Source organism: Delphinapterus leucas, chromosome 17 (assembly GCF_059928025.1).
Source record: "Delphinapterus leucas isolate spDelLeu-1000000601 "Yukka" chromosome 17, BTC_Dleu_Yukka2, whole genome shotgun sequence".
Taxonomy (NCBI): domain Eukaryota; kingdom Metazoa; phylum Chordata; class Mammalia; order Artiodactyla; family Monodontidae; genus Delphinapterus; species Delphinapterus leucas.
Window position 1 is genome coordinate 72,257,321 of NC_143145.1, and position 144,179 is coordinate 72,401,499.

The window sequence follows — 144,179 nt, forward strand, 5'->3', positions numbered from 1 at the left end:
AGGTATTAGTGAAAGATGAGGCAACGGAGGTAAACACCGCTGGATCCAAAGAAGAGCTCTTGGTTCTACTCCCGCCTCTGCTACGAACTGGGTGACATGGCAAGCCCACCATCTCTTAGAGCATCAATTTCTTCTTCACTAAATTGAAAGAGTTGAGGTTGAGAGGATTAGATTAGTTTAGCACTTCCTAAAATCCCAGAATACTTGTCCTTCCAGCAGTTAATAGGCACTCTGCAAATTATAGGCATGGTAGAAAATAGGCATTAATGGGCATTCTGCGAAACGGACTTAAGTAAATATGAAAAAAATACCTGGGATAAACACAGGTCAAGCAGATCTTGTTGCTGTCGGGCTACCCAGTGACTTTACTATGTAAATATTTTGGAAGAGACTCTATAGTGTTTTTTCAAGTCAACAATGAACAATATTTTCCCCCATTTGAAGCCAGGATGCTGATTACAAGTGATCTGTTCACTTAAAATTACAGAGCTGCCTTGTTCCTCTCGCAAAGGGATGTCAATGGTATGTCTTACAATTGAGAGCCTCTCAAATATGTATGTATGTATGATATGTAGGATTTCTCAAAACTTATTTTACCACAGATTTTTTTTGTTTTTGCGGTATGCAGGCCTCTCACTGTTGTGGCCTCTCCCGTTGCGGAGCACAGGCTCCGGACGCACAGGCTCAGCGGCCATGGCTCACGGGCCCAGCCGCTCCGCGGCATGTGGGATCTTCCCGGACTGGGGCATGAACCCGTGTCCCCTGCATCGGCAGGCGGACTCTCAACCACTGCGCCACCAGGGAAGCCCCACACATTTGTTTTTAATAGCTTCTCATGAGACAGAACTTTAAGAAGCAGATATTGTCCAATTTTATAACCTATCATGAAGATAGCATGTTCCCGTTCCTCAAACATAGAGTAAAACTAGGCTGATAAAATCAAGAAAAATAGGGGAGGAGAAACACTTGTGGAATGCAGGTATAGAGATCTCAAAAAATGTGCTCCTCTGTAAATGCAATGAGAATACAACATGAGCAAGAATCACTGAAATCAACTTTTTCAGAACTCGGGAAATTTATCGAAGGCTTGCAACAATCCATAGAACATTTATTAAAGAAAAGCAGTTGAATCTCAATAGAAACAATGACTATGCAGGGTTTTATTTTACCCAGTATTAATATCCTTCTCTCCTGCTCTGCGGGAGCCTTGAAAATCAGCATTCTCACAATGATGGTAGCTATGAAACAAACAGCCTATGATCCACTAGAGGGGGCAGAACAGGTTTGGAGTTTCCCCAAATATCTAGAGAGTTGTCACTATTTGACCTATATGGAAGCTGCCTGGAAATGCCTCACTTGAATGTGTTTTGTTTGTTTGTTTGTCTGACCTGAATTAGAGCTCACTCAGTGAGATACCCTGTCCATATAACATTTGTCAAAAACAATCAGGGGCTATAGTCGTTTTTTTTTTTTTTGCGGTATGCGGGCCTCTCACTGTTGTGGCCTCTCCCGTTGCGGAGCACAGGCTCCGGACGCGCAGGCTCAGCAGCCATGGCTCACGGACCCAGCCGCTCCGTGGCATGTGGGATCTTCCCGGACCGGGGCACGAACCCGTGTCCCCTGCATTGGCAGGCGGACTCTCAACCACTGGGCCACCAGGGAAACCCAGGGGGCTATAGTTTTATACAGCAGCTTCCTGAGGCAAACAAAAGACTTACCAAAAAAATTTTTTTAAAAATACAGTAAGTGATACATCCATAGGAGGTTTTCAAAAGCTCTGACACAGGCGTGTAGATTTAGAAATGCCACACAGATGTGCAGTGCTTTGCATCTGCTCAGGGAAGACCCGATACGGATCTACCTCTCACCTCTGATTGACTTAGAAGGTCTGTTTAAGCAGAGTTGTAAACTTCTGGAGTGCTCATGGCATGCCTCAATACTTTGTCCAGCCATTAGCTAACAACTAAGCTACTGAGCAAAGACTTCAGCAACTGTGTACAACAAATTATATAGACTTTACAGAATTAGTTTAGGAAAGTTATTAAACAACATGTAGCAATAACAATAAGAAAAAACAGCAGCAACAACAAACCCTGGAGGGTGGGGATGGTCCAATCTCCAGAGTGGCCACATTATATTATATTCAATGTACAGTTTTCAACAACAACAAAATGACATGATTTATAAATCATGATATCACAATAAACGTGAAAGTATGGCCCATAAATGGGGGGAAAAAGGCAGTCAAAAGAAATTCTCCCTGAGGAAGCCCAGACGACGGAATCTCTAGACAAAGACTTTTAATCAACTACTAGAAATATAGTCAAAGAACTAAAGGAAATCATGTAAAATAGATTAAAGTATAAGAATAAGCTCTCACCAAATGGAGACTACGACAAAGAGATACAAATTATAAAAGGAAAAAAAATAGAAATTCTGGAATTAAAATGAAAAATTCCCTAGAGGGGCTCATCAACAGATTTGAGCTGGCATAAGAAAAAGTCAAAGAGATTAAGATAGGTCAATCCAAATCCAGCCTGAGGAACACACACACACACACACACACACACACAGAGAGACAGAAAAGAAAAATGAACAGTTCCTCAGAGGCCCTGTGGGACACCAGCAAGCATACCAAATACAATGTTACTGAATATTACTCAGCCATAAAAAGAAACGAAATTGAGCTATTTGTAATGAGGTGGATAGACCTAGAGTCTGTCATACAGAGTGAAGTAAGTCAGAAAGAGAAAGACAAATACCATATGCTAACACATATATATGGAATTTTAGAAAAAAAATGTCATGAAGAACCTAGGGGTAAGACAGGAATAAAGACACAGACCTACTAGAGAATGGACTTGAGGACACAGGGAGGGGGAAGGGTAAGCTGTGACAAAGCAAGAGAGAGGCATGGACATATATACACTACCAAACGTAAAATAGATAGCTAGTGGGAAGCAGCTCATAGCACAGGGAGATCAGCTCGGTGCTTTGTGACCGCCTGGAGGGATGGGATAGGGAGGGTGGGAGGGAGGGAGACGCAAGAGAGAAGAGATATGGGAACATATGTATATGTATAACTGATTCACTTTGTTATAAAGCAGAAACTAACGCACCATTGTAAAGCAATTATACTCCAATAAAGATGTAAAAACAAACAAACAACAACAACAAAAAACACACTCCTGACGTGAGTGTTTTAAATTTGTGATGTAGACTTTTATGCTAAAATCAGAGTAGATAAAAAGTCTATTTAAGCGTTCTGTTTATCTTGTTTATAATAAAAGTGTTTAAAGCTTCCCATTGAATTATTCAAGACATCTTTTCCTAAATGGTGCTTTTATAAAACTTACTTGTACTAAGTCTTATTTTACAATGAAACAATAAGAAATATGCACAACTACAAAGATCCTAACATTATCTGGAAACTTTCCACCATGATAATTTTGTCTCAGGAGAAATCTGAAAATTCCATAAAATTACCTACGTATAATTTATAGAAAGCTGAGTCAAGAAACAGGTGTTACCATTGGAATGATGAATCTTGTCCTTTTCCTCACTCATAAATTTCTAATATATGAGCCTCTACACTATAAATCAGATGCTGGGTTCACATAGACTTATGTCATTTATTTTCTTTCACTGAGAAAATAAAGAGGTAGATGATCTATACATATCTTGCCAGCTGTTCCACAAAACTCATACATTGAATACAAGTATCGGAACCTCAGTGGCTCCATCTTACACTTGTTCTAGTACTTGAATGTTAGAAGCCGCTCTTGAAGAGTATTTGCATCTCTATGTACTATGAGTTTGGCTGCACTGCTAGCCAGCATTCCATTTCCTGATGGTTCCTATTACCACCTAATTATTTTTAAACCCTGATTTTATTTCAAACAGTTTACCATTGTCAAGGGTCACCTCCAAGTATGACATTACTGAAATCAAATATTTTTGGTTCTAGGTCTATGGTTAGGAGAGTTTAAGAATGACCTTCTTCAGAGTGACTGACAGACCATATGGCAAAATCTATGGCTAAAACTATAAATCCAAAATTAAAATTTTAATAAAGCTATAAATAATTTTTATGACAATTATTCAGTCACAATTATTATTCATTTTATTTGTTTCATATTTATAACTGTCCTGATAAACAAGTTAGAAAGTACCCAAGAAACCTATACATTCACTCATCTATTAAATTTTCAGATATTTATTGAGGTCTTATTATATAGCTAAATAAGATGAAGGAAACAGATTCCTTCCCTCAAAGAGTTTGCACCCTAATAGAAAAGAAGATGATTTCAACTTATCAACTAAATCTTGTGAAAGTATATGGCAGAAAGGCAATATGATTAGAGGACAAGGGTTGAAGAAAGTTCTGGGGGTTTTCAATCTCCTTTGCATTAGTAAGCTGTTTTCCAGACTTAATACTGATGGAGACATATGGATTTCAGGGAAAGTAAGTAAGTCTGAATTTGGACTTGGATTAAATATACTTCTGATTATTTTCTTGATTTTAGTTTTTAGTTCATTAAAAGTTATATAGCACATTCATAGAATTAATACCCTGTGCATCCTGTAATGGTGTTGTTTACCTGGTCATGCCCACTTTGGGCACCTGGATGTTGAATCTGAGAGAGTACAGCTAGCCCAATTATATATATTGTCTTTATATAATACACACAGGCGTGCACGCACGCACACACATATACACACACATTCGCTTGAAGGATTTATTTATGAAGACCTCAAAATAATTTGATGAAAATTATTAAATCCAAACTCTAGAATGAGAGCTTATGTATGTGTAAATGTGTGGGGACTAGGAGGTATAAATGTGCTTGCGTTTGTTTTCATAAAAGTTCCGGGCCACTCGTAATTCTTTCAGATTTAGGGGATGCTCTTCTTTGTACCCTATGCTGCTCCTTTCCTAGGCTATTTTACTTAGGATCACTTGCATTAAAGATCTTCCAAACTACTCTGTAATACATGCTTGAAGTACAGTCTACTTTCTGAGTCTTCATCAGTTGTTTTCTATAGAAGGTGTTTCCCTCCATTAGAATCTGTACAATGTCACTAATTTATTCACTGCATTTCGAATGTGTCAGCTGAGTGACACTGGGGCTGTCTCCTCCTCTCACCTGAGCACCTGCCTCTTAGGTCCCTCTCCTGGCTGTGCTCCCTCTGGCCACATAAGCCTGCAGTTATGGAAGTGGGATAAGGATCTTTATAAATGCCTTTTAACCTGGAAAAGTAATTTCCTGGATCTCCCTGGGTACAGAGTCATGATGCTACCTGTGTAATATATCAGGTATCTCTGATGACTACAGCTCAGGGGAATAGTTAATTAATTGCTTCACTCCAATTATCATGAGTGCTACATTACTACTTACAATTTTTATTTGTCTCTGCAGGCTACCACTGGTAAAGAAAAAAAAGTAAGATTCTGATATCTTATTATTTTAAAAATTGATGTTTTTCCTCTATGATCCAGACACTAACTTCTCACCTTCATGCTGAACCCATCTGTCTGACAATGTCAGTAACCCCTGGAGAGCATGCACTGAGTCATGCCAAATTATAGTAATTCATTCTTGTTATGATTATAATCCAATGACTTAAATCAGGAGCTGTATATTCTCTTTGTCTTAACTACTATTATAAAATTAATTTGTTTTGTGAATTTAGAACAGTTCTACATACATAAATTTATCCATATAACCAATAATGATAATTTCAAAAATAATAACGAGCCAATCCTACCATACTTTGAAACGTTTTAATAATCACAAGTTATCACTGTATATATGATATGATATATGATATAAATATAGAGTTATATGATATAAATCTACAGCATTAGTAGACGATTCACATTCCAAATGGATATTTTATGTTGGTCTTCAGAAATAATAATTCCTTCTTTTAACGTACTACACTGCTTTTCAGAAAGTTAAGTTTATGGGCCTCTGCACCACAATTAAGAGATCAGTGAATCAAGAATTTTAGACCAAAAGTATAGCTTATCTTTACGTGTTCTCCCTAAATAAGTCTGAATTTTTTGCAGACGTCGTTTGATACTGGGAAAGGCATATACCATCATCATGGATGTCCTTTGGTTAAAAGCAATTTGTCAATAAACAGCAGTGTCTACTCACGTTTCTCTTGTTCTGCTTCCACTCCTTCACTTTCTGTGTCACTTGGCAGGATCCACGGTTGATGAACCACCTGCAATTGCTTTAAAGAGTCATCCTGCCAAAGAAAAAGTTTATTTGGATTAAACTCTAGAATGATACTGTGAATACCAATATGGGTGAACACTTCAGTTTCTATGAATTACATGTCAAAAAACCATAACAAGAATTTCCTCACAACAGAGAAGAATTTTAAGCTTAAATTCATTTTCATTTCATGGACATGTCACAAACTCTGAACTCATTTTTTTTACATTCTCCTTTAAATAAGATTTAATGTCTTAATAAGAAGAAATATCTAGACTATGTTCCTTCCTGAATTAATATTTTTATGGAATTCTTAGCACTCATTCTTGGAAATATAATAATGAAATATTCAATGTAAAATTGCACAAAATGTGCCTGTTTGCCATCAAGGTTCCAATTCCCTTAAATGAGATTAAAGATTAGTAGGATTTAGAGAACATTCTCAACTTTACCCTTCAGTATTACTTCATTGCCTCCTTCCTCATATTACTTCCTATTTTTATTAATATATTTCTCAAATACTTCCTTGCTGTTCCATGCCTCTGTCATTGCCCTAAAGCAGACTCTCATCATCCCCATCCTGACTCTAGTTATAATCGTCTACAAAGTTTTCTAGGATTAAGATTCATACCCTCCCTAATTCTCTCCACCAGTTCCTTGCCAAGTAGAGCTTTTTAAAATGTCACATGATGTATTCATTACCTTGTTCATAAACCCTTGAGTAGTCTTCTCATTATTTCCAGCATAAAATCTCAACTCAAGGCCCTCCATGAGCTATACTTGTCTAGCCTCTGTTCTACCACCACTTCCATCTCCATCCCATCTCGACTGACACTTCCACTCCAGCTTAATTAACTGGTAGCACCTTAATTTTGTCACTCTCTCTAATCCACCTAGATGTTTTCATATGTTATACTTCCTGCCTAGAATGCAGTATATTTATCTGTCTCAGACATTAACACTCTTCCCAAGGCTCAGGTATCATCTCTGTTGCCTTCCCTGACGCTCCAAGACAGATTTACTCCTTTGTGTGCCTATTCATATCTTCTGGCCTCAAAAATAATGTGGAAAGTCCTTTATGCCATGGATAACTTTTTTTACCTATTAATTTCCAGTATCCATTATAATGTCTGGGGAAAAATAGGTACTCACTAACAGGTACACAGTAAACATTTGTGTATGAGGAAGTAAGAAAGAGAAAAAAAGGAGAGGATGAAGGGTAGAAAGGAAGGAGGAAGGAAGGATGGGTCCCTTTGACAATAAAATATAAATAACAATTTTAAATTTATTGAGTCATCATTCAGTAAAATCTTTTCAAGCATAACTTTGAAAATTAAAAACATAAAATCAATATTACCTGTCCATTTACTCTTTTGACCTCTCAATTCATTCATCTTCCCCCTCTTTGAAAGAAAGATCTTTTCCTCCAACTTGAGATATTTTGCTTTATTTTGTTCAGAAAAATACTAACAAGATAAAAATAAAGGCTCACGATCCCGATCTCTAAGAAACATGATACACCAAACATTAAATGTCCACTTTGTTTAAAATAAGTGCTGTATAAGAGAAACAACATATCAGCTATCCCTTGACTGTGATGGTTACCTCTGGATATGTTTAGCCTCAATCTAGAGTTTCAAAAAAGTACAGTTTTCCAGGAGTTACAAAGGGGATTAAGGAGTTGAATAGGTGAAGCACAGGGGATCTTTTAGGGAAGTGATATATTCTGTGTGATGTAATAATTGTAAATACAAGACATTAAGCACTTGTCAAAACCTGTAGAACTTCAGGCCACAGAGTAAACCTTAATGTATGCAAATGAAAAAATCAATTAGGAAGGTGGGATATCCCAGGATAGAAGGCAAAATACTAAAAAAAAGAATCTAAATGAATTACAAATGTAAAAGAACCTCACTGAAGTGGGTTGGGGAATAAGGTGCTGACCTAAGTAACTCTGAAAATGCATGGAGTCTGTAAGATCAGAAGCAGAAGCAAATGTACATAAGCACTGCATTATAGTGGATAAAGTTACGGGCTTATAGGTTAAAAATTCTGAATATATGTGTGTGTGTGTGTGTGTGTGTGTGTATATATATTCTGGAATTGAACAAAGTAAATGGATGGCAGATGTTGGAAGCCAAGTTTTTCACTCTTGGAGCAGGAGTTTACAGATAAGCAAGGATAGAATGTTCCATGTATAATGTATTGATATTAGAGTTGGAGACATCAGTGTGAACTCATGTTTAGCTTACTATACATACAGATGGCTACACATATAAATATGTGTATATATATATATATATATATATATATATATATATGGTTACTAATCACACATATATCTTGCTGCTATGGCAGCTTACAGGATTTAGACACAACGACACCCCAATAGCAATGAAAACAACAACCACCCAGATCTTGGTTTCTAATACCCTTTTCTTTTTTTTTTTTTTTTTGTGTGGTACACGGGCCTCTCACTGTTGTGGCCTCTCCCGTCGCGGAGCACAGGCTCCAGACGCGCAGGCTCAGCGGCCATGGCTCACGGGCCCAGCCGCTCCGTGTCCCCTGCACCGGCAGGTGGACTCTCAACCACTGCGCCACCAGAGATGCCCTCTAATGCCCTTTTCAATGAAAGAATCAAGACTCTTGGACAAAGGACTGACTCTTAGACCAAGGCAAGAAATATACAAGATACAAGATAATCCTGGAGCATCTTGTGCCAGAAAGCAAAAAAAGTGCTAACACACATACACATACATACACACACACACACACACACACACACACACACACAAAATGATGGGGTATATCAAAGGGCTAAAGGAGCCAACTGAAAAATCTCTCTATGCCCAAAGCTAGAACAATTTAAGCAACGAAATAAAGTAGCATTGGGTTACTACCCAACATACAAAACAAATGTCTATCAATCCATTCTGATGAAAATAAATGATTGACTAAATCAACAAGTGGGTGAGAATAGACAAATATGCCATGCAGAAGGATTTCAAATAATTTATGTAGATACTTAAGGAAGGAAGCAGAAAATAACTTCCCACATCTTTAGAGTGGGCTGTGTATAGCGACTTTCTTCCAAAGAGTACAATATGGAAAGAGAAAGCAAAAAGAGTAAATTTACAGTGGAGAAAACTGACAAATACTACCTGAAACCAGGTGATTAAGGTCAACATCAACAGCAATAATTCCTATTGATAGTATGTAGCCTTGATAGGATGGGATAAAAATGGAATTTTATCTCTATGGTATTCCTCCTCAAAACACATTATCCAAGTCCAACCATGAGAAAAATATCATACAAACCTCAATTGAGGGACAATCAACAAAATATGTGACCAGTACTCTTCAAACACAAGGAAATACATATAGTCATCAAACACACGGAAAGTCCGAGGAATGGTCACAACCCAGAATGGCCTAAGGAGATGTAAGTATGAGACGAAATGTGACATTGTAAAGCAACTAAACTTCAATAAAAAATTAATTTAAAAAAAAGAAATGTAATGTGACATTTTAGGTGGCATCTTGGGACAACAAACTCGAATGAAGCATGGATTTAGTAACTAATAATGTATTAATATTCATTAATTGTGACAAATGTACCATACTAATGTAAAGCAATAATAATAGTTGAAACGGCAGGGGAGGTATATAGGAACACTCTGTATTACCTTCAAAATAATTCTGTAAATCTAAAACTGTTCTAACATAAAAGTTTATTCAAAAAATTGAAATAAAAAAAATTTAATGAGATTCATTAAAAACTCTTTTAGCATCAGCAGCTCTTGAAAATAGTCTGTTAATCGAATTAAAATTTAAATTCCTACCAAATGACAGATGGTCTTTGCAATGAAAAGTCCTTGCCCCAGGGGTCAGGAATCACAGCTTTTTATCCTGGTTAATCTAGGGCATGTCAGTTCCCCTCTTGGGATAGAATGAAGCGTGTGAAGGTGCTGGATTAGATCATCTCTAGGACTTTACAATTAGTAAATTTCTATATCTAGATTCCTTTAGAATGTCAGTAGAATGTGAGAGGAACTAAATGAACTATGGTAGGAAAAGTCAGCAAACGTTAAAGATATTCCATCTTGGAATATACAATTTAGGTATAAATCAGTGTTTATTTTTAGGATTTAACTTTTTTTTTTTCAAATTTATCAAGTACTGGATTTGATCTTGTAGGGCTATACTACAGAAGCAGCAGAAACGTGAAAAATCTTAGCTTTAAAATTCCATAACAGTATAAAGAACAGCAGAAGTAAAATTAAAAAAATTTTCATGTAACAGAGAGGGATAATCACATTCCTGCAGTTTTTCAAAAATAGAACATGGAGTCTCTGGTGTTTAAAGAGGAAATATGAAAATGATCTTTTTGGTTTTATAAGGTAAAATCGAATGGCAAAAGTTCTTTGTCTAAAACAGAAAAAAGTTTAAAGTGATCATGAAAAAATGATTTTAATTGAAAAAGTACTTTGATTATTTAGCTTTTTGGCCCAAATCCTAAAATCTGTTTTCGTAAGAAAAGATATGACTAAGAAGTCAATGGTGTTACTTTTTCCCTTAATAGTTCAGAATATTTAGTAATACTACTGATTGGTTTCTGGTCTTAATGGTTTTACTACTGAACAGGCAAGTTATTCTTTGTTTATTGCAACCATTCTTTGTTTATTGCAAATTATATAAAATACAAATGAAACATGAGCTCAGCAAAATATCTAGTTTGGGAAAAACTTTAAAATGTTGAGATGTTGGAATCAGAATCATAGAGACAGTACAAATATTGCTATTAATAGATCATTTGAATGTTTTACTTTGGTTTTCCCTTGAATACAGTTAGTAATATAATGCACCTGTTTGCTTCATCAATACCAGCAGGCAGTACTATGTATGTCCAAAGTTCAGCCCATCAGACTTCTTATAATTATTTTTGATGGGGTCAAGGAGCTAAAATCGTGAACATTTTTAAAAACAAGAGTTGACATGTTCCTCTTTGCCAACTTATTCAAAAAATTTTCTACAGGAATATTAAACTCTGTATGAGCACAGTGAAAACTTTCATATTCCCAAGAGCAAGTTCTTTGGATTGCTTTCAGAAGAAATGACATTCATCCTTTTTCTAAAACACTTTCCCCATAAGTATGTAAATGTCCAGGGACCAGGAGTGGTGGGAAATAGTGACATGTATCATATGGAAAACAGTCTCTCGCCCTGTATCAACATATCATTTTATCTGCTAACAGAGTAAGTGCTTTATAAACTTTAGCGGTATTGTTATTCCACGTGGGTAGTTTATTTTTGGATTCTCTAAATGCAATCAATCAGTGATTTATGTCATGTGTGGCCATAGGTTATTCAGGTTATTTAGAGAAAAAAAAATGCTCCTTTGCTCAAACTTTCACCATTGGATAATTTAACTCTGAGGCAACTAAATATTTCTTTCCCTTTGGTTAAGAATGAAAATAACACACCAAACATCAGCTTCCATCTTTCAAAAAGGATTAATCATTTTCATTTCCCTTCTATAACCATGAGATCTATATACAGTAAGTATCCCTGAAGCATGTTGCAAATAAAGCAAAATAAAATTACACCCCACTTTACATACATTTAATAGACTGCAATACTGACAAAGAATTAAGCCTATACTTCTGTTAAAATAAAGTTCTCCATATATAATTTACATTCTTAAATTAATAAAGTTTGGAAATAACCTTGTTAATGAAATGGCTAGTATTATCAGGCTGAACTCTGTTAATTTTTTAGTGAATTATACTTCTATAGTTTATTTCTTTTGCATATCATCAAAGGGTAATTAAAACATAAGAACAGGGAAGTAATACATTTGAGAAAATATAAATTGGAACGAATAGGATCTGGGAAAAGAAAAGAAAGGGAGCAATAACCAAGTTATCAGTACAAAAATGTGGTAGATTGTGGAAAATATTACAAAATAAACACAAGCTTCTAAAAAACTTTACCTGACAAATTTGCTACACTACACTACAACTACACTACACATTGGGATTGCCCTCTGATACAAGAAATTTTCACATATTGAGATACAGGAAAGTCATTCTGGCTTATACATGAGTTAACTTGAATTTTATGCTAACTAAAATAGCCTGTTTGCTACTAAACATACGTTGTACATCTGCTTTAATTCTTAGAGAAAAGGATGCATTGACCAAAAGTAAAGAATGTCCATGTTAAAAATAAAGATTAAATGCGTCTCTTCTTGGGATGTCAATGCTGGTCCTCCTTTGATGATAAGACTCCCTGCCCAGGTGTCAAGGCCAAGCTGACTTGCTGTGTACTTGCTGGACTGTTCTTTTGTTTGAAACCTTGAAGAATATAACCCTGACTTGTTTAAGGTTCTCTGTTCTGACGAGATATAAAACTGTGCTGAAAACTCTGCTCCCCCCAAGCAGAGTCTTTTGCGCTAGTCCTCAGTTTGGCTCAAAGAAAACTCTTTTCTAGTCTTTCTTATTGATTGTTTATTGATTATTTTCATGACACCTTCATCTTCTTTCTTAATTCATTCCATTTTGTGGTTTTTCTATACAAGGAAATTGTAGGATGAAGTTGTAAAAGACTTTGAAATTAGCAAAAGATTATTGGGTGCAGTCAATGAAAAACAAATCATTTTTCTAGTAAGCCCTTTTGTTTATCTGATTTTTTTTTTTTTTTTTTGCGGTACGCGGGCCTCTCACTGTTGCAGCCTCTCCCGTTGCGGAGCACAGGCTCCGGACACGCAGGCTCAATGGCCATGGCTCACGGACCCAGCCGCTCCGCGGCATGTGGGATACTCCCGGACCGGGGCACGAACCCGTGTCCCCTGAATCGGCAGGCGGACTCTCAACCACCAGGGAAGCCCTGTTTATCTGATTTTATAAAGTCTCCGAGTCTTTCACTGACTTTGAGCTATTTTACAACTTTGTAATTTATAGAAATGTATAGTAGTGCAAATAATTCTTGTCCATATAAATGCAAATTGCATCTATTTTAATGTAATTGGTTATTAACTTATGGATGTTGATCAGTTTGGCCATTTTTTACATCTGTTTATAACTTCATTTCAGCATTCTTTATTTGACTACACATGTGAGGGTTAGAATTCTCCTTTGAACTGGCTATAACATCTTACTGGTTTCCTCATTCATTAATGACTTAAACAAACCTTGACATGTGTTCATTTTACATCTGTATGAAAGCCATCATGATAAGTTTTTTAAAAATTGCTATCCTTTAACAACATGTATGAATTCTTAATGAATATCGGTGACCAAATGGGGTTTCCGTGCAAAAACCCTTGTTTTCTAGTTTCCTAAGTGGAATAAAACTATAATGCTGAATAATAGTTATTTCCACTTTTAACAAGTAAATCCCTGTGCATGATAAAAAGCAAATTATCTCTTATTTTTATAGGAGAATAATGTCATGCACTCTCTTTCAAAAGTATAGTTGGAACTGCATTACACTAACAATCACAGAATATACCACAGGAGGAAAAGACAGGCCAAAACTGGCGTGAAGAACGATTCTAAGATATTTTGTTACATAGAATTGATCCCCTTTCCAGTTCAGATGGTACAGCTGGCAAAATCAGCCTCAACAGATTTGGAAAGGCCTGCCTGCTCAATGTGCTTCTTTTCCTGTCTGACACCCTCAGAGATTGTGAAGCTGCCGCTTGACACCTTGAGTTAGTTCACACTCCTCTGTGTGTTGCCTTGGCCTTCAGCTAACTTCCTGAAGTTGTGAGGAATGGCTCTAAACTGCTCTTGAAAAAGTTTTAAAAGTCATTAACTTCAGTCTTTAGCTCTTTATAGTTCCTCAATCATTTAAATTGACAATACTTACTTGTTGAATACATATGCAAATTAATACATTTCTCTATTAATTAGTGGATTTTTAACCAGTATACTATGCTATTTCTCCAGTTATTCCTTTGGGAAATGTGATAGTTTAAATGGATTAGCTTCTCTATAAAATGTATAGTAAGCTTTGTAAGTACTTGATTTTGATAAGTTGTTTTTAATTATATATATTTTTTGAGTGAATATTAATATTATAATTCTAACAGCTAACATTTTTGCGATGTGAAGTTTTTATTCCTACCTTGAGTTAGCAAGTGCCTTACATGTAAAGAACACATAATTAAAAAAAAAATTGTTAGAACCATTTTGAGGATTAACTGAAATAAACTATTACAAAATATCTCATTTTTATTTGGTCAAAAATACAAATCCTATCTGAAAAAAATAATACATTAAATATATAGAAAATATAAATAGAAATTTCATTTTAGCTTTACTTTTTGAGGAGACCATATCATCTCCTTAGTTTTGACTTAGGTCTAAACAGAATTGCCTAACATCATGTGGTTATGATTCTGTCTAATTATAAGACTAAATTTAAAAAAAAAAAACAGGGACTTTGATGTGCAAAGAGCTGTTCAAACTTTAGCAAGAAATGTTAAATATAATAAAAATGTAAACTCTATGGTTTATGTGAGTTTTAGTGTGCACTAAATAAAAGCAAATGTTTGCTAGATCACTTTTAACTTCTAACTTCAACGCTTCTAACATTTATAAATACTGTTCCCCATTGTTTGCTGATTCTATTAACAAGAAGAAGGAAGGCAAAAGTGAAATAAGAGTATAAGTGAGAAAAAATAAAACTATCCTTTTATGGCTCACATTCTTAACATATTTGGACTGCCAGTGGAAGGAGTTAGAACACATATTTCCTAAAGACCAAATGCATTCATGTCTGCAAAAAGAAACCAACTATTGATAAATTAATAGTTCATTAATTAAGATCATGCTTAGTTTTTCTGTAAAGGATAATTGTTTACTGCTTTTAAAAAGAGCTAAAATCTAAATATCAATCAATATTAGGAAGAAAAATACTATGTGATACTGAACCCCTAGAAAGGAAAGGCTTACCTTGGGCAGCTCAAACATAGTCATAAATTCAAACTGAAAGTCAGTAATGAATCTCAGAAGCTGGAGAGATTACATACCCCAATCAACCAAAAATGTTATTTTTGAGAATAAATGAATAAATAAAACTCATAAATTTATTAATAAGAATTTCCCTTTTACCCATGTTATATTTATAAAATTGGGGATTTTCCATGAAGTATGCAGTTACTTTCTAGAAATAGCATTGGAAAGAACACTTCAGGGTAGAGCTTCTCAGACCTTAGGGTGTTTATGAATAACACAGGGATTTTGTTAGAAATGCAAATTTTGATTCTTTGGATCTGGTGTGAATGCTGAGGTTTGGCATTTCTTACAAGCCCCCATTTCTTACCTAGTCAGGGGACCACATTGAGGAGAGATGCCCTGCCAGCACTTCTAGTGAAAAGGCACAAATGCCCAACCTTGTCACATTAAGTATTTACAATTGCTTACAACGTGCATGTTTAGATTGCACGTGTATAATGATGGAGAAAATAAGGATCTTTTCCTTGGATAAGAACCCAAATTAGAATGACTAACTTTTAAAGTTCTATCACATATGCAGCCCATACCCTGTACCAGCACCACTTCTTCCAAAGTACTAGACCCATACAGGACACACGACAAAAGGCATTAGGTACCCTTTTTGTGGAGGTGACCTACCACCTCTAGTCCCTAATGGGGAATGCTAGCCAAGGGCTTGGGCAACTACAGAATCCTAAAGGGAGGTTCTATTGGTGTACATGTTGAAAATAGTATCTTTCTCTCCTTGGGCAGCATTAACTTCTTGACCGTATTTTTCTCAATTTCGGCATCAAATCCATTACACTGAAATTTAAAATTGGTGCACCAACCCTCCAATTTTTTGCCCCATATATTTTGATTTTCTAACCCGAACTGAGACCATCTACGTAGTTATTTCCTTTCTTTCCTTTTGTTACCCTTTCTCCATTGTGCTTTTGGTAAAACTTCAACCATCTCCAAACAAGCCTGCAAACCAGAGATTTGAGACTTAAAGGGGTGCTATGCACTCTGATTTTCCTCTCCAAGTGATATTTGGAAGCAAGAGTGAGTTTAAGTATGGGTACACTGTTTTGAATAAATGTACGGACTACCTCCTACACTCAGTAGGCCACTCAAAATGGTCTTTTAATGGATTCATGCATGAAAGAATAAAATACTTAGAGAAACAGATTCTGTCTTGCTGAGAAGCAATAGTCAAACCAAATATTTGCTACTTCTATGATATCATCGCCAAACTGTTTTCCGGTTTCCTTCACCTGAAACAGATTCAGATGGCTAATTCAGGACCATTATGGTTTGGCTTCAGACCAAGTTTTATGGAGTCTGTCCACTGGCTTATCTGAGAGTTCCCAAATGAAGTTTGAAGACAGCCCAAAGACACATCCTGAGACACAGAGCACCCCTGGATATCTCCAAAATAAAACCAGGAGTCTAAATGGTTTTGCAACAAAAATCTGCCAGACATTTTTATTGTCAAGATAGCACTTTGCTTAATGGCTTGTACGAATAACATCCTTGATGAGCATTTATCACATGAATGAATCCCAATTTGGTACAGATTATTCTCTCCATAAGAGCAATGATCATATCTTATTTTTTTGTGCATGGCCAATATAAAACATGTGTTTCTCATTTATTAGGATAGCAACAAATGTTTGTGAGTGAAAATATATGATAGCCTTATGTTTATACAGTTTTACCTTCATTTTCAAGATAAATTAATATTTATAGGATCTCCCAACCAAGGAGGAACAAAACACCATTTTGATAACATATTATTTACCGTCTTGTTTTTGAGGGCATGACTGGAAACCCTACAGGCAGATGGAGAAAGCCCAAGTGAGTGTCTCACCCTATATGATAGACTGATTTCAGACCATGTTACAAGACTACCTTAAAACTCACTTCTTCCATGTAGTTTTTCAATGACTGTCCTCCACTGGAGGCTTCTCCCTAGAGGCAAAGAGGAAGAGAGGTTGAAAAAGTCAAGAGAAGGAGAGAGAAAATAGGAGAGAAGATGAGTCATGAAGAGCAGTGAAACCTGGGAGCAACACCAAATCTTTACTGTCCTCCATCATCTCAGTTCGTATTTAGGGGATTATCAGCTTGGCAAATTCTTACTCTGGAGGAGATAATAATTGTTTCAAGGCAACAATATATCTTTTAGGCGGATTTTAGGTCACATAAACAAATAACCACCTAGTGGAGTTAGGTGGACAGAATGCTAAATGTGTAGTATAAGATTTTCTGTTATTAACTTTATAAATATGCACCTAAAACTAGATTAAGAAAACAGTCATTAATTCTGTCTTTGATAAATCTGTGTGAAGACCTGGCACAGGGACTTAAAAGTACTTATGGAAAAGAGTACAGCTCATTAGCCTGCCCTTTTCCAAATGTTTATATCCAGTCTTCCTCACCTTACTTGTGTGTTATTAGTAAATTCTCCGTTATTTGTGCCTTTTACCAGCATTTCATTGAACACTAGTAATCACTGAGATTTTAAATCACTGAAATTTAAAACATCAAATTAAACAGATATTGCAAACTCATCTAAACATTGGTGGTCAAAATTGTCAAACAGCTTGTCAGTTTGGAAAGGTTATATATATATAAAAGCAAAGTGATTCCGTTAGAAAAAGATATATTTTTATAATTCATGGGCAGAAACGTTTGGAAATAAATTCTGAGATATGAAATGGTAAATTCTAGGACACCATATGTGTTTAAAAGATAACTAAATAAGTGTGAATAAAGCTTACATTTGTTTCTATAACTTTTCAAAGACCCTCCTTTTTAACGTCTCAAGGCTCTCATAGACATGATCTTATTTGATTGGTTTTTCACTACAATTTGAGGGTAAGGCATCCTCAGGTCAATTCGATCCATAAAGAAATTGAAGGCAGAGCTGCTGACTGAAGTGCTTAAAGCCCAGGAACCAAAAAAGGCATTGCTGGGACTGGATTCAACCCTGACACTCTTCTACCTTGCTGCAATGAAAATTCTAAAACAAAAAATTAAATTTACTTTAGTTTTTAAAAAAAAAATTGTGATGTATACTCCGAAGCACTTTCAGAGGGTTAAAAAAAAAAAAAAAAAAAGCATGCTTTTTCTTCAAAACAAAAATTAAGCTAGGAATAAAGTTCTCGGATTCCTTAGAAATCACAGATGTGGTCATATTTTTTCACAAATCATGGTTTCCACTAGCAAAAAAATTAATATGCTATAGTTTAAATGTTTCCAAATGCTTCCAATCTTGTGGGATTTTTTTCAACGGATAAGATAGTGAAAGAGATAGGATAGTTATATTTACTTAAACTGAAACATAAACTATTAGAAAATATCAAATCCATATAAATCCTCCAAACTATGAGGAATTTAACTCAAAGCATGCAGACAGGGCTGGAAACTTACTTCAAATAAACTGCTTTTTATAGTTGAACTAACGACGCTATCAGCCCTCATTTGGACAACCTGTCCACAAAGAATGCTGTGGGTTCTTCCAATTTGGCTCTTCTGTGTGACAGAACTAGTCCATTTGTGCCAATAATCCCCTTCGCCTGGGCTGCTAGGGGCAAGAGAATGAGTGGCAAACTGCTTGGAGTAACAGATCTGCTTTCTGGAAGGGCCAGCATCTGAGGGCCAACGGTGAGATGCTGCAGACTAGTCCCTGGGTGCTCGCTGAAGACACTTATTTGTTTCCTTCGCTCTGTAGTGCAGTGGTTTTCCCAAATTGTCTGCATACTTGTAGTCTTATGCCAAGACTTGGTGATGACTGAGGGTTTTCTTGATGAGCAGATATAACTAAAGCACTGTGTGTACTACAGGGCTTCTCGACAGGCTTTCTTTTTCCCACAGTGCCAGGTCTTTTTCAATATCTACACCATAGAAAAGGAGGAACCTACACAACGCTATTTGTTTCAAAGGCCACACAGCTTGGAGTCTGGCTCTGACCACCTTTCATAAATCACTGACATGGGTGGCACTGATGAATGAGGAACACAAAGTAAACGACTCCAGGAGGAAAATACAGAGGAAATGGACCTTTTGCAGAGAGAATTACAAATGTGGCACAGAGCCAAGGGAACAAAGAAAAGAACAAGACATCAGGATCTCTGAGCCTTGGGGTCAGAAGAGATGGCCCCAGCCAAGAGGCTTGATTCAACATGGCTGCCCCAGGTTCCCCATTTCTAACATGGCACTGCTGAAATGCTGATTTTCCCTCCTTCCCCCACTGGTGGTGCTAATGAAATAAAATCCCTTCCAAAGCACAAAGCTATCAACTTCAGTCATCCTTTTCTTAGCTTTAAAGAACTGGCATTTTAAATATCAAGTCATTCTAACAATATAATATTTTGTTAATCATCTGGAAATGAATCAAAAATACCCAAATGCAATTTCCCTTGAAAAACAAAGAGAAGAAAGGGGATAGAAGGGTGGCAGACAGGGGCGTGTGAAGGAGGGAAAGGGCAGAATACATGGAAACTATGCCTTAAAAAAAAAAAAAAAAAAAGAAGAAAAGGAATTTCCTGAAATGTGGTTTCACTTATCATGAATCTTAATATAACCAACAGTTGAGATAAAAATGTTTTGAATGTGAATTACAAAATATAAACTCAGAGAAAGAAAGAAAGAAAAAGAGGCTGATATGATTACTGCTTAACATATGACGTGGGATCACAACTGTCAGAGACGAAGGCTATCGTCACTCCCCTAGTTCTTTTCCAGTTAAGGAAACATTCTCAGTGAGATGGCATATTCTAGAGACTGAGCTAGGACTAGGCCCACACTTTCCTGAATCCATCACCATTTTCCACCATACCAGGCTGCTCTTGTTTCAACCAGTATTTCCTGTTCATCTCTTACTAACCTTTAGACAAAATGCGTACAGACTTGCACTTGCATATAGGGTACATTTATTCACTAACATTTTATGTCTAAGACCTCTGGTATTCATTTCCTTCAAAGAAAGTTCCAGGAGAACCCTACTTCCACCAGAATGTTCCTTCTTCCCACTTTTTTTTCAAATGAAACTAAACAATAATCCTGATACAGACAACACTCTCTTAAGAAGTACCTGTGGTACTTAGAACCCACAGAAGAATGGAAGCTCCATATGAATGGCCAGGGCATTTCTGAACCTAAGGGACCCATAACACTTTACCCCGTTATTTATTCCACAAGTATTTATTAAGCACCTATTGTGTGCCACATAATTAACTAGGCTTGGGAACAAAGAGGTGAATAAGAACTGATCCCTACCATAAAAAGTTTACCTTGAGAAACTAGATCTACAAGTTATTAGAATACAGAGCAAAAGTTAATTGACACAGGTAAGCCCAAGGTGCCACAGGAAAAAATAGGAGGAAAAGGCACCTACTCTTTCATTTATTTAACAGGCATGTTTTGAGAAATTCTATGTGCTGGGAACTGTTATAGGCATTGGATAGAGATGATGAAGGAGTCAAAGTAGAAGGATTAAAACTTGCAGAAATTATTTTTAAGCTTAGTCCTAAAGACAGTCAATTAGCCAGATGAAGGATCTGAATAAGGAGGAGAACTCATACCAGGCAGAAGGAAAACTCTGTGCAAGGGTCCAGACCCAACAGAGCAAATATATGAAACCACAAGTATTACTATGAAAACCACCAACATACTATGCACTGAAATGTGTATTGCATTTTGAGATATAGAGATATTAACATCGTGTCATTTCCTAATTTTATACTATAATTTCCTGTAATACAGCTGCTAATATAATGGTTACACGTTTTTTGGGTTTTTTGCCATGCCATGTGGCTTGCGGGATCTTAGTTCCCTGACCAAGGATAGAACCCAGGCCCCCTTAAGTAGAAGCACACAGTCCTAATCACTGGACCACCAGGGAATTCCTTGTTGTATTTTCTTTTTTTCTATTATTATTAATTTATTTATTTATATAAATCTTTATTGGAGTATAATTGCTTCACAATGCTGTGTTAGTTTCTGTTGTACAACAAAGTGAATCAGCCATATACATACACATATCCCCATATCCCAAAGAGAAAAACAAATACTGTTGTGTTTTCTAAGTGCATTATTACACAGGGCTACTGAAATTGTGACAGATGACAGATAGATTGAAGTTCAGCTTTCCAAACTCCAGCAAACTTTATAGGTGGCAACTACTACTGATGTCCAAGAGAATAAGCAGTGATCTATTTCCAATTAGTAAAAAAACTGGGTGCTGTAGTTTAGAAAATCAAAATTGTTTTGGAAAGTTCAGAGGTCTTCTAGATCATTGATGTAGTCAATAAATGAATAGTTACACTTGAGTTTTCACACTTACATATATAAACAGATGCTGTTTCTAATTGGCCCCAAAGTCTTTTCATACTGTTGAAAATTTCTTTTCTGAAACTTTGCTCACAATCTAATGAACAATTAGAGCACCAGTGCAGACCATCTTTCTCTGAAAATGACACCTTTATCCGGTAGAGAGGACACTTCACTGCTTTAGCATTGCTAAGGGCTAAAAGACAGTAGCATTTTAAGAGAAGATGTTATGATCTTACTCTACCTTTAAGTTCCACAGCTGCTGTGGGTTACATCTGTACCAGGAATCAGCAACCTAAGGTGTGGTCAGAAGCCAAATTTGCCCTCTCAGAAGGGACAAATAACACTCAATCCCTATGCACATAACCAGCTTTTAAATTAAAATGAGAACAATCAACATTTTTCTTCCAATGTTTTCATGTTAAGTTAAATAGTTCCTTTAGTGATAATGCCCTTGCCTTAGAGATTTACCTTAAAACAATTTAAAAAGGCAGGAGCAATTATGGAACTAATGACTGTTACTAATAATGTCAAATTTTAAGGCATTTTAGCGTTCCTTGTTATTTTCTGAAAAGTGGCTATTCAGTTGCCAAAAAAAAAAAAAAAAAAGCATTTTATTCTTTTCTTTTCTTCCCACGTAAAAAATATGGGAGTGCAATGCCAGTAACGACAGGCTCCCTATTTAGGAGAGTGGTAATTTTTATGAATGGATATTGAATAGGAGAAGGGACAAGATGACAGGGTAGAGCTGTAGGATGGATGGCTAGTGATAATTATTTTTAATTGCAATGACATAAAATAGACTGAGATATATATTATTGGTCAATTGACTTTTAAAAAATCCATATGACCTTGAACTATTCACTGTACCAATAACAGCAAATTGTCAGCCATAAGATCTTGGAAAGTCACAACGTGTCTTCTGAAGGTGGGTTTCCTCATATATAAGGTTGTTTCAGAACCACAGGGTTGTTTCACATTGGATAGTGAATGTGAAAGAGTGCTTAAAGCTTCAGAGTTATACAACTGTAAAGTGCAGGATTATTATTCTGTAAATGTGTATATCTTCACTGATTCACTCACCTGTTAGCTTTCCTGTCTTCTCCCCTGGCCCCATCACTTAAATCTTCACATGGTCCTTTGTATGCATATCTTTACCAAAACACATATCACACCCTATTACAACCACTGGCTACCTTCTCTGTCTTTCCCATTTAACTCTAAGTTGTTGAAGGGCAAAAATTGTTTTTATTCATTTTTGCTTCCCAAGTCCTGGTACAGGGCTGGGCAATATAGATGAAAACTAAATATTTGAAGAATGAATGAGCAAACAAACAATTTGTAGGTCTTAGCTGGCTCTGTATCTACACAGAGACTATAAAATCATAAAGCTTATAAATAATAAGATAAAACAGAGAACTCACTTTTAAAATCATTAAGTAGATAGTATTATTGAATGTGCAATAAAGACACTGAAGAGAGCTTCCCTGGTGGCGCAGTGGTTGAGAGTCCACCTGCTGATGCAGGGGACACGGGTTCGTGCCCCGGTCCGGGAGGATCCCACATGCCGCAGAGCAGCTGGGCCTGCGAGCCATGGCTGCTGAGTCTGTGTGTCCGGAGCCTGTGCTCCGCAACGGGAGAGGCCATAACAGTGAGAGGCCCGCATACCGCAAAAAAAAAAAAAAAAAGTAAAAAATAACACTGAAGAAATTGCTGATTACTTAGGATTTGTAAGTAGTTATTGAATAGAACTTTCGCCTTGAAATATGAAAACTATGTATTCATAAGTATATTTTTACTATTTTGTTAAACTAGTGCTATGGATAATTATTTTCATAATACTGAAAAATGGAAATATATAAAATTGGTCTTTTAAAAATCTAATGAGATACAGAGTTTAGGAAAGAGAAGTTTTTTTTAAAAAAGCTTTCAGAAATAAAGACTAAAATAGGACAGACAAAAGAATAAACAAACACAACAGGTAATGTCATAAAAGAACTAGAAGGTGAATAAGAGAAATTTTTTAAATCAAAAAGAAATTCAGAAAGATTTTTTTTTTAAGGATTTTAGGGAAAGTGATAAATATTGAAGAGAAGCAGAGAAGACGAAATACACAGAAAATAGGAGACCCTAAGGCAGAAAACAAAAGAAAGGGAACAGAATCAATACAAAAAGTTATAATTCAAGAAAACTTCCCTGAAATAATAATAAAAGAAATTACATATTGCACTGCATACCTGGCAATAGTGAGCCAGACTGATATACTCTAGCAAATTCATCGTTTTTTTTGGCGGTATGCGGGCCTCTCACCGCTGTGGCCCCTCCCGTTGCGGAGCACAGGCTCCGAACGCGCAGCCCAGCGGCCATGGCTCACAGGCCCAGCCGCTCCACGGCATGTGGGATCCTCCCGGACCAGGGCACGAACCCGTGTCTCCTGCATCGGCAGGCAGATTCTCAACCACTGCGCCACCAGGGAAACCCAAATTCATCGTATTTTAAAGAAAAAATGTCCTTTGGGCATCTAGAAAAACATACTGCATGATCTATACAGGGAAAATATTTATATTATCAGTAGAGTTTAACAGCAGTGATTTAGAACAGTAGAAAAATGAAGTAATATATTTAAAATACTGAAGGAAAGAAAATGCGAGCCCAGTAATCTAATGGAGAATGAACTTCAGAAAACTAAAGTGCCGAGATCTAAGAACAGATGGCGAGCATTAACTATAGAGTTACCTGTCCTAAGACCACATGAGAGTTGAAAAGCAGAGAATACGTTATGCATTGGCTATATACTCTGACAATGTGGATTTGGCACAACTATTAACAAGTTGGATGAGAATAGAGAAAGTATATGCATTTTATCAGTATTTGTATTGGTAGACGGATTGATATTTTTATCCTGAGACCCCTGTATAGAATATGGAATAAGACAAATGAGTTATTATGGAATATTTTAATTCCAACGTTGCCTTTATCATTGAGAATCAGAATTGTTGGTATGGAAAAAAGGAGATAAAGATATAAGAAAATGGGTTAAATTTAAGTCTTGGTAGTCTCTAATTTGAATTGAAAGTATCAATGTGAATTAACTGTCCACCCAAAGGGGCTGGAAATAATGATCAATCCAGTAGTAATGAGTATCAGTGGTGTCCAGACTGTGGTCTTGAAAGACCATTTCTCACTAAAAGAAACTAGGGCTTTTCAAAAAAAAAAAGAAAAAAAAAAAAAGGACTGATTCCATATTAGGGACAGGATACACACAACATTAGCTTGGAGCATCTTGCGCTACCCAAGAGCAAGCAAGCTATCAGAGACTACCGGGGGCATGACGGAATGACCCATAAACAAACGTGAAGAAGTCCTCATGCCAAAGATGGACCAGTTTGAGCTTTAGCAATGATAATAATTGCCATGCATTGAAACTTACCAAATAAGTTTAAAGAAAGTATTGTTTATCTTCAGAAGATATTAGGTATCCTATTCATTACCTTGAAAACTAGCAAATAAAGGAGAGAAATCAAGCACGTATCCTGCTCTTCTTAAGAGAACTGTATTACTGGCCCATCAAATAGTAACTGAGAGAAAGGGTCTCTCAGCAAAAGTATTCCAACAAATAAATACAAAAGAAATGATGAAATTAAAATATCACCACTTTTCAACTACCAATGTATACATAAATATTGGCATTGAGCATCTATGGCTGCTAAGATGACAGCATGGGAAACGACCATATATTATGTGTCTCCTATAGTCATGCCAAAGAGGAGCTTTATCCAGTTTCTGGATACGTTTCAGGAAAAAACAGAGAACTGAAGAACATGTTGAACCAAGAATATGAAGTTAGCAAAACTCTGACTGCAGAAAACTTGGCAGGTCAAATGGCCAGGGTTCTTTAACAGTTAAATTGTAAGAAAATGCAAGAAATGGAGTTTAAAAGAAAATGTAAGAAGTGGAGCTTAAAAGAGACTTAAAGACATATCTGATTTTTGAAAGTTGGCAAGGTTAACAATAGTGTCAAGAGATGCATATTTAGGTGGCAAAGCTATTTTTAAAGTGCAAGTTGATTATTATAAAAGAATAATTTGTATTTGTGGGGAGAGGCAGAGGCTGTGATTAGGAAAGGGCATCTCCGCTGTCTGGCAAAGTTTTATTTCTTGACCTGAGTAATACTCTCATTATAAAAGTAAGCCATACATTTGATTTGGGTGATTTTCTATATTTGTGTTTTGTAATAAAAAGACATTTAAAAATAAACGGATAGCCATTTCTAATATTAAACTGTAGTGTTACAGGCATAACTGTAAGGTCCAAATGAAACTCTTAAAAAATTAGAGTGAAATGTTAGAATGCTCTATTTATTGTTGGCTATATCTACATGGTCACATATCCAATCCCCCATCGATCTAAATCTTTTGGTCTATGTAAAGAGGTAATTTTTGGTTACATATCTAGAAAAGTAGTTAAAGGACACTCTTACCATTCTGATTCAATCTTTTTTTTTTTTTTTTTTTTTTTTTTTGCAGCCATGGCTCACGGGCCCAGCCGCTCCGCGGCATGCGGGATCCTCCCAGACCGGGGCACGAACCCGTGTCCCCTGCATCGGCAGGCGGACTCTCAACTACTGCGCCACCAGGGAAGCCCCTAATTCAACCTTAAGCTAATCTAATTATAACACTGACCTAATAAAAATCAGTTGGCAATTTTGATTTTTACCATTTGAAATAATTAAGCCTTTAAATTCTGTTCCATTAAGCTTTTTAAAAAATCAATAGATGTCACTTGAGAATCTGTAAAGTACCTGTATAAATTCTCCGAGGTCAGTGAAAAATGAATGTCAGCCTCATAATTTAAACTAAACGTACAACATATTCTTTTCAAATTAAATTAACCTGTGTCTTTGCAAAATGCCTAAATGGCTAAGGTGGCCAACTTCTTGCACTGTGACTCAAAGTTGGGAAAACCGACGGGAGCCTGCAAGAAAACCGACACCCAAGGCTCATGAAATACCAAGACTTTTATGTCTCTCTTGTTCTCCGTCCACGTTTCCTTAACTTAAAAAAAATGATCAGTGCTTCAGATAAGTAACAATCCTCGGCATTTCTCTACATTGAGGGAAACACGTTTCTCTAACAGATGCATGGACACAAATAATTTTGTGCTGGTTTCTTTTAACATATGTCTCTGATTTTTTAATTCAACAACAAAGAAGACCAGTTTCACATTTCAGACACCTTTGCATTTTTTAATACACGTTAAAGGGCTACAGAATAATTTAAACTTTGTAAGAAAAAGTCATTTTCGCTGATTTGTAAATAAATGCAGGTAGTAATGATGCAGAAGTACATTTAAAAGTGTATTTTTAATCCTTAACACATTTATTTGAAAAGGGCTAATTTTTGAAAATTTTTGAATGGATTCTTTAAGTGGTCCAAAGAGAATGACATCCACAGCATTAAGGTTCAAACCAAATAAACAAAATGCACGAGTTTACATTATCTAGCCTGTCAAAACCTTGGCAGCTCATGTCATAGACAGTGTCACTAGGAGAGTTGTGACAGGCTTGGGGGAAATGTGTAGACTCGTAATCAATTTTCCAAGAAAAAGAGGTGACCTCCGAATAAATAAGAGGAGTGACTTGGAGGGGAAGATAAAGGAGGCTGTTAACTGATACAAAGTAGCACAATACTAATTCTGAAGGTTTACCTATAGTCTCTAGGATAATTTGAAAAGGCAATTCTCACAAGTGTGTCCCAACTCACCACCCGTGTTTAATGTACCACAGTATTTCTTCTGCTTAATATGGGCTTAGTGTGGGCTGGTCACTGGGCTAAGACTTGGCCTTGATTCCATGTATTTGTCAGAAGTGGCAAACGGTGGCGACATCCTAAAGAGGCAAGAGTGCAGGTTTTGGAGTCAAGCAAATAAGGGTTCATAATTCCGTTCTGCCATTTTTGTTCATGTGCATCGGGCAAGTTACATAACTCTCCTGGGTCCCAATTTCTGCATCTGTAAATGGTGATAACACCCTGGGCACCTCATGGGTGATTGTGAGGCTTAAATGAAATAATGTCTGTAAGGCATAGAAGACAAGAATAAAACCCTGGCTGTCATCATTATTAATAAGGATAATAAGTATTAGTACTAGTTTTAGGAGGTTTTTAGTAAATGGAAGACAGAGAACACCAACCTTATACTATGTGAGGCAGGAAAATTAGGAATATGCTTAATTCTTTAAGAATATAGCTGAGAAGGGAACCTGACTATGAGGAAATCAGATGCTACTTTTAATGTATTCCTGTTTTTGTGTCACTTTCATGAAAAGAATCTTGCACTTTCAATGACAGGTAATTATTGAATGGCTTCATGTAGAAATACATTTTCAGCAGTAAATTCAAGGGTAAATGGAAGGTTGACTGACGGTGAGATAAAAGGGACTTTAAAAAACCTTGGACATCAGAAGGAGAAAGAATCAAGTGACACAAGTCAAGAGAAATGAATTGTAGAGAAACGGGAGTGAGACAGCATCCTTAACACAACTTTGCTCCCGACCTCCCAATACTGCAGTCATACTGAAAAAAGGCCCTCCAACAGTCAGTGTCTCTCTCTCTCTGTCTCTCCAGCTCCTTCCCTCCCTTCCTCCTGTCCTTCCTTCCCTCCTCTGCTATCCTTGTGTGCAGCCCTTTGTGTCCTCTTCTTGATGCCACCCAGGAAGATTCTACTCGTGGCAAGTCTAAGTTCAGTGCCACAGTTCCAGGAGGACTCCCCTGACCCACATGTTCGTGTTGCCCCCATCCTGCCTGCTGTGTGTTCCCATGACCCCTACAATTAGAGAGTTTGACACACTGACTGCCTTGGCCTGAAGTAGTCTCTCTTACGTTGTCAGCTCCACAGACCCACCCTTCACATTTTCAGGGCCTGAAGCAAGAGGTCAAATAGGTCCACGCTGCCAATAAACTATTTCATAATTATATTCTGACTTTCAATCAGGCTTGGCAAGCCAGCTTCAAATTCAGAAGTCTTGTATTCCTTCAAGTTCTGCACCTTAACTTGGCAAAAAAGGGAGAGCAGGAAGGCAGCAGTGACCCCGATCCTATACCCTTTGGCCCCTTTTCTCCCCCTGTTTGCCCCACTGCATCACAAAGGTCTTTGTGAGCACACGTGAGGCTACCCCTGCCTGCATCTCCAAGCTTGTTTACACCCTGCCAAAATGTCTGTCTCTCATCCACTCCTCAGGCCTAGAACTAAGCTCTTGCGAAGGATGAACTAGGGAAAGGGGACCATGCGAGTCCAGGAAGTGGGTTTGGGATAATTTGGGCAGCAGATTCCAGGATCCTGGTACTTAGCACATGGTCAGACTCCAGGTGGACATGTTACCTTGACCCCATAAGCTCCTTACCCCATGCAGAGGGGCACAGCCCTGGGCTTGTCTAAGACAGCACTGAGACTGTCTGACAGTAAACACACCTAATTCTTTACTGTCTATAATATTTAGTGCAGGGTTTGACATCTAAAAATCACTCCCAAATATTTATAGAATGAATAAGCATTATTACAAAAGGCATACATTTCTAATTCAAAGTGCTAAATAATCAAAAGATAGTAGAAGATGTAGTAAGAAGCACAGACAGACAAAGACTTCGTGTAAAAGTTTTGAATATTTCAGAAATGACAGAATCAGGGAGATTCTCATAGCAAGAGATGGGGGAAAGGTCACATTTTAGATCTATTTAGGATCCACGGAAAATAAAGTACAAATATGGACTAGAGAAAGACATTTTAAAAATTGACTATGTTGGGGCTTCCCTGGTGGCACAGTGGTTGAGAGTCTGCCTGCCGATGCAGGGGACACGGGTTCGTACCCCGGTCTGGGAAGATCCCACATGCCGCAGAGCGGCTGGGCCCGTGAGCCATGGCCACTGAGCCTGTGCGCCTGGAGCCTGTGCTCCGCAACGGGAGAGGCCACAACAGTGAGAGGCCCGCATACCGCAAAAAAAAAAAAAATTGACTATGTTTGTTTTGAGTTGGATAATGGCCCCAAAACAGAAATGAACAAAAATAAAGATAGAATATAAGAATAATGATAAAGGAGTGAGATTCAATGAAACTGCCTACCAAAAAGAGACCTCAGTCCCATCAGCTACAGCAATCTATCTGAGGAGAGATCAATGGCAAAGGTTCTCTCTAGGACAGGGTGTTCTGCAGTGTGATTACCAGGGAAGTTGGATAAAACTTGGAAAGAAAACAAAGTAGGAAAAGATGCAGAAAACCTGTCTACAGAAGGTATCTCTGCAATTGTTCTCTGCTAACTACAGGTGTACTACAGCCCATCAGCCTAGTCTCACGTTTCTGTAAACTACGGAATGGTACCAGAGTTTGTATGGATCACCTAACATCCAAAAACCTAAGGAACCACAATTCACATGCTTCATTAAATCTAAGACCAGGCACAGAGTGTGGAGCTCGTGATGCTGTCCCAAGTCTCTTTGATGCAGTACAGTTTTCCCTTTACGGTCTAAAACCGTTGCCCCTCTGAGAACTAGAGCCCCAAGATGTTCTATAGGAAGAAATATCCATGTTAATTCCTAGTCCAAAAAAGTGAATTTAATGTGCCTTACAGAACAAAGCTAACTTTGGGGCCCTGAAAAGGGCCAAACCACATCATAGAGAGTAAGAAGATATCTTCCATTCTCATGAAGGTATGCCCATCTTTAGAACCAAGTTCAAAGCAAACATCTTTTGAAGTCTTACTGAACATGACTGAACATTGAGGTTTTTTACAATGTTTTTGCATGTGTTTGCATTTTATGAAAACAGCTAGGATCAGAAGCAGAGGAGCCAGAAAGATTTCCTGCCAGGTCTGGGAATCTAAAAGCCAGAAATTTCAAGAGAAAAACATAATTCTTATAACATGTGTAGCCTAATTTTATACACTCTCAATGTTAATTGAGATAAACACTTGAAATTCTGGATATACTTTGACAATGAACTTCAGAGCCAAACTATTTAGCCCTGTCTCAAACCCATAGCAATATTGCAGGTGAGAAGTTAAATGTAACTCATCTTTTGGTCCCTGCCAGTTAGTTAAATATATCAGTTTAATAAAGCCAAGTCACGGAAAAGCAGCCTCAGTATTTTTAAAGATCACAAGTCTCCTGGGAAACAGTTCTCTTGACTCTTGTAGAATGTCCTTTGAAGCTCAGAGACGACACAAATCAAGCTAATCAAGGCACCTGCCACACAGAGTTTTGCCTTAGAATACTGGGAGACTCTTTAATCATCCATCTGGCAGAACACTAGACGCGGGGCTGACCGCCACGTACAATGAAGCAGAATGTGCCCCAGCCAAGGAGGCGAGTGGAAGCAAATGTTGGCCACTTTTGCAGGGGAGAAAGAGCTTTAAGGGCAAATGAGTTAAAACAATGCACGCAATAAATCTTCAAATATTCCAGAAGCTGAAACTAACCCAATGAAAATAATGGTAAAATACTCTACTACACTTTAAAAAACACGTAAATATAGAATTATAGAAACATTGCCAGATAGCAGTTCATATAAAAAAAAAGATGGGAATTTTAGGTAACAACAACTTTAGCGTGTACCAGCAATTCAGTGGAAGCTACTGGAAAAGCTATTTCAATAGTAAGCATCATTAATGAAAGCACAGTCAACTCTTCCAGGCTGTTAATAGTTGAATTGTACACTGCGGTCAACTGAGAGTATTGTGATCAAGTTTGGTGCGTTGGAAGGAAAAGTGATTAGAATGGAGACTGGTCTAGAAAAAAGGTCATGTAAGTCATGGTTGAAGAAGTTGTTTAATTTTCATCAGAAGGACGGAAGACTTAAAGACTGATTGAGATATTTAACTCACTGAAGATTTAAAAGATGGAGAGGAAATTAGAGTTCTTTCCTGTTTCAGAGAGCAAAATTAGGGCATATAGATGAAAGTTTCCTGGAGACAGATTTTCTCTCAAAATGAAGAGACCTTCTTCTAGAGCAGTAATGAAATATGGGCTGGAGCAGGGGGTTTCAGGGAAGAGCTGTTGCCTGAAATCTTGGGGGCAAGATCAGGCCGTGGGCTATAGAAGGAATTCCTCAGTGAGGAAAAAGTTGCCTTACAGTCTTCTTATATTGAACTTCTGTTGCATTTCCTACCCTTAGGAATCTTGATCGCCTCCTAAAGTTCCAAAGTTGGGCATCTAAACTGAGGCAGATTGGTACTAAGGAGATAGAATTATAACGACTTTTGTTTCCAACAGTTATAACCCTGTTGCATTTAATTCAGGACAATGAGGTAGTAAAGTCTTTAATAGTCAGTTTTGCTTTTGACAGTGTTGTCTGAATAAAGAAAAGGAAGATGGCCTTTATCTACCAGCTGCTATAGACCAAGCACGTATATGTCTGTGCTCAGTCCACACAATATTCCTGTGAAACAATTATCTTTATTTTACAGATGAAGAAACAGACTAAGAAAATTCCAAAGTAGAGCTGGGTCTTGAATCCTATATTCTTGAAGCCTATGATCTTTCTAGAAGACAGAGAATGAAATCAACCATTGCTTTAGTCAAATTAAATGCTTAAACGTGACAGAGGTTGATTTAAGCTCCCACTTGGATTCCTAATCCAGTTCTCTTTCAATTACGTTATGTCGATATTTTCTACTTCTTGGTTTTGCTAGTCCAGGGCGAGCCCAATAGATTATTTACACTAAACCTGAGTGTAATTATTATTATGGACAGTGAACCCATTCAAGTAAATAATATTGCAAAACCTCCATGCCCAGAGAAATTAGTTCATTTCTGCCAGGAGAAGTAGGCAAGGGCAAGTGTTGGAATCATTTAGTGTCTCTTCAAGGCTTTCAGGATATAAACATGCCACTCAACACTCCTGGGAACGAAGCCCCCAAATCAGTAGAAAGAGTATTGGCTTTGGAGACAAGATTGGATCTGAATTTTTTTTTTTTTTGTGAGTCACACACCAGGCACGAGGACTTTGGGTCAAGTCACCTAGAGTCCCCAAGTTTCTCTTTCTTTAGTTGTGAAGAGAGAATAAAAAATTAAAAATGTTTTCAATTGAAAGATTGGGGTAATAGCTATAAAGTACAGTGCTAGGCACTCAAATCATTCCTACTTTGATTACAACCTGGGACTCCAACATCATGGCTTTCACCCTACCTACACCCCTTCCCTCATCTTATTCTCCAGGTGCGCTGAACTGCATGTGGGCTCCCAAGCCAACTGCTCTCTCCTTTTTCCTAGTGCTAAGTCCCCTACATACAAACCTTCAAGTTGTAAACTTTCGAAGATGCGAACATGCATTCACATGTCCAGTCACGTAAGTTAGTTCAGCTATCTGGCATACATTGTCACATGCGTGCATCCTCTACAAGTGCTTGTGCTTTTGTGTACTTTACTGTACAGTACTGCATAGAGTACGGTAGTACAGTATCTTTATTTCAAGCTAGATCTGCCAGAGGACGACTTCATTGCACTCCTTACTGTGCAACATGAGGAGCTTACTAATGAACACCTGATGGAGTTGGAGGCCCAGAGAAAGGACAAAGAGAGACAAGGGGAAGAAGAAGTAACTGAAGAACTGAAGAGATTCATGACACAGGAAATGGCAGGGGGATTTTCTTTATTTGAGGAGGCACTGTTAGTTTTTGAGGCACAGGACCCTAATGTAGAACGGTACACAAAGGTTGCAGCAGCTGTGCAGAATGCAATCCAGTGCTACTGAGTCATCTATGATGAGAAAAAAAGAACTACTACCCAGACATCCTTGGATCATTTTTCCAAGAGGGCAGATAGAATTGAATCCAACAAGAAACCAGAACCTGCGCCGTCAACGTCAGGCGTGAGTGAAATTGCGGCTTGACCTCCATCTCCTATTGCTGGTGATCCTTCAGCGCTACCATCTCCCACCTCCTTTCCCTCCTCCAGTCAGTAACTTTTCTTGACTGTTCACTTGATGCCAGCCCCTGGATGCCAGCTGTTGTACTGCTGTACTTTTCAAGGTATTGTACTGTAAGATTTAAAATATTTTTATTTTTTGTGTTTGCTAGTTTTTTATGTATTATTTGTGTGAAAAGTATTATAAACCTATTACAGTACAGTACTATATAGCCAATTGTGCTAGTTGGGTACCTAGGGTAACTTTGTTGGGCTTATGAACAAATTGGACTTACCAATGTGCTCTCAGAACAGAACTCATTCGTATGTAGGGGACTTACTGTAGCGCAGTTAGCCATCAACCCAGAGGCCACCTTCTGCTGGAAGCTTGTCTTTGATCACTATTCACCCTGCAGGCTACATCAGATACCTCCCCCTCTCATGTGCATGCTGTGTATACATATGTCAGAGCATTTCTGTGCTCTTACAAACATCTGGTCATTCAAATTCCTTTCCCATCATACTTCAAACTCTTTAATGGCAAGAGGTATATCCTTCATTTCCAGATTCTGAGTACCTCATGGAGAGCTTTTCAATGGAAGATGCTCAATAAATGTGTGTTGAATGAATGAATGCACTAATCCTAGAAGGTCAGTATAGCATATTGTTCCAATGCTATATCAGATCATTTTCTAACAGTTTTTTATCTGTCAATCCTCTCAAAATCTTACTTAAGAATTCAACAGTTTAGAACAAATGTGCACTTATAAGCATCTTGGTTCATTCATGCTGCTACAACAAAATGCCATAGATTGAGTGTCTTATAAATAACAGATATTCATTTCTCACAGTTCTGGAGGCTAAAGGTTAGGGTACCAGCATGTTCAGGTGAGGGGCCTCTTCTTATTGTACCCCTATGTGGTCGAAGGGGCAACGGAGTTCTTGGGTCTGTTTATAAGGGCATTAATCCCATTCATGAGGGTCCCACCCTTATAACCTAATCACTCCTAAAGGCCCCACCTCCTAATACTATCACACTGGGTACTAGATTTAAATTTCAACATTTGAATTCTGGAAGGACACAAATATTCAGACGATACCAACAAGATAACCTGAATGGGATTCAGAACAATAAAAGATAAGTTTCTCTGTATTTTCCAGGAACAGTCAAATAAAGATACCACTCAGGGGCTTCCCTGGTGGCACAGTGGTTGAGAGTCCGACTGCCAGTGCAGTGGACACGGGTTTGTGCCCCGGTCCGGGAAGATCCCACATGCCGCGGAGCAGCTGGGCCTGTGAGCCATGGCCGCTGAGCCTGCGCGTCCGGAGCCTGTGCTCCGCGACAGGAGAGGCCACAGGAGTGAGAGGCCCACGTACCGCAAAAAGAAGAAAAAAAAAGATACCACTTATTTATTCCCACATATATATGTATATTCAATAGACACAATACATATGAACAAGGTGCTCATCCATACTCTGTAATTCTATGACAACCGAGGAGTCTTTTGAGAGTTTAATGTTGGGGGAGCTCTCACTTCTGGCTGACTAGCTACTAAAGTTCCACACTGCGAGAAGTCAAGACCGTGGAGGTAGTGGTGCATGTGAGGCGAACAAGGAAACTCCAAATTACGTTTTTCTACTTTTCACTCCTTCCATACAAAGGAAGGCTAGACCCTCCTTGGTTATATTTACCTAAGTGAGGGTGAAGTATTTTCCTGTAAAGTTAGTAGATGTTAATTTTAAATTACTCTAATAATTTAATGTTTTTCCTCCCTTAAGTAAAATGGATGTGTATATAATGGGTAAAAAAATATGAATTTGGTTACACATATGCAAATATTTGGTTAGAATGGTTAAGAGGAATACAGTCTGTGTAATATGTACATGTATATATGTATATGTCTATATAGAATTTTTTAAATCATGCCTTCTTCAAAAACTCTGGCATTCTTCTTGGAAATGCAAATAGTTAAAGCTAAAATGATTACTTTTTATTTTTATCATTATTGTATGGAATAACAGCAAAGTGACAGCTGTGCCAATGTTGCCAATAATCACAGGAAAAGTAAGTATAAGTTCGATAGCCTTTACTGCTGAGTTTAGAACAACTTTCTACCTTTGAGCAAAGTCATGACCATTTGTTAATGAAGCGCACCTATCAAATATAATCCAATACTTAAGTGGGTGAGCCTATAAGAACAGAACAAGAAAATAAGCCTAGGCATAATTTGCATGTTCTACATTATCTCTGCCTGGAGTGCAAAGAAGTGTAGCTCTGAAAGGCCCACAGTTTCCCACGCAGACAGCAAGCTGCCACAATCCCTTATAACTTGGAATAAAGTTAGCAGACTTGCAAAGCTCAATTAAAGATAGATAGTTCTTAATAATGATGCTATACTCCCTGAATTTGCAGAACTATTGTAAATATGTTCATATACCCCTTGTTTCAGGAGAGGATATTCCAGCCTGACAGTCCCAGCATATCAACTGCTGACTAAGGAGTATGGCTTGAATTCAACATCGTAAAAGAGCCCACTCTGGGTTACTGTCCTGACTCTAGGTTGGCTCAGGAATTTGCTGCTCTAATACAAAGGTTGGGGTTACCAGAAATTCCTGAGCCAACAGAAGAAAACCAGACATGTCCACATGGGGTGAAAAAGTGAGCCGGTTTTGTTGTTTATATGAAACCCTTGCCGTTGTGACCTTCCCTACTGCCATCACAGCGCGCTGGCCTAAGAGCTCAGCATTTTGTGATCTCTGCACACAGACCGGAAGCCCCTGAAGGACAATGGCTGAGACTCATCCCAGACGTCCCTAGTGCTATCACAGTGCTTGGCTTCCAGCAGACACCTTGTAAATATTTGCTGACTGACTGAATGGTACTCTGTTGGACTCTTTCAGTCCAAGAACCTAGGACAATCTGGAGCAACTGTGAACAAGTTCAATAGCTACCATTTTTAGCACTTGACATATAAATGATCTCAGTTCATCCTTCCTGCATCTGTATAAAGTTGGCTTTATGAGTGAAAATACTGAGTTCAGAGAGACCACGTTACTTGCCCAGAATCTTAGCGCTAAAAACCCCTAAAGCCAGATGTGACCTTGGGTCTGTAGAACTCCAGAAGCCGTGTTCTATCCACTGTACATTGTCTTTACTTCTCAGAACAGATATAAGATTTGGTTTGGTCTAAATTTAAATTTTGGGAACACTCTGCACAGACTCAGCATAATATTGAGTGCAGGCAACGCTTTTCTTTTTAACCTAGCAGATTTGTTAACGTGAGCTGGTTAAGTTGCAGCCCTGCCCCACTGCCTCCAGAACTCAACTGTAGACAGAGTGGAGGGAGGGACACAGAAGTTGCAGAACTTTCCTATCAATGGTACAGGGTTTAATCTTCATTTTACCAGCTGTCTTGAAAGACCTTGATTGTAAGAAAACTGCAAACATAGATAATAAATAAGTAATGAAAAATTTTGCTATTTATCAGTTGCACAGCAAGACTAAAATGGCATCAATCACATTTTGACTGTGAAATGCAAGTGCACTGATAAGAGGCCCACTTTTTATGTTATGGTGGAAGCATTGTTTCATTTCGTGAACAGTATACTTGGTATGCATCTGATCACCCTATGTGTAAATCATCTATTAAGCCTTCTGTCAACTGTGTTTAACAAAGAGTTCTCTTTCATCTATAGGAAGAAATATCCATATGTGAAGTCTCCAGATTTTCACAGAGAAACAAGCTAGTCCTGTTCAAAATTATATCAATCAACACCATTTGAGTTATTCAAGATTTTGATGAGGATATTTATTTACAGATAGAATGTTTGGAGCATTGTGGTGTGCAGATTCACTCCCTAGTTTAGATGAACATTCCTTAATATCCTTCCAATTAACACATCTGTGAACTTAAAAAACAAACAAAACCCCTCAAAATACACGTTACTTAAATGAGATGTTACTTAAATTTTCCTACTTTTAAAAAATTCTTTTGTATTAAGCATAGTTAACTTCTCTTCACCCTTCAAGACTCAATTTAGAATCAAGATTGTCCTCCCATCCACAGCCCTCACCTCAGCACTGCACACTTGGAAGAATGCCAGAAAAAGTGCTCATCAAATAATTGGGGAATATTGCTATAAATATTGATATGAATATATCAACGATTTATGAATGATAATGTGTGAATTAGTGTCAATTCTAATGTTATAAAAAGAAAACTAAGAGTATATTTTCTACATTTATCATGAACAGCAGGCTAGGAATTTAGTAGAATTACACTTTTCAAAATAGAATAAAGTAGTTCCTAATTGAATGAATTCTGTATAAGTGGTTTACAGCACCTGAGTACTTGTATCTCTTTCAGGCCACAAACGAAGGAAAAATAAAGTCTCCCAGTTTGTCTCATTCCTTCAGTCAAGCACGCTCTCTGGTCAGGGTACTGTACCCGACACAGGGGACATCAGATGGTCTGATGGAAAATACAGGGCTGCTGGCAGCTCTCACATGCACTGTTTACACTGGGGACAGTCCACCCTTAATTTTAAGCCACAAATGTACTTGTGCGTGCAGTGACTTCTTACAAAACCAAGGATATGACTCCCCCTTGGGTACCCAGGTGGCTTGGGCGATTGCAGGTGTTTGGACATACAGAGAAAGGCAGCACTCTACTAGAATGAAGAGTGCAGGCTGCACAGCCATGCAGACCTGTGTCAAAGCCGCTCTGCTGCTCCACTGTAATCCTGAAAGACTGCTGAGCCTCCGGACAGCAGTTTCTACAGCTGTGAAACTGGTGTGGACAAAGAATGTCACCTGCCCTTTCAGTAAACAAAGGATGTTGTGGTCATAAAGCCATCAGCCACTGCAGCTGTCCCTGACAGTGTGCCCTGAGAGGAGCTCAGGATGGAGAAAAACAGGATACTGGCCTTAGATACTTAAGATGCATACCTAAGGCATGATTTCAATAAGCCCAGACTCTTGCATTTTCCCATACACAGAAAAGCACTAACATCATTAACTTGAGATGTCGGTTTTTTGTGATTAGCAGCAATCGTTTGATGTTTGACTGCATGGTTTTTTGTTTGTTTGTTTTTAGCAAAAACTCTTATATATCCCGGCTCCTCCCTTACCTCTTTGGAACAGTCCCTCAGAGCTATCTGAGAGGCTGCCATCCCAGGCTATAGTCCTCAGTAAGGCCACAGAATAAAACCGAATTCTCAACCGTTAGGTTGTGCATTTTTTCAGTCGACACTGGCATAACAATGCCTATCGTATATGATGATTTTATAAGATAATATCTGTGAAGAACATAGCATAGGACTAGAGAATGATATTTTCAATATGTAAAGGCAACTGTCATTATGACACTGGCTTATTATTCTATTACTGTTAGACTGACACCGCCATTAATGCTGATTCTTTTGTCAACAGTCCACAGCGAGTTACGGAAGATTCAATATTTTCAGTGTCAGGAAGACTCAACAGGAGACCTCACTAATCTGGGATACAAATTTCCCTTGACAGTGAAACCATGACCTTCTTCCAGGGTTGAACTCAGGGCTGCTGGCAGCTCTCACATGCACTGTCTGTTTACACTGGGGACAGTCACTCTTAGTTTTAAGCCACAAATGAAGCCAGTGACCCTGACTGATCCTGTTATTTTCTAGAAATATCCCTTACACATGCATGGTGAGAAACATTTACTGCAAGTTGGAAGGAAGACATTCGAGACAATGTGAATATTTATAATGATATAGCACGCATTGTTTCATCAGAATAAGCAACAACAAAAAAAATTCATTCTAGTTGTGCTATAGAGTTTTCCATTTTATAGGTTCAGGAATTTCTTACAAGCTTAAATATCTCCAAGAAGATTTTGAACACACAAAAACATATTAAGTACTATTTGTTAACTAAAGGTTCAGTAACCATTAAAAAGTGTTTTGATGTATCTATCCCACGGCTAGCCAAGTTACATATGTAGTACAGTTGCCCTGAGAAATCTGTTCTACCCTGGCTTTCTTGTAAAAGTAGACATTTTATGCAAACATTTCAATATATACTTCTTCCATGATTGGTAGACCATGACATTCATATCTTCTTAAAAGTTTCAAAAGAAGAATTTCAAAGATAGAGCCTATTAGAGTTGTCTTTGCATTTCTGTCTTCTTAAAACTCCCAGAAGTTCTCCATGCAAATAGTACAGTTTCAGTTAACTCAAACATTAATTCTCTGTGACCAGGAGACACTTAGGTATTCTTTCCCAACCTCTAGACTTATTCAAGTTTCAAGGTAGTTTGGGTGGGTCAAGGTTACTTAACGTCTTCTTTGGCCTCAAGGTTCCAGCCTTCACCTGCTGTTTAACATTCCTTTCCAGATTCTTAAAAAGCCCTGTTTACATCTAACAGGAATTTTTGCCTTAATACAAAATAATCATGACAGAACATACTTGTCAACTCTACTCCCGGTAGCAAGTTTTGGCTTCTTTTCCCCACTTTGAACTAAGGTAGCAATTTAACAGAGCTTTAGTAAAAAAAAAATGTGAAAGTAACACTTTCAGGATATACTTTTCCCTAAGGTCAATAGTCTGTGTTATTAGTTTACAGTATGATATTAGTTTGGTTTTTCTCATAGCATAATAAGCTCCAGGTAGCTCTATATTTTTTAATCACTTTGTTTCACCAAATTACTCCTGGCATTTTTTGGTTTTGGGAAGTAATGTTTTTTAAGTTAATACATGCACAGAATTGCTTGAAAGAACATGGTAACCATATGCTAGAAATCAACCACAGACGTGAGAACTTGTACAGACTGTGGAAGGCTTATTGTCAGAGCTTCCTGCTCCTGACTAGAGCATGGCTTGACCCTTCCAGCAGCCACAGGAAGGCTTGGCACCACTGACCGTGACTCTATTCCTCACCAGGAACAGAATACACACCAAGAAATATCACGTAGGGGCCATGCATGACAGATCAAAGCCATTAGTCAATTTCAACAATATGGAGCATGTTATTCACACGTCACAATCCTCTTTATCGTGTTAGAAACCACAGTCCAAAAAACAAACAAAAAAGATTTTGAAAGTATAATTTGTCAGACATGGCCTATCTGAGTCATATGTAAACTACATCCTCAAATTTCTAAAGCAGGGTCATATCTAATGGACCTGAGGCTCCTAGTTTTCTATTGTCTTTATGCTTTTACTTTGCAGGGATAGAAAGAGATACTATGTCAAGTAGTAAAACAAATGATCAAAAATGACTTCTGTGGCACAAAGATCAAGTTCAATTCTCCCTTGAAATCTTATCGCACTCTTCAACCTATGGAAGGCTCTCCTGTCTTTAAACCAAAATTAGGTATACAGTCTGTATCATACAATTTACTTAGCGGTTTTCATCTTGGTATACAGTTAATCTTCGTAAGAGACCACAATGTCTTTAGGGCTAAAAACCATTTCACTTTCCACTTTTCTTCTATGAGGCTTTATTCAATGAATGTGGTGAAAGGGCCCATATTAATAACTTACTAAATAAGTCTCATGCTCTAATAGTATACACAATTTTATATTCGGTGTTCACAAGCACATCTATATGATCCAAGAGTGCTCATTGTTTTTATAAAATAGCGATCACTTGATCTAAGACAACATGTTTTCAATATTCCAGTGTTATGACCAAAAGTATGCTATTTGTCATTTTCTTTTAAGCATTCCTTGAAGAACAAAATAATGTGCAGCAGTACAGAACTTTATAAGATACACTTACCATGTTTTAAAAATCAACATTCTTGGTGGATTGCTAGGCAATTGAATCCATACTATTCTCAGAAAAAAAAAATCTACCTACAAATTTATGGGGAGTTTCCTGATATTAAAAATAACTCCACAATTCAAGAGCTAGCTAAAAAGAAATGCTAGCCTAAACGTGCCACATAATGTTAAAATTAAGAAGCATTTTCCCGTCAGCCAGTCAGTCTCTGATCCACAGAATACGGCATCTCACTGATGTTTTATGTAAGGATGGGAGAAAATTCCTCCACCTTCAATTTGGAAAATCCTAATCACACATCATATACAACTCTGTGGATTCTTTATAAGGATACAGGTTCCTGGGTGGCAGACTCAGGAGCCCCAGCTGTACATCCACAATAATGTTTGCCAATGATCCCCCAAAGAAGTGACCTGTCAGTTTCTACAGCATCATTCCCTGTATTTCTAACCTGGATTCTTAATATCAGTGGTGTGCTGGTAAAAGTTTAACAACCAGTTCTCTAGGGGGAAAATTAAGGCTCTTATTATTTGCTGATTTCTGTAGTTTAAGTAGTCCCACAGCGCTGATTTCAAGTTACCAACGCGATGTCACCGTACACAGAGTTGGGAAAGATGGCACCACCATCTCCAGGAAGCCACCGTGCGCCAGCTCCAGCACACAGCTCAAAATGCTACTTCTGACAATCTGGTCAAAGGAGGAGAACATCCCAGATGATAACGAATGAACTCACAGTTACACATCTTGCCAGAGAAATTGTTAAAAAGGTTTCAAGGAGTTGTTCATTCATAGAATTCAAAGGGAGGTAAACTGAATTTAATAAGACACCAACACAATCTGTGGAAGGTAAAAGTACCAAATTTTGAACACTTTAAATAAGGAAGAGCTCTCTAACAAGCTTAACAGAGATTTGCTCTTCATCTTGAGGTCCTAGTTTCCTTTAACCTGGAGAAGTTGAGGAAAAGTTGGAAGATCTCAAAAGATATGGTTGAGAATGGAATTACTGTCAGGGTTCTCTATATACTTTGAGCCCGTGAAGCTGAGACTGCAGTTAAACTCCAACATAATGAATCTTGTGATTTGACATTGTGGACTATATCTAAATTTATACAAGAGATTTTGAGAAATTGTTTGTAATATGATTAAATTTTTAAATTAACAAAATAGAATAAATACTTTATATTTTTTAAATGTCAACCAATGTAAATTTTGCTTATAATTTCTAGAAGTAATGTCATAATAAAATAATTCATACATCCCTTCTAACACCTATAGTCTACCTTTTCAAGCTTGGAGATGTTTTGTTTGTTTCCTTTAGTCTAGCCAAATATTTCTCAGAGTAATTTCATATTTTTCTAACAACTATTGTTAAACCTTTAAATCCCACAAATCCTAACCCACAGTTTAGGAGACTAATTGTAATTCAGTCTTCTAACCTTTCAGTAAATGTAAAGTGGAAGAGTTTTAACTTTCTTTTGAGACCCTGTACACACCACTTCACAAAACCTACATTTTTCTATTAAGGCTCACCAAGTACTAAGTCCTTTAGCCTTTGGGATGTTTTCAAGCACAGCAGTAAGCGGGTCCACTTGGTCCTTAAAGTGAACTAAAAATAATAATCCTCTTCTGAACCTTGTTGCTGTCCTGGCAGTCAGCTCTAATCCTTGCATCCAATATTAGGACATGGTTCTACTTGAAATGCCATGTAATTGAAATTACAAGCTCTGTGTTCTTCCTGGAACTAAGCCAGAGTATTTGAAGTCAGCTTACAGCATGCATATACTGAGCTAGGAACTGCCATGTTACAATATGGGATAAATTATGGTCATTGTTCCAGTTTACCCAGGGGTCAACTAGCACTAAGCACAATGTGAATTTCCTAAAATACTGAGGTTTCCCATAAAAGAGTCCCTTTTCCAGGTTCTTCTGCCTTCTCCAATAATAATGCTTTGGTCTCCTATTCTTTTGTGCACGGTGCCTGCCAGCTAGTATGTCCTCAAACAATTTTAGAAGAACAAAATATAGTATGGAATCCATAGACTTTAGAATAAAAGAGAATGTCTCTTGAATCCCAGTTCCAACATATACTAACTCTGCAACTATGGATACACTAACATTTTAGAGCTTCTATTTCTTAATCTCGAAAATTGGGCATAATGATTCCTGCCTAGCTGGAATACTATGAAAATACAGATAGCGTCTGTGAAGCTCTTAGACCACCGTTAAGAATGGAGTAGACACTGAATTAGTGAGCTATGATGATAATGAGGATGGATAATTGATTCTTAGAAGAGTTCATTTCCCTGGACATTCTGACTTTCCAGGAGCAGTGGACCAAAGCAAATCAGTCCACTCTATTCATGTGGATTTTAGAATTTTCAGTCTGTGGATCATACAAAGTTTTAGTGTTTTATTGTGGTAAGATAAACATAACATTTAAAATATTAACCATTTCAAAGTATACAAGTCAATGAAATTAAGTGTATTCACAGTGTTTTGAAGCCGTCACCGCTATGTAATTACAGAAAGTTTTCATCTCTCCAAAGGAAAAGCCCAAATGCTTAGACAATGACTTCACTTTCTCCCCTCCCTTCAGCCCTTGGCAATCCCTAATCTGCTTTCTGTCTCTATGAATTCGACTACTCTGGATATTTCATATAAACGGAATCATACATTATGTGACCTTTTGTGTCTGGCTTCTTACACTTGGCATAATATTTTCCGTGTTCTTCCACGTAGCATGTATCAGAACTTCGCTATTTTATGGCTGAATAATATTCTATTGCATAGAATTTTGTACTACATCTTGTTTATCCATTCATTAGTTGATGGGCATTGGGTTGTTTCCACCTTTTGGCTATTATGAACAGTGCTACCACAAACAGTCATAAAGAAGTCTTTTCTCTGAGCACCTATTTTCAATTATTTTGGGTACATACCTAGAAGTGGAATTTGGGGGCCACATGGTAATTCTATGTTTCACAGCTTTAATTTTATGCCATTAAAAATTGCAAAAGAGAAATTTTAAAAGTTAAATACAGATTTACCATACGACCCAGCAATTCCACTCCTAAGAATCACCCATGAGAAATGAAAACGTGTATCTGCAGAAAGATTTGCATGTGAATCTTCACAGCAGCATTTTTCATAATAGTTCAATATTGGAAACAACCAAATTGTCCATAAACTCATGAACTAATAAACAAAATGTGGTGTATCCAGCAATGAAATATTACTATTTACCAACAAAAGAGAATGAACTACTGATCATATTACAACATGGATGAACCTGAAAAACATTATGTTAAGTAAGAGGCCAAACCCAAAAGACCGCATGCTATGTAATTGCATATATATTAAATGTCCACAATAGGCAAAATCTAAAGAGACAGAAAGTAGATTAGTGGTTGTCTGGGACTGGGAATAGCAATAAAGATTAACTGTAAATAGGGCATGAGGTATCTTATTGGGATGATAATAATATCTTAAAACTGGATTATGATGATGGTTGTACACTAATGATATTTACCAAAAATCACTGAATTCGAAATAGGTGAATTTTCTGATACATAAATTATGTCTCAGTAAAGTAAAAACAGTCGCATACAGGAAAATTCAAGGTAAAAAACTTGCTATTCCTCCTTGTCGTCCATTGCTACTCTGGCATAATAAATTTATCACCCTACTAAAGGATCACAAAGACTCCTAATTCGTGTCCTTGCCATTTCTATAACTGTTCTCCATTCAAATCTAACCAGATCAAGTAGCCATCAGGTTATTTCTTCAAATATTCCAAAATTAATAGAACATGCTCAGTGGTATCCAGAGATCTCTATGGCCCTCAACCTAGCATGCAGGATCCACAATCTACCATAATGTCTACAACTCAATAACAAACCATCTGCTACAACACTGCAGGTTTCTATGGCCCTTGCAATAATACCACTTATTCTACACTCCAAGACTTCCTTACACGTCTCTTTCTCATCTAGTATGTTTCACTTCTTCTCACAGGATGTAGAAAACTTTCCCAACTTTTAAGATTTCCTTCATTTCATTTCCTTCAAGAGTCGTTTATTATGCTTTTAAGCCTACTTCAGTGTTCTGTAGTCATATTTGTCTTAATCCTTCCTTTTTACCCTTAAATAGATGGTATTGGGCTATAGAGAGCTTGGAAACCAGATTTCCTGGGTTGGAATCATCACTGGACAATTTATAAATTGTGTCCTTGAGAAAGTCTAATTAACCTTTAATTAATTTACTCATTAATAAAATGAAGATAATTTGCCATTGATTCACTGTGAAAAGTATGTACCATGCATGAGAACACTTAGCACAGCAACTGGAACATTGAAAGAATCAGTAAATGTCAGTTCTTATCACAACTTTTATTGTTTTTCTATATTAAATTTTAATCTAATTGATTTCTAGTGAATGCCTTTATTCTTATGACTAGATGATACATTCTGAAAATAGAAATTATACCCAGCATGTCTTTGTGTTCTCAAAAGCGCTTGGCACAATGACTAGCCAACTATTTATTGACTGAACTCTTGACTGACTCATTCATTATTTAAAATACTGAAGGGTGGGGCTTCCCCGGTGGTGCAGTGGTTGGGAGTCTGCCTGCCAATGCAGGGGACACGGGTTCGAGCCCTAGTCTGGGAGGATCCCACATGCCACGGAGCAACTAAGCCCGTGAGCCACAACTACTGAGACTGTGCACCTGGAGCCTGTGCTCCACAAAGGGAGAGGCCGTGACAGCGAGAGGCCCGCGCGCCGCAATGAAGAGTGGCCCCCGCTCGCCGCAACTAGAGAAAGCCCTCACACAGAAACGAAGACCCAACACAGCCAAAAATAAATAAATAAAAATTAAAAAAAAAAAATACTGAAGGGCAAATAGTTTCTGCATCTATGGGTATAATGAAATTGTTGTTTTTTTCCTGGTTCTGCCTGAATGTCTATCCTCTTGAGTTTGTCTATACTTAGACACAACAGTCAAAGAGCAACTGCAAAAGGAAGCAACACAATGTGTCACATCACCAGCAAACAGAAAAACAACAAATTTTACTTTCCAGAGGCCCTGGGCTGAATCATTCGTGTGTTCATTCTTTTGTCTGCATAATTTGCCCTGGCGTAAAAATAAGGGGGTTAGAATCTAATAGGCTGAGATAGACTAGAAATGAAATTCCTTAAAGTATCATAGCACATAAGACGGAGGTGGGCACAGGAATGCAGCAGCAAATGGGGCAAAAAGGAAAGACATAAAGACAAAGGATTTGGAAAGCTTAATAGAACATGGGGGCTGTCCTGGTGATTCAAGAAGTGAAAAAGAGGTTAGGAGAGTTGTCCATGAAGTGAAATATCTAAGTACAAAAGCTTGAAACTGACATCGGTGGTTCCAAGGATGGCAAGCCATTCACAATGGCTAGAGGAGCAGGCTACAAGGTGGAGAGATGGTTGGGTCAGATTACTGAGAGTAATGTATGCCAAGCCAACAACTAGTTTGAATCTTATCCTACCAGAAACTGTAACATGATCAGATTTTTATTTTAGAAAAATGTCCTTAGTTTTGAGTAGGTGGATTGATAGAGTATAAGACTGAAGGGATAAATAAAATTTTCAAAATAGCTTGGGTCAGACATGGTAAGAATTCTGAAGGCAAAAACAAGGCACATTTGAGGATTTCAGCTTTGACATTTCAAAACTGAAATGCCAATAGGACAGCCAGTGACTAGGTTCTATGTTGCTATTTTTCTTCTTCTTCGTGGTAGTAGTGATTTTTGGTTTGGTTTGGTTTGGTATATAAAATTCTGAACCTCAGGGAGAGATCCAGAAGAGAGAACTGGACTTAAAGCCAACAGAGGTCATGAGCGTGAATGACACTACCGAGAGGGAATATACAAGATGAGAAGAAAAAACAAGAGAGACAAGAAGTAGTATCTAAACACCAACATTTTAGGGGTAGACAGAGGAAGAGACCTAGTAAAGAGGACTAAGGTAGACAGAGAGCTAGATAATCAGAGGAGAAATGATTGTCCCTGAAAACAAAAGAAGCAGGAGCTTCAAGAATAAGGAAGTGGTAGTCAACTACGCCAATTTCCACAAAAAGATAAATAAAATGAAGGCTCATGATAATTCATTGGACGTGGATATGAAGAAATAAACATTCACTTTTGCAGTAAATTAGAGAACTAATGAATGGAAAAGAAGCTGAGTCTCTCCAGGATTTTGATGTAAAGGGCATAACAGGAAGGGGTAGTAATAACTAACAGTGAAACATGAAATAATTCACATATTTGTTTGCTATTGGGAGATGCTTAAGGACGTCCATAGCTTGAAGAAAAAATAAGAAAGGATGGGTTGAAAATAGAATGAAAGAAAGAGAAAACATGTTTTTAGATAGAAGGAACAGAATGATTTTTCTCAAAAGCAGTTCTGAAAGACGATAATCCAAACCTCTTCTTGTGAGACTGGATGAAAAATAAAGGTGAGGGGCTGCTCATATACAAGGAAGAATAGGTTTATGGGATCTTAAGAGACTTCACACTTGATGGACCTAAGTCTTGCTTATTTGTTCAGCTTTGTTTGTTGTTGGTTTTGCTGTCTTGAGAAGCAGGGAGCTAGGAATAGGTTCGGGATAGCTGATACGGAACATGAGACTGGAAGCTGGTTAAGGACAGCTGATTATGGACTGCCAAGGTGAACTGAGAAATAAAATTAGAAGGCGTTACTCCTGCATTGCAACAATCTCCATAATCACGTGATTTCTTTCTGTAGGGCTCATCAGCCTCTGTGTAAAAATATAGTGTGACTAGGTTGGATGGACCCAAGGCTGGACGTGAGCAGCAAAGGAAGGCTAAATGGGAAAGGGATTGATGTTATGCATCACTGAGGTCTCAGCTAAACAGAGCAGCTCTAAGGAGCCAATGCCAGGGCTTGGAGCTCTTAAGGAAGTCAAAGAAGGGGAGCAGTGGGACTAACAGAGTGAGAAAACTGAAAGGAGGGTATTATCAGTAGAGACTAATACTCTGGAATTTGAGTCCAGAGATAGAACAGAACTAGCTCTGGTAAGGTCCGGGTGTGACCATAGGTGTGAGATATTGGATGGACGCTACTGAAGAATAGAATGTAAAGACATTTTGAAGATAGCATATTGGATAGATTGGTTATGCCAAGTGTCAAAGTACTCAATGACTAAGTTGACATTGTATCAAATAATAGGAACCTCAGAGGAAGAAGAATTTTTATCTGGAGTTGAAAATGAATGGTCAGTAAGTTGCAATGGAGAACCAGGATAAACACAGTATTGTCTCTTATAACTGATATGAGAAAACAATGAGTATTTGCATGAAAGGATGAGAAGAAATGGTGAAGAAATGTCTGGGAGAGTATTAGGTTTCCACTAAGGACAGAAAGAAGGCAGCAATAGGTAAAGGGGTTGCAAATACAGATCATTTTATTTTTCATAAGAATTCAAAATTAGATAGTTTTTTTTTTTTTTTTTTTGTGGTACACGGGCCTCTCACTGTTGTGACCTCTCCCGCTGTGCAGCACAGGCTCCGGACGCGCAGGCTCAGCGGCCATGGCTCACGGGCCCAGCCGCTCCATGGCATGTGGGATCTTCCCGGACCAGGGCACGAACCCATGTCCCCTGCATCGGCAGGCGGACTCTCAACCACTGCGCCACCAGGGAAGCCCCCAAATTAGAAAGTTTTGAGGGCATTCTGTGTCAGGGAATGCTTTCCAAGCCTGTTTTAGAATAAAGAACATGTCTTGGAGGTATTGGGACCTCCTGGTTTCCATTGCCAACCTGATCACGACTCCATTACTTATATTTATACTGACATAATAGCTACAACAATAGTAATAATAATATCACATCATACTCAAACATCTGATTAGGAAGTATCATTATTTAATTAGATAAAAGGAGAAACTTCAAAAGAGATTAAAGGTCACAAAATGGAAATTATTCAGACCCACATCAGCCAAGGCCATAGGCTCCAGCAAACTGGGAGGTACCCAAGACAGAAGAGCTGCAGCTTTAAGCGCAGTTAAAAGAGTTGTGATGTTATGTTTGAAGTACTCCATGATATTCTATTTAGGATAATAGCCCACTGGAAAAGGTGGCTAATGAATGAAAGAACACCCAAATATTCCAGAGTGATTTTTTTCCTCCTTCAATTCAATCCAGCAAGCATTAACTGAGCATCTCCTCCTCTTGGCACTGTGCTAGGTGCTGAATATCTTGAGATGAATATGACTCATTATGATAGAAATTCTATCTTCTCCTTTATTATATTATTGGTAAAAAATATCTCAATGTTGATAATCACAGAAACCATACCATAGAAATCTCCGAACTGATATCAAACACAGTTAAAATAATTTGGTTGATGATTTTGCAAGCCACACTGCCATCTATTTGCTAAAATTCTACAGGACATTCAGAACATACCTAAAGAAATTCTAATTCTATGTGATTTGGGGCAACTTATTCTCTCTGGGCTTCTTTTCACATCTTTAAAATGGGGATAACAACAGTACTTACTTCCAGGATTGTTGGAATAATGTAAGAGTGTTTTATAAACTGAAATGCACATATGAATGTTAGCTCTTGATTTCTGAAACCCAGCCACAGATATGTATAAAGACAAAGTTTGCCTTGTTACAGTCTCTTTCACTGACCGTGTGAAAACACATCAAAAGTTGACTATTTATTTGACATTTGCACATGATGGCTGAGCAAAGACTGAAAAACCACAGACAAAATGAGTATGTTACACTTGAATTTCCAATATACAAAAGATGATTTATTAAGTTTCTTTGCTTTCCTTTTATGTCAACAGCTGTAAGAAAAAAAATCACTCATCTAAGAAATAGAGAACATCAGTCTTCTCTTGTCTAGCAGAAAAACAGTCAACAGTGGAATAAGGAGGTTTTCCTACATGGGAAAGAGGTGTTGTTGAATCAAAGTTCATGAACTAACTTCACTAACTTCATTCTGTAGAATCCACCTCCCAGGACAGAATTTAAATAATTAAGCAGTCTCACAAAAGAGAGAGAAGTGGAAATTTGGTGTTTTACAAATTTGGATTAGGAGTGATATAGTTAAAATTTAATGTCTGTTAAAAGTGAAAGTGATAAGATGGGCTCGGGTCAGCCCTCGAGTATAAAACACTTCCTCATGAATTTTCAACAATTTTAAGTTATTAATGACATATTGCATTTCTGGGGTTTTATTTCTTTTCTCTCAAGTTGAGGAGCAATTCAAAGATGCAGTCAAATATTTAATTAAATCTGTATGGACTGAATTAATCAGATATTCTTGCAAGTGATTTAAAGAATAAGAAATTGTAACTGCAGCTTCCTTTCTAATTTTATCAGTCTTGAAAAGGTTAATATCATTTTGCTTAATATAACTGAATGTGTTTGCTACTTGACCAAACAAAACATGATTTTCTAGGACCTTAAAGGCATTCAAAATCTCTTATAAATTTCCTTGTAAGAAAAACAGCTTTTATCATTCTTTCAATCCGTGAGCCCTAAAAGTGCTTAAGAAAAAAGACAAAACATGGTGCAAAAGGAACAGAGAGCTATATGTTAATGTTAGTGCTCTATAAGGAAATAGAGTAAATACTCCAATTGCTGAATAATCTGAACAGTAATTTTCAAAGTTCATTTATAGCAGGGTAATTCTTATCTTTGAAACAATCTTACACCCAAACCTTATGTATTAGGGTGGTCACACTGGAACTGCTCTAGTTGAAGGGGAGCAGAGCCCAGAACAGTGCTCCCTATAGCACAGTACATGCTCCTCAGCCTCCAAAAACAGATGGAAAAGTGATTACTTGAATCCCCGTAGTGCCACAGAGTGGGTGACTGTGGCTTTGAAGTATGACAGACTTGGGTTCTGTCTTAGGCTGTTCAGGTTGCTTTAACAAAATATCATCGATTGAGTGGCTTATATATAACAGAAATTTATTTCTCACAGTTTGGGAGGCTGGTAAGTCCAAGATCAAGTTGCCTGCAGAGTCTCTTTTATAAGGGTACTAATCCCATTCAAGAGGACCCCACCCTTATGACCTAATCACCTCCCAAAGGCCCCACCTCCAAATACCATCACTTTGGGGGTTAGAGGAATAGGTTTCAACATATGAATTCTAAGGCGACACAAACATTCAGTCTATAGCAGGTTCCAATCACATTTCCACCATTAGTTGTAGTTACTTACTTTAGTAAGGCTTAGTTTCTCCATCTAAAAATGGAGAAAAACTTACCTCACAGAGGGCTCATACAATTTTAAATAAGTTAATGTAGGTAAAGCTAAAGCATTTCATATGGTTACAGCCAGAGTCCCTGCTCTCAAGAGCATACAGTCTGAGAGTTGCTAGCCATTCTCATTTCCCCTTCCACATGTTTATTAACATCTATAGTAGTGAATCTCAAGCAGGAAGGCCTGGCCCCCTTGAGGATTTGTAGTCCACTATCCTCCAGATGAGAATTCCTGGGTTGGACTTTCACGCGGGCACAGAAATTCAAGCAGCGTGGTGCAGAGATGTTGAGATAGTGAGTGTGGCTGCCCTGATCCAGGGTTGAAGCAGACAGAGGGATCTAGGATAGTTCCCAGCTTCCTAGATTAGTAGACTGGGAGAAACAGTGGTGGTATTCTGTAGGAAGAAGTTTCTGCTGAGGGTAGGGGTGGTGGCCAGAAGAAAGAGATGAAAAGAGAAGAGATTTTGAGGTGAAAGACATGTTGGGCATGGAAAAGACTGCAAGTATTAGAGTCAGGGAGTGTTCTTTCATTCTGTGATCCACCAGAAAGGCAATGCAGTGAGGCTAATCCACCAAAGCATTATTGATTTCCCCCAAGTTGATCACTAATGGTCTCAAGTGGTGGGACCACAGGGAAGAGACAAGTATAAGGAAATGGTATCCCTGAAAGAGGTAAATGATCTGCACATCCAAGATCTGAGTACTGACTGCTCTCATTTTATTGTCCTAGGGCAGCAGGTTCTCCAAGCTGGGATAGTTTTGTCTCTTCTTGAAGAATAGACTCTACATGGATATTTCTCAACTTTTGTGGTCTCCAAGTATAATGTCTGCTAATTTTTAATTATTTTTTTCTTGACATCATTTGAGGTTTGTCTCCTTAAGCAATAAACTCTTTATGTTTCTTCTTTGATTGAGTGATTCTTCTAGAAATTGCCTTTTACAACATGTCTGCTTTCTTACTATTGGAATGCAAATACTTTCTTAATAAACATTAAAAAAAAATCAGTGAAACTTAAAAAGGAAATGACAAGTTCCCAAAATTCATATTTAAATAAAATAAACACAGGCATCTGATTTATGATTCTTAAGAAATATGAATAGCTTTTTATAGTTGTGACATCATAGAGAGATATTTACTTACAAATTACTCAGCTTCCTTTTTCCCAAGAAGGTTGTGTTATTTCTGAATCAAATGTCCCAATGTACTGAACAAAATAACTGGAAGTGAGGATAGCTATTACGTCTCTAATTTAGAACACTCCCGTGAAAACTATTTAAGCTTTGTTTCAAAAATGCTGCAAAAATCACTAGATAAAATGCTTTTTATATAAGGAAACTAAATAATCTGCAGAGGCTGGTGAGTAGATTCTTGTATTCTGGCAAATGATACACCAAACTTCTCTTGAAAAACCAAATCCTAAACCTATATTAAAAAAAAAAAATCACACAAGAAGTCACATTTCAGGACTGTGATAAAGAACAGCTAGTTATTGTATGATGGTTAAATTCTTTGATTTTGCAAAAGAAGAATGAAAAAGAGGGATTTATCTACTTTGTATTAAAACAGGTAAAGCTACAATAACTAAAACAAAAATAGTGCACATGTCAACAGAAGCTAACTCTCCACTGTCCAGATGATAGAGTGGTTAAGTGGGCAGACCCTGGATTTGGGCCACCTGGCATAGGTGCTGTGTTGGCTCCTTGGCTTACCAACTGAGGTATCCAAGGCAAGTTATCACATCTCCCTAACTCTAAGTCTCCCCATCTATAAGTTGGGTATATAATTAAGACCTGTTGGCAAAAAATAAGGAATAACGCATGTAAAGTAACAGGCAAAAATTTAGTATTAAATAAATATTAGTTATGATACTGTTATACCTAGTAAATTAAGATAAAAAGGAAAAATTCAAAATAAGAAAGGGATGGGTTCTCAAAAACAAATGACACTACACATGTTATTTGAGAACATATTGTTAGATCCTTGCTTCACAATAACACTAAAATAAATTCAAAATTGATTAAAGAATTTAAGGGGAAAATGTAAAGAACTTTTAGGTAAATATCTAATATTGGGGAGGGAAAGCTATGTCTAAAAAAATGAAAGAAATCAGAAAGAGAAAAGTAATAGTTTAAGTATAATAAAAAAAAAACTATCATGGACTTCCCTAGTGGCACAGTGGTTAAGAATCTGCCTGCCAGTGCAGGGGATACGGGTTCAAGCCCTTGTCCAGGAAGATCCCACATGCTGCGGAGCAACTAAGCCCATGCGCCACAACTACTGAGCCTGTGCTCTAGAGCTCATGAGCCACAACTACTGAGCCCTCGTGCAACAACTACTGAAGCCTGCATGCTAGAGCCCATTCTCTGCAACAAGAGAAGCCACTGCAATAAGAAGCACATGCACCGCAACAAAGAGTAGCCCCTGCTCGCCACAACTGGAGAAAGCCCGCATGCAGCAACGAAGACCCAACGCAGCCAAAAATAAATAAATTAATTAATTAATGAAAAAACTATCATGAAAAACATTAAAAAGCAAAAGAAAAATTTCTAAAAATATTTACTACATCTATAAAATAGAACAAGTCATTATGCATAACAAATACTAACAAGTCAACAGGAAAACAAACACCCCAAAAGAAATATGGCTGATGACAAGAAAAAACAATTCATAAAAAATAGAAATACATGGGTCTAATAAGTATACATAAAATTTGTTAATTTGTAATCAAAGAAATTTACTAGTAAACAAAGAAACCAAACTTTATGGGCTAAAAATATTTCATATTACATTTATCAGTATGATAAATTAATTTTGTGAATCTTTTGTTTATTCACTTATACATTTTAAGAGAATATTTAATTCTAGGAAGGGTTTAGGAGATTCCTGGTTAAAGGGGCAAATGGACTTTTTCGGGGTATGTGTCAAGAACTTTAAAATGGTTCATATTCTTTGACCCTTTTAGGAATCCAGCCTAAGGAAAACTAATGGTGATTTAGTGCACAGTTATCTCCTAGCATTACTTCTAAGCCCCAAATCTCAGTGTTTCCCATACCTTTTCCCATAAAAACAGACATAGAAAATAATATTTGTACAACACACAGCAGGACCTGGAATCGACTATTTGCACCAGAATGTGACTCAAAGCATTTAAGAGGAGGGCTGGAATGCCTGGATCCCAACACATCTGTCAACAACTCATGACCATCCATTTCACAACCACCATTAGCCTTGGACAAACTAACTGGGAATATCCAACCAAAAACTCTAGCATTAATTCAAATATAACAACTCTGTATTATGGTTTGACACTAAAAGTCTTAAACTTTAAAAAGGTATGAGGATATTTGGTCTAATAGATACTAAAACAGATAAGGCTGCAAAAATATGTGGGTATTAAAACTAGGTTTATAAAGAATTTTATGTCAGACTATTATAATTATGTAAAGGAAGGAAACGCAGGATGCAAAGTTGCTAACGGACTGTTTTCCAAAGTTCAAATTATGATATGAGATATTTACAGATACACATGCATAAAAATACTGGAAAAATAAAACAAAATGTGAAAATTCATCTTTTATGTTGTGGTTTTGGATTTTAAACTATACTCTTTACTGAATTTTCCAAACATTTTATAATATATACTATTATATTTATAATTAAAAAATAAACAAATTTGAAATAAAGAAGACTGTAACATAGATAATAGGAAGTTATACCAAATTTCATTTTTGAAATATTGTGCAAATCTAATGTTGATATTGATATTTTATTAACTTTGGGAAATCTCTCTAGAAATGTACAATACACAGAAAAGAGGAAAAAAGAGTTCAATATCTTAAAAAAGGATGGACATTCAATATGACCCTTTCAAGCACAGTTTCTAAAATAATCTTTTTCCCTAATGTTCTTCTAATATACATCATTATGTCAAGATAATAGCAGGAATATATCATATTTTTTCAGTTTGAGTCAGCACACTCCTGAGACTCAGACTTTATATGTGGCCCCTTCTTATCACAGGACAAAAAAATGATCTTGATTAGATTAATGTGGTTGAGAGGGCAAGGAAGCCCACAAATGTTTAATTTTCTCTAGGAAAGCACGTTGTATCCAATCGTTTTAATGTAATCTATGTAGTTTTTATAGCTGAAGAAGATGAACATGTAAGAGAAAACCTTTTTGTGGGGATCTTAATGTTTTTCCATCCCCACTAAGGGACAGAATGTTAACTTCCTGTGCTTCACACACAAAGAGGCCATTTCAGCACGCATGCTGCACAGTTCATAATCAGAGTATGAATAAGGTTCTTACCTCACTACACAAAAATCCATATTGCTTTCCTTCTGCTTCAGTATATTTATATACCAAACAAATGAAATTTGCAGTAGCAGGCAATCATTTTAATAAAGAATTAGCAATAACTTGAAAATACTGAAAATGTCAAAATACATTTTCTTTTTTGCCCATCATGTTTATAAGAATTAATGGATTCGTCCTGAGTTGGAATCCTCAGGACATAAATAGCATGTTGACATACATCTTCTTGGGCATTACTGGCTTATAAATCAATTGTATCTACATTAGTGCATATTAGGCCACTCTTTCTTCCCCAACTATCTTAAAAATAAAATTCAGAATTTAACTGATCCAAAGAAATGATTTCATAATTTTACTAATGGAGAAACAGTGAAATTATGTAGAGAGACTGATTAATTACAAAAGCCATTGTCAATGTTTTACCACTCATTACATCATGCTTTATCATCTCAGGCCATTTTTTGGGTGCAAATGTGACATTTAGAACTTACATTTTTAAAATTCATAGAAGTTTTAAAAAATAATATTTGCATAGGTTTAGGCAAATATTTCCACCATCAGTGTGTTAGAAATCAACAGACCTGAAATGTCAAACGGAAAAATCCCAGTAGATTCCAAAATTTGGTTAGATAACTTGCCGACTATAGTACTTGGTTTTAAGCAATTTACTGGCATCCTAGATCTGTGAGTGATAAAAGCCAAGCAAAATTCTACGGGATAGAAGGAAAATGAAACAGTAAAAACCTTTAGGGTTGAGCAAAATGTGTACCAACTGCTATTCTTTAGCAGATAATCCATTACTACAATTAGCTGCCAGCATATTTCAAGGGATGAAATCCACCATAATTTATTATTTCTACTTGGTGAGATGATAATGAACATTCATTTCTTTCCTTTTTTTATTTTGCAAGAGTACAAATTGAAATACGTTTAGTCTTAATTCCATAAATGCTAGCTGTGATCCTATTTTCCCTGCTAGGTATATAATGCAAGAAAAAATTGCAGCTTGTTCATTAACCTGTACATTCAACATTTCTTCCACTGGCCAGCTACTGAAATCAATTTACATAGAATTACAAACTGTATAAAATATGTACAACAATTTACTCATCATAAAATTCTACTTGAGTATGAAAAAGAATTTTGAAGATGTTTTACTGAAAACATTTAAAATGTCAAGTTATGAAGATGATGAAACAGACATAATTTTCATGGCAGGGGTTGTTTGTAGGGAGGAACACTATCAGTAAGAAACAAGGTGGAAAGCAGAAGTATCAAAATTCATAGTTAAAGAAATAGTCTAAAAGTCCACTAAAAATTCATACCCATATTTTATACTGGAAAGCTATGGGGACAATTGTTTTAATGCTTGTCAAGTCTAAGTGATAATTTTGTAATTTTATATCTTATTTTTATTAAAGTATAGTTGATTTACAATATTTCCTCAGTTTCAAGTGTACAACACAGTGATTTAATATTTTTATAGGTTATACTCCATTTAAAGTTATGATAAAATATTGACTATATTCCCTGTGCTGTACAATATATCCTTGTACCTTATTTTTTTTATACATAGGTAATTTTAATTTTTTTAAATGTAATCTTTTTATGGCATGCCTTATGACAGAAGAGGTAACAATCTGGGAGAGAAGAAGTGGTAGAAAGGAATGAATCTCCAAGGAAATACAAGGCATTTGTGCAACCTACCTATTGTAAAAGGCATTTGTGCAACCTACATATTGTAAAAGTCATATGATTTCAGCAGATTTCAAAATTTTCCTTTAGTCTCAGCAATAAGTGATCATTGAGTGTAGTGGAATTCTTCTTCTAACACAATTCCCAAGAGCACCCCGGATTTGTTATTAGAGGATTCCACTGTACTAATTAACAATCCGACAGGGAATAGAAACACAGGTGGAACTCTTTGCTGACCTATTTCATTGGCTGAATAAAATTTTTAAATTAGCAAAATCAATTTACCTAATTCGACCCAATAAAAAGAAATTCACTTATAAACAATGCCTCTCTTATCAAAACTCTTTTCTGAATTTCTACATCAGTTGTATATTACTGGAATTATGCACATAAGTGTTTCTTTATCTTCATGTCTTCCAATTACAGTTGTTATCAAAAGAATATTATATCTAACCCAAATTTACTCTTTTTTAAGTTTATATCCATGGGATCTTGAGAAAATGCAGCATGTGTGGGAAATTCCAACTCCAGACAATTAGGTCCACACCTTGCTAACTTGTGAGTAGAAATAGAAAGAATCACTGAAGAGTGGGGAAAAAAAAAAAACAACTATCACTTGTCCCTAGAACATCAATTTAAAACATGGTTTGTTTATTTACTAATTCAGAAAGCACAATTAATATTGCCAAGTCAAGCTTAAAAGTAATCAAAGTTTACCCCTAATCCAGCTAAGTAGACGTCTACTTTACTAAGATGATTCTGTAATCACCTGAGTCTAACTTTTGCATCAAGTTTGCCGAAGGAATCTTTTCTGAGACATGTATTATTTTCCTGTTTCCTTTCCTTCTGAGTACCCTCTGAATTTTAAGATCCCCTTCTCGTCATGTTGCTCTGGTTTCTCATACTCCTATTGTCAAGGACACAAGCAAGATTAGAAGCCTTTTATGCTCCAGATTTAATGATCACTTGCTCTCATAAAAATTTACCTGTCTCATGATTTGGTCCCTCAGACTTCACTTTTTCACTATCAACTTAATCTAACAAATAATCCTATCTTTAATATTGGCTACTGATAGTGGCCTAACTTCATTCTTTCTACATTACATCTGCTGTTTAATAGTGGCTCCAGTGCCTTAATAATTGTATGGACCCTGACAAGTTCTGTGAGAGTTTGGGCACACTGGGAAATATGAATATATCACAGAAGGGTTGTCAAATCTAAGTGATAAGTCACAGGACTTGCAAAATTCAGAGACAACTGATGTCGAGTATGTGAAAATGCTTAACAATTAAAAAGTGCTATACACATATGTGATACCATTACCATTACTACTGCCATCATTCTAGTTAGTTTTACCCATCTTCTCAAACAGATAAGACTCTTCAGAAGGAAGATGTACTAAAAATATAACTTTTAGTAACTCCTAGGAACTTTAGGAAATCTTTGCCTACAAGAGCCCTTCTTTTAATTTTCCTTCTGCTTTAACTAAGAAATGATGACCGGTTACATAAAGTCTTATAGGAGTTAGCTTATGATGGGCTGGTCAGTATTGACCAATGAATAAAATAAATGAGACTTAACAAAGGAAGAAGAAAAACAGTAAGATACTGAATGCTAAGTATCTTCCCTAATTATCTTTTCATCTTCCCATTATGCTCACATACTTGTTTAATACTTTCAAAACAAAATAGAATTTCCAAGATTAAGAAACTAGAGGAACTGTGAAAGTTTAAAAATCATTGATAGTAAGTCTTTATGGATCATTGATCTAAAAAAGTTTATGTTCTCTATTTATGAACTGAAAGGTCACAATCAATATCTGGTGCTTTGTATTTTCTTCCTAAGACTTCCTTTTTGTTGTTTCATTTTTAATGAATAGATTTATCTGACAAATCCAGCTTTAATCTTCACAAGGTGTAGATATGTTGAGACATTCCAGAACAGAAAAGGAGGAGGGAGAGAGGGAAATTCCAAAAGAATGATTTGCTTATTTGGGGGAGGATAAAAATGTAAATCTAAATATTGCTTTTACCTCACTCAAATATTCACAAAATATTTTAAACACCGCTTAAGCCACTGGGGAAAGAACGTTTCCAAGAGTCTGTTACCCACTTATTAATATCCAATACCCAACATGGAAAGTTAGCAAATAGCATGTGTTGAAACTACTCTAAATGGTTTTCAACATTTGTGGCATGTTTATATTTTTGCAGGAAATGACTCAAAATTTGCTTTGAAGTATTTTGTACTTCTTATGGTAATAAAGGAAAAAAAAAGTTCTGCTTTGCTCCAATTCTCCATTAATATTTAGATAAAGCCACAATTTTCTTCTTGATTTACCAAAAATACAATTGTAAGAAATATTATTTAGGGAATTTCCATCTAAAATATCATCAATCTGACATAATTTTTTAAATCCATGCTTTCTTCATAATAAAAGCAGCTACCATCTAGAAACTATGGTCAAGGTCCTGATATTAATTTATTTATCCATTTATTGTTTATATTCCACATACTTACCCCTAAATTAAATGTTTAAATTTACATTTGACTTTAAATGGAATTACAGAATTTTTAAGAATTCAAAATCTAATGAATGTGATAAATGAAAAGTTAAATTGGCTTAGGACAAATTTCTGCATCAGAAAAACACTATGTGAGCGCTGTGAAAAGAGAGCAAAACTTTCCAAAGGTCAGTTTGAAATCACTCAGGAGTTTGGCCAAAAAAACTATTTTCTCTTTGGGTTACTAGGTATTATTAAGTAAGCTAAATACTATGGACAGGATAAATCTTGATTTTAGAACATTATTAGAAAAAGAATTTAATGGTATCTTTTGAGATATGAATAAGGCTTTGGTGGAATTCACAGATGATGAAAAAAATCTTTGCAAAAAGTGATGAATGACAGATTATCCCAAACTGAAGGATGACATGCTTGTATCATCATGAGATTATGAAGACATACTGAAGTTTATAAATGTCAGAAAGTTCCTCAAAAAAAGTGAACAAAGACCCGGATTACAATCCGAATATAATATTTGTATCAATGCATATTCAATTACACTCTATGATATGGGAACATTATTTGAAACCCTGCGTTTGGTTGTGGCATAACCCACACTTTACAGGGGACTTGGCAAGCAAGAATCTGTTCAGAGAAAGCATCCAGAGGAAAATGAAATCTTTGAAAACTACACAATGTCAGAATTGGTTGAAAGAACAGATTGTGTTTTGGCTGAGAAAAAGTGTCAGATGGGACATACTAACAGCTTCTACTATCTGGAGGTCGGTTCAGTGGAAGAAGGACTATTACCTCAGGAGTAGAACTAAGACCAATGGTTACACGTGATTGTGAGAAATATAAGAAAATGTCTAACAAATAGGAATAATCTGTTTATAAAAGAAACAGGAAGGCACTAGAACTGTCAAGAATGTGCAGTAGAAGGGAGACTAGTGCTCAACTCCTGACCTCACTGTTTTATTTATTTATTTAATTAAAAAAATTTTTTTTTTTTGCGGTATGCGGGCCTCTCACTGTTGTGGCCTCTCCCGTTGCGGAGCACAGGCTCCAGGCGCACAGGCTCAGCGGCCATGGCTCACGGGCCCAGCCGCTCCACGGCACGTGGGATCCTCCCGGACCGGGGCACGAACCCGTGTCCCCTGCATCGGCAGGCAGACTCTCAACCACTGCGCCACCAGGGAAGTCCGTGACCTCACTGCTTTTTTGAAAAAAAATTAATTTTAATTGGAGTATAGCTGCTTTACAATGTTATATTAGTTTCTGCTGTACAGCAAAGTGAATCAGCTATTTGTATACATATAACCCCTCTCTTTTTAGATTTCCTTTCCATTTAGTTCGTCACAGAGCACTGAGTAGAGTCTGACCTCACTGCTTTTTTTAGCTTTGGGATCTTGGTCCAGTTACTAAACTTCTCTGACTTTCCATTTCCTTATCTATAAAATGGATGTTCTTGCATTGGGTGAAAGTGGCATAAGAGGCCAGAATACTGAGGTAAGGGAGAGGAAATCCTGAACTAGATGACCACCATGCTTCTTCCTATTTCTAAGTTTCTACTATTTTATAATAAGTGAAAATAAGATATTTTTCATCTCATGGTAAGAAATTACTGCTAAATAATTTCTCTTATTCAACATATAACTATTCTGTTGTATAATGGGTATATAGTGCCTACTATATATAGGCACTCTTCTAGGAATACAGAAGCGAAAAAAATGCACAAAAATTGCTTGTCCTCATAGACCTTATATTATGTGGGAGGAGACAGACAATAAATAGGTAAATCATATTGTACAGTAGAAGCTGAGAAGTGCTATATAGAAAAATAGAGAAATTAGAAATTTTAAATAAGGCCTGGAAGCTTCAATGAGAAGCAGATATATGAACAAAGATACATTAACTTCATCAGTAATTGTAAAATTAATTTTATTATGAAATCCATTGAAAAATGTGGTACCCTCAACCAAATCCTGTGATCCAAATAATGCTCCAAATAATGTAATCTCATCAGAGAATGTTATGGACTGAATTGTGTTCCTCCAAAATTCATGCCGAAGTTCTAACCTTTAGTACTTCAGAACGTGTACTAACAGGAAATAGGATTTTTAAGGAGGTAACTAAGTTAAATGAGATCATTGGGATGGGTCCCAATACAAAACGACTGGTGTATTTATAAGGAGAGGAGATTAGGACACAGACGTTTTACAGAGGGAAGAGCATGCGAAGACAGAGACACAGAGAGAAGGCGCTGTCTGTAAGCCAAGGAGAAAGGCCTCAGAAGAAACCAACCCTGCTGACACTTGCCTCCAGAACAGTGAGACAATACATTTCTGCTGTCTAAGCCACGCAGTCTGTGGTGCTTTGTTACAGCAGCCCTAACAAACGAATGCAGAGAATATTGTAGCATATTAACCCAGTCTAAATATTAAGTCTAGGATAATGCAAGATTGCATAGCCATTTTTAGAGCAACTCAGAATCTTTTACAAACTTTATATTTAGAATTTAAATGCAGATTTCAGTTTTTTCTGTGTTTATCCTTTTAACATTAAATTGCATTGAAAATCTTAAACCTAATGGTTTCCTACCAACATACTCTATGGAAGAGATATAGTTTAAGCAAAATATCACAAGGACTTCACAACTAATAATACCATGCTTAAGTTATATGTAAACTTTCAGGATATGCAAAACAGTTATTTTTCTATCAAGCTGTATATACACTTAGTGAGGTTTAAGATGGCAGCTCATAATCTTTTAGAATGTTCATGTGCACAAGCAAAAAGTTAATAATACCAGAAATTAGATTTTCCCATCTCCTTCAAATCTTATTCCTCAATTGCTGAAAGAGCTCAGTCCAGTTTTGCTGGGTACCTGTAATCAAGCTGGCCACCTACTCATACAAGGAACTGCATGACTCTGTGGAATATACTGGATGCATGTTTTAAAATACTCTTTAGTTTGAATAATATTGTTTCCTATTCCCTTTAGATGTTCCTATTCGTGATATACATTAGTTTTAGAGATAAAAATAAGTAAATGAATATACTTACAGGTCCTGTTAATCTAGACGCTTTCTCAAATTCTTCACCCTCTTCCATCAGTGCTTCCTCAGTTCCAGCTAAAGAATCTATTTTCACAAAAAGAATGAATAAACTAGAGTCACATTGTTTACTAACTCTCTGATATACAAACCTATTATGAGAAGGATATTAAAGTGACTGAACCAGTTGTTGAAAAATCATAGTGTTTGTGATTTAAAATAGGGTGTAGGATGTTATTTATTTAGCTTAAAGACGATGTATGAAAAATGTTTCGTATTTCTAATTTAAAAGGGCACAGTGAAGTTAGGAATGTGAAAGAGCTGCAGTCATCTTAGAGCAACACTCCTTTTGGCATATTAGTTAGCTAATTGTTGGAACGTTAATGTCCTTTTTCTGTCTTGTAATTTTGTATTTGTTCTATCCATCAACTTTTTTTTTTGCTACACTATTTAGGTATCAATTTGTGTTATCTCTTTTAAATGGGATGAAAAATTCTGAAAAGTTTGGAGAAAAGTACATATTATTAAATGGTGGTAGGCTTTCCATTTTAATGTATCAAGCAAAAAGTTGTAATTATTCACTTGACTAGATTGGTGAGTGGGTGGGTAGCAACTTTCAAATATGTGAATAAAATGATGGTAACACTTTCCATATGTCTGCTGAATTAAATTAATTATAACAAAGATTTCTATAGGCTATAAAGAATTCTTCAATAAAGACAGATACATGGAGCATCTAGAAACAGTCTGTATTTTAATACCTTCCATTCAAATAAAAACATCAGTTAAGAGGAAGGTATTCTAAACCACTGAAAACTTTAAGAATTGATTTCTTATATTTATTAATTTTAAAGAGCCATATGCCTCCCTAAAGAAGACTTTCTTCAGATTCACATACATATGGAGACAGATTTTTTTCCTGTTGCATAAAATGTGTGCTCTGGGAAGAAAATCAGAGCATTAAATCCTCCAAGCCCTTAATGGCCACTCAAGACCAGAGGGACAATGGAAAGCTTAGCACAAATCCATAAGCAGAGCTTTTGAATCATGGAGCTCTCTCTATCTCGGATATTTAGAATTTTATATTCAAAAAGAAAAATAAAATCGGGATACACGAGAATTATATCAAGTTAAAAATATTAATCTATTAATGAAGGAAACTTGAACCCCTATCTATTAAAACCCCATTGTAAATGTGACACTAGATAGAGTCTTTACATTAGAATGTATAAGTTAGCATAATTCAAGGACTGAATTATATTCTGCAGAACTGTGAGCAAATATTCCTGTAATTTCAGCATTCACTTGGTATTTTTTCTATTTTATTTGTGTGTTGAAATTTTTATTTGTGTAGAATATTGACAATAAGTAATATTAAAATGTTCTATTCTACATTATAAAGCAAATTATTTCATTTACAGAAGAAAACACACTCTCTTGTGGATTTGCTTGGTTTTTTATAGTTAGAAATACTATATAATAAGTGAGTTCTCAACTTCCTCTCGGTGAGCAGTTAATGGTTTTAAAGAGATATTGTCATTGCATTTGTTTTTTATGCATATGCACATTAATCAATTCATTCATCTATTTATTTGTATATTTGTATATTCATTTATTCAAAAAAACTATATGCCAGGCTCTCAGCTAGGTGCTTTCAAAACAAGTTGAGCAAGAAAATTTTCTATGACTCTTTCTCTCTTGGAATTTATTTGAACACCTTTACAGTATTGATTTTTTTAATAAAAATTAACATTTATAAAGGGAAGGTATTGGTAATTTTATATAGTTTTACATTTTGTTCTGTTCTTGTTTCGGTTGGAGTCTTCCTGGTTATTGGTGCCATATCCAGTGAGATCTACAGTGTGAAAAGGGACAACTGTGAAGTGCACCAGAATATTTGTGAATTTACATATCTGAATGTATTAAAAGTTAAGTTGAAAGGACCCTTAAATAGCCCAAATCTAGTGACAGAATATTAATCTAACAAGTTAGTAGGGACAATAAACATCATTAAATAAAACCTTAGTGTTTAAGGCTGGGAGGGGTACACTGCATTTTTTTAAGTGTTCTGAGTACTTTGCTTATTACCAACTGCTGGTGGGTGCATATGCATAAACTATTTTGTCCTGTCTATTCCAGAGCAATTTCTTCTAAGTATAAATGATTTTCAAAATGCAAGCAATGAATTCTTTGAGCTTTCTTTAATAACATGGAGGGGAAAATGAGTCTCTAAATTTGTCAAATGCTGGAGAGTTTATCTCCTCATTTGAGAGAAGAAACTGAAGCATCGGAAGATAAAGTACTTTTGTCAAAATCTAAGTTTCTGGCAGCACTTGGACTAAAAACTTAGCCTCTGTGGTTGATTGGGTGTGCTGTTAAGAACCTGGAGACCTGTAGGGTTTGTCGCTGTTTAACTTCACTTAATGTCTTCCTGTCATTATTTGTACTTTTGCTGTTTGTGTCATAACAGGTTTTTGTTAAGCACAAAATTATACCTGTTCATAGAAATATTTATGTTTATTAAGCCAAGCTCAATGTGGATGCATATTTAACATAAAAATCACATTAGCACTTTTTGGATCTAGTGATTTGACTAACTTCAGTAGAAAAGAATGTACTGAATCAGAAAGCGTATTTTGGAATTCGTTGATTAGGTCTCTAATATCTGAATGTGAAGAATGCAGGATATAAGAAGTTCAAGAAAGGAGCTTAAACTTAATGAATACCTTTTCTCCCAGCGAATGCAAGTAAGTATAATCAACACATTACTGATGCCTTGTTTAATTTTCTAAAAATTTAAATCCTAACAATACTCAGTTAGTAGGTAACCATGATTGTTGAAGGATATGTTATCTGTAGATCGGTGGATTGGAGTGGTTTTGATAGAATTAAGAAGTATATATATAATGGGCCAGTAGTTAACACCTGTTTTGTATCTACTTTTTTTTTTAAATTTTATTTATTTTTTGTATCTAGTTTTATATTGAGCATGGTGGAGGACACAAGAAATCCTCAAGAAGCATATAATCCAACCGAGGCAAGAAGAATAAACACACAAGGAGTAATTCAAAAACAATTAGGGGTTGGGGACTTCCCCAGTGGTCCAGTGGTTAAGACTCTGCCTTCCAATACAGGGGGAGTGGGTTCTATCTCCGGTCGGGGAATTAAGTTCCCACATGCCATGCGGTGCCACCGAACATTAAAAAAAAAAAGAACCAGATCTTATTCAACAAAAAGCAATTAGGGATTGAAAAAAAGAAAACACTGCTGTGGGCTGGACTTCAGGGAGACTTGACATCATCTTAACACATAGGATCCGAACAGGCAGAGGGAATGAGAAAGAACTTACTATGAGTTGGAGAAAAATGGCTTAAGTAACGGTACACATGCAAGAGTACCAGTGAGGCGAAGCCAGGATGACTCCAAAAGCTAATGGAGTGTCAACAAATGGCCAGCCTGGGGCCCCTAAATTGCTAATGACACACTGCTCACCTTTCACTGGCAGGGTTAAAGGTTTGTCCTGAGAGTGTTCCATCTCATCAGTACTATGAGAGATTTGAGTATATTGAAACTATTACCTTTGTTTAGTATTGTGCTACACTGGCATTGGTTTATGTTCCCACAACACTTCATTTTTTAACTTTTATTTATAATGTTCTTAATATTTGATATATAAAAAAGTACATATAAAATATACATGTATAATAAAAAAATAGTACATTTAAGTTACAAAGCACAATGATAAAATAAACACCCCAAACCCACCACCTAACTTAAGAATTAAAACATTTCCAATAACCTTCATATACCTGTGAGCTCCTTCCTAATCCCATCTCCTTGCTTCCCCTACCCCCTGAGAATAACCACCATTTCGAGTCTTTCATTCCCTTTTTTCAATATAATTGTATCACTTAATGTATGTTTTCCTAAAGAATATACTATTTAGATTTGCTAGTTGTGAGCTTTAAAAAAATGACATTCTATGACTTGCTTTTGTTCAATCAACATTATGCTTTTTTTTATAAAGACATTTTATTTTATTGAGATACATATTTTTACAACTTTTTTTTTTTTTACAAATATTATGCTTTTAAGACTCATTCAGTTGTGAGCTGCAACCTACTCATACCAGATTGGAAGACCCAACTGCCATTTCAGATCAGTTGCTTGAAATCAGCATTTATATTATGTTATATTTAGATTATGGAAGCCATCAATCTCTACAAACCAGGGCCTTCTTTTTCAAAGAAACAGTTGTTCACATTTACCAGCACATCACTGATTTCATCCATCCTATGTGTGCAGCTGAAATGCATTCAGCTTCCTACAGTGTAACAATTTTATAATCTATCCATCTTACTGTCCACCAGCATACTAACAAATTTGCGTACATTTCATGGTTCACGAGACTTGCTTCTCTAACATATTTATCCAGAAGTGGAGATTCTGAGCTTTACTCAGATTTTAGGATAATGGAAGACTATTTCCAAAATTGTTTATGCCCCACCTGTAGAGTATGAGTTTTTGTCTCTATCTTCACCAGCACTTGATTTTGCCAGATTTCTTAATTAATGTCAAATAAAATGTTGTAAAAGAGCATCTCTCTGTAGCCTTAACTTGCTTTTCCTTGATTACTAAACATTTTTCATATGCTCATTGGCCATTTGTGTTTCCTCTTCCATGAAATGTCTATTCATATCTGTTGCTTATTTTTCTATTGGTTTGCTGATCCTTTCTTTATTAAATTATAGATGTACTTTATGTATTCTGAATATTAATCTTTGATCAGTGACAAATATATTAAATATAGTTTCCTATTTTGTAGCTTGTCAACTCACTTTTTTCTGGCATCTTTTGATGAACAAGAATTCTCAACACTCTATAGTTGAATATTTTTTAATGTTTAGGAACGTTTGCATCTTGTTTAAGATGTCCTTCTCTATCCAGATGTAAGGAAAATGTTTTCCTATGGTTTCTCTTCTAATTATTCCAATTGGATGTACCGACTGCTCCCTGCTAGAACACTGAATGATGAAGCAGTGATATACCTTAGATGTCACTGTAGTGGCATTACATGTACTTATTTATTTATTCTGCAAACATTTTGAAGTGCCCTGGCATGAACTTAATATGCTACGCCAAGGAGTTTGAATTCTGTCCTGTAGAAAATGGGGAAGAAATAGCAGCTTTATTTTTATAAAGATAATGAACCAAAACGGGTGAGATAGTACAAGGAGAATCTATTTACAGAGCTCTTACACTGGCTAGAGAAAGAGGACAAGGGCATAGACTAGGCAGTCTCAGGGAAAATGAAGATGAGACTGGCTTGGTGACAGTGACATGATTTGAGACCAATTTAACATAGGGCTGAGAGAGAGGAAGGAAAATCAAGTTTGATATTGACATTTCTGCCCCGAAGACTGAAGGGATCCATGATGTGCGAATGTGAGTAGGCAATGTAAGTTCCAAAACCAAGTTGGAATTGGTGACAAACTTTGGGGGTAGCCAACGTAGAGTTGACGTGTCTGTACCTTAAACAGGCACAGGCATCAAGAGGCTGCTCCTCAGGACCCACACTTCTTGCTTCATTTTCTCCTTTGCCCTTAACCTCCTGACACACAGCCTGCAGAAGTGGTGGATGTATGATTGGCAGCTACGGTGATTTGGCACAGGGGAAGATGCTTGGTTTAGTTTTCTTTTGTAAAAAATCTTTAAGTGCTGCTAAAATTACAATATCTGTTGTTGGATTTAAAACTTACCCAAAAAATCTGGGATTATTTCATCTGGAGAATGAAGTACTTGCGAGGTCTCTTCTGTCCTTTCCACCAGGTTGTCTCCTTGAAGCCTAAATGATTAACAGTGGTCATTGAAACTCTAATAAGGTTGAATTGTGAAATGTGAACTACATACTACTGAGAACATGCCTATGAACTTCTAAACTCTAAAATCAGACATGCTTCTTCCAAGTAGAAATACAGTCTTACCGAAACCTTTGTAATACAGTGTTTTTGCTTTTCTAACCTTTAAGGAAAAGTCCTTCTTCTTTTCTCCTGTATACATGGGAAGATTAGTCTAGATAGAATCTACTTTTCTTCTTAGCCTCACTGAGGAAGGTTTATAGACAGATGTTTTCACGGAAACTACAATGGGGAAGTGATTGGAAGAAAAGCAAGCATCCAACACAGTGTGCTTGCCTGACTTCTGGGTTGAGGGGCATGACAGGGTTCCCATGGCTGCACAGAGGTTTATCAAATACAATTCTCCAAATCAACCAAACCTGCGCTTAAAGGCCTGCAGGTCAAGATTCGTCTCAACAAGGGGGTGTGAAGATTCTCGATACGTGTGGCTGCCCAGGGTTCTCATAGACACTGGGTCTTCTTCAGGAGAGGCAGATTACATGGCAACTTTTAGGACAATAGATTTCTGAGCTTCTATATCCTTACCTCTAGAGAGAGACTAGTCTGGGTTTACATTATACTGTGAAACCACTGTATCAAAGGAGGTAGAGCTCATCAATAAATGTTGGAACTCTGACCTAAGAGCAGCAGAATAAGCTCTGCTAATGTTGGAGGACTGTATATCAAATAATTCAGAGACTGGAAATTTCTACCAGTGCCCTTACTTTTTTCTTGCATTTAACTCCCATGAGGTGAGTGCTCTCATGGGAGTATTAATAAAAACATGACATATGCCATTAATATTTTCAAAAATACAAACTGAAATACAATTCATAACTGTACCAGGCTCAACAGTCAAAATTTTCAACTATTTTATATCGCTACAGCGGAATCCAATAACATATACGTGTGACTCTCTCTTTACCTTTTGTATAATTATAAATATTGTGCATTATATTTTTATTCCTACAATATTAGATATTGTCCATTTCTGTATATATTATACATTTATACTTACATATTACCTTCTACACACAAACCATATTTACTGTATTATACAACCTAATTAAATAATTCTCAAGAGTAGCTTGCTGATAGTCATATAAAACTCTTGGGTCAAAAATCTTACACTTTTAGTTAAGTTTTAAATTTTTACTCCAAAAAAACAGCATCACTTTTAAGAGACTGATTTAGCTACATACTTCCTAAATCTGCCCAACTATTTCTTTTTATTTTGTTTACTTCTAATAATTGGGAAACATTCTTTTTTCATCAAAATTATCAAAGAAAGAAAGTATGTAGGTACACAAGATAGTGAAACATGTAAGTAAAAATTATCATTAAAAATTAACAATGAGCTCCAACACATTTGGGTATTTAACATTAGGTTAAAAACCTAAACAGAAAATAAATCTCCAACAAAGGCAGAATGAAACGAGAAATCAAAAGTAAGCTGTAATTTTTTTTTTTGCTCATAGCAAGCTTCAATAAAAAGAAATACTTACTTGGTATTTATCAATATGCTCAATAATAACCCAAATGTTGTGGAGATGTGAAGAAATTGCTACTGCCCTTGATTTCAGAGTTCTCAATTTTGCTGAGTTGAAAAGACAAATGGCCATGAAAACAACCAACAAATTGGGTGGCCCTGAAGCTGGCTCATCTTTGTCCGAACAGTGCCCTCCAGATACCTTAAGAGTTGAATTCACCGTGACTTGGCACCAACTCCACTGAGGAATGCTTCTCAGCCCTGCTATCCTTGAGCACTCTGCCAGTGTTTCCCAAGCTGTAATCCACATAGCACTACTTTTGTAAGAGGTTAATAGGTACTATATAAACAAGAGTTGTGTGGGCAAGTCTGGGAAATACGGTCTTAATAAAAGTTAAATCTTTTTTTTTTTTTTTTTTTACACCTCAAGAGTTATACTCATACTCTCAAACATTTTCACTTTGCTTTCTAAAACTCCCCTTCCATATTAAACACTCTTCTATATTCTCAGCCGCTAAACAAAATGTTTTTTGCTCTTCCTTGTCATAACTGAAGCCCGTTTCTCATCTAAGAATATGACATCCCTTTTCCCTCTAAGAATATTATAGTACCTCCTCTCCAAAGGAGGCTGTCTAAGCCCTCAACCTCAGCTAACACAGGATTATAAATATTAACCTGTTCTCTTTCTGCCTGTGAAGACTTTGATCAGGTTCAATATTTTCTTCTTCAACTCAAGTGTCACTACTATAGTGAATGATCTTTGTGTTCATGTGTATCTACCTGCTAATTTCAAAGTCCCTCCATCTCAAACCTGGAGAGCTTCCCTTCCATTTCACCTTCCCTAACCCAAGGACAGATAACTCAATTGCTCTGTCAGAAATCTTTAAATCCAACATCCTGCTCTCTGACAACAAACTCGCCTCCTGTAGGCTCTTTCACAAACTCACTTTCTCTTTAATCAAGCATAGATCTTCATTTTCCCTTGGTTTTCTCCCGGTTTCACACCTCTCCTGATTCCCTTCCTGCCCTCCTCAGCTGGGACTTACTGTCCCCTCAATTCCCATGCACCCATGTCCTTTAAGTCATTCCTGCCAACCAGAACCTAACCCTGTGTTAAGTCATCATTTTCATTCACATGTGCTGCTGAAAACTACTGGTGAACATCAGGACACGCTAGGACTGATGAGTATAAATCAATAGTCTCCAACTTTAAATTTTGGCTTCTCGGTTGTTTTTCTTTCTTCCATTCCTTTCAAAGTCTTTTCAAAAATATCACCTCTCTTCTGTGTCATCCAGAAAAATTATCTAATCAGGAATAAGGACCTCCCACTCCCCCTCACACAGCACCAACAGAATTATCTTCACCCTGACCTGTGTATTCACCACCTTTCCAATTCACAGAGGATGAGAGACCCTCTCCCCTGACTAAGGCTTAGACCATCCATCAGGCTGGTGATTTGGGTCCCATCATCTCATCTGCCTCTTGGACCTAATTTCTTTTACTCACCACCACTCATTCTGTTTATCTCTACTGCTCATTTCCCACAGCATAGAAACAAGTTCACTTCTGCTGCAGCCTTAAAAAAACAAAACAGAACAAATGTCTCCCATAATTATCTAAAACATCTACCTGTTGCTTTTTCTAGTCTATTCTTCTTTGAGCCAAACTCCCTAAACATTCTAAAAATCCCTGAATGCCTTTTTAGAAAATTGAAGTATAACATAAAATATCCTATTAGTTTCAGGTGTGCATCACAGTGATTTGCTATATGTATACATTCTGAAATGGTCACCAGAAGTTTAGTTACCATCTGTCACCATGCAAAGTTATTACAATATTATTGACCATATTCCTTATGCTGCACACTACACCCCCATGACTTACTTATTTTATAACTGGAAGTTGGTGCCTCTTAATCTCTTTCACCTATTTCGGCTGCCCCTCACCCCCCTCCCCTCTAGCAACCACCAGTTTGATCTCTGTATCTATGAGTCTGTTTCTGTTTTGTTTTATTTGTTCCTTTGCTTTGTGTTTTAGATTCCACATATGGACACTTGGGTTGTTTCCATATCTTGGCTATTGTAAATAATGCTGCAATGAACATATGGTTGCATATAGTTTTTTGAGTTAGTCTTTTTGTTTTTGTTTTGTTTTCAGACAAATACTCAGAAGTGGAATTGCTGGATCATATGGTAGTTCTATTTTTAGTTTTTTCAGGAACCTCCATACTGTTCTCCATAGTGGCCGTATCAATTTACATTCCCACCAACAGTGCAGGAGGGCTCCCTTTTCTCCACACCCTCTCCAGCATTTATTGTTTCTAGATTTTTTTGATGATGGCCATTCTGACTGGTGTGAGGTGATACTTCATTGTAGTTTTGATTTGCATTTCTCTAATGATTAGTGATATTGAGCCTCCTTTCATGTGTTTGTTGGCAATCTGTTTATCTTCTTTGGAAAAATGTTTATTTAGGTCTTCTGCACATTTTTGGATTGGGTTATTTGTGTTTTGGGTATTGAGCTGCATGAGCTGCTTGTAAATTTTGGAGATTAATCCTTTGTCAGTTGCTTCATTTGCAAATATTTTCTCCCATTCTGAGGGTTGTCTTTTGGTCTTGTTTATGGTTTCCTTTGCTGTGCAAAAGCTTTGAAGTTTCATTAGGTCCCATTTGTTTATTTTTGGTTTTCTTTCCATTACTCTAGGAGGTGGGTCAAAAAGGATCTTGCTGTGATTTATGTCATAGAGTGTTCTGCTTATGTTTTCCTCTAAGAGTTTTATAGTGTCTGGCCTTACATTTAGGTCTTTAATCTATTTTGAGTTTATTTTTGTATATGGTGTTAGGGAGTGTTCTAATTTCATTCCCTCAACTTATTTTAATTTGCTTTGTGCTCCTACCATTCTGAGATGACTGGTTATACTAAGACTACCTGACCTTCTAATTGCCACATACGGTTGAAAACTTTCTGATATTGTTTTTATTTTACTTTCAGCTGTACTTTGTATGAACACTCATTTCCCACTCTGCACCATCTCCCTGAATCAGCTCATCCACTCTTATGGTTTTAACTACATTTACAGTGAGTTTTTTCAAATCTTGAGTTCTCATCTCAAGATTGGTGTACCCAGATTCTTGCAGGACATTTTAATTGGATTAACTATAAGCATCTCAAAGGGAACTTGTCCAAAGCAAACTTATCTTCATCATACCCTGCCTCATATTACACATAGCTAATCAATCCCAGCCTCGTTAATTACACTTCCTAAAGAGATTTCCTGAATCTATCACTTCTTCTTTACACTACTACTATAATTGTGCTGTTCATCTTTACTTGCTTGGATTATTAGTTTCCTTGATGATATTCATACAGAGAAACTTGTCCTTCAAAAATCCATTTTTTCCATATGGCTACCAGAAAGTTCAAAATAAATCCTCATGCTTTATTATTCTCATGCTTTAAAGATTTTAGTGCAAGAGATTTTAACATGAGTATGCTTAGACACGCCCACAGACAGGTTTCAGGGGACTCACTGTAATTCACAATAAATGGAATAAAAATTTTTGGTGGATTGCTCTTTTTTGGACAGGGAGACAGTAACTTCAACCAGATTCTCAAAACAATCCTGGGCTCAAAGGAGTTTAACAGCTGCCATTTTTACTGGCTTCTCATCACCTGCAAAATGAGTTATGGTTTCCTTACCAAGTCATTCAAGTCTCTCTGTTGCACAACCCCTACCTGTGTCTGCAACTTCACCTTCTTGGATATTTCACCATGGAATTTATACTCCATAAACTCCAAACTGCTTTTACTTCTGTACAGATATTTTATTAAGCCTCTGTGCCATTATATAATTATCTCTGGCAGAATTTACGTTCCCCTCTTTTACTATTCAGCTTAATCCTAGGTTTTAATTACAGATTCTCCTTTTTTCAGAAGCTTTTCTTCCAGAAGTCTTAGCACCTATGCAAATCTTTATCATATTTAATTGCTTGTTTTCATGTCTATCAACACATATCAAGTGTCTTAAAGATAAGAATTTTATTTTTCATATTTTTATGTCCCTAAAGCCTAGCTTAGGTTGAGCTTGGTACACTGTAAGCTCTAAAAGAGATTTCTTAAGGTATTTTTTAGTGAGTAGCTCACCTTGGAGATAAGGAAAGGAAAAGCAGACCCAGCCTATGTATAAGGAATTTTTTACAGAATACTTTAGTGTATTTACAATTACATTCTCTTGAAAAGGGGTGAAAATTATCCTACATATATCTAGGCTTATAAATGAGATGCTAAAGGTTGCACCTGCACAAAGCTGGTTGCCACAGCTAGAAACATGTACCAAAATAGTTGCTAATTAAAGTTGGGGTATTTGAAGTGAGGTGCAAGCAGAGGTGACAAAGATGGAAAATGAGTTTGGGTTTCAGATAAACGAATCAGATTTCATTTAACACTGACCAGTGCGACCTGGCTAGAGGAAATGCTGTTATAAATGTTAGTAAATTATATCTCCAAGTTTGTGAGTCAACAGTCACCTTCCATTGGCTCAGTCTCAATAGTGAATAAGCCAATGAAAGATAGCATCCTCAGAAACTATTGTAGTGCCTATCACAGCCTATCATAGTACCAGGCACATGTATGTGCTCAATAGACATTTGTTAAGTAAATGCTGCTGAAAAGTCCCTACGTCTTACAAAATAGCCTTCAGGAAGATGGACCAGTAAAGAGAAAAGAGGTTGAAGCTCATTCAGGAGTTTTGTGGCCATAGCAGTGGTTCAAATTTTGCTTGCTTGGTAATGTTTTGAGATCCAGCTGGTTCCAATGTCTCGCTCTGTAAGAAGACGCAAGGAAACCAAAACCAGAGCTAAGTAGCAGCCCAGTCCTAGTCCAAAATGGTCAGTAAAACACGTCACCACCAGCTGTACGCATTTTGAGGAGGGAGTTTTGAATAGTGTAAGCGGTGGGAGGATAGAGGAAGTTATGAGCGCTACTTCTTTTCTATACTTTTTAAAAAAAATCCAAGACATTCAGTAAGAAAACATTTTTTTAAAAAACCTCTGGTATTGTCAATTCAGTTGAACCACATGATGTGACGAGAGAAGACTCAAATGAGTGCATTCTTAACTTTTCACATTGGCCTGGAAGACATTCAGATTCACAAGCAGCCATCTTTCTGTTTTTATGTTATCACACTATATATGACATATTTTAATCTTCCCTGAACACTTTCTGGAAGAAAATAGTATCTAACTAAAGAGTAGACACTCATCAAATGTTTTTTTTGAAACAAATTGAATACATTATGGCATGCATGAAATTAAATGCCAAGCTAACATTTCTAACATATCTAGTTCAGAGGAAATGATGAATAGAATCTGGATTAATTCAACAAACGTTAATGGAGTACGTGGTACTTGCACTGAGCTTTGAAAATGCTAAAGTTTGATTAGATGAAGAAAAAGAGGAAGGGTGTTCCAAGGAAAGAGCAGTGAAATAATAGACTACATTTACTTTGGAAAAAGAAGCTGTTCGGGGGGAAAAAGGTAAAAAAAGAAAAGAAGAAAGAGAGAGAGAGAGAGAAAGAGAAAAAAGGAACACCAAGTATAACAAAAAACTGACTAAGAGCTTCAGTGAAAGTAGTATATTGAAAGCCACAAACACATCTAGATTATAAGATGTATTCAGAAGGGAGCTTGCAAACTAAACAAGAATTAGACTTAATGTAGCAGGAAACTTTGAAAGTTTTAAATTATTGTCTAATACAATAAAAGCTGCACCAAGAAAATAATATTCATTGAGGTATTTTGTAAGGCCATTTGGGAAGCTCTCGTAATAAACCAGAAATGGAAGATCAAAAGCATGGAGTGACCAGGTCTAGGCAAGTGCCTACAACGGCCCAAGCGTTGTTCCAGTTTGGGGGGTTGCAGTTGGGGGCTGTGGACACGATGAACCAAATTCCCATCCTCAATGGAACTTTCATCCTACCGACCAAAGATGATGAACCAACAAACAACTAAAATACATAGAATCGGTGTTAATAAGAAAGCTGGTTAAAAATCAAGGATGGAGGGCTTCCCTGGTGGCGCAGTGGTTGAGAGTCCACCTGCCGATGCAGGGGACACAGGTTCGTGCCCCGGTCCGGGAGGATCCCACATGCCGCGGAGCGGCTAGGCCCGTGAGCCATGGCTGCTGGGCCTGTGCGTCCGGAGCCTGTGCTCCGCAACGGGAGAGGCCACAACAGTAAGAGGCCTGTGTACCGCAAAAAAAAAAAAAAAAAAAATCAAGGATGGAAAGTAGAGCCAGGAAGGAAGAGCCTATATAGGAAGACTCCGGAGAAAGGGTAGTATGCAATTTTACATAGTGTGTCCAGGGAAAGCTTCATCAGTGGGCAATATTTGAGCCAAAGCTTGAAGCAATGAGGGACTAAGCAAATAGATGCCTGAGAAAGAGCACTACAAGGAGAGGGAAGAGCAAATTGAAGCCAATGACTGGTGTGGAGTGAACGAGGGGTACATAGCAGGATATGCTGTCCGAGAGGAAGCTGAGGCTAGACCAGGCAGGACATTCTACAGTGTTGGGGAGGAAGAAATTTCCCTCCACCCTTCCAGGTTCTTTTGGCTGGTGTAAGAATTAAGCTGACAGGAGACTTCTGTTTCTTAAAAATAACCTGCCCAGCTTAATCCTCACGCCAAAGAGATCTTCTGGGGTGGCAAATTTTGCTCCCTTACAATATCATCTAGAAATTCGATGCTAGAATATGTAGTCTTCTTCCCCAGGAAAATGGGAAGCCTGTTGGTGGTGGTGGGGTTTGAAGCAGAGAAGGGACATGATCAGACTTTGCTTTAAGAAGGATCACTCTGCCTGCTGTGTGGAGAATTGACTGTGGGCAGCAAGCGTGGCTGCAGGGAGATTCCTTAGGAGGTTATCCCGCCAACTTTGCTGAGCGGTGAGTATGGCTTGCCCAAGGGCGGCAGTGGTGGAGGTGATAAGAAGCGGACTGATTCTGGGTAAATTCTGCAGCTGGAGCCCACAGTCCATCTGATATGTGAGACTTGGAGGTTGTGAGAGAAAAAGAGGAATAAACAATGTCACCATTTTTCTGTCCTAGGCAACTGAAATGATCATGCTGCCATTTGCTAAGGTAAGGAAAATTGAGGGAAAAGCAAGTTTGGTGGGGATAAGTGGACCTTAGCTGGGGACATGGTATGTTTCAAGTGCATTTTAGACGTGCTGGTAGAGAGGTGCAGAGAGGCATTTGGATATCTGTGGGGAGATGCTGAACAGAATGAGTTGTGCACTAGGCTTGGCCTCTCTGGGCTCTAAAATCTCTACAGAGAACTTCAGGATATGATATACTACTACTTAATTGAGCTATTTTGAAGGATGGGTAATTCTGTTTCACTAGAAAGTAAATAGTATGTCGTGATAAGTGCCGATTAGACCAGGGGAACCACAATAAACAGTTTAGGTTTTAAGAAATATTGAACCGTTTTTTTCAAAGGGTTAGAAAATTAACTTATCCTTCCCCTCTAAAGTCTTTTAATTCACAAATTTTCTTTCATAACATCAGAGAGTTATTTCTAAGTCTCTTTCTAAATGTTAATTTTCCATTTTAGGATTCCAGTACATTTCTCTTCTCCAGAATTATTTTTTGATGGAAATTCTAGCAACTTATTCTCACTTACTCATTTTTTAAAATAAATTTTTAAATTTTATTTTACTATTTATTTTTGGCCACATTGGGTCTTCGTTGCTGTGCGCAGCCTTTCTCTAGTTGTGGCGAGTGGGGGCTACTCTTCATTGCGGTGCGCAGGCTTCTCATTGCGGTGACTTCTCTTGTAGTGGAGCACGGGCTCTAGGCGCATGGGCTTCAGTAGTTGTGGCGCGTGGGCTCAGTAGTTGTGGCTCATGGGCTCTAGAGCACAGGCTCAGTAGTTGTGGCACGTGGGCTCAGTAGTTGTGGCACGCAGGCTCAGTAGTTGTGGCACGCAGGCTCAGTAGTTGTGGCTCGTGGGCTCTAGAGCACACGCAGGCTCAGTAGTTGTGGTGTCTGGGGTTAGTTGCCCTGTGGCATATGGGATCTTCCCGGACCAGGGCTCGAACCCGTGTTCCCTGCATTGGCAGGTAGATTCTTAACCACTGCACCACCAGGGAAGCCCACTTACTCCATTTTGAAGTCTTAGAAAAGCCATACTGTCATCAGCATCAAACATTTATCGGGGATCTTCAGAGGCAAAGCCCTCCATTGAGCAATGAGCCTGCAATGTCGCGCAAGACCTGCGTGTATTTTCATGATCTCTCTAATTACTCGACAAGCTTCCTGAAGTCAGAGAGCAAGTCTGATAGCCACCACACCATCAGGGCTTAGCAGAGTAATTTACACTTGTGCTCCCTCACCAGAATAACTACCTAATTTAAATGGCATCTATCTGAAGTTGCTAAACACCTGTAAGAGTTCCTTCTCTACTCTAGAAAAATGGCGCTGCCGTCTTGTGGAACTTTGCCGCCCTCCACCCAAGTCCCAACCAAGTCCCAGTTCTTCAGGGAATGACCTGGATGTTCTTCCTCCCACTCTGCTTTCCAAGCCCACTGACTCCACCTCGGGGGTCTCCTTTACCCATGGCCATTCCAGTTGACCCTTTGGTGGGTGGTCTGGCCCTTTGATACCATCTCTCAGCCCCTCAGTCACGCTGTCTGTGCCCCAGACGCAGCTCTACTTCCCACCCCGGAACCTCTGACAAATACTTCGGCCCCAGTGAATCCCCCGCCAAGAGAAAATTTCCAACAGTACCTACGCTTCCCTCCTTATTTTAGGATATTCACTTAAAAAATCTTCCTTCCAGCATTCATCTGTAGGCACTCTGCTGTTCCTTTTCTCTTGCTATGCCATGTGAGGTAACAATGCATCAAGACGAAGCACCTTTTTCCTGACACTGGAATGGAATAGAATAACATTCTCTTTCACCAGAGGGCTTTCTTTATATTCTGCTTTTTAAATTCTCTCCCTTGTTCACAAGAATCTTTGAACATAAAGCTCTAAAGTATAATGATGGATGGTGACATAGAGATAAAAACCACGCTCTTTCCTCTTAAATTTTCCTTTTAATTTCCTACCTCCTGAAAGTAAGATATGGGCCTACAAAATATCGGTAACTCTCTAATCAAATTTGTAGTTCTCTCAACATACCTGATTGCAGACGTGTAGCTGCCATTAGGTGGCCTCTTATCTGGGCTGCTAATTACTCTCCTGGCAGAAGTTTAAGAACTCTAAAACCAAATCTAAGGAAAGCACACATGGAGAATAGATGTGCTTTGTTTTCGGTCTCTTCTGCTTTACCTCAACTCAAATGTAAAAATGTCAACACAAAGTTAGGAAGAGAAGATCCCGCACGGAGCAGGGCTGATTCTTACCATGCCTTGGGACTACTAAACTAGATTTTCCAGGCAGATGTGACCAATCTGTGGGCCACTGACACACACCTTGGTCAGATTATTACTCGCACAAAGGATGACCCTGGGGACATTCCAACCTTCCTGAAATCCAAGGCAGTCATGAAAAAGGATTACATTCAAATTGCCAGACAGCTCCGGAGCTAAGAAAACTCCTAGAGAAAGCAGCCAAACACGGAATGCTGAGCTAGAGGCAGCTCTGGGCATTGGAATCCTCAAGCCTCCTTCAACACGACCATTCATGCACATTTTAAACTGGATTTCACATCTATAAAATGATCTGGTGAATTGTGGGTATGCTCTCAGCCTGCCATCATCCCTAGAGAGGACCCTTTTTAAAATCTATCTACATAGAAATAGGCAGTTAAGGTCCTTATTTGACAGTGTAGAGCAATGTTCTCAACTTTTAGGGTGCATTGGAATCACCTAGAGGACTTCTTAAAACACAGCTTGCTGGGCTCCACCCACAGAGCTCCTGAGTCAGGTCTGGAGGGTGGCCCAGGAATTGTCTTTCTACCAAGTTCTCAGGTGATGCCCACACTGCAGGCTGGGGGACAGCCCTCCATATTGCCTCCTCTTTATAGCTCTGGAAGGGATGGAGTTCCCCAGCCATCCTCACTGTGTAGTCATAGTATACCATGCCTGGGATGCCAAAAATAGAGAAGACTCTACCAGAGGATGTTGGTATTTCTCTTCCTCCAACTAGCTGGGTGTTGACTTTAGCTGAACACTAAAGTTTATTCCCAGGTATGTACGATTCCATCTTACTGAAGTTAGAAATCTCAGAGTCAGACTGCACTTGAGCTCAGGATGCTGCATACGTAGCCTAAATCAGAGCATCGCTGAGCCAATCTGCCTGGTCAGCAGGCATCTAGCGTAGCAGCAGCTGTGAGAAGTCTTCTTAAAGTCCTGATTTCTAACGGGTTGAAAAATGGGATTGTGTGGGGAGCCAAAGCACCCTTTTGAAAAATGGCCCAAACTTTTGTTCCTTCCTTAGCCATTCCTTCCTTTAATCAGAGACCCTTTACTCATGGTACTGAAACTGAAAGCTGCCTCACTTGTGTACCTGATGGAAGACCACCCCCTCTTTCGTATATGCCCTGGAAACATCTGTTAGATTGCTGAGTTCTTATGTATAAAGTCAATCCCTCTCCCTCTCTGAGGCAGTTGAAGGCAAACTCAACACTGTCAGATTTTTCCATGCTACAGCCCTGGAAGTGACAATATGTCGTGCTGCCTTAGTCAGATGGTTTATGTTCCTTTCTTTGTGATTTCCATTTCATAACATTTGAAGTAATTGAAAGTACGTTGTGATGACTAGCAGAATTATGAGGCATACTGATTTCCCAAATTACGAGTAATATTACTTTGTACCAGAGAGAGGTAAGATTTTAGCAGGGTTCTATCTGTCTACAGATGGCAATTGAGAGAATGTTGCCAGTGATATGCATTATCACGAACTCTGAGAAATTGTTACTTGATATGGAACTAGCATGAGGGAATGAACCATGGGCAGCCTCACAGCAATCCTCCTTGAGAAAGTTGTACATTGTTCTGAGGAGTAAATAAAGGAGTCCCAGAAAACCCCACCAAGTTCCATCTAATTAGGAGGGACGGGAGGTACAGCACAGGGAAAATCTGACACGATTCCCTTAGAAATCTGAAACCACTGTGTTCTGAGGTTGCAGCCTCAGCAAGGTGAGCCAGCTTGCTTCCACATCAAAGAGAAAGGCTCCCGAAGTGGGGATTTTATGACCCTACTTCTCCATAAGAGTAACACTCTCTATATTCCAATAGAACGCAGTAAGACGTGTAAGCATACCGACATAATTTGGTCTCCTCTACTCCATGCTTCACTTATGCACACATAACAGGCGACAAACAGTTCCTAATTGAATAAATCTTACATTAGCACTACCCGTAAGCTTGATATACTTCTAGGTTTTAAGTTTGTTCTAGGGCAGGAGCTTGGTTCGTTTAAGTTTGTTTTTAACGTAACCTTGTGTAATAAATACAAATTTGGATAATAAATGGTTTTTGAATGACTCAACATTAAAGTGCCTTTTTTATTAGGATTTGGACGGCATATGCTGAAATTTGCTGTAAGCAATTTGATGCTCTGGAAAACAAGATTGGTTTAGAAAATGTCGTGTGTGGAGTCCTTGAAGAGATTATAATAGACAAGATAAAGTCCTTCTTTTATTCTTTTAACAATGCTCTGAAAATTCTTAAGAAGGACAACACTGAATACAAATGTCTGCACAACTGGAAAAGCCAATAAGGCGTAAAGACGTTAGGATGATTCATCTTTTGGCTTAACAGTCTGGAAGAAATACATTTAGTGACTTACCAGGGAATATAAACACTACTTTGTTAAAGTTTAACTCCCTTAGTCTAGAATTTATTTTTTCTGATGTGTACCTCAATCGATCTCTTAAAATGATCATAGAATTTGTTTATAGTGAAACTTCTTTCTCTCTGCCTTATGCTTAGGGAAACGAAAAATAGTTTGCATTGGTAACCAGAGTTAGCTTGTAAATAAGACTTTCCAAGGGGTCTTAACTAGTTCTTAATCTAATTTATTGTTGTATAATTATCATATTTCAAGTCATAAGGTATTCTTTCCAAGATTTCATTTATTTTTCTGGCTTTTATATGGCATGATTTAGATGTTATAGAATTTCTGGTTTTAAGCGAGAAAATAGATTATTATATTTAAAATTCTGAAAAATTATTATTTTAAAACTTAAATGCTCTTTCCTGAAAACACAGATTTATCGAAACATAATGCATGATGGCACTGATACAAAGTTATTTGCTTTTCTTTTTAGGTATTTCATACTCCATTTTGAGCACTAACATTTATAATTGAAAATAAATACATATTCTGTGAATTTTGATTCTTATTCTGAAATGTTATTAAAAAATTCAAAATTTAATGACACTTAGTATTCTTTCTTTTAGAGCAGTACTATATCCAGTCTGGTTTGATTCTAAAATATTTATTTTATATTAGTGAGGCTAATAACTGTTCAGTGATTATGAAGACAGTTAACAGAAGACATACATAGAAATAAAATAAATATAATTATATGTTTGATTTGGCTTATGCAGGCCATTTAGGAACTGTGATCCAATTATAAGGGTAATTACCATAACGTGTAATTGAAAGTAATTGCGATTTTAATTTTACTACAAAGGGTACCTGGGAGGTCCAGCATGTCAAGCAAGTGAATAATAAGCTTCCAGATATGGATAAAAAAGTGAAATACAATTTTTCACTATTTGTTCCTATTTCTCACATAAGATACCTCATCTTAATTCCAGTAGGGAAATGAAAATAAAAATGAAAAAAATAGGAAGAGACATTTAAATTAATCTTCATATATTATGACAACAAAATAAAGTCCAATAGTGCTCTTGCTATTACATTATTAGAAAGGGTATTTAAGCAAGAATGAATACTAGAATATTTTCAAAATTATTTTCACATAATGACTGATATTCTATGTTTTTTTAGATTTTTTGATATGGACCATTTTTAAAGTCTTTTATTGAATTTGTTACAGTATTGCTTCTGTTTTATGTTTTGGTTCTTTGGCCCCAAGACACGTGGGATCTTAGCTCCCCAACCAGGGATCAAACCCAGAGCCCCTGCATTGGAAGGCAAAGTCTTAACCACTGGACTGTCAGGGAAATCCCTGAGGGAGATTATTAATTTGAACAAAAATACAGCAGCATGTACATTGTAACATTCTTCCACTTCTTGTGGTGCCCCTTCCTGATTTGCATTGGAGCTGCAACATGTCCAGTACTTTTATGTGCCAGTCACTGGGGAATTAAACATCTTGCCCAAGGATGCTCAGCGAAACTGGGATACTGTTAGATGCTGAAATTTAAGGATTTAAACATCATGCTGTACTTGTTTTCATGCGCTCAGCTGGTGAGATGGAAACATCATCTTACTGGATCAACTATCAAATCATAGCAATTCAGTCTGAAAGCAAGAGCTCCATCCTCATGATTTAATCACTTCCTAAAGGCCTCCCCACCTCCTAATACCATCACCCTGGGGTTTAGGATCCAACACATGAATTTTGGGGAGACACAAACATTCCATCATAGCAACTAAATATTTTTTGACAAGTTAATGTTTATGCGAAGAAACCTAAATGGACTTTGAACTTTAAGTAAACCCATTAAGAATTAGAAACAAGGCTTTCCTCCCCTTATATGAAGCACAGTAATAACCAGAATCAAGATACCTATAAAATTCATAATGCTTGTGTGTGTTTTCATTTCAAATAACAACAATATAATTTTATCTTAAAGCACAGCTGGAAAAAGGATATTTAAATTCTCACTCTGAAGTTATTCATTACTACATTGGTTCAAAATTTCTAGTGTAATATCTAAATTACAAAGTTCATAACCTATAAAAATAGGGTAACCTTTTCATCCCAATAATATAGGCAAAAATTTATCTGCTTTCGTTATTTGAACTTTTGTTGCCTAACAGTTTTTTTAAAAAATTTCTTTTAAATACCATGCCTGATGCCCCCCCCCCAACAGCCTTTTATCCTAAAATGGATTAGACAGTGCAATAAGTTTGAAAAATGTGCCTAATTCCAAAATAGAAGCAACAATTTGCTTTAAAACCAGGAAGCAGCATCATATAGAAGCAAGAATTGGGGCTTTCAAGTCAGATTGAGCAAGGTTCAAATTCTACCTGTGCCACTTACTAGTCTTTTGCCCTTAAGCAGTTTACTTAGTCTCCTTGAACTTCATTTCTCACTTGCAAAGTGAATCTTAAATGCATCCACTTGCAAGAGTTGTCTGTATTAGAGATAATGTTTCTAAACACCTAATGTGAAGTTTGGTACACACCTGGTGCTTCTGAACAACGATAGCTTCAAAATGCCACGGAACAAGGGACGCTGTCAATGTACTTTTGAAAGTAATAGCCAAATCCATGCCTCAATGTACATATGAATTTCAGTATTACATATAAGGCCAACAAATTGATCAGTTTGGCTGGATTCATTCACTGAGAATTTTAACTGAATTGATCATTGATTTTAACACTTTACAGACATGATTTTTGAGCCTTAGTTGTTCAATAAATGTCAATTCTGGCTCGGAATCACCATTATCTCCCCCTCCCCAACTTTTTTCTGACCATTTCGCTTTGAGAATTTAACAGCCTATAGAATTGAATCTGAACTCTTTATGTGTCTGAACTCTCTGTGTTAACTGATACTAGTGATAATGAAGAGGAGCTCTGGTTTTCAAAAAAAAAAGGGATAAAGAGGAAAGTTTGTGATAATAGGAAGTTCATGCATTAAACATACATTATATTCATTTAAGGATTCTCTTACCACTTCCATTATCAAAGACCATTTTCTTCCAGAAAAGTGTCTACTATGTTGCTAATATAGTGCCTTAGTTTCGAAGTATTATAATTATTATAATTAATTAATTATTATAATTATAATTATTATAATGATAAAACAAATGGTACAAATTTCTGATTTTTTGAGATTTACTAAAACAGGATAATTGAAATTTGTGTAACGACCATATTCTCATTTTATCTATTGTATATTAATAAAATATAATTAATATACTATATTAATAAATACATGATATAACAAAACTAATTATTCTAAATTCTTATCATTTATTTTACTAAATTCAACATAACGCCATTTTCCTTTCATCATACAAAATTTTTAATTTTTTTTCTTTACAAATGGGCTATAATTTTTTTTCTAAAATTCTTCTAGAAAGCTAAATAACATTAGATGAGCATTTTAAAGAAATAAACTTGATTTACACATCTATTAGCATGATTCTTATCACTATTGGTTTTGAACATTAAAGGCTAAATATTATGTTAATTATTAAATAATTCTCAGAAATCACACATAATGTCAGAGACTAAAGTTAGACAATCAGTCAGAATCAGTTATATCTGTTCAAGTCTAAAATCAGACAAGTTTAGAAAGAGGTAATAACAATTCATGACTTTGGAGGAAGGAGAATGGCTTGCTAAGTTATCTAAATGGCGTAACTGTCTCCTATCCAGAGTAATATGCTCCTCTACAGAATTTATGAATACTTCTTACAACTCAAACTTTTTGCAATCCCAATATCTATGCAAACCGCCTCCTAAATCCTAATACTTTATTTCTGTTAAAGATTTTCTCTCTGTGATGTGTAGTTACTTTACACACAAAGTATTTAGGTCCTTTCCAATTCTCTGTCTCTTCTGGAATGATGATCTTGTATTTTATTTTTGCCATGAAGCAGACATAACCTTGGCCAACGATGACACACATTGATTCTCAGAAGAAAGCCCCATCACACTCTGTATTTTTTATAAGTTCATTGAATGTTTTAAAATAAACAAGGTTCAGTTGGTCACATGGGACTTCATTCAAATGGTGAAAGAAAAGGGAAGTGGAACAAATGAAATAAAGAAGATGAAAGAAACAGAAGGAGAAATAAGCAAACTTACCCTCCTTTGGATGTTACATATAATGCTTTCTGATTTTATAGGTTTTTTTAATTTTAAAAGTCAATTTGAAAACATTAGCCAGTCTCTAAAACACTTCTGAAGGTAAGCACAGTGCAGCCCTTGTCTGCCTTTACCATCTGGGGCTACAATGAATGCAGATGCAGCCAGCTGGATGCTGGCTTGTACAACGGGGCTGCCCACTTCTAATTCTTATGTTTACATCCATAATTTGAATGTGAAAAATTTCCCCAAAGCCAGGTATCAAAAATAATAAATGTAACTTTTTTTTTTTTTTCTGACCACATCACGCGGCTTGCAGGATCTTAGTTCCCCAACCAATGGATGGAACCCTTGCCCCCTGAAGTGGAAGTGTATAGTCCTAACCACTGGACCACCAGGGAATTCCCATGTAACATCTTTTTTATTGTTATCTAACTACCATCTATTTTTTTTCTTATAATTGTTGGAAAGACTATGTATAATTAGATTCTGATTTTTCACTACAATAAATATTTAAAAGCTGTTGGGATATATATTGGGTTGGCCAAAAAGTTTGTTTGGGTTTCCAACCTAACACTTTCTTTCTCAAATTAAGACTTCTTTCCAGGATGATTAAATTTGCCATTTTGATTTCTACTCATGTTTTAAATTTGTACACAGCACAGTTCTTTGCTTGTTTATTTATTTCTCTTTCTTTCTGGTATCAAGAGGGGCAAAGCAAAATAGAGTTACAGCCCTTCATATCACCCTTTCTCTAAGCACTTGAGCAATAGGTAGTAGAGAAACAGATCAGTACTCCCTGCTAGGTCATGATGGGATCTTTGTTCCTTTTCATAAGAATCAATTTTAAGATCCTGACCATCTAATGGAGCCATACTCCATTTCTGAAACTTCAACAGTGAGCGGAACTGATACTCACACATTAATTCCAAGCCATAATTTTGTTTAAATCTCATGAATATCCTGTTAAGTAAAATCTGAGTTCCCCAAACAACATTCCATATGACTTATGCAGCAACATTTGAAAACCATCAACTAAGTGAGCCTGTAGTCCAGGATCTGAGACTCCAGAGTCTCTCACTATTGTCAAAATCAACTATAAATCATCTTGTTTGTTTCCATTCAATACGATTGTACTGAAAAGCTTCCTTGGGTCCAAAATCAGCGTTAAATCTCAATAGTTATGTTTGGCAGTCAGTCTGCCATGCTGGCACTTGGCTACAATGAGTCTATAAGATGTGGGATTGCTAGGAGTGTCTTTCCAAGTACAGCTGCACAAAATATTTTTTTCCTTCTGAAAACTCAATGGAAATATAATGGTTTGCTTTTTAATTTGGAAAAAATAAACAAGATTTAAAAAAGAATTTCATGGAGCTATTATAAAATTTCTTGGGAATTCCCTGGTGGTCCAGTTGTTAGGACTCTGCTTCCACTGCAGGGGGCAACAGTTCTATCTCTGGTCAGGGAACTGAGATCCCATGTGTGGCATGGCCAAAAAAAAAAAAAATTTCTTTAGCAAGAAAATACTGTGAATATGTCTATGCTCTGAATTTAAATTTTTTAATTTCCAAATTAATACTTTGGTGCAAATTGATTTAATTCAACAATTGCCTGTTGATGACAAACTGCTACATTATTCCCTTAAACAACCAAGGGGAAACTAAAATTAAAATTAACAAAGCACCTTGACAAATTCTAGTAATATCAGAGCTACACTCTCCACTTTAAACCCCACTCAGTACCTGCAGATGGGATCCTGAAGCATTGGGCAGAAGCCAGTATAAGGTGGAAATTCTGACCAGAATCAGCTCTCCCAAATTTCTCTGTAGCAAACAATTGAGAGAGGAAAATAAAATTTCACACTGTCCCTTCCTTTTCAAGTCTGACCCATTGGTTTTTGATACTTCCTCTCCTAGGGATAGCTATTGCCTTCTAATTTGTCTCATTCTGTGTCCTAAGAGTTTGGCTTGCGTTTCTGCCTGCCTGTAACACGTAGGTTCCTTCTTGTGTCTGTCTTCGGGAGTGACTCTGGATTTTGGGAAGGTAGTAACCTTTGCATCTCTTTGAGGATGCCTCTTAGTCCACGGAGTTATTTAATACTGTCAGAAATATTTACTATTTGTCTAGGCTGAAATCTGACAAGATATTTGAAAGGATTTAATAACTCTATAATCAGAAATTTCGCCAAATTAGAAGCTAACATTCAGAGCCTGATAGAAATTTTCTTTTAGGCCTTCTCCTTTATGCTAAATGTACTCACAGGGAAAGGAAAACATTCCAGCATAGGTGGATGGATGTGTCAGTCCTTCACCATCCAGGATACAACTCAGTTCTTTGAGGAATTAAAAGCAAATGACTCTACCTTACAAATATTTGCAGAGCCAGAAATGCAGCTCTAGAAGCGATTCAAAGTTCACCTAATCCTACCAATCCCCAAACCAAACCTATTTATCTTAAAAGGCCTGTTACTTGCATTCCTTCCTTGTGCTTTTGAGATGTGAATATTCTACAAGTTTAGGGAGATAATTTTTATCAAAAGGGGAATAAAAGGGGAAAAGGTCATTTGAAATTTAACCAAATAAAAAATCATGTATCGGGCTTCCCTGGTGGCGCAGTGGTTGAGAGTCCGCCTGCTGATGCAGGGGACACGGGTTCGTGCCCCGGTCCTGGAGGATCCCACATGCCGCGGAGCAGCTGGGCCCGTGAGCCACGGCCGCTGAGCCTGCGCGTCTGGAGCCTGTGCTCCACAACGGGAGAGGCCACAACAGTGAGAGGCCCGTGTACCGCAAAAAAAAAAAAAAAAAATCATGTATCTTCACAAATATTTGTAAAAAAAGAGAAAAACAAAAAGCCTTAGCCATCTGAACAGATAAACTTAACTTATTCCAACTGTCCTTTTATAATAGTGAGTTTTGTATCATTGGACCTGGTTCATGTTAGACATTTTTAAATGAAACTATAAAGTCTCCGTGTTTGTGTGTGTATGTGTGTCTAGTTATGTGTTAGATGTGTGGTAAATTTTTTTTACCTTTGGATGGTATTACTTATATTAATTTGTAAAAGAGTTCTATTTAATTGGCTTAAAGAAAATCAAGCACTTACAAGAATTATTTATAAAATTCCCAGAAATATAATAGAGAATTAACCCAAATGCTTTTCAGGTTCATGTGATCTGGGAAAATATTCAGTATTAAAGCTAGTTTAAGTGTGTTGATTTAATTAAAATAGACATGTCTTTCGAGTTTTCAACAATGAACATAATGCAGACGAATAACTCTTATTTCACCTGGGTTTATTAATCAAATGAGTTCACATTATCTCTTACTAAATTTGTCAGCAAGAAAAATTAGCTTGAGATGACGGCTGACTTTGTTTAATGTCTTACAAAGTTTTTATGGGTAATCGAAATAGAGCTGTTAAACATAAGTAAATGGAATAGATGTAAGTAGGACAAAAAGTTCTTAGGTGACCTTTTAAAATAGTTTCCCCAAATCTTTTGGTAACCTGGAACTTCAAAATTTTACTAAGTTCAGTTAAGTGATGAGTTAAGTTAAATTCATTGAATAGCCAAATAATTTCCAAATAAGATAAAACACTGAAACACTAATTACTAAACACAAGTTTATCCACTTTTGGTTTTCTTTTACAGAACTAAAAATACTTGCATCTATTAGTAAACATCTTTTATGCCATGTTGAGAAATTTTTTATGAGAAAGCACATGTTTCTAGAAGTTATAAAAGGTATTTACAGATTTACCAAGCCACAGAATGCTAATATCAAAAATGGTTTATAATTGTTTAATCCTTTATTTTCATTAAAACGTAAGATTTTATAAATTCATTTATTATTTTTTTATATTTATTTTTGGCTGCGTTGGGTCTTCCTTGCTGTACACAGGCTTTCTCTAGTTGTGGTGAGCGGGGGCTACTCTTCATTGTGGTACGTGGGCTTCTCACTGCAGTGGCTTCTCCTGTTGCGGAGCATGGGCTCTAGGCATGCAGGCTTCAGTAGCTGTGGCACACAGCCTCAGTAGTTGTGGTTCGTGGGCTCTAGAGCGCAGGCTCAGTAGTTGTGGCGCACGGGCTTAGTTGCTCCGCAGCATGTGGGATCTTCCCGGGTCAGGGCTCAAACCCGTGTCTCCTGCATTGGCAGGCGGATTCTTAACCACTGAGCCACCAGGGAAGTCCCAAAACATAAGATTTTAAAGAGCTAAAATTCTAATGTATGTAATTAAAGCCACTAGAAATAATAAGGAAAATATCTCCATATGCCAGAAAAAGGTTGTAAAAGGTCTACAAAAAAGAAGTCTTGGGAAAAGAATTTTATGTGTGTTCAAGCTAACTAAGATTAAATAAATTTATTTGAGTTAAAAAATAAGTTTAAATATCAAAAGTAAGCTGGTACAAAATTAGAATTTGGTTTTCCCTCTTTTTAAAGGACAAGTCCTTTTGAACTATTGGTCTGCTCTTCATAATAGACTATGAATCTGCCTAGACAAAACAAAGAGGGTGTGTCTAGTCAAAATAATCACCTATATTCCATGTTTTTTTGGGTTTTTTTTGCGGTATGCAGGCCTCTCACTGCCGTGGCCTCTCCCATCGCGGAGCAGAGGCTCCGGACGCACAGGCTCAGCAGCCATGGCTCACGGGCCCAGCAGCTCCACGGCATGTGGGATCTTGCCAGACTGGGGCACGAACCCGTGTCCCCTGCATTGGCAGGCGGACTCTCAACCACTGCGCCACCAGGGAAGCCCTCCATGTTGTTTTTATCAGGCCTTTGATTACTTATGAAAACTGAGTCTCCTCTATTAAAAAGAGCTAAGTTTGATGTAAAATTATTACACTTTCTGTATTTATCTGCAGTCTCTAATTGTCACCATGGTTAAGCAGATAACTATTGTTTCATAGTGATCTCTGATCCTATTTGACCAAGTGTTTTATAACCTTTTGATATGTTTGACAAACTTCCCAAAATCAAATTCTAAATGAATTTTTTTTACCTTGAACTAACTTTAAAGTTTTCCAGAGGGCTCCGAGGACATATCAAAAGATTTGTTCTCTCTCCTTCTAAAAAGGGAGATATTAACCTAATTAGACGTATTTGATATATTAACTGACACGGGAAGCATTGTCAAATAAGAATACTAATCCTTCTTTACGTTGTGTCTATAGAGGTATACGTTATATGAAAAAAAATTCTATGAACTTCCCAGAAATATATGTTCCGGTATAATATTATCAGTCATAAATCTATTTATTACCTTAAAATGTAAGTCACAGAAATTAGCAAATTTCTTTGTCAATTGCATTATAATGAACTCTCATCACATCTTTAACCATGGCTATTTTTTTTTTAACATCTTTATTGGAGTATAATTGCTTTACACTGTTGTGTTAGTTTCTGTTGTATAACAAAGTGAATCAGTTATATGTATACATATATCCCCATATCCCCTCCCTGTTGTGTCTCCCTCCCACCCTCCCTAGCCCACCCCTCTAGGTGGTCACAAAGCACTGAGCTGATCTCCCTGTGCTATGCAGCTGCTTCCCAATAGCTATCTATTTTACATTTGGTAGTGTATATATGTCAGTGCCACTCTCTTACTTCGTCCCAGCTTACCCTTCCCCCTCCCCATGTCCTCAAGTCCATTCTCTACATCTGCGTCTTTATTCCTGTCTTGCCCCTAGGTCCATCAGAACCACTTTTTTTTTTTAGATTCCATATATATGTGTTAGCATACAGCATTTGTTTTTCTCTTTCTGACTTATATCACTCTGTGTGACAGTCTCTAGGTCCATCCACTTCACTACAGATAACTTAGTTTCATTTCTTTTTATGGCTGAGTAATATTCCATTGTATATATATGCCACATCTTCTTTATCCCTTCATCTGTCAATGGACACTTGGGTTGCTTCCATGGCTATTTTAAGTCTCTTGTCATTTACAGTTACTGTTTCACTGAGATACTTTTGTAAAAGTTTTCCTACAAAAGTGCTTCATCTTCAAGTCATGGAAAGGACTTTTGATAAATACAGGTTTCTGACAACTTTAAGATTATAAAACTGAATGGGCAACAATTTCCAGAACTGATGAAAAAACTGGATTCAAGAAGAACAGGAATTTATAGCATAGAACTGAATGAAATGAGGAGGTGATGTTTGTTAGTTCCTTAATGTTTTGAGTTTCCAGACTTAAGGAAACCTTTTCTCTTAACCTATCTATGACTTACAGCAATTTGGTAAAATATACCTTTGTGAACAAAGATGAAACATTTACTTTTTCTCCCTACCTGATCCCTCTAAAATTTGGAAGACAATATAGTTAGTTATTTACATAAGTTCAATAAAAACCTGTTCTCCTTATAACAGGACAATTAGAAATGTTGTCTGTATTACTGAGGCTTTGGCTGGAATATCATATTTGAGACAGAGATGCATAGACCCAGATATGACCAGACAGCTTTAAGAAACTGCTTTGACTTTGGCTTGGCTTCCTGGCCTCAAAAGGCTTTTAGAGGGCTTCCCTGGTGGCGCAGTGGTTGGAAGTCCGCCTGCCATTGCAGGGGACGTGGGTTCGTGCCCCGGTCCGGGAAGATCCCACATGCCGCGGAGTGGCTGGGCCCGTGAGCCATGGCCACTGAGCCTGCGCATCCGGAGCCTGTGCTCCGCAACGGGAGAGGCCACAACAGTGAGAGGCCTGCGTACCGCAAAAAAAAAACAAAAAAAAGCTTTTAGAGATCAATCTGAGATTCACTATAAAAGGTTCCAGTAAAGCAGTCTTAAAAAGAGTTTATGTGGTCAATCACTATTCTTGCTTCACTTATGTAAATAAGCAGGTCAAGTTTTAACGCAAATAAATCAGTTTTAGTGTGATTATCTTTGATGAAAATGGAGGCAAGTGTAGAGGAAAAAATTATGTTTGCACCTTTGCCTGTATTATATTCTAATCCTGTTGTTTTTGAGGTTTTGTTATATATCTGTAAACTGGACTGGATCCTAAATTTTTCTAGTTGCGTCAAATATCTGGCTACAAATCTTCAAACTAACATTTCAATCTCTAAGAACAAAGACTGCCCTTGAATCTCCTTGGAAGAGACAATACCAGTTCCTGCTCACTACCCAGATTGTAGCCAAACTGCAGGGTCTTGAACCTTGGATACACATCTCACAGATGAAAAGGTCTCCACTTGACATCTGGTCCTTTGCAGATGCTGGGGACCTCCAAATCAAACAGACTAGGAAGAGAAGTAGTTGTCATCAGAGTAGACTGTTTCTGCCTAAGATGCCAGATCAAGACTTCATACTCAACATGAAACTCTTTCTCCTTTTTCTTTCCTTTACTCTGGCATTGACCTGGAAAGATAATGCCCTCATCTATATCTCCCAGGCCATTGCTAATGGGGGTAAACTTTCAGGGTGCTGGATTTGTCATCAAAATCTCTGATCTGTCCATGATGCTAGAGACCCCTTGGTCCATTTCCTTGTCTGCAGTTAACATCCCAAACTTAGGGAAATTTGCATTTATGCTCTTTGCAAAGAAAGGGACACAAGGCAAGATTAACCAGAATAAAACTGCCTGTGTGGTCCACAGACCCTTAGAATTTACTGGCCTCCATAGCTGTCACCTTTCCATTTCTGAGCCACAGATTCAAATTTACCAGGAGGCATTCAGGATTCTGGATTCACTTCTTTTTGACAGGGCCCTACTTCCCTGGTTATATTGCAGAATCCATTGCTAAGAAAATAGCTGCCCAACAAAGATCCCTAGACTCTCTGACCAAAGTTGTTCTTGATAACAGGATAGCCCTTGATTATCTTTTAGCTGAGCAAGGAGGTATCTGTAACCAACACCACCTGCTGGACCTGGAGCAACACTTCTGGAGAAGTTGAAACTCAGTTACATAAGATCACTGAGCAAGCCACTTGGCTTGGTGATTCCTTCAGCAGTCTTTCTTTGACTTACTTGATTCTGATGGGTTTGGGTCTTGGGAACCATGTCTCCAAAGTGCATGCCAAACACTGGGAATTATCTTGCGTATTATAATCGTTGAAATCTCCCTGGTGTGTTGTATTCTCTCAAAAGCGTTAAATGCTTGTTCACACCCACTAACCATCACGCAAATGATCTCCCTAAGATTGGAACATCAGAAAAGGAACTAATAGATTGACAGACTTAGACATTGTGAACCTGAAGCTGTAACCTGTGAATACACAGGGACTAAGCAAAAAACATCATGACCTATGAATACCACACAAAAGTTTGACAAAAGTCGAGAGAACTACAGAGCTCAGAGTGGCACTAATGCCCTAAAATTTTAATCACATCTCTTAGTTAAGCTGAGATTTTGATCAAAAGAGGGGAATTATTAAAAAGGAAACAACAAGCTCCAAAGAGAGTCTCTTGTGCTAAAGCATAAGACACCAAACCAAAACTTAATGCCTAACTTAATTGCAGTTTCAACCTCCCCTAGGAATGTAATCTTAACCAGTCAGTCTGGAATTTTCGGGTTGGCACCAATGAGGTAACCTGCCACATAGGCCCTCCCTGTCTCTTAAAGGAAGAAGAGGTAATCTGCTCTCTCCTCTTCCCTTCCCCCTCCCACCTATAAGAGCCTTCCACTTTGTACTGCTCCTCAAAACTCTTTTCTACTTGATGGATGTTTAATTCGCAAATTGTTCAATAAAGCCAATTAGATCTTTAAAATTTACTCAGTTGAATTTTGTTATTTAACACCAGGAAACTGTAGAGACAATACAGAAGGCAGAGCTGCTGACCAGGGAGGACAGCAGTCTGCTTTCCATACAGAAGCTCCATCATCCTGAATGTTGCCAAAGCAGTCAGCTCTAACCCTGTATCTGGGAGGCATGGCTGCTGAGTAAACAGTGGTCAGGCAGGTTATTAAGCTCTTGTTACCTGTCCTCAACAATGAAAAGCAGCTTTCTCAATCTTTGGAAAACCAGAAACCCATCCCAGAGTTGAGAAAAGGAGCCCTGAAGTGACAGTGCTCTGAGATGAGAATTTACTCTGACATAATGCTCCATCATTCCAATGAGCTGCCTGCATCTCTGCCTTGGAACTCTAAAAGACCTATTGATATACTAAGGAACCCAACTGTTTGGACTGGAAGAACTGGGCCAGCAAATGATAGATGCATGAATTCAAGCTCAAGTTCAGAGCTCTTCGTAGCTCAAAAAGATGGATACAACACTGTCTTAGTCCATTCAGGCTGCTATGACAAAATACCTGACTGGGTGGCTTATAAACAACAGGAATTTCTTCCAGTTCTGGAAGGTCTGCCTACCAGGTCATCTTGCCCAATTTCTTACTCTGCACAGACCCTCCATCAGATAGTTATTTAGTATCTGCTTGTATAATTCAAGCAATAGAGCACTCACACTTGCTGGGAGTCAGATTGGTCCATTTTCTACCACTCCAGTGTCCCACTGTCCTTTCTTGTGTTGAAGTAAAGCCTGTGCCCTTCAGTTTAATGCCAGTACTGCCTTTTGGAGCAAAAAAAAAAGTATATTTTTTCTTCCATGGGATTGTCCTTCAAAAATGCATAGCCCCATTTATTCTTTTCCAATATAAACTCCCTAAATCCTCCTATTTTCTTGAACCATTGAGCTGAGGAAAATTTTATGTTTCTCCTGTGTTGGACAACTTGGTAGTTAGACCCAAAGACAATTTTTAATGGAGTTTCAAAAAAAAAATGTGTCTTTAAGACTAAATATAGTAGCTATATTTTGACATATAGAAAAAATTGATGTCTTTTATATACCTTTATACTTTAAATTAAAAGGATCTTCCTTGATTAAATTAAAAGGATCTTCCTTGATTATCTATTTAATATCTATATTATTGTTTTCTAGAATTTCTGAGCTCTCAATTATTTCTAAATTACTACGTAACTACCACCTAAAATTTCCACTTTGCATTGCTAAATGTGTCAGAGGGGCATTTTATTTTCTCCTCTGATTTTATTTAGCTGAATTAAAGCTGTCATAACGTGATTTGTTTTTATATTTTTGTGAAGTCTCTTTCAAAGTGTGCTGGTTAGTTTTGATAGAGAATTCAGGTTCCTTCATCCTAAGCAGAAACGTTTACCTGGACAGTTTTCTTTTTAGTTATCTATTAATCCTCTAGTGACTAGAAACTTGGCTTAAATATAAGCACCTATTCACTTGTTAGGATAATCGACAAAAATATTAGTGTAAAATGTTTTTCATTAATAAAAATGAGTTAAGTGGATCCAGAACACTGATGATTATGTCAATTTTTGAATTATAGTCATTGGAGTATTTATCACATCTAGCCTATGAGACTACAGGCTAGATAAGGTCTTTTGTTTGTTTGTCTGTTTTTGGGGGGGCTGAGCCCCGTGGTATCCTAGTTCCCTGACCAGGGATCGAACCCATACCCCTTGCAGTGGAAAGACAGAGTCTTAACCACTGGACAACCAGGAAAACCCCTAGATAAGGTCTTATTTTTCCTGTAGTTAGTTCCATGGTTCCTTGCATAAGGCAGACATTCAAAAAATATTGACTGAATTTGATCAATTTGCTGTACAACAACAGCTGCTACTAGACTTAACTCAGCAGGAAAATCTGGTATAGAAAAGAAAAAAATCTCTAGCCACTGAGATTAAAAACTGAACTGTTGACTTTAATTTTCTGTTTAACAAGTCATTTCCTAAAACTGAAATTAAGGGTTTGGAAATCAGGGAAGAAATGTCTAATTTGCACAGCTTTGGTTCTTGTTTGATTTGATTCATTTTAAAAAGAGAAAGTAACAAATATTTCCATGAAGTTTTTACTTTTAAGGCATAAAGTCATTTGGTAATCATTAAGAAATATTTATATTTTGATGGACCAAAGGGATATAAGTTTTTGAGTTTGTTATTTATTATGTATATACTTAAATAAGCCCACAAGACTTTAAACAAACAGGGAGGTGTGCTTTTGTTTTATTATTTGCAAAGAAAATCAATCATATGTTGGCTCTGAAAGGCTTTTTTTATCCTGTGATAACTATCACTATGAGTTCTGTGAGTTCTCTTCTTTTGCTGTTAAATGATCCTTTCTGCAAGCAAAAACAAATCTTTAAACAAATAAGCAATAAGTTAACGTAATTTACAAGTGATATAGTAAACCATCCCATAAATAATGGATGCATTTTGTTTTAATTTGTTTTAAAAACTTACTAAAACAATTTTTTAGAACAGTTTAAGGTTCACAGCAAAATTGAAAGGAAGGTACAGAGATTTCCCATGACCTCGTTGCCTCCACAAATGTGTAGCCTCCCCCATTGTCAACATCTCCACCAGAGTAGTACATTTGTTACAAATGATGAACCAGCATTGATACATTACAATCACCCAAAGTCCATAGTGTGCATTAGGGTTCACTCTTGGTGTTGTTCATTCTTTAGGGTTTGGACAAATGAATAATGACATGTATTTATCATATGGCATCACACTGAGTATTTCCAGTGCATTAACATCCTCTGTGCTTTATCTATTCATCTCTTCCAACCCACCCTACCTCTGGCAACCATTAATCTTTTTTATTGTCTCCATAGTTTTGTGTTTTCCAGAATGTCACATAATTGGAATCATATGGTGTTTAGCCTTTTCAGATTGGCTTCTTTACCTTAGTAATAAGCATTTAAGTTTCATCTGTACCTTTTTACGGCTTGATAGCTCACTTCTTTTTTAACACTGAATAATAGTCCATTGTCTGGATGTACCACAGTTTATTTATCCAACACCTACTGAAGAATATATTGGTGGCTTCCAAATTTTAGCAATTATGAATAAAGCTACAATAAACACCCATGTGCAGGTTTACATATGGGTGTAATTTTCAACTCATTTGGGTGGTTGCTGGATCCTATGGTAAGAGTCTGTTCAGTTTTGTAAGAAAGTAACAAACTATCTTTAAACTGGCTGTACCATTTTGCATTCCCAACAGCAATGAATGAGAGTTCTTGTTGCTCCACATTCTCATCAGCATTTGGTGTTCAGAGTTCCAGATTTTGGCCATTTTAATAGGTGTGTAGTGGCATATCATTTTTGTTTTAATTTGCATTTCCCTGATGACACATGATGTGGAGCATCTTTTCATATGCTTATTTGTCATCTGTATATCTTCTTCCAGTGATGTGTCTGTTCAGGTCTTTGCCCCATTTTTTAATTGAGCTGTTAGTGTTTTTATTGTTGAGATTTAAGAGTTATTTGTGTATTTTGGATAACAGTCCTTTATCAAATACGTCTTGGCAAATATTTTCTCCCAGTTTGTTGTTTGTCTTCTCATTTCCTTGACATCTTTCTCAGAGCAGAAGTCTTTAATTTTAATGAAGTTCTGCTTATAAATTATTTTTTTCATGGATCATGTCTTTGGTGTTGTATCTAAAAAGGCATCACCTTACCCAAGGTCATCTAGGTTTCCTACTATGTTATCTTCTAGGAGTCTTATCATTTTGCATTTTACATTTAGGTCTGTGATCCATTTTGAGTTAATTTTTGTGAAGGCATACGGTCTATGTCTAGCCTCATTTTTCTGCATGAAACGTCCAGTTGTTCCAGTACCATCTGTTGAAAGAACTACTTTTCTCCATTTTATTGTCTTTGATACTTTGTCAAAAATCAGTTAACTATATGTGGGCCTATTTCTAGGCTCTCTATTCTGTCCATTGATCTTTTTGTCTATTCTTTCACCAACACTACACTGTCTTGATTACTTTAGATTCATGGTAAGTCTTGACCTTGGGTACTGTCAGTCCTCCAACTTTGTTCTTCTGCTTCAATATTTTGTGGGCTACTGTGGGTTTTTTTGCCTTTCCATATAAATCTAGAATCAGTTTGTCAATATCCACAAAATAACTTGCTGGGATTTTGACTGGGACTGTACTCAATCTGTAGATTAAGTTGGGAAGAATTGACATCTTGATAATATTGAGTGTTCCTATCCATGAATATGGAATACCTCTCCATTTATTTAGTTCTTTTGTTTATTTCATTCATCAAGTTTGTAGTTTTCCTCATATAGATGTTGTACACATTTTGTTTAGATTTATATCTAAGTATTTCATTCTGGGGTAGTGCTAATGTACATGGTACTGTGTTTTATTTTCAAATTCCAATTGTACATTGCTGGTATTTAGGAAAGCAATTCATATTTGTATACTAACCTCTATCTTGCAACCTTGCTATAATTTCTTATTCATTCCAGGAGTTTTTTGTAAATTGTTTTGAATATTGTATATGGACAATCATGTCATCTGTGAACAAAGAAAATTTTAGTTTTTCTTTCCCAATCTATACACTTTTATTTCCTTTCCTTGTCTTGTTGCATTAGCTAGAAGTTGAAGTATTGATACAAGGTTGAAAAGGACTGGTGATAGAGAACATCCATGCCTTGTACCTTGAAGTGGGAAATCTTCATGTTTCTCACCATTAGGTATGACTTTTTGTAGATATTCTTTCTCAGGTTGAGGAAGTTCCCCTCTATTCCTAGTTTACTAAGAGTTTTTATCATGAATGGGTGTTGGATTCTGTCAAATGCTTTTCTTCATTTATTGAAATAATCATGTAAATTTTCTTTTTTAGTCTGTTGATGTGATGAATTACATTAATTGATTCTTTTTTTTTTTTTTTTTGGCTGTGTTGGGTCTTCATTGCTGCACACGGGCAGCTTTCTCTAGTTGCAGAGAGTGGGGGCTACTCTTTGTTGCAGTGCATGGGCTTCTCATTGCAGTGGCTTCTCTTGTTGCAGAGCAGGAGCTCTAGGCGTGCGGCCTTCAGTAGTTCTGGCTTGCGGGCTCAGTAGTTGTGGCTCACGGGCTCTAGAGTGCAGGCTCAGTAGTTGTGGCGCACTGGCTTAGTTGCCCCACAGCATGTGGCATCTTCCTGGACCAGGGCTCGAACCTGTGTCCCCTGCATTGGCAGGTGTATTCTTAACCACTGCATCACCAGGAAGCCCATTAATTGATTTTTGAATGTTGAATCAGCCTTGCATGTTTGGGATAAATCTCATCTGGTCATGGTTTATAATTCTTTTCATATATTGTTGGGTTCGATATGCTAATATTTTGTTGAAGATTTCTGTATCTACATTCATGAGAGATATTGGTCTGTATTTCTCTTTTCTTGTAATATCTTTGTCTGGTTTTGGTACTAGGGTGATGCTGGCCTCATGGAACAAGTTAAAAAGTATTCCCTATGTTTTTATTCTCTGAAAGAGACTGTAGAGAATTGGTATAAGTTCTTCCTTAAATGTTTGGTAGAATTCACCAGTGATCCTCTCTAAGTCTGGTGCTTTCTATTTTGGAAGCTTATTAATTATTGATTCAATCTTTAATAAAGACAGGCCTATTCATATTATCCATTCCTTCTTATGAGTTTTGACAAATTGTATCTTTCAAGGAATTGGTCCATTTCATCTAGATTATCAAATGTGTGGGCACAGAACTGTTCATAGCATTTCTTTACTATTCTTTCAGTGTCCATAAGATCTGTAATAATCCCTTCTTTCATTTCTGATATTAGTAATTTGTGTCGACTTTCCTTTTTTCTTAGCCTGGCTAGAGGCTGATTTTATTTTTATCATGGTAAGATGATAAAAATAACATTGAGGATGAAAATGGCGCTTTCCTTGACCACAATTTAAGTCACTTTGACAAGGCAACAATCATATTAAAGCCAAAAGAAACACTAATCAATTTATTGTTTCTAAATCTGTTTCTATTTGTATGTAAGTCAAAATATAATTTGGGATACACCTAAACAAGAAGAATACGTGCAAGCAAATTTTATTGCAAATCTACATGTCAAATGCCATTCAGGTCTATTTGTTATGATTTTCTGGTTAACCCATGAGTGGCAGACTCAGTACCTTATAAATCTACGCCACCTACACACTGTCTATCATAGTGAATCTGAAGGTCCAAAAATTTTTTATAGATACACATTCCTTTCTAATGAATTACAGTGAAGTTACTTGGTTGGAAGCATTTCAGACTTTTTGATAATTCTGTGTATCCTTTCATTCTACTTTAAACAGCAGTATTGGTTAGACTGTATACCACAAGGGCAGGCATAACAACATCAGTAAATTTATTCTTATTGATTGTTCATCATGCTGATGAGGAAGTGATGACATAACTCATTATTAAAAATCCAACTAATTATGACAGCCACTTGCCACACAGCCATATCGTTCCCTCCTTTCCCTGGCCTTCTCCTAAACCTACATCCCCCCATTATTATTGTTGACAGCACAGGGGGAAAGAGTGCCTTCTCCGAGCAAACCTGCTGCTTAAATTCCCTACTCTGTTACTTACAGGTTGTGTAACATTTGGTAAATTGCCCAACCTCTGTGATGCTGTCAGGATTAAATGAATTAATACATATAAAGAGCTTAGAAAAAGACCTGACATGAAACACATTCAACAAAAATTAGCTATTACTCCTAATTTTAATAAGTAATGTGCCTCATGCACTTGCCATTAATTTATGCAACCATTCAATAATTATATGTGTTCCAAGCATTGTTCCTGGTGCTGGAATTATAGCAGTGAACAAAACAGACAAGGTTCCTGACATCATGCAGGAAGAGACAAAGGGAGCATGTAGTGAAATAAACAATAAGTAATGAAACTTTGAGAAAAAAGTCAGGTAAGGGGAGAGAGAGAGAGATGAGGTTGGGATCAGGAAATGCTTCTCTGATTAAGTGACTTTTGAAATGAAGAAGTAAGCCATGAAAAAGTCATCCATCAGGGGAAATAGGAAGTGTCAAAAAAGCAAGCTCAGCATGCACTTGACCTGTTAGAGAAACAGCCAGAAGGCCAGCATGATTGCTGTTCAAGAGCAAGTGGAGAATAGCGCAAATGTTCTGAGAGAAGAAGCCAGGAAGCACTGGTGCTCTGTGGACAGTTAAGAAGGATTTAGTGCTTCTAGCAAATGTAAGAAGAAAAACCTGGATGCAGTACGTATCACCCAGCTGCCTTTATGTGACAATGAAGGAAAGCTGTAGCTGGGGGAAAAGCAGCTGTGTGGAGAGGACCGTTTTACCCTTTTCTGCCTGCTTCTGTGAAAACTAAAGAACTCTGAATAGAGAGTCAAGCAGTTATCTCATAAATTCCTTTTAGGAAAGGTAATAAAATGGGGTGATTAGATCTAAAGGACAATCCTTCTTCTCCCCCCAAATAGGTACTTTCCTAAAATATCCAAGTGATTGGGCATACTCACTGCTGCACATTGCCTGCATACACAATTTAAAGTTGCCTTTCTTATTTTCATCTGTATTTTAAATCAAAATTGATCTACTAAGACATACCACAAATATCTCTATATTAACTCACTTGAAGGAGTGGACTATTCATTACACAAATGTGAATTTCATCTTGACAATGACTTTTCTCCCGACCTTATGACATCACTAAATTGAGCCCATATTTTCTTGGCTGAAACTCTGGCAGTAGAGGCTGTTCCCTGAGTATTATTTTATTGGATGACGTTTTTATAAATCTCTCTAAGTTTTAGGTATTCTCTCCATTGTAAAAACATATGGGATATTCTAAGATCTATATCAGAAATTCTCTAATTGCATGATTTAAAATGTGAATTGTACCCCATCATATAATACTTTTAATGGCTAATGGGCATTGTGAATCATATTGAAATATGAATTTCCCAGGCAGCAGCTACTGTGCCACCAGCACATCCCCTCCTGAATGCAGCAGGATATGCCATCTTGTGGATTTCCTGGTGCTTTCTCTGAGAATGGACTAGGGCACTCTAACTCATTCAAGCACAAGAAGAAGGAAGGGGCATCTGATTAATCTTGTTACAAATGAATGGCAGATTACTAACTAGCAATAATGTGATACTTTATTTCTGTTGAATAAAAAAAAAAAGTCTAAACAGTCTAGGATACTAAATTTAAAACTCTAAATTTCTGCTCTGGGCAAGGTACTCATAAGGCTACTGAAACCTAAGTACCCTTGTTTTGTACAAAGTGGCCTTGATCCCCATGGTTCCAGAAGATTACACCAGGGATCCCTCAAAGTTGAGGCACTGATATCAAGATGGTGTAGAATAAGAACTCTGCTCCTCAAGTTCAGACACAATACTGAATAGTAACTGGTGGACTCCATCAGATTCCCTCTCTGGGAATTTGTATATAAAATTTAGTGAAAAATATGATTGTAAAGATAGATGTCATAGCTCAGGCTGCTATAACAAAATATCTTAGATTGAGTGGGTTAAACAACATCTATTTCTCACAGTTTTGGAGGCTATAAAGTCTAAGATCAAGGTGCTGGCAGATTCAGTTCCTGGTGAGGGCTCCCTTCCTGACTTGCAGATGACCACCATCTCATTTGTGCTCACATGACCTCTTTGTGTGCATGCAGACAGACAGCTCTCCTGTCTCTTCCTGCTCTTCTTATAAAGGCACAAATCCCATCATGAGGACACCACCCACATGACCTCACCTAAACCTAATTATCTCCCAAAGTCTCCACCTCCAAACATCATCACATTGGAGGTTTAAGTCTTCAAAATATAAGTTGGGGGAGGAGGGACGGACACAAATATTCAATCTATAACAGTAGAACTAGAGAGGCACAAAGAAAAGAGCATAATCAGATTTCATGAGGCATTAAAATCCAGCAGACTGCAAAAAGTTGAAAGCAGTTATTTGTTGACAAAGCATCTTGAGAGAGAAGCAGATATGGAGGAGCTAAGAGAGGACCATGGTGGCCTGTTGGGTCCTAAGCACTGTTTGCTCAACTTCTAGATAAGCTGGGAAATCCCAAAGTAAATTCTACTAAAGTTTCTGATTCTTATAACATGAAAGTCTATGACTAGCATAGCTCAAAAAATATTTTTCTTAAAAATGTAATAGGAAAGTAATTATATATGAGGTCATATTAAAGATACCCTGAGTTGCTTCCCTCCTACTCCTATGACTGCTTCCTCCCAGAAAAACTTAGTTTTAATTCTCAGCATATTCATCTGATGACCCCATTCATCTCTTTTCTACTTTCATACCTGTGTATATGGATACTGAAGTATTTAATCAATGAAATAAATTTATATAAAAATGTGCTGCCTTCACACACACACACACACACACACACACACACAGAGTGGAAAGAGACAAAATACATTTTAAAACATATTTTAAAAGATAGAACCATGCTCAATACAAGATAAAACACGATAATAGACTGAAATAGAAGCAAAATAGATTGACAAAGAGGAGGCTAAAATCACCATAGCCTACTGAGCTCCCAGCGTGAGAAAGAGGTAGAAGGCTGCAAAAGGATGCAAAATACCCTATATTGAAACCAGGCTTGCTGTGTGAGATGAGGCTGAATGAGATACCCTAATGATGAGCAAAGGTTGGAAATGCATAAAACCACTGTAGGTCTGTAGACTTAAAGATGGCTCAAGGATGCAGAAACAGCCATCAGTAAGAAACCCAACCAAGTCATCTGCTGGCTGGGAGCCCTGAGGCTCCAATATAAGATCTAATATTACATCAGACCAGTATTATACTGGACACCGCAGAGAGGAGTGGTGAAGGAAACTGAAAAGCCAGAAGACAGACAAGGGTTAAGAAAAGGAAAGAGAGAGGGAGAGAAGGATTCCCCCCTCCAGATGGGTTTACAAAACTTTAAAGTGCATGACAAAAATATATGCCATGAAAAATCGCCAAACAACTGAAAATAAAATGGTAAGAATACATTCAGCATAAAACAACAACAACCCAAGACTTGAAATGAGTATGTTTAACAATCTCAAAGAAAGAGAAAAACAAAGATATTTGAAAACATTTACTACAAGGGGAAAAAAAGCTTACATGATTTAAAAACTTAAGAGCTATTTCACCTAAATTGGACATAAGGAGATAATTTGGCTACTTGAAAGTAAATCAAGAAACTGAAAGAACTGGGTTAAGACAAATAGGAAAATTGAGGGGGGACCAGGAGAAGATGGCAGAAGGGTAAGAAATGGAGATCACCTTCCTCCCCACAGATACATCAGAAATACATCTACACGTGGAACTGCTCCTATAAAACACCCACTGAACGCTGGCAGAAGACCTCAGACCTCCCAAAAGGCAAGAAACTCCCCCCGTACCTGGGTAGGGTAAAAGAAAAAAGAATAAACAGAGACAAAAGGTTAGGGACGGTACCTGCACCAGTGGGAGGGAGCTGTGAAGGAGGAAAGGTTTCCACACACTAGGAAGCCCCTTCACGGGCGGAGACTGCGGGTGGCGGAGGGGGGAGCTTCAGAGCTGCGGAGGAGAGTGCAGCAACAGGGGTGCGGAGGGCAAAGCAGAGAGATTCCCGCACAGAGGATTGATGCCGACCGGCACTCACCAGCCCGAGTGGCTAATCTGCTCACCCGCCGGGGCAGGCGGGTCTGGGAGCTGAGGCTCGGGCTTCGGAGGTCAGACCCCAGGGAGAGGACTGGCGGCGTGAACACAGCCTGTAGGGGTTAGTGTGCCACGGCTAGCCAGGAGGGAGTCCAGGAAGAAGTCTGGACCTGCCGAAGAGGCAAGAGACTTCTTGCCTCTTTGTTTCCTGGTGCGCTAGCAGAGGGGATTAAGAGCATCGCTTAAAGGAGCTCCAGAGATGGGCACGAGCCACAGCTACCAGCGTGGACCCCAGAGATGGGCATGGGACGCTAAGGCTGCTGCCACCGCCACCAAGAAGCCTGTGTGCGAGCACAGGTCACTATCCACACCTCCCTTCCGGGGAGCCTGTGCAGCCCGCCACTGCTAGGGTCCCACTACCCAGGGACAACTTCCCCAGGAGAACGCACGGCGCACCTCAGGCTGGTGCAACATCACGCCGGCCTCTGCAACCGCAGGCTCGCCCCGCACTCCGTGCCCCTTCCTCCCCCCCACCCCTGGCCTGAGTGAGCCAGAGCCCCCAGATCAGCTGCTCCTTTTACCCCATCCTGTCTGAGCGAAAAACAGACGCCCTCCAGCAACCTAAGTGCAGAGGCAGGGCCAAATCCAAAGCTGAACCCCGGGAGCTGTGCAAACAAAGTAGAGAAAGGGAAACCTCGCCCAACAGCCTCAGAAGCAGTGGACTAAATCTACACAGTCAACTTGAAGTACCTGCATCTGCGGAATAACTGAACAGACAACAAATCATCCCAAATTGAGGAGGTGGACTTTGAGAGCAAGATATATTATTTTTTCCAATTTTCTTCTTTTTGTGTGTGTGTGTATGCTTCTGTGTGAGAGTTTCTCTGTAAAGCTTTGCTTTCACCATTTGTCCTAGGGTTCTTCTGTCCATTTCTTTTTCATTACTTTTTAAAGAATTTTTTTTCTTAATAATTATTTTAATAACTTTATTATATTTTATCCTACTTTATTTGATTTTATTCTACTTTATCCTCTTTCTTTCTTGCTTTCTATTTTTTCTCACTTTTATTCTGAGCCGTGTGTCTGACAGAGTCTTGGTGCTCCAGCCAGGAGTCAGTGTTGTGCCTCTGAAAAGGGAGAGCCAACTTCAGGACACTGGTCCACAAGAGACCTCCCAGCTCCACGTAATATCAAATGGCAAAAATCTCCCAGAGATCTCCATCTCGACACCAAGACCCAGCTTCACTCAATGATCAGCAAGCTACAGTGCTGGACAACCTATGCCAAACAACTAGCAAGACAGGAACACAACCCCACCCATTAGCAGAGAGGCTGCCTAAAATCATAATAAGGCCAAAGACACCCCAAAACACACCACCAGATGTGGACCTGCCCACCAGAAAGACAAGATCCAGCCTCACCCACAAGAACACAGGCACTAGTCCCCTCCACCAGGAAACCTACACAACCCACTGGACCAACCTTAGCCACTGGGGACAGACACCAAAAACAACAGGAACTATGAACATGCAGCCTGTGAAAATGAGACCCCAAACACAGTAAGATAAGCAAAATGAGAAGACAGAAATACACACAGCGGATGAAGGAGCAAGGTAAAAACACACCAGACCTAACAAATGAAGAGGAAATAGGCAGTCCACCTTAAAAATTCAGAGTAATGATAGTAAACATGATACAAAACCTTGGAAATAGAATAGAGAAAATGCAAGAAACATTTAACAAGGACCTAGAAGAACTAAAGAGGAAACAAGCAATGATGAACAACACAATAAATGAAATTAAGTATACTCTAGAAGGGATCAATAGCAGAATAACTGAGTCAGAAGAACAGATAAGTGACCTGGAAGATAAAATAGTGGAAATAACTACTGCAGAGCAGAATAAAGAAAAAAAGGATGAAAAGAACTGAGACAGTCTCAGAGACCTCTGGGACAACATTAAACACACCAACATTATAGGGGTCCCAGAAGAAGAAGAAAAAAAGAAAGAGACTGAGAAAATATTTGAAGAGATTATAGTTGAAAACTTCCCTAATATGGGAAAGGAAATAGTTAATCAGGTCCAGGAAACACAGAGAGTCCCGTACAGGATAAATCCAAGGAGAAACATGCCAAGACACATATTAATCAAACTATCAAAAATTAAATACAAAGAAAACATATTAAAAGCAGCAAGGGAAAAACAACAAATAACATACAAGGGAATCCCCATAAGGCTAACAGCTCATCATTCAGCAGAAACTCTGCAAGCCAGAAGGGAGTGGCAGGACATATTTAAAGTGATGAAGGAGAAAAACCTACAACCAAGATTACTCTACCCAGCAAGGATCTCATTCAGATTTGACGGAGAAATTAAAAACTTTACAGACAAGAAAAAGCTGAGAGAGTTCAGCACCACCAAACCTGCTTTACAACAAATGCTAAAGGAACTTCTTTAGGCAAGAAACACAAGAGAAGGAAAAGACCTACAATAATAAACCCCAAACAATTAAGAAAATGGTAATAGGAACATACATATCAATAATTACCTTAAATGTAAATGGAATAAATGCTCCCACCAAAAGACAGACTGGCTGAATGGATACAAAAACAAGACCTGTATATATGCTGTCTACAAGAGACCCACTTCAGACCTAGGGACACATACAGACCGAAAGTGAGGGGATGGAAAAAGATATTCCATGCAAATGGAAATCAAAAGAAAGCTGGAGTAGCAATTCTCATATCAGACAAAATAGACTTTAAAATAAAGGCTATTACAAGAGACAAAGAAGGACACTACATAATGATCAAGGGATCGATCCAAGAAGAAGATATAACAATTGTAAATATTTATGCACCCAACATAGGAGCACCTCAATACATAAGGCAAATACTAACAGCCATAAAAGGGGAAATTGACAGTAACACAATCATAGTAGGGGACTTTAACACCCCACTTTCACCAATGTACAGATCATTCAAAATGAAAATAAATAAGGAAACACAAGCTTTAAACGATACATTAAACAAGATGGACTTAATTGATATTTATAGGACATTCCATCCAAAAACAACAGAATACACATTTTTCTCAAGTACTCATGGAACACTCTCCAGGATAGATCATATCTTGGGTCACAAATCAAGCCTTGGTAAATTTAAGAAAATTGAAATCGTATCAAGTATCTATTCTGACCACAGCGCTATGAGACTAGATATCCATTACAGGAAAAGATCTATAAAAAATACAAACACATGGAGGCTAAACAATACACTACTTAATAACCAAGAGATCACTGAAGAAATCAAAGAGGAAATCAAAAAATACCTAGAAACAAATGACAATGAAAACACAATGACCCAAAACCTATAGGATGCAGCAAAAGCAGTTCTAAGAGGAAAGTTTATAGCAATACAATCCTACCTTAAGAAACAGGAAACATCTCAAACAACCTAACCTTGCACCTAGAGAAAGAAGAACAAAAAACCCCAAAATTAGCAGAAGGAAAGAAATCATAAAGATCAGATCAGAAATAAATGAAAGAGTAGTGAAGGAAATGATAGCAAAGATCAATAAAATTAAAAGCTGGTTCTTTGAGAAGATAAACAAAATTGATAAACCATTAGCCAGACTCATCAAGAAAAAAAGGGAAAAGACTCAAATGAATAGAATTAGAAATGAAAAAGTAGGGCTTCCCTGGTGGCGCAGTGGTTGAGAGTCCACCTGCCAATGCAGGGGATATGGGCTCGTGCCCTGGTCCGGAAGGATCCCACATGCTGCGGAGCAGCCGGGCCCATAAGCCATGGCCGCCGAGCCTGCATGTCCAGAGCCTGTGCTCTGCAACGGAAGAGGCCACAACAGTGAGAGGCCTGCGTACCGCAAAAAAGAAAAAGAAAAAGGAGAAGTAACAACCGACACTGCAGAAATACAAAGGATCATGAGAGATTACTACAAGCAACTCTATGCCAATAAAATGGACAACCTGGAAGAAATGAACAAATTCTTAGAAATGCACAACCTGCCGAGACTGAACCAGGAAGTAATAGAAAATATGAACAGACCAATCACAAGCACTGATATTGAAACTGTGATTAAAAATCTTCCAACAAACAAAAGCCCAGGACCCGATGGCGTCACAGGCGAACTCTATCAAACATTTAGAGAAGAGCTAACACCTATACTTCTCAAGCTCTTCCAAAATATAGCAGAGGGAGGAACACTCCCAAACTCATTCTACAAAGCCACCATCACCCTCATACCAAAACCAGACAAAGATGTCACAAAGAAAGAAAACTACAGGCCAATATCACTGATGAACACAAATGCAAAAATCTGCAACAAAATACTAGCAAACAGAATCCAACAGCACATTAAAAGGATCATACACCATGATCAAGTGGGGTTTATTCCAGGAATGCAAGGATTCTTCAATATATGCAAATCAATCAACGTGATACACCATATTAACAAATTGAAGGAGAAAACCCATATGATCATCTCAATAGATGCAGAAAAAGCTGTCGACAAAATTCAACACCCATTTATGATAAAAACCCTGCAGAAAGTAGGCATAGAGGGAACTTTCCTCAACATAATAAAGGCCATATATGACAAACCCACAGCCAACATCATCCTCAATGGTGAAAACCTGAAACCATTTCCAATAGGATCAGGAACAAGACAAGGTTGCCCACTCTCACCACTCTTATTCAACATAGTTTTGGAAGTTTTAGCCACAGCAATCAGAGAAGAAAAAGAAATAAAAGGAATCCAAATTGGAAAAGAAGAAGTAAAGCTGTCACTGTTTGCAGATGATATGATACTATACATAGAGAATCCTTAAGGTGCTACCAGAAAACTACTAGAGCTAATCAATGAATTTGGTAAAGTAGCAGGAAACAAAATTAATGCACAGATATCTCTGGCATTTCTATACACTAATGATGAAAAATCTGAAAGTGAAATCAAGAAAACACTCCCATTTACCATTGCAACAAAAAGAATAAAATGCCTAGGAATAAACCTACCTAAGGAGACAAAAGACCTGTATGCAGAAAACTATAAGACACTGATGAAAGAAATTAAAGATGATACAAATAGATGGAGAGATATACCATGTTCTTGGATTGGAAGAATCAACATTGTGAAAATGACTCTACTACCCAAAGCAATCTACAGATTCAATGCAATCCCTATCAAACTACCAATGGCATTTTTCACAGAACTTGAACAAAAAATTTCACAATTTGCATGGAAGCACAAAAGACTCTGAATAGCCAAAGCAATCTTGAGAAAGAAAAATGGAGCTGGAGGGATCATGCTCCCTGACTTCAGACTATACTACAAAGCTACAGTAATCAAGACAGTATGGTACTGGCACAAAAACAGTACCAGTGGATCAGTGGAACAGGATATAAAGCCCAGAGATAAACCCATGCACATATGGTCACCTTATCTTTGATAAAGGAGGCAAGAATGTAAAATGGAGAAAAGACAGCCTTTTCAACAAGTGGTGCTGGGAAAACTAGACAGGTACTTGTAAAAGTATGAAAGTAGAACACTCACTAACACCATATACAAAAATAGACTCAAAATGGATTAAAGTCCTAAATGCAATGCCAGACACTATAAAACTCGTAGAGGAAAACATAGGCAGAACACTCTATGATATAAATCACAGCAAGATCCTTTTTAACCCACATCCTAGAGAAATGGAAATAAAAACAAAAATAAACAAATGGGACCTAATGAAACTTCAAAGCTTTTGCATAGCAAAGGAAACCATAAACAAGACCAAAAGACAACCCTCAGAATAGGAGAAAATATTTGCAAACGAAGCAAGTGACAAAGGATTAATCTCCAAAATTTACAAGCAGCTCATGCAACTCAATAACAAAAAAACAAACAACCCAATCCAAAAATGGGCAGAAGACCTAAATAGATATTTCTCCAAAGAAGATATACAGATTGCCAACAAACACATGAAAGCATGTTCTACATCATTAATCATTAGAAAAATGCAAATCAAAACTACAATGAGATATCATCTCACACCAGTTAGATTGGCCATCATCAAAAAATCTAGAAACAATAAATGCTGGAGAGGGTGTGGAGAAAAGGGAACACTCTTGCACTGCTGGTGGGAATGCAAATTGACACAGCCACTATGCAGGATAGTATGGAGGTTCCTTAAAAAACTAAAAATAGAACTACCATACGACCCAGCAATCCCACTACTGGGCATATACCCTGAAAAAACCATAATTCAAAGGCTCATGTACCACAGTGTTCATCGCAGCTCTATTTACAATAGCCAGGACACGGAAGCAACCTAAGTGTCCATCAACAGATGAATAGATAAAGAAGATGTGGCACATATATACAATGGACTATTCTTCAGCCATAAAAAAAAAAGAAATTGAGTTATTTGTAGTGAGATGGATGGACCTAGAGTCTGTCACACAGAGTGAAGTAAGTCAGACAGAGAAAAACAAATACTGTATGCTAACACATATATATGGAATCTAAGAAAAAAAAAAAAAGGTCATTAGGAACCTAGGGGTAAGACAAGCATAAAGACACAGACCTACTAGAGAATGGACTTGAGGATACGGGGAGGGGAAAGGTAAGCTGTGACAAAGCGAGATAGAGGCATGGACATATATACACTACCAAACGTAAAACAGATAGCTAGTGGGAAGCAGCCGCATAGCACAGGGAGATCAGCTCGGTGGTCTGTGACCACCTAGAGGGGTGGGATAGGGAGAGTGGGAGGGAGGGAGACGAAAGAGGGAAGAGATATGGGAACATATGTATATGTATAACTGATTCACTTTGTTATAAAGCAGAATCTAACACACCATTGTAAAGCTATTATACTCCAATAAAGATGCTAAAAAAAAAAAAAAGAAAATTGAAAAATATCAAAGAGAAGAAGGTGTGGAGAATAGACTGAGAAGCTCTAACATATAACTAGGTGGGTGCCTGAAGGAGAGAAAAGAAGGAATAGAGGAGAATAACTCTTCAAAGGGAGAGAGTCTGAGAACCTGACTAGAGCAGGGGAGCCATGAATCTCAGGTGGAGAATGCTCATTTTGCTCATCTTACCCAAAGTGGAAGTTTGAGTTGAATTTTATGCAAAAAGAGAGGAACTTAAAGAGTTTCCACAGAGAAAAGAAAGATCACCTACAAAGGAATGACAGTTATATAGACATTAGAGATCTCATCAGCAACACTGATAGAAAAAACAATGGCATAACATCTACAAGTGCACTGGGACACGGATCACTGCATGGTGGCAGTGGCTACATTCACTATCACTCACAGGGGAGCCTGCGACTCGCAGGGGAGAGAGAGTTCCAGACATTCTCAGACACACAAAAACTAAAAGGGTTTTGGTACTCTCTACTACCTAGAGAGCACCTGAAAAAAAAGGTGTTAAATGGCTTATGACAGTAAGAAGAAACGTAAATTTTTAGAAAAACGTGGGTATTAAGTAGTGATTTTTTTGTAATGGTAAAATTCCTAACTTGCTGAGATCCAATGAAAAGTGCTTTGATCCTGTTATTATGGAAAAAAATGTATATGAGTGGGGCGGGAAGGATGGGGTCAGTTAAAAAACATGGTAAAAACGCCAGGACTTCTCATGAGGGAGAAAGCTGCTGGAAACAGGTGAATAAAAACAACAAATGAATAAAATCTTGTAACCCTATAAAGATAATTTCAAACCATCAGACTAGAAATGTGTACTTCCTAGGCCACGCAGCAAGGAAAAGTGTCCAACTTTCAGACTTACCACAAATTTAAAAAAAACAAAAAGAAAACGGCTCTTAATCTTGGCACTAACCCTCTCCCCTTCATTAAACATGTAGGCAATGTGACGGGAATGACAGCCATTCCAGTCAGATTTCAAACATATTCCCTGTAAACTGTTGGAGCTCTGAATTGGATACAAAATGAATCAATACATATGTAGCTTCCTTTTTCCTCTAGAAGAGGAGAGAAAGTCAGTATGTAACAATTAGTGAGAAATTCAAGAGGGGCAGATTTTTTTTTTTTTTCGCTGCGGCACATGGCTTACAGGATGGAACCCGTGCCCCCTACAGTGGAAGTGAGGAATCCTAACCACTGCACCTCCAGGAAATTCCCAAGGGGGCAGATTTTTTAAATGAACCAGGAGGACAAAAGACGTACAAAGTCCAGGGACACCGAAATCTGTGGATGTCCAAGTCCCTGATATGAAATGGCCTAGACAGTCAGCTCTCCTTATCTGTGTGTTCCACACCCACGGATACTGAGGGACACCTTTAATGGCTTTCAGTTTAGAAGCACTGAGAGAACCTCAGAGGAAAGGAAGCAAATCTGAGCTATGCTTGGAGAAGAACGAGTATTTGAATGTGTCCATAGGTTGCAGGGAAGGAAAAAGTCCTTCCATGCAGACTGAGGTCCGCTCACCTGGGAAGGGAGAATATGGGGCAGATGGGGGACACTCACAGAATCTTTAAGGGGAAACGAGAGAAGCCCAGTTTAGTTGGGGCTCAGGCAATAAAATGAAAAATAAAAAGATGTAAAGACAAAAATATACGCATGTTCTCAAGCTGTTCTCCCATACCCACTTTTTACCCTTATCATCAAAAGTAAGAAGAAGATACCACTTTTCAGGACTTAACTCCTAACCATGTTACCATGCTGACTTAGCACTAAAAGAATCTAGATTCACACTATATGAATTCCTACACTGTAAAATGAGAAAACTACTTAGAGTGGAAACTGGATCTAGGAAAGGAAAGGAACTGGGGTAAAATAGAGAGACAGGGCATTGAAAGAGGGAGAAGGAAAGTGTCCCCAAGGTAGCTGTGGATAGCAACTGAAGCATTTGTTGGATGCGAGACTGGAACCTCTCACCAGGCTTAAAGGTGACACAGTGTTAGTGGAAAGGACATCATACAGGACTTTTAATCTCAAGTTAGAAAATGGAAGGTTAGGAATGGCACTGAGTTTCAGAATGACTTACAGAAGCCGTGTACTATAGCTGAAGGAATACCAGGTTTTGATTCAGAAGCCCTGGGTTTATGCCCACCAAAGACTTTATTAGCTGTGTGTAGAAGTTATTTCAACTTTCTGGGTCAAGTTTTACCATCTGTACAGTTGATGTAAAAATTAGGAGGACTGGTTTTAAATGAATTAGTATTTGTTAAAGTACTTCGTACAATTTTAAGCTCTCTGTGAATTGAGTATCTTATTAATTTTATTTTGTTGGGATGGTCATGCCATTATTCTGTCTGCACTGAATCTCTTTCTTTTGATAAATGCTTCTCCTCAACTTCTGATGAAATTTCCAACCAAAGGGTGCCTCTTCCCCTAACATAGGGGTAAGCCTATGACTAAAGATAAATTAGAGATCTCATCATCCCTATGCAGTGCCTGATCTCTGGTAGCAAATACTTGAGGAGAGGTTAGCAGAGTCTTTTTAAAGATTATCACATGAACTCTGGATGAGAAAAGGGCCCAAGTTCTAAGGATACTTATAATGCTGGAGCACCCAGGTGCCAGGGCCATCTTTCCTACTGCATGGAGCAACCCAACAGAAAGGAGAATCTGGAGGTAAAAATAGAGATGTAGATAGGCAGAAAGAAAGTTGAGTTTGGAGACAGAGATGGAGACGCAAATGGAGAGAAAGGGAGACAGAAAGAGAGGAAGAAAGAAACTCCAGTTGCTACTCCTCCAATCTTTCATTCATCCAAGTATTCAGTGACTACTTCATGTGGGTCAGGGGTTATTTAAGGTACTGAGGATGTATCAGTGATCCAAGACAGACTTGGTGTCAGTTCTCATAGAGTTAATATTTTAATGAGAGTGAAGTAATGATAAACAATTTATAAAAGAAATTCAAGTCAAGCAGATTATGGTAGATCGTGAGCCAAGCAAAGAGTTACGAGGTGTGAGGTGACTTCCGATACATGTAGCCTATTAACCCCAATGCCGGTGACAGTCAGTCACAAAGCCTGTTCTGGAAAGACATGACGAAGTCTTCCCCTTCTTTCACACTGTTGCTAAAAGAGAACACAACCTCTCACTCTACGAACTGTCAGTTCTGTTGCTGAGGGAGAGATTTTGACCACATACATCTAACAGGTAACCCGAATTTAATATGCAAACAACCCTGATTCCTCAACAAGTTTCTCCCTATCTTCTCTATCTCACCAAATGCTATCCCATATTCTAGTTACTCTGGCCAATACCTTGAAATCATCTGTGATCCTCTTTATCTCATATATGACACTGAAGTCTATCAGCAAATCCTGTCAGCTCTACCTTCAAAGATTTCTAAATCTGACAATTTCTCGCCATCTCTACTGTTATCACCTTGGTCTAAGACTAGACATAAGTTTTGTTGTTTCTCAAGATCTTCACACCAGAAGCTGGGTGAATACCTCACTTCAATTCTTCCTGTGGGCAGATCTTGATGAAATGACATAAACCATATTTCAAGATACTGAGTCCATGGTCTCTTTTCTACAACAAAGGTGGCATACCCCAGGTAGGATTCAAGCAATGCACACCCTGAGGATAGCAGACGCAGCCTACAGGACACCGACAAGTTCTTATTTTTATGTTTTCTTCCTTATTTTCCTTCACTTCCAGGGAAGGGTTGCCTATGATTCATACCTGAGCAGTTTTCATATCCAAAAGGCTTCCTTGTTTCAGGTAGGCATCATAAACTGAACCTGTGGGCATCTGTGGCTGTCTGTTACCTGTGCTATTTCTCTTACCAGGGAAAAACAAGCAAACAACCAAAAAAAAAAAAAAAAAAACCAAACAAGCAAACAAAAAACCATGGATCTACTTTTTTTTTGGTCCCTAAACTACATCAGGTTTCTAAGGGCATTTCTCAATTCTCGTGTCAGGAGAGCATCCCAGCCCTCCTCTTTCTTTATGCATCCCTAATCTACTAGATTCCATTGGTTTAATTCAGGACCAAGATGTCCTGAAATATCCACCTTCCATCTCAGACAGATGAAGCCATGCTATCTGTAGGAAGAGAAATCTTTCAAAAGAAAAACAAAACTCTTTACTTGCCTCCCTCACCAATACCCAGTAGCAGTCACAGAAACTCATTAAGGACTTCAAAAGAGAAGCAATAGAAAACTTTGAGTACAATCCCTCTCAGGAAAATTAAAAGGCCACAGAGTAGAAGACCACCCCCTCATACCTTAGAGGGACTAATGCCTACATGACAAATTAATCATAAGGCTGTTTTATTAAAATCAACTTCAGGGATCTCAGGGCTTCAAGGATTATCTGTTTGGAAAGGTGACCTCAAACATCCAAAATATGTATGGTAATAACCAGGAAATACGATGAGTTTGAATTTTAAAAGTGTGTTTGAATACAGATGTTGTTTTTTTTTTTTTTTTTTGGACATGGACAGGGTGAGTACCTGTGTTTGTGAATAAAATGATGTGAATTCACTTTTTCCACAAGTTTTTAGTGATTAAATTCAAAATATAATAATTGATTACAATCTACAATACAGGTCTAGTAATGACAATAAATTTTGGGGGGAAGAAGATATTTCTCAAAATTGAGGTTCCCTTTCATCAAAAATGATAGCAAATTTTCATCTGTTAATGCTGATTCTGTAATGAGACCTTACATAGTTCATCTTTGAAATGTATTTTCACACGACTAGGTACTATCAAATGCTAATATTAATTCACAAGCATATAAAATAGCTTGGCGTGATGTGAGTCAAACTACGTTAGTTGTCATCAAAATGACTTCACACAATATAAGATTTTCGCATAAGTGCTGTTTTGCCTTTTAATTTTAGGCTGAATTCATTAGGTAACATTATCAAGTCGGAAGCAGAAGCTAATTTCCAAAGCCACTCAGTGTTCATTAATAACGGTTGAGGATGATTCTTCTCATTCAGAAAAATTTCAGTCTCAGCCCTTAGCTCAAAAAATTGCAAGAAAACTTTACCACTGAGAAGCCATCAAACTGCTACGTAGTAGGGAAAGTCAGCACACTCAGCTTTTATTTCTGACAAAAATTCACATAATTGATGATGGTTAAGTCCAAAAAAGCAAGTGAAATTCATCGCTGATGCTGCTGGTTCAATAACATGTGATAGATTCAAATATTTTCCTTAAAGTACCTGTAGTTGGTCCAAGCAGACTATTCATAGAGGCTAATTCTGCAGTCACTTTATTTTATTTTATTTTTTTTAACATCTTTATTGGGGTGTAATTGCTTTACAGTGGTGTGTTAGTTTCTGCTGTATAACAAAGTGAGTCAGCTATATGTATACATACATCCCCATATCTCCTTTAAACCTGGCATTGACTCCATGAATAAACAACTGAACAGCCACAGTGACATCTGTAAATGCATCAAGAGCTGGGGGAAACCGGGTGAAATCATGTGACTTATTTAATTGACTATGGAGTTGATCCCAATGTGTCAACATTTTGAGGAACTGTTCTTGCCAAAAGGCTAACTGTCTTAAATTTATATTTTTTAGACACGGTTCTTTTTTTTTTTTTAACACCTTTATTGGAGGAGAATTGCTTTACAATGGTGTGTTAGTTTCTGCTGTATAACAAAGTGAATCAGCTCTACATATACGCAAATCAAAACTACAGTGAGGTACCACCTCACACCAGTCAGAATGGCCATCATAGACACAGTTCTTCATGACATTTTTTGTCACTTCAACCCTTTCCATCTTCTCCTCCTTATCAGCTCTTGATACCACTGGTCAAATTCTACACACTGCAGGCATTGGGATGTTCAGAGTAGGAAGAAGTAGGTCCAGGAGAGTATTTAGTTTTTGTGCACTTATCTTGGGTGCTGTTTCCAGAGAAGGAGCTCCATTGTGGGGTGTGCCCAACATGGATCTCTCTAAGTTGCTCTCACAGTTGTCCAGAAGCCCTTACCAATGGGTCCCAGTCTTTGCAGATTTCTAGAAATGCATGTGGATTGTGAGAGGCCCTCTTTAGGATCTAATACAGGTGTAGTTCTGCGGTTTCTCAGGCGCGATCTGCAGTGTCTGAGCAGCGGTGCCTGGGGCATCTGAGGAAGATGATCCTATCTGAGTTAAAATTTTCAAGCAATAATTATATTTTTCCCTTAGCAGTTTTAAACTCCAAGAGACCAATTTAATTTCAGGTTAACAAGGAAAAAGTCACAGGCAAAGGAATTAAAAAGTGGCTTGGGTCTCAAGCTTAGGGGTCTAATCTGCCAAAGCAGAGATTCTATAAAATGGGGGTAGGATAAAAAACGTTCTCCCTCTTATCAGATAAAAACTGAGTTTTAAATTTTGTTGCTGTTGTTGCTGTAGAGTTCAATCCCTCCTCCATATTGTCAAAATCAAGAAAATTGTATTAAAATGCCTTTTAATTGGCAACAGGAAAAAAATTGTCTTGTAATGAAACTGGGTGATATATGGGTTTACTTTAAATTCAAGGGCTGAATCCATGGATGCGGAATCTGCAGATATGGAGGGCCGGCTGTATTATGCCACTTTACATGAGGGACTTAAGCACCTGCAAATTTTGGTATCTTGCTGAGGTCCCGGTACAAATCTTCCGGGATACTGAGGGATGGCTCTATGTGTTTTACTTTGTTGTAATTGGTATGGTTATTGCTGAATATAATACTGGGAATTTGGAGAATGTCATTTGATTTCATATAAGAGTTTAAATTTCTACACTGAAATTGAATATAAAGCTAAAGCTTTATGTAAATATAAAATATGAGATTTCAATGAAACATATTGCAATTGAAATGTGTAATAAATGCCAACACCATTTGCATCTAAATGCTTCTAGAAAATCCAGATAACCTGGAAATTGATTATTTAGGAAATTTTCCATGAAAACTTTTGAGGTATACTCCACAGGCATCATAGCTGACACATTTTCCAATTATCTTTTAAATACCAGTTGGATTCTAGTTTATATACCCTGGCTACATAACATTTATATTACAGGGCTTCCCTGGTGGCGCAGTGGTTGAGAGTCCACCTGCCGATGCAGGGGACATGGGTTTGTGCCCCGGTCCAGGAAGATCCCACATGCCGCGGAGCGGCTGGGCCGGTGAGCCATGGCGGCTGGGCCAGTGAGCCATAGCCACTGAGCCTGTGCATCCGGAGCCTGTGCTCCACAACGGGAGAGGCCACAACAGTGAGAGGCCCGCATACCGCAAAAAAAAAAAAAAAAAAAATTATATTACTAACATTCTTAATTAGCATTAAGATGCTTGAACTTTTATTTACTTTACAAAGTAAATTGTGATTTCTAACCCATGAATCAAAAGAATTTTAGGCAAAACTTGAAGTGCATCAACACTTTTATCTGTATTGGTGTTTGCTACTCATATAAAACTACAGAAATCATATAGAAATCATGGTATTTCCTCATATTCCTGTGGAATAATAGGAGCCTTTGATGTGCCCTGAGAAGAAAAATTGGAAGAATCATTTGGATTTTTATATTATATGTATATATAAATTGATATGTTTGATTATAATAAAAGATGTATTTGTGGATCAGAAAAAGAAGTAAAATTATAAATTTTGTATAATACATCAGGATTTAGTAAAGTTAAAAAGTACTGAATGAATGAAGGTATAGTAATTCTAAATTGCTCAAAATTAATTATTTCTAAATTCCTAGAAGTTTAATAATATGAAACAGAATTGTTTTATTCAGGCAAAAATAATATACATGAATCTTGAATGTACAGTTATGTATTAAAACATTGTGGATGGACCTGATGGTGGCCAAATAAAGCCATGTTACATAATTTTAGAGTATTTTTCCAATTCTCTATTTAAAGCTGGACCCTTCTTCCTCATAGTGGGTGACAATCTCCGCCAAGAAAAGGTTAGTAGCTAAAAGCAGAAGTCTTTTAGGATATTAGAACTGAACCAATGGAACCAACTATTCACTGACTATTGATTATTATCTTGCCACACAGGATAAGGCATAATTAGTGACATTGTAGTCTCTAAAACAAGTAACTTTACTGCAAATCTTTGGTGCAATCAATATAATCTAAAAGAAAAAGAAACCACGTAGAATTTCCAAAACTAATTCAGTAGTTTTATTGTTTGCATAGCTCTGTACAGGTTATTCCAAAGGTCTTAGCGCAGTTTTGAGCTTTAGCGATCTAGAACTGCACTAAGAATTTTGGGGCACCCTATATTTTATCCGTGATCTATTTTCTTGAGTTGTTAGTACAGCAACTAAATAATTGTATAGTTTGTTGTAAGTAAAGATTTTCAATAAAAAAAGTTTCCATTTTAGAATCAAGAATTTAAGCAGGAACACTATACTGCTATAATTGGATTGGAAATATCAATGTGAATTCCTGTCTTATAGACATTTTTATTTAATAAAGTACATTTCTGTCCTAACCTTTTTCAGTAAAATGGCCAAAAAGCAATGCCACTCCCGTAATGCACCCTAGTGAGCAGAATCTATTCTCTACTACAAATTTTCTGCTGAAAGGAAACAAGGATCCTTGGAGAAATGGCTGATCCCAAGTCTGATGCTAGAAGGCATAAGATAAACCTGAAGATATTACATCCGAAAGCAAGGAAGTTTTTACAGTTAACTTGGCTTTGAAAAGGGTGTCACAATAATTCAATGTGGAAGAAATAATCTTTTCAACAAATGGTGCTGGGATAACGACATCCACATGCAAAAGAATGAAATTAGATTTCTACCTCATACCATATACAAAAATTAACTCAAAATGCATGATAAATCTAACTATAAGAGCTAAAATTATAAATCTCTTAGAAGAGAGACTTCCCTGGTGATCCAGTGGGTAAGACTCCGTGCTCCCAAAATGCAGGGGGCCTGGGTTCGATCCCTGGTCAGGGAACTAGATCCCGCAAGCATGCTGCAACTAAGAGTTCACATGCTGCAACTAAAAAAGATCCCTCATGGTGCAAGGAAGATCCCACGTGCAGCAACTAAGACCCAGCGTGGCCAAAATGAATAAATAAATTAATTAAATTCTTTTAAAAAGGTACTTTATGGATGCATAAAGTATCCATACATTATATAAATAAATAAATCTCTTAGAAGAAAACAGGTATAAATCTTCATAACCTTAAATTAGGCAATTGTTTCTTAGATATGACACCAAATGCATACATAACAATAGAAAAAATAGATAAGTTGGACTTGATCAAAATTGAAAACATTTGTGCTTCAAAGTATACCATTAAAAAAGTGAAAATACATCCCTCAGAATGGGAGAAATTATTTGCAAACTATGTATCTGATAAGGGTCTAGTAACCAGAATATATAAATAACTCCTACAACTAAATGATAAAAAGACAAATAATCCGATTAAAAATGAATAAGGAATCGAAATAAACATTTCTCCAAAGAAGATATACACATGGTCAATAAGCACATGAAAAGTCTCTCCACATCACATCATTAGGGAAATGAAAATCAAAATCACAATGGAATAATACTTTACTCCCGGTAGGATCACTAATGTTTAAAAAAACCAAACAGAACAAAATGAAAAGAAACAGTAACAAAGGTTGGTGAGCATGTTGAAAAATTGGAACTCTCATACATTACTGGTGGGATTGTGAAACAGTGCAACCACTTCAGAAATCAGTTTGGCAGTTCCTTTAAAGTAAATACAGAATTACCATATGCCACAATAATTCCACTCCTAGATATATACTCAAGAGAAATGAAAAAGTATGTTCACACTAAAACTTGTACTGAAATATTCATAGCAACACTGTTCATAATAGTCCAGAAGTGGAAACAACCCAATGTCCATCTGCTGATAAAAGAACAGGAATGAAGTGTGCTGGTTCACCTCCTTCAGCTGGTTCAGCCATCCTTTTCAGGGACACACTGGGTAAAGGAGGCAGGGTGAATCGACAAGAACAAATATTGATACTTTATTTGTTCCTAGATTTTCTAACACAGTTACTTCTTACTGTGTGTGCTGCCCTACTGTACCTGTTAGGATGTGGGGAAGCCAGTCCATGGGTACTACTTAACGTCCCATTGGAAAGCTAGGAATCTTTTCCCACCTGCAAACTGACATTGACTTTCTCCAGGCAATATGCTGTTCCCATTCCCTAATACTAAGATGCTTATTCTCTGGGCGGCTTTCCCCAAAAGGACTCTTCTATAAAGCACAGATGATATGTAAGGCCCAAAAAGTCCATAAAGGAAAAAGAGGTTACCCTGATTGAAGACCACAACAGGCTTGACAAACTAAATGGAGATGCTGAAAAAATAACCTCAGGTGTTCTGGTATGAACTTGAAAACCAGTGTACTAATACAGACTGTGGGGTTCACAGTTTTTGGCTGTCATTCAAGGCTGCTGCTGCTTAGCAAAGATGACTAGAAGATCATCTTTCCCTGCCTCTCCTGCTATCCATTTCCTTCAAGTGTCTCTTACATCATAATCTTGGAAAGGGTTTATAGGATGGATGAATAGATAGATAAAATAAATATGTAGACTGGTACAGGCACAGAGAGAGGAATTATGAGGAAAATGATGAGAAAGTCTCTATAATCAAAACACTTCTATGCATTTAGTGCAAAATCAACCAATATTACCCATAATATTCTACTCCCTAAACTGTTGAACATTTTCATAGACCTTGAACTTGATGCTCCTTTTGTTTTTCTCAGCACATAATGTGACTTCCCTGAATTTCAAATGCATATTTAACTTTCTTTGAAATGTATATAATTATTTTTATCTTGAAATACTTTTTTCCCAGAGTAGACTCTATGCTTGAAACTGAGCTAGCCACTCTAGTCTGCTATGATCCCACGGGCAGAAATGATTTACCCCCATGTTATAAATGAGAAATTGAGGTTTAGAGATGTTAAGTGATTTCCCAAAGCTGTTCAGTGGGCAAGCTGAGATTCCAACCCTAGTCTCTATTGCTTTAAAGCCGCAGCTCTTCGTCACATAACAAGAAAATGGCTTTTTAGATTATGTGTGTGTTTGTGTGCATATGCACCCAAGTGCTTGCATCCAAGGCCCTCCCTCCCCTACGGATCACAAAGCAACCACTACAAGAAGTGAAGATGGGGAGGATCTCGTATCAATTTATAAATAAAAGAAAAACTACGACGTTAATGTGTTTAGAACTGAGATGAAGAGGTCCCCAGTTTCTGGCTGGTGTGTGTCGGTCTCATTTCTTCCTTCACACAGAATGAACAATGAAAACCGTATATCAATCTCTCCAAGGGTACTGATTTTCCCAAAGCAACAGCCCCTATAAAATAACAATCAATCAGAGCTGCATAGCTGAGCCATTTTACCATGATTTATTTTTTCTATAGCACTATCACCATCTGACATTTTGGGTTGCGTGTATTTTTCCAAGTCTGTTTCCAGCCAGAATGTAAGTTCCTAGTGGTCAGCGGTACTAATTTTTATTTCCAGAGTTTATCACAGCGCTTGACAGAGTGAGTCTTCCATGAATTCATTTTGGTTCAAATTAAACATTTTTGTCACTTAAAACATGGCAGTAGGTGGTGCACTGTATTCATCAGTCAGACGGGACCTCTAATCCTCTAGGTGTAGAAGTCAATTTTATGGGAAACTTTTAACCTTAAACAAATGATAGCAGTACTTTTTGTCCTTAGCCATTTTCCTTTATGTCAGTTTTGCTCACCTTTTTTTTCCAATGGGAACTTGCTGAAAATAAACCTTATAAAAATAGTTGAAAAAAAAAAGAAAAGAAAAAATGCATAGGGAAGTGAAACAAAATATAATGCATGCTTAATTACGTAGGTTTTCTCAAGTCAACTAGTAATCCTAAACGTATCGTTTGAAATCCGTTCACATTTACAAGCTCTGACATTCTTCTTTTCTTCAGCACCCTATCACCAATTCTACTGAGTTCAGTTTTATGTTTATTTGATAAAGCAGAAGCAGATGGTGTTTAGGAGAAATGACGAACAATTTTTGGTACAATGACATGAAGCAAATCGGTGAAAAATCAGCAGGCTGTCTGGAAACAAGTTTCTCCTAACGGTCTCCTGCTGTAGTTTCTGAGCCAGTATCACTGTATGTTCTCTATAATCCAATTTCTTTTAAAATGGCTTTCCGTTCCTTTTTTGTGCACTATTGATATTAGGCATGAATGAATGCAAACACTTGCACAATCAAAAACAAATAGCATCTTACCACCCGGAATGCCCTGGCAGGAGTCCACAAAAACAAGATTTAACTCCTCAGAATGGCAGTGCATAGGCAGAATTAATGGGTGGTCTTTCCAGAAAAATGGCTTATAAACTTCACTGAAATAGTAATTTGGTGCCTTGGTATCAGCATTTGTCTGCTTGTTATTGGTATCTTAACTGTTATCTTAAAAAGAAAATTCAGGATATTTAATAGAGAAATTCAATTTGAAACTCACAATTTTGCAAACCACTAGTTTTTAAAACCACAAAAGTTCTTCTGATAATTACTGATAATTTGCATTAGTGACCTATTGACATTTTACTTTTCAGTTGATATGACTTAGTGTGACCCCTAGGCAACAAATTAAACTTATCTTGTCCATGCTATTCAAGGATTTTTAGCCGTAGGAATAGAATCTTCTAAAAGTCAAGCCAAGACACTTGCTGAATATATTAAAAATCTACCTTGTAATGTAAAAAATCAACAATTAGAAGGACACTGCTATATCCTACAGAGAAAATTCTTTGTTTACTTAAAATTGTTGTTTTGTAATGGCTTCTTTCCCTTATGATCTGAAGGGAAAATTGAGATATTCTGGGTTAGAATCTTCATACATCTTGGTGGTCAGACATCTATTAACTATGCATATCTCCACTTGCCAAATGATGTCATCTCTGTTTAAATCACACAGATTGCAGCAATGTCCACATAGATTAAGGTCACTAAGAGATATGGGAGTGATATTACCCTGGAATTTTCCAGCTTGAAAACAAGTTTTCTTCCATCTGCACTTTTCTAACCATGTGTGAAATATTTATGAAAAAAAAAATTGTAATCTTTTTATTTCTTGTAACCATGCTAATCAATAAACTTTTTGACATTCTTGATATTTTAGTCACTTTGTTGCACATAAAACTTTACACAGCAGTTTAATGTGGGCTGAATTCCTCTTTTTCTGATCTCTTGGAAAGCGGAAGTCCTTCCAATGGTCATGTATATCTTACATCCCTCAATCGTTCCCAGCAGAATGTATTAGTCTCATTACAGATCATTGTATTCCAGTCAGGTTCCGAATGAGAAGGGCTCTGTGGACTTTGGCTGTACGCCCTCAGCTGGATAAGAGCAATAATGTTCTGGACATATATGCAAACTCACTTCTGGATACTGTGACCCTGTAAGTAGCTCATGAGCGGTGCAGTACTTGAAAAAAAGAGATTGAGGAAAATGACAATTTAAAGAGTAGACTGCACCTCTTTTCACTAACTTGATCACTGATGGGTTCTTTGCAGAAACTCTGAACATCACTTGAGTCTCAGTGACTCTTGGGTATCTTGGGGCTACGGTAGTATTTCAAGATCACAACACATCTATTAAACTTACTTATATTTTACCCCTCCAGTTCTATGGGAAAAATGATTTCTTGACCGTGAAACTCTAAGAAACAAACCAACAGAAACACTGCCATCCTACACTGTCTTATTGTCCTCGACAATGGACACTACTTTTCTCCCTGGGTCAGTCACAAGCCTAACACAGGAGAAAATTCCTGAATGTCAGGAAAATGAGGCTTTTTCTTTCAATACCCGAGTACTTTAATGTGGGCCTTTCTAAAAGATGGGGAAAAAACTTGAAGTATTTTAAACTGCTTAAGTATTTACATGGTAATTATCCCAATGAGTGGTGAGAAAGAGATGAGAAACCCCCAGTTCCTTGAGAGCCATGCACTGGAATACTTTGCTGGCTGCCTTTGCATACATTATCCTGCTCGGCGCTCTCAGTCATCCTTAGAGGTTATCTCCAGGAATAGGCGAACTCTATTTCACAGACAAGGGATCAGATTTTCTTAATCTTCACATAATTATCCCCAAGATGACATACTAGATAATTTAGAGTATGAATGTTAGATCCCTTTGTCAGACTTGAAAGTAGGTGGTCTTTCTATTCTAACCTCTGTTGTAAATTCTTGAAAGGTGTTGGTAAGTATCTGACATAACTTAACATTAATTATCCAGTTTATCCATTAGCACCATACTGTCTCCAATCCAGGGAGATCTGGACTTAAATCTTGGTCCAAGGCCCCAAATCCAATGTCTGGGCTCCCTCTATGAATCCCGTAAAATCTCTCATTATCTTCCAGGCTGGGTACCAGTGCCCACAAAGAGAGCAGTGGGAATGGGCACAGTTCTCTAAATGAAGCAATCATTTTCTCCACGTTGGTCTAGTCCGCAGCGCTAGGCTTCTGACCAGCTCACTCCATCTGACTTCTGAAGGATTACCTGGTCACTGTAAGACTACAGCCTGACTACCCCATAACCTGACACACTACCCCTTAACCTGAAACCCTGAGAGACTACGATCCGCCCCTTCCAGGCTCCAGATTCCTCTCCCAGTGGCCTGGCCATGTACCTCAACCTGCACCCTCCAGTACTGATTCCCTGCTTATCTTTGGAGTTCTAGGGTTTCTACAAATCAGAGGTTACAAACAAAGCCCTACAGACTTCAGATAGGTAGAGTAAATGAGGGAAGCGGGAAAGATAGCCAGAGGTGAACTAAAGCACAACTGGGTTTAAGGGACTCGAGAGGGAAGCTGCAGCTGTAAAACCATTAGAGAATGTGGGCCCAGTGTTGTCACGTGTGTGCATTCTGAAGAGAAGACAGAAACCCCAACTTTCATGTAAATGAGTAATTAATCCAGTGGTATTTTTATTTATTTATTTTTTAACAACTTTATTGAAGTATAATTGCTGTATAATGTTGTGTTAGTTTCTGCTTTATAACAAAGTGAATCAACTATACGTATACATATATCCCCATATCCCCTCCCTCTTGCGTCTCCCTCCCACCCTCCCTATCCCACCCCTCTAGGTGGTCACAAAGCACCGAGCTGATCTCCCTGTGTTATGTGGCTGCTTCCCACTAGCTATCTATTTTACATTTGGTAGAGTATATATGTCCATACCATTCTCTCACTTCATCCCAGTTTACCCTTCCCCCTCCCCGTGTCCTTAAGTCCATTCTCTTTGTCTGCGTCTTTATTCCTCTCCTGCCCCTAGGTGTTTCAGAACCATCTTTTTTTTTTGGTTTTTTTTAGATTCCATATATGTGAGTTAGCAAACGGTATTTGTTTTGCTGACTTACTTCAATCTGTATGACAGACTCTAGGTCCATCCACCTCACTACAAATAACTCAATTTCGTTTCGTTTTATGGCTGAGTAATATTCCATTGTATATATGTGCCACATCTTCTTTATCCATTCATCTGTCGATGGACACTTAGGTTGCTTCCATGTCCTGGCTATTGTAAACAGAGCTGCAATGAACACTGTGATACATAACTCTTTGAATTATGGTTCTCTCAGGGTATATGCCCAGTAGTGGGATTGCTAGATTGTATGGTAGTTCTATTGTTTCTTGGTTATTCAGCAGTGTATTGCTTAACCTCCGTGTGTTTGTATTTTTTACAGTTGTTTTCCCGTAATTGATATCTAGTCTCATAGTGTTGTGGTCAGAAAAGATAGTTGATATGATTTCAGTTTTCTTAAGTTTACCAAGGCTTGATTTGTGACCCAAGATATGATCTATCCTGGAGAATGTTCCATGAGCACTTGAGAAGAATATGATTCTGTTCTTCTTGGATGGAATGTCCTATACATATCAGTTAAGTCCATCTTATTTAATGTATCGTTTAAAGCTTGTGTTTCCTTATTTATTTTCATTTTGGATGATCTGTCCATTGGTGAAAGTGGGGTGTTAAAGTCCCCCACTATGATTGTGTTACTCTGTATTTCCCCTTTTAGGGCTGTTAGCATTTGCCTTATGAATTGAGGTGCTCCTATGTTGGGTGCATAAATATTTACAATTATTATATCTTCTTCTTGGATCGATCCCTTGATCATTATGTAGTGTCCCTCTTTGTCTCTTGTAATACTCTTTATTTTAAAGTCTATTTTGTCTGATATGAGAATTGCTACTCCAGCTTTCTTTTGATTTCCATTTGCATGGAATATCTTTTTCCATCCCCTCACTTTCAGTCTGTATGTGTCCCTAGGTCTGAAGTGGGTCTCTTGTAGACAGTATATATTCAGGTCTTGTTTTTGTATCCATTTAACCAGTCCGTGTCTTTTGGTTGGAGCATTTAATCTATTTACATTTAAGGTAATTATTGATATGTTTGTTCCTATTACCATTTTCTTAATTGTTTTGGGTTTGTTATTGTAGGTCTTTTCATTCTCTTGTGTTTCCTGCTTAGAGAAGTTCCTTTAGCATTTGTTGTAAAGCTGGTTTGGTGGTGCTGAACTCTCTCAGCTTTTGCTTGTCTGTAAAGGTTTTAATTTCTCCATTGAATCTGAATGAGACCCTTGCTGGGTAGAGTAATCTTGGTTGTAGGTTTTTCTCCTTCATCACTTTAAATATGTCCTGCCAGTCCCTTCTGGCTTGCAGAGCTTCTGCTGAAAGATCAGCGTTTAACCTTATGGGGATTCCCTTGTATGTTATTTGTTGCTTTTCCCTTGCTGCTTTTAATATTTTTTCTTTCAATTTAATTTTTACAGTTTGATTAATATGTGTCTTGGCATGTTTCTTCTTGGATTTATCCTGTATGGGACTCTCTGCACTTCCTGGACTTGATTGACTATTTCCTTTCCCATATTAGGGAAGTTTTCAACTATAATCTCTTCAACTATTTTCTCAGTCTCTTTCTTTTTCTCTTCTTCTTCTGGGACCCCTATAGTTCAAATGTTGGTGCATTTAATGTTGTCCCAGAGGTCTCTGAAACTGTCCTCAATTATTTTCATTCTTTTTTCTTTATTCTGCTCTGCAGTGGTTATTTCCACTATTTTATCTTCCAGGTCACTTATCCGTTCTTCTGCCTCAGTTATTCTGCTATTGATTCCTTCTAGAGAACGTTTAATTTCATGTATTGTGTTGTTTATCATTGTTTGTTTCCTCTTTAGTTCTTCTAGGTCCTTGTTAAATGCTTCTTGTATTTTCTCCATTCTATTTCCAAGAGTTTGGATCATCTTTACTATCATCACTCTGAATTCTTTTTCAGGAAGACTGCCTATTTCCTCTTCATTTGTTAGGTCTGGTGGGTTTTTACCTTGCTCCTTCATCTGCTGTGTATCTTCTCATTTTGCTTAACTGTGTTTGGGGTCTCCTTTATGCAGGGTGCAGGTTCCTAGTCCCCGTTGTTTTTGGTGTCTGCCCCCAGTGGGTAAGGTTGTTTCAGTGGATTGTGTAGGCTTCCTGGTGGAGGGGACTGGTACCTGTGTTCTGGTGGAGGAGGTTGGATATTGTCTTTCTGGTGGGTAGGATCGCGGCCGGTGGTGTGTTTTGGGGTGTCTGTGAACTTCATATGATTTTAGGCAGCCTCTCTGCTAATGGGTGGGGCTGTGTTCCTGTCTTGCTAGTTGTTTGGCATGGGGTGTCCAGCACTGTAGCTTGCTGATGGTTGAGTGGGGCTGGCTCTTAGTGTTGAGATGGAGATCTCTGGGAGAGCTCTCACCAATTGATATTACGTTGGTCGGGAGGTCTCTGGTGGAGCAATGTCCTGAACTCAGCTCTCCCACCTCAGAGGCCCAGGCCTGATACCCGGCCAAAGCACAAAGACCATGTCAGCCACACGGCTCAGAAGAAAAGGGAGGGATACAAAAAAACAAAATAAAATAAAATTTATTAAAATAAAAAATAAAAATAATTAAAATAAAAGAAGAGAGCCACCAAACCAATAAACGAATCACCCAATAAATATGAGCACTAAAAACTAAACTAAAAAAAACCCCCCAAAACGGACAGACAGAACCCTAGGAGAAATGGTAAAACCAAACCTATACAGACAAAATCACACAAAGAAGCATACACATACATACTCACAAAAAGAGAAAAAGGAAAAAAGGAAAAAAATATATATATATAAAGGAAGAGAGCAACCACATCAATAAACAAATCTACCTATGGTAATTAGCTCTAAATACTAAACTAAGATAAACATAAACCCAGAAACAAATTAGATGCAGAAAGCAAACCCCAAGTCTACAGTTGCTCCCGAAGTCCACCACCTCAATTTTGGGATGATTCGTTGTCTATTCATGTATTCCACAGATGCAGGTACATCAAATTGATTGTGGAGATTTAATCCGCTGCTCCTGAGGCTGCTGGGAGAGATTTCCCTTTCTCTTCTTTGTTCGCACAGCTCCCGGGGTTCAGCTTTGGATTTGGCCCCGCCTCTGCGTGTAGCTCACCTTCTGGCGTTTGTTCTTGGCCCAGACAAGACGGGGCTAAAGGAGCCGCTGATTAGGGGGAGGGAGGGGTATGGAGGGCGGGACGAGCCTGGGGCGGCAGAGGCCGGCATGATGTTGGAACAGCCTGAGGTGTTCCGCGCGTTCTCCCAGGGAAGTTGTCCCTGGATCACGGGACCCTGGCAGTGGCGGGCTGCATAGGCTCCCAGGAGGGGAGGTGTGGATAGTGACCTGTGTTTGCACACAGGCTTCTTGGTGGCGGCAGCAGCAGCCTTAGCATCTCATGCCCGTCTCTGGGATCCATGCTGGTCTCTGGAGCTCCTTTAAGCAGCATTCTGAATCCTCTCTCCTCTCGCACCAGGAAACAAACAGGCAAGAAAAAGCCTCTTGCCTCTTCGGCAGGTCCAGACTTTTCCCCGGACTCCCTCCCGGCTGGCCGTGGTGCCCTAATCCCTTCAGGCTGTGTTCACGCCGTCAACCCCAGTCCTCTCCCTGCACTCCGACGGAAGCCCGAGCCTCAGCTCCCAGCCCCGCCCGCCCCGGCGGGGGAGCAGACAAGCCTCTCGGGCTGGTGAGTGCCGGTCGGCACCGATCCTCTGTGCGGGAATCTCTCCGCTTTGCCCCCCGCACCCCTGTTGCTGCGCTCTCCTCCGCGGATCCGAAGCTCCCCCCTCCGCCACCCGCAGTCTCCGCCCGTGAAGGGGCTTCCTAGTGTGTGGAAACGTTTCCTCCTTCACGGCTCCCTCCCACTGGTGCAGGTCCCATCCCTATTCTTTTGTCTCTGCTTATTCTTTTTTCTTTTGCCCTACCCAGGTACGGGGGGAGTTTCTTGCCTTTTGGGAGTTCTGAGGTTTTCTGCCTGCGTTCAGTAGGTGTTCTGTAGGAGTTGTTCCACGTGTAGATGTATTTCTGATGTATTTGTGGGGAGGAAGGTGATCTCCACGTCTTACTCCTCCGCCATCTTGAAGGTTCCCTCCAGTGGTATTTTTAAAATATTATGTGGATACAAAACTGGACACTACCCACAGCCCTCCAGGTTCTGACTTCTGCCTCAGATAACAGCTCAGCCCTGGCTTAAAAAGTCTAATTCTCACAGTCCTAAAAGCCTTAGTTGTAACTAGAAGAGGTGAGCCAGCAACACAAATTGATGTTTGACAACTAACTGCAGAAAACTCTGATAACTACATCAGTGCATCACAGAGGCAGTCCACTCTAAATAGTACTGGGAGACAATTCTCCGTGAATCTCTCACGTGTCTGCATATCTTATGAGCAGAGACACTGACAGCCTTTCTTTCCAACCATCTGTTTGGGGATGTTTGTATAGCAAACAGCCTTGGAAGATAGATATGGGGTCTCTCTCTAGAGCAGTGCTAAGTTCATATAAAATATTCAGGTTTCCTAAACTCAGCGTTCCTCTCATATACTGTAACCTGCTGTCCTCTGTGTGTCATCCCATGAGATTTGTGGCTCAGGGAACCAATGAAAATGCTAATACTCTGACAGTTGTTACTGTCATGAGTAGTAAGTCCTTGGTCTCTGACCCAGGAGTTTCATGTCTTTTGCCAGCATCATAAAACAGTATTAGGTTGCAAATAGAGTAAATTTTCAGGTTCCTCATAGTTTTTGACAACTGATCTTAGTTTTTCTTCCACCCTAAACTCTGGCTACAGCAGCTACTCTAAACTCAACAGCCTAGTGTCTTCCACCATACTTCTCCCATTGATTTCCCTGAATCAATCTTGCTTTTGAAAGTACAATATTGCTTTATTCTCCATCAAGGCAATCATGAACTCAAAGCATTTCAGACACCTAAATCTCTTTGTAGCTCATCATTTCTATCTATTTCAGGCTTCCTTCTTCAACTTCACACAATAGCTTGGTGTTTAGCAAAAACATAAAACGACTAAGCAGGCGGACTGTCAAGCTATATTGCTTGGGTTTGAAACTGTGTTTTGCCACTCACTAGCTGTGTACTTTGGTAACATAGAAAGAATACAATAAATGTAATTGATTATTACTCAGTTGAATATTCAAAACTTTCAGTTAGGAGTTTACCTTAAATGCAGGTGGCCTGTAATTTATAATCTAACTTATCACTGGGAAACTAAATGTAAATAATTTAGGGCTATGAATGGGTTTGGCCCTTTGCCAATTCAAGTCCTCAATACTTCATTAAAACATACCGTTTGCATAGGATTTCCTTTCAAAAAGAAAACACCTCATATCCCAATCTTCTACAAATAATATGAAGGACCAAGGACCAAGGACCAAGCACCAACCCCTCTCCAGTCAAACTGTAAACGTACAAACATACTATAAAGTTCCTTTAAACTGCCAAACAACTCTTCCACAGATGACCTTGCACACTCACGATGCCTAAATATGATCACGTAAATACTAGCCGGTTTGTTCACAGCCCTCATCGAAAAATCAATCCACGCAAATATTACGTGTCTGAAGCAACGTTTCCATCGGTGTTTCCACTGTGCTATACCATTTCTCTTAATGGTCTCAAATAATATCCCCTGATTTTCTATTTACTTTTATTTCTATTTATTCTTCTAAGCCTATGACTATTAAAATTAAAATTCCAAAGGGGTAGCGGCAAGGAAAAGCTACAAAAATCTGATTTGATTTTCCTACACTTCCCCCCCGCCCCAAGTTCCAAGCCACTAATCCCCTCTCAAACTGTACAACAGAACAGCAGAGACATAAAGAAAAGGAGATAAAACTGGCCAGCCAGTGCATTGTTCTTGCTAATCTGCGCCATTTACATAAGGGTTAGAAGGCTTGTTTTATCGTTTAAACAGGCTTAAAAGCCTCTTTGCAAATGAGATTTTGTTCCTACAAAAGAATGAATTCTAGCTGTTTGGTGAGTTTCTGCTAGACCAGCACTGGGAGCTGACTTGGCAGTAACTTAAGCTACTTCTTTGGCCACATACAGTGTATGCAAGGATTGCTTTCAGCTGCCAAAACTGAAAAGCATCAAGCTGATTAAATTCTTTCCAGGACGTGAATAGGATGTGGAGCATGTTAAGAGGCCAATAATATCAGATCTATAACTGTACCTGGGCAAACTGGCCTTTATGCAGGTGCTTTAGAGTGGCTTGAACTTTTAGAGCCCCTTGAATCTTCCTTTGAAAAGGAACAGAAGGGCAGACAGCAAATGAAATTCAGAGACAGAAAGCCTTAAAATAGTCTCCGGCTGTGAAGTAAAGACAATCTAAACTCTTTGATTCATTGTCGGTCTGAGTGGCATTGGGCACAGGGATAAACTGTACAACTAACTCCCTTGTCAATGTCAGCACAGAAGAGTACACGCATTGCATCAAAAGCTTAGATTTAAAAAATTCAACATCATGTTTATACAAAGATATACCTATTATTTGCTTTACCTGGCACACCTTGAACAGATGTTCAGTGTGACTTTGGCCTGAGGTTCAGCAGAGTGAGTAGCTCGACCTTGGTTAAATTTGTTCCCAGAAGGTACCAGGGTAGTTACTCCCTCCATTCTTAAATCATCAAGATCCTCTGTAACAACATAAACAATTGCAGAGAAAAAAATTAACTCTAATAGAATGAAGAAAAAAAGTCCAGGTTTTCAGATATCTGCCAGTAGTTGGTTAGCAAAACATTACATTTCCACTTTGCAAAAATCTTCCCTCATGCATCAATTCGTTTTCCAATTATTTCTGGATGTAGTTGGAGAAAATTATATGAGAAGATTTACAGGAGCAAAATGGTGAGAGATGAATCTGTCTGCACGATGGGCAGACCATACATGACTGTGGGACGTGGATCCACAACTTCTGCTGTAACCACCCACAGAAGTCAACCATAATCTCTACAGCAATTGGCCCCAAATGGTCAGGAGTTAGTCAGTGACTGCCCCCTTCCAACTAAGAACAATCCAGAGGAAGACAAATTATGCTCCCAAACCAATTACACAAGGTCATTCATTTCTAATGTGCCTGCCTTGAGCCTCCCCGTCCAACACCCTCCAATCAGAATATACCTGAAGCCTTCTCTTTTTTCATTCTAAACCATTCCTTTTTGTCTGCACCTTGGGAGGACAGTAGTATACCGGGAGAGTCACACCCCAGGTGTTCACTGAAGCCTCCTATTTTTTCCAGGCCCTCAATCAACACTTAAAACGTCTATTTCTCTTGTAATTTAGTCCTAATACAATTTGTACATGATCTCCTGCTTTATTCAGAGGATAGGGAATCTTGTAAAAAGGATTCTATTTACTTGCTCTCAGCCTTAGCGAAAGAGGGACATAAAGTTTCAAAAGATCAATTATAATTTTGCCAAAACATAATCCACGATTGAGGTTACTACCCATATAAGAAGGGAAATCGCTCTTTCCTGATAAGGCTGTAGACTATCCAAACATCTTAGGCCTCTCACAAAACAATTGAGAGGATTTCTAACTCTGTTAAAAATAGGACAACAGGCCCATAACGAAGTTGCTTATGCTAAGCCCATGTTACCAAACGGATACTTAATTTAATCACAGTTTAAGCTCTCTCAGCAATGGAATCCTAAACAATCAGGCATCACCTGGTCAGCACTAGTGAGTTAACTTGCCTGATAGACCCCTGCTGTCCCCTAAAGGAAGGTGACCTTGCCACGACCAACCTGTTGTTTGCTAGTATAGCATCCTGCATCCACTGCCTTCTGTCTATAAAAGTCTTCAATTTTGTACAGCTCCTTGGAGTTCCCTTCTTCCTGCTAGATTGGATGCTGCCTGATTCATGAATCATCTACTCAGCTGAATTCTGTTTCTAACACCGAATATGGCAAACAAGTGCCAAATTTTCCTGAGATTGTGGCTAGTCTAAGTCATAAACAGACCTTCTGTTATCTGAAGAAGATTAGCCAACACACTACCTCCACAGGCAACCCCAAATGAAATCCTTTCATCTACTTGCATATGAGCAATCTGGGTGTGTCCTTAGAGGTTCAACTTAAACTTTATGAGAGTCAAAAAAAACTCATCACCTTGACCTGGTTGTAAACGTATAGTCCCCTTGTCGTGGGGTAACCCCTTCAAAACTCACTGCTTCTGCTTCACTAGTTATAAGCGCCCCTCTCTTCTCACGGTTCCTACTGCCTGAGAACACACAACGCTTTTCAGTTAGCTAATTAGCCTCCCATGAGATTCTGTTAGTCTCTCCCCCTCACACTACTATTCACCACTGAGACACCCTGACTGGCCCACCCTCCTCCCCCACCAGGGGAAGGGAACCTTAACATTTTCTTAGCTCAGTTAGGAACTCGCTATACCTCATTCAGTGTTTTTAAGGACTCCCATTGAAAACTCTGACCTAACGTTATTTGTTGACAGATCATACCTCAAAACTTGAAACCGGAGCAGAACACGCTAACACCAATTTAAGCTTGCCTGTAGAATGCAGTCCTCTACCCGAGGGAAAAATCAGCCCAAAGGGCAAAGCCACTGCACTTCCTTGAGCTTGTCAACTATAGCCAAAGACCACAGAGTAAATATATATCAGGCATGCTTTTTTAGAAAAACCATGACTTTGGGATGCTTTGGAAAGAAAGGGTCATCTCTGCTGGAACCCCCATCAAAAATGGACAAGATGTTTAACACACTTTTAGATGACCTCTTACTTCATGAAGAGGTAGCTGCTGTGAAAAAGAAATAACATGCAAGCTAAAAGAAATACTCCAGCAGATCATTTTGCCAAACAAGCAGCCTTAACAACGGTTTTGATCCTATCTAAACTCTTAAAGGATGAATCCTTAAAGGAATTCAAAGAAACCATTATAAAATATCAATATTTAGCCCCTCATTTTGAAAAGAAAAATGGAAAAAAAAAAGTGGTTCTAGCTTCACTCAGATCATCTCTGGTGCTCCCAAGACAGCTGCTTGGTGGCACTAGATGGTTTCAAATAGATATTAGCTAAATTTCTCCATGAAACTACTCATCATGGTACAGATAAATTGGTTACTATCTTAAATCAACACGGCTTTAAAAAGACAGCTGAGGTCATTTTTAAGTCACGTGGACTTGTCAACAGCATAACTCTAGAGAACCTGTGAATGTGGGAAATGACCAGGAACCAAAGCTTCGAAGCCCCTTCGAACACCTCATGATGTATTTTATATAGCTTCCACTTTTCATGAGATTTGAATATATTTTAGTTATCGAATGTCTATATAATTTCAGAGTGAGTTTAAACATCTCTTTGCCAAAAAGCTATAATCTTTACAGTTGCTAAAAAGCTGGTCGATTTTCTGATTTCAATCTTGGGAATATAAACTTTCATATCAAGTGACCAAGACACACACTTCACAAGAAATATTATAAGAAAAAAAAAAACTCTGTAAAGTATTACCCTTTACTCAGAAACCACACTGCTCTTATCACCTACAAACTTCTGAAAGGTGAAAAGAATCAATGACATCGTGAAATGAAATTAACAAAACTTTCAGAAATCCTTGAGCTCCCTTGGTCAAAGGTACCTCCACCCACCCTTATGCCAATATGGTCCGCTCCTAGAGAACACATTGTTTATTTCCCTGTGAACTAGTTACTGGAAGGCCCAAGTGCATCAGGATTTTACCTACAATACTATACTCTGCCCTGATGCACGTAGACATCGCAAAATGTTGCAAGAGACTCACGGACTATACTCAGTCCTGTCACTAACAGGTTACGGTTGCATTCAAACATCTTAAACAGCCTCTTCATGACATTCAACTATAAGATTTCATCTGTTGGGAGATACAACAGAGAAACGTTGCTCTTGAACATCACTGGAAGGGATTCTATCAGATATTGTTAACAACAAATACAGAAGGAAAGCTCCCTGGAGTAAATCCTTGGGCTCACATTTCATAACTAAAGAAACAATCCAGAACCAACAAAATTGGAAGCCTGCTCTAATAGGGGACCTCAAAATGAAGATTCTCTAGAAGCAGCTGATCTTCACAGTAGACAGATGACCCAAGATCCTCGGAACAACCTGATGACCTCAGATAGTGGACAGCTTCTGCACAAGACAGTGGACCAAAACCCTTGCCTAATTACTATTTTGTTTTTTTATCTGCTTGTTTACATTCTTCTTCTAATTTCTATAGACCCCTGGTTATCACTCACCCATAATGGCCCTTCTTCTTTTATTCCCTTCTTACTAAAATTGTTAGATCAGAGTATAATTATTCTAACACCAATCTCAGATTTCCCAAATAGTACCCTTCAAGCTTACTGATTGCTGGATATGCCATTCCTCACCAGACCTCCATGGTAATAACCTAGGGCTATTTCCAGTCTCAATAAATGAGATCAAAGAGAATTACAGCCAATGGCATTTCACTTGCACTTACGTGGACAAATGACCTTAAACAAGGTCATTTGCTACTTTCCTAGCAATGCCCTCTCACAGAAAAAGAAAAAATTATTACGATCTATCAATTAGACCCTAGGTAATTCTAAATTTGAATTCAGAATTTCCTAAAATGATGGACCAATTACTTAGTATCTGGAAGAGACTAATATAGATACAAATGTGCAAACAGGCTAATGTAAGGTCTTGGTTTCAACTTCATGCCATGAATAATTTCTTTTTTCCTGGATATCCATGTATTCCTACCAGATACTACTTCCTCTGCAACCAGGATGGCTAGTTTTGCTTGTCTCAAATTAATATTGCATGCACTTTAGAAACAGTATTCCAAAACTTATCTGCGCACAGACACCTTAATTCTAAAGTCATGAAAGCAGGAAATTTAGATGTGCGCTCCAAAATGAGGTTACCCTCAATTATTTAGGCACTTTACCTGGGGGTGTTACTGATTCATTGTTTATGCAAACAATCAAAGCAGTGCTTCCAATAATAAGAATCATACAAACAAAAGGCTATGAGACATAGATCATTTTAATTCTGGCAGAAGTTAAAAATAATATCACCTCTACCTTAGACGGAATACAGATCAGTCTCAATTCCTTGGCAAGAGCAGTGATGGACAATCTACATTTCCTGTTCACTAGTCACGACAGTACCTGTGCAATTGCTAACAGTTCTTGCTATACTTGGCTCAATGAAACAGGTAAGGTAGAAAAGGCTACCTATCACTTTAAGGAAAAACCTACTTGGCTCACCAAGGCTGATCTTTATGACTTGTGGGATCGTTCTCTTAGCCTTGGTTGGATAATTTGGGCTCTTGGTTCTAAAGCATCTTAAACACGCTTTTCATTACTCTTGTTTTTGTCATAATGGTCATGATGCCCGTCCACTGAACTCTATCCAAAGACTTATATGCTTTGATGCAGCCCCTCTCTCATCAGATGATCACCATTTTAATACAACACCAAAAAGATTAAGAAGCTCTTGTGATAAATCTGCCTATGGAGACAAGTCGACAATCATGAAGCAGTGAAGATTTGAATCTTGAGTCTTGTCTTTTGGCCAACTTCCTGCCAGGGAGAGAATGACTAAAAGAGAGGAGTGAGAGACTGAACGTACAAAAAGACAATGGAGAGATCATATATGACATTAGAACAGAGACCCACAACCTCTCATGGAAACGATCAGTGAAGCCAAATCACAACCTCTGCAGCAGTTGGCCCAAAGCACTCAGGACCTGGTTCATAGAGGCCACGTCCCCTCCTTTTGTCCAACTCAGAACCAAGCAGAGAAAGCCAAATATGCTCCCCAAGCTAAATGCATATCTCCACAAATGGCAAACTTCAAATATCTAAAGGTCTGTCACACGGAAGAAATATCAGAGTTCCCAAAGTCAGTAATATTAAGGAGAGACTCTAGCCAACTAGAAATTTCTTTGAAGCAAGCAGTAATACTTTTTTCATCAAGGAATCTCATGATTCTTAAGGTAACAGCGGTAGAGAAAGATTATGTAAAAATAACCTCATGGGAATTTTTAAAAATATACTTGTTCTATTTCGATACTTTGAAGTCAAACTCTGTAGTGACTGTTAATGTCTAGTTAAGAAGTCAGATATAACTATAAGGTAATGTGATCAGCTCTATCCCAGAAAAAAAAATAAATGTTTTGTATGTTATGGAAAACATATGAAAAATCAACTAACTGAAGTTAAAAACAAACCCATGAAATGGCCAAGTATTATCTGTCAGCACTTGATAATATTCTATTTTAATCACGTAGATTAGTTTCAGTTTCCTAACTGAAACCTAAATGATAAAGGAATTATTAGGAAGGAATAATTAGGTAACAGTTGAGTGAAAGTATACAAGCCAGACCAGGTGGTAAAGGACTCTTCAGAGGGATGTAGGAACTTGAAAAAGCAGAGATTTGAAGGGACATAGTATATCAGGGAAAGTTATACAGCTATATGACCATAACTTGAGATGTATAGGGATAGAAGAATGTAATACTGGAAAAGGGTTTAGTCTCATATGATGAAGGGAGATAGAGTCATTGAATCTGTGTTTTATAGAGATCATTGTAGATGTACTTATTGAAATAAACGATTTTCTAAATTTACAAAATTGCTTTTCTGATAACTAGAGATAGGAAATAAGTTTTTCTCACTTACTATTGTAACCTCACTGTCTTAGAAGTGTGTCTAGCACAGGGTAGGCATTCACTGATATTTGCTGACTACAAGACTTTTTTTTCTGCAAATGATAGGCCTGAGCTCCCCTGAGATGTCACTCAGAGCACTTATCAGACACCTGTCTCAAGAGAAGATTTTTGTATAATTTGATAAACTTGGTTAATTAACTATTTGACAAGTTGATCTTTATGTGGAATTGGCTTTTGGAAAATTGGTTTTTGAAGGAATACATGTGTTGCACTTGCCTACAGCCATTTGGCAAAGTGAAAACCGGAAACAAGGAGTTGAGGCGGGAAGAAGCCTGTATCCTCCATAATGGATGTACCAGCTGCTGAGGGCCTGGGGTAAGGAAGTAACAGTAGCAAGAGAGAGAAATGCATCAGAAGGTAATTTCAGAGGAAGATTCAACAGGTTGTCATGAATGATTGCATGTGAAATCCTTGCAGGTTTCTCCATATTACTACTTTCAGGGAATATAGGAAGAGATAACATCTTTGGTTTCACACATGCTTAGATGGAGCTATCGTCAAGATATCCATATGGATATTTGGTAGGCAGTTAGAAGGGCAAGTCTGGAGTAATGGAGTGTGGAATGAAGCTATAGACCATATGGCTGAGAAAAGCTGATAGAATTATCAGCCCAGCAGTTAAAATCAAGCAGTGACACTTCTTATGTCTAACTTTCTTTACAAGTGAAATGTGTGCATTATATGAATATTATATTTAAAAGAAGAGTACCATATTTATTCTTTTTCACAATAGAAAGCCCAAAGCAGTAATTTATTTTTAAAGGTAGCCAATAAACTTGTGATGCACCTTTTGAATCACAGGGTTACTACAGAGAAAAATGAACTAATTTATGACTAAAGACATGAGCACTTCACGCAATCCAAATAACCAAGAATTAATCAAGCAAAGAATTGTTTTCATTTAATTTAAGGAAATAACAGCTGCCTAGATGAAATAATCCCAGGACTTTCATTTCATTCAAGTGTAATCCATGAAATAATTTACAGCTGCTTGAACTAGACAATGTGGGATATGAGTGAATTTTCACATCTGTTTCTAGGAACAAAAATTAAAAGCTTTCCAAACATAAGTCCCTCCACAGTGATTCAGTGATGGGTTACACAAGAATTATATGGCAGTTTTTCCTTGTATTGCAACTGTTTGGTTGATTTACGTCGATAGAGCTGATTTGGTCAAATATTTTAAACAGATGTTATATATGCTGAATGAATTATTAAAAAAATAAAACAAATGTTAAGAAAACATATAAGAAATTAGACAGGTTTTAATAAAATATTTATGAATACTTTTTTGTTATGTGAGACAGCTAAACTATTTCCTTAAAAAGGGGAAAGAAAGAATTGAGAGCAAAACATAATTCACTTTGCTGGGATAAATTCTGGTTGAAAGGTGGAAGAAGGATGTCGAGGCCATGCTTCTATTGCTTCTCTATTTCTACAATCATGCCTCCAATATGAGTTGGGTTTTCTTTCTCAGTATATCAGTGTAGTATGACTTAACTAGATTCATAATTGATAAGAACAAAATGGTAGACATGAGAAATTATAGGCTGGAATTTTTTAGAATAAACTTAGTTTAGAAAATTTAAGTTAGCATTGCATTTTAAAAAGTTTGGTGGAATTTAAAAGCTGAGTTGAAGTTTCCCTTTTTAATGAGAGAGAGTAGGTTACAGAATATTTACTTTCCTTGACAACATGAGATCAATAAACAAAGAAAGTGATTTGGCCAGTAGGTTAGGGAAAATGTTTATGTAAACTTAAATTTACATTCGTTCTTTGTCTTCTAGTGTTAACTGAAAAGAACAAAAAACTTTCTGAGATATTTTTTGTTAGCTACCAGTTCCTGTTTAATTTCTTTGACCATCAACAGCCAAATACATGATGATCACAAACATTTGTAAAAATTTATGGGCTGGAACTTGTTCACTTAGATTGCAAATGAATCACAAGACTTGTGTTAATTGAACCCATCATTACATAAATTGTGAAGCCTTCTCTGTTAGTCAGAAAAATTAAGACATCTGGGAGTGGTTTTCTCCTTCCATTCCATAAGAAAATACTAGTGCTTCTAACAATTTTCAGCCCAAACATTACTCAAAGTCTGATTTCTGCATCAGAGCACATCTATATTTTCCTCAATTTGCACCTACCACAAATTCAAAAGATTATATTGTATACACAAAAAAACTGACTTCCTCCTGAAACTTTTGTCACCCCCTAAAGGTTTGACAGACAGACGTTGTGAACAAGTCTCTTTATTTGAAAAATAACTGAAATTCCAGGCATGTGGGCTCATTTCAGGTGGAGTTCGATAAGCAGACTGCCTGGTACGACTGAAAGCTTGGTCACAGCCCTACTTCAAGTGAGGACAACTCGCCACCAACACAGAAATCTAGAGACAGCCAGAGGAGGTGCACCAAGGACCAGACTTGAGGGGTAGGAGGGGGAGGCCACAGATGGGAGGTTAGCAGAGCTACGTAGAGGTGTTCAGGAATAGAACTGGGAAACAGAAATGAGGCAAACCAAGCACAGGGTTCACAGTGTAGACAAGAGCAAGGCAAGGAAGGCTGGTGAATCTAAAAGGCTGGGATTAGATAGATTATTAATTTTTGTAGGATGATGGGTAAAATATGTAATTTTTTAATGAGAATCATACAAAATCTTGCAGAGCTCATCATTTCAACCACCATTTAAAAGTGTATTTAATTTTAATTCCCCTGGGACATGTCTCTGGCTGAAGCACTCATATCATTTATCTCTCTCAATAGTGAGAAAGCATTTCTCATCCCAATGGTTTAGTTATGGGGTGATTACTTCCCCTATTAGGTACCATTATGTTACAGTAAGCATTATTTCAGCCATTACAGGTGATACATCACACTAACACGTTTTTGTTTGTTTCTAAACCACTTATGAATGCTATTTAATATAATTTTTATGTTCCCACAGGCTCTGTGTTAAATAAATAAGGTCTTATGTTGGGAAGTTCCTATGTGCACTGTATCAATTTGTTGCTTGCTAATGAACTTTTGACCATAAACCTAATAATTACACCCTATACCATACTGGATAATATTTTCAAGCATTTTTTTTTTTTTTTTTTTTTTTTTTTGCGGTACGTGGGCCTCTCACTGTTGTGGCCTCTCCCGTTGCGGAGCACAGGCTCCGGACGCGCAGGCTCAGCGGCCATGGCTCACAGGCGCAGCCTCTCCGCGGCACGTGGGATCTTCCCGGACTGGGGCACGAACCCGTGTCCCCTGCATCGGCAGGCGGACTCCCAACCACTGCGCCACCAGGGAAGCCCTGGATGATATTTTTATTCTTGATCCAGACCACAAGTATCAAC